Raw genomic sequence first — 144,179 nt, forward strand, 5'->3', positions numbered from 1 at the left:
TGCTTGTGCGTTGGAAACATACGAATGGGCCAAATCTCACCTGGGAAACGGAGAGTGACATGATGAGTCGCTACCCGCATTTGTTTGCTGATGTGTGATTCCGGGGAGGGAATCATCCTAAGGGGGAGAGAATTGTAACGCCCGTGTTTCTAGGCTAGGCATTAATATTGACGTAATAGTCTAGGTTAACCTTTGTAACTCATTTTGAAGAAATGAAAAGGAATTATGTGAATATTATGTGAATTATGTATTTTATGCTTAATTATTAGGATTTAATTAATTAAGAATAAAAATGAGCGTCGAAAATAAATATTAAATAAAGCCGATATCTATTAAGAAAGTTGTAGTGGTCGTGACAAGGATTACAGATATATATAAAGAATACTGAAATCCGAGTTATAACGAAGAAGTTATGACCTGTCGAAGTTTCGCGACAAAACCGGAACGGTGCCGAATGTAGGAGTGTTCGTTTGGATGGATCGGTTTCATCCGATCCAATCAAGTGAATCCAAATTAATTTCGGTTTTCAAAACATGGATCCGAATAGTCCAAACTAAATTCAAATCCGATCCGATCCGATCCAATTACAATTCGGTTGGATTGATTTTTATAATTCGGTTTTCATAAACCGAAACATTTTAAAACGACATATAATTAAAATATTACCCAACTTTACACAATAAGCAAAAACAAATTATTTACTTATGATTTGAAATCTATAAACAACTAATAACAAGATATATTATAGTTAAATATTTTATAGATAGAAAACTTTTGAGAGAAAATGCATATTGATGTTTTTTTATCGGGTGAAACGTTTTGAACCTATTTGAAAAAGTAAATTACGAAAATTAATAAATAACTATAGATATATATTATAAATAGATAAATAATAAATGTTTATTCGGTTTTTTTGGACTATTCGGTTCTTATTTTATAAACAAAAACCAATCCGAAATCCAAAATAATAATTCGGTTTTGTTGAAAAACCAATCCAAAAATCCGAATATCCGAACCAAATAGTCCAATCCAAATTGTCCAATTGGATAATTCGGTTTTATCCGAATAGTGAACAGCCTTAGCCGAATGACGTAAAAAGTGAGTTTTTGATAAACTACTTTTTAGCCTTAGTGATCTAAATGAAAGTCGTAGTGTTCGTCAAACCGAGAGTATGTATAAAAAGAACGCCCAAATCTGACTTCGTATGAGAAAGTTATGGTTTTTCTAAGTTTCAGCTTAGCAGTAGACAGCTAAAAACTCGAATTTTAGATCGAGTGATTTTTAGCCGACACAACCTAAACGAGAATCGAAGGTCTCGTCAATAGTAGTACAACGGTAAAAATACAGACGAAAACGGACGTCGGATGAAGAAGTTATGAATTTTTAACGGATTTCCTGTCCCGGTCTGTTAAAAATAATAATATAAAAATTAAAGTCAAAATTAGCCGACGAAGTCTAAACGAAAGTTGTAGAGCGTAACTTTTACCTACGCGTGCATATAAAGAACGTCAAAAACGGAGCCCGTATGCGAAAGTTATGGATTTTAGAAGTTTTTGCACAAAAATCGAGAAAAAAATGTCAAATCCGAGAAATTTCGCATGGTGGACTTCGGCCACGTCACCTTCGCTGCATGCGCGCCACGTGTCCGAAACTGCTGAGTCACCGAGGCCAGCTGGCGAGGCGTGTCGCAACCCTCGCATCCGAAGTGCTGGTCCAACCGCGGTCCGACGCGTGCCTCTCCTGACGTGTCCGAGCCTCGCATGGTGCGCCACGAACTCCCCCTCGGACCATAGACCTCTGTCCAATCAGAAGCCCACACCTGGACCCTCGCACGTGCGAATCCATCACCCTCGCTTTGGATCTGCTGCCGCGTCAAGTCTTCTCAGCCGTCCGATCAGAAGCCTCGCCCCTATAAATAGAAGGGTGCGAGACCTCCCGGGGATAATTTGGAAACTTGTCATTTTTAACCCCTTAAACAATATTTCTTTCATTCCAACTTCCCCCAAAGCCCCGGTATTATACCAAACACCCGAAATACGCCCCGAAGTGCCCGGGAAGCCCGAGAAATTTATCTTTTCGGTTTCGAAGCCCGACCCTCGCAGAGCCCGGTTTCTCAATAAAACTCCCGGTTTTATTAGAAACGATCGGTTTAGGAAACGAAGTGCTGCCCGATTATCATTAAATCAAGTGAGTGTGTAGTCACCTTCATCTTACACCTAGATATGAAGTATTTTCTATAAAATACGTGCTATGTGTAATTATATTAATTGTTTAATTGAGGTGACTGTTGAATAGATGTTTTATACAAGTTTTAAACTGTATATGTATTTTATCTACAAATATGTTGGGTAAAACATGGGTAGACGAAATAGCCGATGTGTGTTAAAATGATGAAAGGCCTCGATGTGATTGTGATACAATCATCTAGCGGAGTATGGATGACGACCACAGACTTTTCTAGACAGTCCAGTGGAACGCTGGCAGGCTCGCAACCTGTAGGTGTTAATGAGCTTGGGTGTTCATTTGCTGTACTCCATCCCCCTCATGGTTGCCTTTAGGACATGTATGGATGAGGATTCCCCTTATCAATAGTGTCCATCCCGATGATATTCTTTAGGCTAGGTCCCTTGTGATAGGTGTTTAGGGACGTAAAGTGAGGATAACGGGAATGGGTAATCAGGGTTATTGTTGATTGGTGAACTTAATAAGTTTATTATTATTGTGGGTTGAAAACCCTATATGCTCACCAGGCTCCCAAGCCTAACCCACTCAGCTTTTTATTATTACAGGTAGTGGACCCCGAGCATAGTCGAAGGATGATGAGAGATTTTTGGATTATAGGCCTGTAGTTGTAAATAACTGTTGTAAGGCTTATAATGTCTTATTTATGCTTTTGATCTGTATCGGAACATGACATCCCGAGGTTTTGATATGAAATGAAATTATATATTTCTTAAAGAAATGTTTTGATAAACTTTTATCATGTTTTGTTTTGGGGACCAATTTCACAACATCTTTTAAAAGGATTTATCTGACTTTATTTTAAAAAGCATAAATTAAATCGGTCTTTTCTGGCCGAGAAATTAGGGGATGTCACAGTAGAGCAAGCCACTGATGTCTTCTTTTCGTTGGACCAATTCACAAGTCTATTTCCCAGCAACATAGCTCCCGGAAAGGTACTTTTTCGATCAATACCATATCCATTGTGATCATAGTCATTGTATACCACAAGTTTGAATTCAGATTCGTATGGATACCATAACCTAAGATTGGGTGTGTGCTTCAGGTAACAAACGATTCTCTTTATGGTGCACATATGATATTCCTTTGGATTAGCTTGACAACAAGCACACAATATGGTTGCAAAAATGATGTCAGGATGACTAGCAGTGAGATAGATCAAGGAGCCTATCATTCCTCTATACAGAGTTGTATTTACATCAGTTCCAGTTGGATCAGCGGATAGAGACACTGATGGTGACATTCAAGTCTTTGATGGTTTGCTATCAAAGAAACCAAACCTCTTTAGTAGATTGGCGACATACATGGCTTGATAAATAAAGATCCCATCAGCGAGCTGCGTAACCTACGAACCTAAGAAAAAGGTTAGTTCACCCATCATGCTCATTTTAAATTTCTTAGCCATTACTTCTGCGAATTCAGTACTCAGCGTCTCAATGGATGATCCAAAAATGATGTCATCAACGTAAAATTGAGCAAGAATGATGTGAGACCATGACTTCTTCATAAAAAAGTGTTGTAAATAGTATCGCGCTTGTATCCATTCGTCATACGATAATTAACCGGGGTGTCGTACCAAGCTCTGGGAGCTTGTTGTAAACCATAGACAACTTTATCCAGACGGTACACATGGTCTGGAAATTCTTCATTCTAAAAACTAGGAGGTTGTTTTAGAAAGACTTCCTCTTGAAGATCTCCATGCAGAAATGAAGTATTGACATCCATCTGAAAGACTTTGAATTTCATGAAAGAAGAAAATGCCAGAAACAACCTTATTGCCTTAAGTCTTGAAACAGGGGAAAAAGTTTCATCATAATCCAAGCCTTCCAAATGATAGAATCCATGAGCAACCAATCTTGCTTTGTTTCTTGTAGCGATCCCATCTTCATCCAACTTGTTCCAGAAGACCGAGCGAGTGTCAATGATGGACTTTCCTTGAAGTCGTGGAACCAACGTCCACACACGATGACACTCAAATTCTTTTAGCTCATCTTTCATAGCCTTGATCCAGTCAGTATCTTTGAGAGCATCAACTACTTTCTTTGGTTCAATCAAAGAGACAAAGTTGATGAACATGGAAAGGTTACTGGAGACCCTGCTACGAGTAAGAACTCCTGAGTTGACATATCCAATGATTTGAGATTCATGGTGATCACAAAGAAGTCCGTGCTTAACATTATCATTCAGTTGCAAATTATATGAGATTGATTCATCATGATTGGACAAATTGCCAGAGATAGGTACTTCAAAGTTGATAGCTTGATCCTTATAGAATGATTGATCTTTAGCGTCAGAGAAATGGTTGACAACAGGGTCATTGATGGGGGAAATAGGCTTAGAATTTGGAATAATGTGCTTAGAGAGTGTATCTGAGGGACTAAAGGTGAGATCATTCAGAATGGAAGTAGGATGATCAACTTGATCTTATATGTACGATTCTTCATCAAACGTAACATGAGTGGATTCCTCAACAGTTTTTTTGGAAAGATTAAACACTCTGAAAGCTTTAGACACACTGGAATATCCAAAGAATACTCCTTCATCAACTTTGGCTTCAAATTTTGAACACTGATTCCTCTGATTTAGTATATAATAGACACAACCAAAAACATGGAAGTAGTAAATATTAGGTTTTCTCCCTTTCAACAGCTTATATGCAGTTTTCCCATGGCGCTTTACAATGATAAATCGGTATTAAGTGTAACAAGTTGTATTGACAGTTTCAGCCCAGAAGGATAGTAGAAGACCAGCCTCAACAACCATAGTTCTCCTAGCTTCAATGAGAGTCCGATTTCCCCTCTCAACAACTCCATTTTGTTGAGGAGTTTTGATAGCTGAGAAATGTAGACATACAAAAATCTTCTAAAGTGGAATTTATGAATTCAGTGCCATGATCACTTTGCAGTTGCCTGAGTTTTTGATCATAAAGAACTTCCCATTGCTTGGTGAGAGAAATAATCTCATCAGCAGCATGTCTTTTCTTTCTCAAAAAAATCACCCAGGTGAATCTTGAGAATTCATCCACAATAACAAGAGTGAACTTCTTCCCAAATCTTGATTTGACTGGAACAAGTCCAAAAAATTTCATATGATGGATATGAAAAGGATTGGTAATGGAAGAACATGGCTTTGTCTTGAAGGAGGACTTTGTCTACTTTCCCTTTTCACAAGCTAAACATAACTTATCCTTAACAAACTTCATCTTAGGTATTCCTCTCACGACCTGATTTCCAGAGATTTTGGAGATGTTTTTGAAGTTCAAGTGAGAGAATCTCTTGTGCAACAGCCAGTTTAGATGGGATTGAGCACCAGAGAAGAAGCAGTGTCTAAGAGAGTTGTCAGCGGAAAACATGTCCAAGACATAAGTGTTATTCTGTCGATTAGCAGTGAGCACACATACATTCCTGTGATGAATTAATTTTCCTTCCCTCTTTTTAAGTGGAGTTCATACTCAATGTTTCATAGTTGGCAAATTGAAATGAGGTTGTGTTGGAGGCCTTTGACGTATGACACATTCTCGAACACAATAGATTTGCACTTGATGGTGCCAAAGCATTTTGTAGGTCCTTTCCCATTGTCTCCATATGTAATGGTAGGTCCATCTTTTCTAAGGAAATCATCCAGAAGAGACTTGAAGCCGGTCATGTGCCTTGAACAGCCGATGTCTAAATACCAAATATGCTATTTACCCTGAAGTTCTAAGATATACAGTTAGTACACGATGATCCATTTTGCAATGGGTCACTTAGACAAAATATCATACAATTTATCAGGGAGACGGTTTAAAGAGTTTTCCCTTTTAATCCATTCGTTAGTTCGAGCAATGATATTCTCAGCATGATTAGAGCTCACTTTAAAAGTTCAATCACTGACTTTGTGAGATGAATCTCCACAACGATAACATACCCTAATTCTAGAATTATTTCTTTTAAAATTTGAATGTTGATTAATCTTAACATGTGAGTTGGAGGAATTTTATTCATTTAAATTAAAAACTCTTTCTTTAGTTCTAGGCCAAGGTGAATTATCGATGGTTACATTGTCACTGCATTTAGAGGAGTTGGAAGAGACATCAGGGAGAGAAGATTTTGAATGACAGTCGGAGTTAATGTTACCGATGGAACAATCAGGGAACTTGCTAAGAATTTTATTTACGGAGTGATCTTCACCGTTAGATATGGGAAATTTTAGCAAAATTTTAGTTAAAGGAAACATATATTCACGAAGAGGAGATTGTTGAGAAGAATCCCTAGTAGATAAATGAGACGTACATTTAGTATTACCATTTGAGTAAGTGATGCAATGTTTATCAATTAAGGTTTGATTTATGTAATAGGAACTGATAAATCTGGTTTTAAAGAGCTTCTCAAAATCATCAACATTGTAAAAAGATTGTTCATATTTGATCTTTTTAAATAAAGAGACAACATCATCAATATCACCACCAAGAATTTTCTCACACTGATCATGAATTTGAAAGTTGATAATATTAGTGACATTAAAATGAGAATGTGCCCAGTTATTTATGATAAGTTGAATGTTATTGGCACGCTCATCGAATTTTTCTTTTTCACAAAGGATAAATTTGTTAGTCAGCGAGAAACAAGAATTCTCATTAATCAAAAGAGAAAGAGAGCTCTCAATAGCAAAAAGCTTTTCTTTTAAGGATATTAACTCATATTTGAGAGAGAATTTTTATTTATTAGATTTAGAGAGATCGAAACGTAGATAATCAAACATGTCAACCATTTCATTAGAAGAATAATTAACGTAATTCTTTACCTGATACATTGAGGATGAGTCCCAGTCCCGTGACTTTGAATCCTTTGCTTCTCGATAAAGATCAGTATCAAATGTGTTATTGTTGCTGTTGGACTCGTCAGAGTGAAGATCATCAACTTGAACCATAATACACTTACCTGTATGAAACTCATCGTCATAAAGCCCTTCTTTATCGAAGGTTGTTGTTAATGTGATCATCATCTCTTGAGAAAATGTGAAGTTTTGAACTAATCGATAAACATGATAGGGAAGAGAGTACCCTATAGCAATCATTGCCTTTACTTCTAGATTTAAGAATCTTTTCTCTTCCTTGTTTTATCCAGACATAGATTTCAGCTTTAGACCACCGGAGGGCGCAAAATCACTTGAAGGATGATGCATGGAAGCTATTGGACCCTTATTAATGACATCAAGCATGTCATAGTCCATGATTTCGATAAAGTACATAGCCTTTGATTTCCACATACAAAAATCATCTTCATCAAATAGTGGAATTTTGGAAGCGGTGAAGGATTTAGGATAATGTGAGGAAGACATGATGAAACATCCCATAAAATACGGTCCAAAAAATTCGTTTTAAATTATAAATAAAACCATAGTAATCCAATTCATCTCATAAAACATAAGTGATAATATCTCAAAAAATCTTATCAAAACACTGTATCAAAATCACATGTCCAAATATCAGAGTAAATCATCCCAGGCTAAACGCTGTGTTATGTGCAATGCAGTCATCCCGAGCTCTTCCCCTTACTAGCGGAAGTACCTGAAACCAAAACTGAAAAATGTAAGTACAAAGTTTAGTGAGTCTCCCCAAACTAGCACATACCATAAACATAACCACATAATAACATACATTGGGACTTGCCGCTACATCGGGGCCCGCCCGGCATCGGACTGAAGTCCGACATCAGGCCCCGCCCGGCATCGGACTGAAGTCCATCCATTTGGCCCCGCCCGACATCGGACTGAAGACTAGTATACATATAACATATCAACAAGCATATAACATAAACACATAATATAAACATATAAACATTCCTCGAGCTTGCCCCGCCATCTGACCGAAGCCCGAAACATATAAACATAACATATAAGCATTCCTCGGGCTTGCCCCGACATCGGACCGAAGCCCGATACATATAAACAAGTACATGCAAGAATCACGAAGACATCAAGCATACAAACATTCCTCGGGCTTTCGCCGACATCGGACCGAAGTCCAGAAACATATAAACATAACATATAAGCATTCCTTGGGCTTGCCCCGACATCGGACCGAAGCCCGGTACTTATAAACAAGTACATGCAAGAATCACGAAGACATCAAGCATACAAACATTCCTCGGGCTTTCCCCGGCATCGAAGCGAAGCCCGGAAATATATAACCTACATCGAGATAACCCCGACATAGTACCTAAGCCCGGAACATACTAGCATACATATACGGGCCGACATTGGTGCCTTCGACCCGTTCATACAGGAGGAAACTCACCTCAAATGTCGAGTGAAGTAGTTTAACGTCTCTGCTCCTGCAACCGGCTTTACTCACGCCCTATACAAAACAACCTCTTAGTTACCATTCCTTACATCAAGACCCCTTCACGGGTCAGCCTTGGTCAAAGTCAAGGTCAAAGTCAATGCTCAGTCAAAATAAAAGTCAACACTCCGAGTTGACTCAACTCGTCGAGTCATCCCCCTGACTCGCCAAATTCTCTTGCTACTCATAGTCGTGATAAAGCGAGTCAACTCGTCGAGTCCCTCCTCAGACTCGTTGAGTTATACTATTCAGAATCGGGACAAATCGACTCAACTCGTCGAGTTCCTCTATGGACTCGACGAGTTCCTTAGTCTGTTTGGGCCATCTTAATGGATTAAGTCCCTACTCTTCAGATCTAAGATTCCTGATTCTCATATACACTGAAAATATCTTTTTAAGGGTAAGGTTTCCAACTTTACCCGTTAAAACCTTTACTTAATGGGTTTAGCTCAAACCCTAACTCTTTAGGACCTAGATCTTGGTCCACAAGCCATCCATACTCCAAACTAAAGCATACAAACATAGATCTAGACCCTAAACACTACATGAACGCGTAAAGCTTCCACCTTTCACTCCATGCATGGCCTTTTGGAGCTTAAAAAGCTAAAATGACATCATATGGCTTGCATGGGGCTTCAATGGCCATAAAGTTTGCACCTTTATGCCATGAAATCCCTCCATGATTCCAGATCTGAAGGTATACTCACTTGGGAGTTCCATATCCTAAAGATCAAGCTTCTCGGACCAAAAACCCAATAAAATGCTAATAAAGAGATCTAAGAAGCTACTAAGCAAGTTTGAGACTTGCTTACTAGAAAATGATGAGAAAGAAATGGAGTCTCTTGATCTACTAGCTTCTTCTTGAATCCCCAAGCATCTCCTTCCTTCACAAGCTTTAAAACACACCAAGTTTCACTCAAAAATGGCTCACAAGCTCACAAATGCATTAGGGTTTCTGAATCTAGGGTTTGGGACTTGGATGCTGGAAATGAGGCTAGCAAGTGGGGATTAGGATGCTTAAATAGGGTGCAAAACCCCGAAATTAGGGTTTCATTCTGGCAGCCCTACTCGTCGAGTTAAGGGCTCTCAACTCGTCGAGTAGGTTGATGGGTTTTGAGCATTCTAACACTCCTATGGTGTACATGCAACCCTAGAAACCTTGGATCTATGTTTTCTCTATTATACATGCAAATATGATTTTTCCAAGGTTTTCATGCTAACTAACATACAATGGAGCAACTATACTACAAAATTCTAGTTAGATGACATACCTTTTGATGGAGCTTGAAGTCTTGAACCTTTAAGAGCTTAGTGCCCCAAAATTTTCACCTCAAATGGTTCACACAACACCAAAAACCCTTGGAATAACTAGAGAAGAATAATACTTAGGTTCACTCTATGAAAATCGGCCTTGCCCTCTTTTGTGTATGCACTAGTGCCAATTTCATGAACTGGAGACCTATTTATATAGTGTGGAGGATTATGGTTACATTCATGTAACCCTAATACCCATTACCTTTCATTTCCATAGGATCATTGGTTAAAACTCCATGGACTATCCATGAAAGCTTAGCCCAACCTAAACGAACTTGGCCCATACTATATATATAAGAGTCCATATTTAATTAGTTCCTTTTTGATCACTAAATTAACTCTTGATCAATACTAAATAAATAATATGATTTCATATTAATATATTAGAACTTATAATATATTAATATAAATCATAAGTATCTTTTTTCTCATTTTGTCTATCCAATTGTTCCGATGCCATGCAACCCAAATGGACCATGCTACTCTCGGGTCGAATACATGCCAGTAATAGTTATGGGCTTAGACATCTAATCCAACAGTCTCCCACTTTGATAAGTCTAAAACTATTATTGCGTATGACTCCAAGATCCCGACTAGCAATCGTAGTTCTTAAAGCCACTGCCGAACTCTGACCTAGTCAAATGACGTGTCCATTAGATAAGGGATCATATATTCCTCCATTATAGATATCATATGGACTGAGACATGGATTATAATCATTCTCTCTGTCCATCTGTTGTTTCCCAATTTTCGATTTATGACGACCGACTAATTGAACAAATCAAATCAGTCCAGGCTTGGCCAAGTACTTAGGGGTGTCATCACTAAATCATCGAGGGGCCCACAGATATCGCTTTTATCCCTCCAAGGGTAAAAGTAATGGATAAACTTTGACCCAAGTGTTCGCTTGTACTTACTCATCAAATTACACACAACGATAAGTTTTATAACAACCAAGTTACTGGTTGCGTTTACACATGTCAATGTGCAACTGACGCGCAACTACAACTCACACGTCTCCGTTTGAAGAATATAAGATATTATCGTCTCATGATTCACTCGTGATAAAATCCATGAAGTGATTCAAATGAGCGTGGGTTGAATCGAATACTCGAATCTCATTCCAGGAGGACCCATGAACACTGCAACCACTTTGTCTCAGACAAACTACAGACCCTTCATGACAGTCTTGCCTCAATACTTACTTCCAACGTATGATCGACTATGGATAGTTTGAATAACCTAGTTATTCGGGAAGTCAAAACATGCAAAGTGAAACACAAGAATAATCGAATCCAATATGGTCTCATAACTTATGAATATAAATAAAACACCTTTTATTTATCACCATATTGATTACACATTATTCATTGCATAATGTTTCAAATAATCAAATTAATACTTGAATTAAAACAATAGTCATGCCATGCTCCAAGCATGCACACTATGTTTGTCCAAACAATAGTTATGCCATACACCAAGTATGCACACTATGTTTGTCCAAACAATAGTTATTCCATACACCAAGTATGTACACTATGTTTGTCTATGATCCTTACTTTGTGCAATAGATCAATTGAACATAATTCCAATGATTCTCATTTCACAATCCCAAATCCTTATCTTAAGTGTAAGAATTCCAAATTCATGTCATTTACCGAAATCTGTTAGATTCTAAACTCATATGCATTGATCCTTTTGTAATGACTATGCACAAAGTCACAAAGACTTGGCAACAAGCATTACAAAGTACTCCAATGGAGATCAATTCCATGGAAACGAAGTCTCAAATTCAAAGTACATTTCTTTGAACATCCTTCTAATCTTACACAGATTGAATAACTTCCACCTATGAAGACATTTCCATATTCCCATTTTGACTATCACTTCTGAACAAGAGTTGCCTCCTTTTCAGAATATGTCAATATGGTCCTCTCCAAAAATTTACACCATACTTCCAATTGTCAATGAGCAACCAATCTTTGGTAAAACCTCAGATTGTCCTCAACAATTGCTTAATCATTTTAGTCATATCCATTTCTAGGCCTTTTCCCCTCTTAATGCCCCAGGCATTTGGAAAATTTAGAAAGGCTAAATATTATAGCACATGTAATCGATCCTATATCCGAAGCATATGGGACACGATTCATGATGTCTCACAGAAAGACATGATCCTAGACCAATCTTTTGCTACAATATTTTTGTTTTTGCCATGTTTTCATAATTCGACTATGAAGAGGGATGTCGTAATCATAATCGAATTTTGAGAACGCAATATATATAGAATTTCCTCATGTTGAACCATTACAACACAAAATTCATATATATATATATATATATATATATATATATATATATATATATATATATATATATATATATATATATATATCCTTGACTAAAGATGATTAAAATCTCAATCTAAGCTTTTTAGAATTGAAATGAAGTATAATTTTCTCTCGCTTAATTATAGCAAAACAATTTTTCAAAACTTGCAAAGTCAGGAATTGAAAATTTTGTTTTCTATAATTAACACTTTACATAATAATCATGCTCCCACTAACATGATAATTATTAGCATAACACTTATGCTCCCACTAGCTTTGACATGTATCCAGAAATTAGCTAAATTAGCTGGATTTCTAAAAATCAATACTTTATTGACTTTCATACCAAATTTCAGATTTCTGATACGAGATGCTTTGATAAAACTTTATCAAAATCATACACATTTCCTTAGATAGCTCACATGTGTATCTAAACAACTACGAAGAGGGATGCCATAATCATAATGTTTAGACCTTTTTTCCATTTCTCAGAAGTCCATGTTAGTGTGTCGGTTAACCACACACGCTCCACTAACGGCTTTGAGAATGCAAATATCACAATTGCTATCTACTTAAAATCTACTTAGTGAAAGCGTTTCCTCACCATCATTTTCATGAATCGGAGAGAAACCTTATGACACTTCGATTTTATGGTGTATGTGTTCCTATCCATGTGAATTTGTCAAAACCATAATCACAAGACAAGGTTAGTGACAAATCCAAACTCATATGGACCAAACTTGTGCAATCTTAACTTCTTGCCACCTGGCAGCACAAGGGCCTGCCATTGCTTCCAAGTAGTTATGAAAACAACTGAGAACTTGTAAAACTCAGATGCATAGTCAACTTTAACTGGAATGGGCACATAAATAAGAATATGTCAACACGATAGGCTATAAACCTCAAGTCATGTGCTAGTGATAAACAACAAGTTTTATTCTTGATTAGTTCTTGAAACTCTTTCAGGATCCTTTTAGACTCCCACTGTCCTCTTGACATATAAGACTCTCTTGCCAAGAACCATTCCTTGACAAACAAATATTCAAGAGACAGTGTGGATTCTTATCAAGACAAACACTTCACACAATTGGCCTTGGTTGGTCTTTGTTTTATCCAAAACATCATAACTTACTAATTTCAAATGTTCAAGAGTAGAAAACCTTTTACTCATACATTTGAAAAGTGTTATAAACCTTTTTTAAGATGTGTCACTCAAGTTACAATCTTGGAGTATGACTCTAAGAATTGTTTTGGAACGAAGTATGACTCATCTTCTTGATTTAGCCACTTCAATAAATCATGACCCCTCTTCTTAGTCATAAGAATGCACTAGGATGTCCTTAGAGGATGAATTGTGATATGGTTTCATAATCATTCAGATGATCATAAAACATGATACTAAAGTACTCTCCCATCTTTTCAGATTCGAGAAACTTTTATCTTCCTGCCAAATTTGATTCTTCTCATTCGTTCTGCCATACACTGAAACTTTTCCAATGTTTTAGGATTACACTTAAACTTGTAAGTGTAACCATATTTACTAACTTTTAGTGAATCATGACGAATAGCTTTATCTATCTTTGTGGTGGACCTGACCAGCGCATAACCAAGTGTACCCGATCCCTTTGTCCTTCACTTGACTCACATATACATGTGAACAAGGAATTAGTCTTAATTTTCCAAAGATGAAAATTCTCATTCACCATACAATACAACTTGCATAATTCCAGGTTTCGGTCCAATTGAAACTTGGGTGATGAGAATCTTTCCTTATTGGGTAAATTTAGACACTACCACAAAAGAAAGAATCAAATTTATATTTCCAATATTGCTAGAAACATACAAACATCAACTTTTCATAAATGCCATTGCAAGGAGATATAATAAAATAAAACAAATTTTATTTATTTATAAAATGCGGAAAAAACTTTTCCTTACAATGCAACTTTAAATGAAAACTATGCTATTACATATTTCCTAGCAATCTATCATAACCCCTAAGTAGTAGCTCAAAAATCCGATCTTCGAACCATGCGATTGAAATCCATCTCCGCGATCAGATTCAACATACTCTTCTTTTAAGCTTCCTTCCGTTTGCATGATTTTGCCAAACATCAAAATGAAATATAGTCACATCATGTATTAAGTATCAACAATTAGGAACTTAATAGAGTTAGATAGTGGACTTACCTGAAGCAGAGTCAAACTTTTTGATTCTTCATTCTCTCAGATCTTTCAGGTAGTTAGGGCAGCTTCGCAACCAATTCCCCTTCTCTTGACAATAAAAACATATAGACTCTTTGGGAATGGTACATGGGACTATCACAGACTTAGCCTTTCCCTTTACCTTTTGGTCAACCGAGTTGACCAAGGCCGATCCCTTTCCATTGGGAAGAGAAAGTTTTTCTGGACTTCCAATGTTACCATTGTCAATGTCCATGGAAGTTTGAGAAATAGACCTTCCACCCAAATTTACTTTTCCAGTGCACCAAAACATTTCTGATTCAGCAGCAACAAGCAAATAAGAAAAATCAATAAGGGTCATGTCGTGATCTGTCACATAATAGTCCTTAATGAACTCACTATATGACTCAGGAAGTGACTGAAGAACCCAGTCAATAGCCAACTTCCTTGGGATATCGACACCCAACATTCTCAACCTGTCAATATGTGACTTCATCTCTAAGACATGAGTACACACAGGTCTTCCATATTTATGTTTCATTGCAAGTTGGACTTGAGTGATCTTGAACTTTTCAAGTCTTCGAGCTTGTGGTTCAGGGAGAATAATTGCAGGAGGTGGAGGAAAAGAAGTATGATTTCCATGATCCAATCGCGGGACATCATCTTCATTAGGAAAGCTTGTTCCAAGAGATTTGGGAAGATCATATTTGTCTGAACCAGACATCTACAATGGGAGAAATTCAAGTTAGTTGATTTATGTCCTTAATAGAACACCCAATATGAAATATTAAGGCTAGAACCCAACACAATATTTTATAACTTGGAAGAGGGATGCCGTAATCCAAGCTACAAAATATTTGAAGGTAGGCGAATGACGATTCACCAATTTCCACCATGAAAAACGAAATAAATTATTAGGTTTTAATTGGATTTGAAACTCCTATATCTTTTGAGATTCATTGAACTTCTCAATGACATGTTTAAATCTCGATTGTGCCCTCTCAAGTTCGTGACTGGGATGCCGAGGATCACAAACAAGGTTTGAATAACCATGCAAATTAACTTGGTACCCTTAATTTTATCACCTAATCGATGTGTCGGTTACCCACACGCGCTCCACCGATATATGATAAACATTAAGTCACCCTTTGCCACTCTTACTAGTCCATGTTAGTGTGTTGGTTAACCACACACGCTCCACCAACGACTTGGTAAGGTACAAAGTGTAATTTTATGGGTTAGCACCAAATTCACATTTTCCTTAAGTAACTAAGATTGGGAATTTATAAAAGGTTTAGTTACTTATATATTTATCATTATACTTATAATGAGAATTATAGTCCTTGTCCTACCCGTTCGGCTAACGACCCTCCACCAGTCAAGGAAACGGTGGGTGAGAGTGGACACCCATTAAGCTGCCATTTTATAGGCAACAACCTTATACCCCCCCCCCCCCCTTATAGATTGGCTTCGTGAATAAGGCCTACTAACGGTAAGACTGACTTGCTCTTATACATATATATATATATATATATATATATATATATATATATATATATATATTAACTTATAATACTATAAAGTATAAGGGTTGAATTTTAACTTTTAAAACTATAGGGTTTGGAATTAAAGTGTGTATGAGACTTTACAAATTCCAAAACTTGAGGGGAAGTTTTGAACAATTCAAAAAACTTTTGGATTTTCATAACTTATGATTTTAATTAAGGTTTTTAAAAAAGTTTAATGGAGAGACTCTTGAACATCCATAACTTGAGGACAAGTTATGGAGTCCATAAAACTATTTATGAGAAAGACTCTTCAATTATGTAACCTATGATTTTTTAATGGATCTTTAAAAGAAAATGACTTTTGGTAATCCATAACTTGAGGACAAATTATGGACTCCCTTAAAAACATTTAGATCAAGAATTAACTAACAAACAATTTGCAAATAATTCCTATGATCTACCAAAACTCATAAGTGTATGAACAATCATATCAACAATTTCAAAAAATCATATAAACACATATAAAACTTGAGATTTTGATAATAACCTTGAAATTGGTTTACCATAATCATTACCACATCAAAAAACAGGTTTTATAAGTCCAAAACAGTTTAAGGTAATGATTCTAGACCAATTCCAGCACCAAAACTCGAAAATATGCACTCAGACCCTCCTACTCGCCGAGTGCAAGAGCCTACTCGACAAGTAGGATGATTTTATGCTTGGACTCGTCGAGTCCCCCCATGGACTCGGCGAGTTCACTGTACAGTTAGCAGAATTTCGACTTTTTCATGCAATTTGCATCAAGTATAAGGAAAACAAGCCTAGGCTCTGATACCACTGATGGGTTTTGAGCATTCTAACACTCCTATGGTGTACATGCAACCCTAGAAACCTTGGATCTATGTTTTCTCTATTATACATTCAAATATGATTTTTCCAAGGTTTTCATCCTAACTAACATACAATGGAGCAACTATACTACAAAAGTCTAGTTAGATGACATACCTTTTGATGGAGCTAGAAGTCTTGAACCTTTAAGAGCTTAGTGCCCCTAGTGTTTCACCTCAAATGGTTCACACAACACCAAAAACCCTTGGAATAACTAGAGAAGAAGAATACTTAGGTTCACTCTGTGAAAATCGGCCTTGCCCTCTATTGTATATGCACTAGTGCCAATTTCATGAACTAGAGACCTCTTTATATAGTGTGGACGATTAGGGTTACATTCATGTAAACCCTAATACCCATGACCTTTCATTTCCATAGGATCCATGGGTTAAAACTCCATGGACTATCCATGAAAGCTTAGCCCAACCTAAAAGAACTTGGTCCATACTATATATATAAGAGTCAATATTTAATTAGTTCCTTTTTGATCACTAAATTAATTATTGATCAGTACTAATTAAATAATATGATTTCATATTAATATATTAGAACTTATAATATATTAATATAAATCATAAGTATCCTTTTTTCTCATTTTGTCTATCCAATTGTTCCGATGCCATGCAACCCAAATGGACCATGCTACTCTCGGGTCGAATACATACCAATAATAGCTATGGGCTTAGACATCTAATCCAACATAGGTTACTTAAAACCCGCGTCAAATTCTGGTTTCTACTTGACGAGTTTGGGGCTCCCAACTCATCGAGTTGCTCTACAAAATGAATGAATTGCAATTTAAATGTGTACCAGGAACCAGGCGTTACAACTCTCCCCCACTTGTCTTAGAACTCATCCTCGAAGTTTGCTGCGTCGGGAAACAACTCTGGGTAGTGCTCCCTCATCTCCTCCTCGGGCTCCTAAGTCCACTCCGAACCCTTGCGGTGCTGCCACTACACCTTCACCAGCTCAACCCTCTTGTTCCTCAGCTCATTTGTCTTCTTGTCTAGAATAGCTACTGGTCTCTTGATGTAGTTCAGACTTTCATCAACCTGTATATCCTCTAGAGGCACAACTGCCGAGTCATCCACTAAGCACTTCCGCAGCCGGGAAACATGAAAAGTGTTGTGGATCTGGCTGAGCTCTACTGGAAGGTCCAATCGATACGCCACCTTGCACACCCGGGCTATAACTCTGAAAGGACCGATGTACCTGGGGCCCAACTTGCCCCGCTTCCTTAACCATATGACACCTTTCCAAGGTGACACCTTTAGGAGAACCATGTCACCCACCTGAAACTCCAAGTCTGAACGGCGCTTGTCGGCATAGCTTTTCTGCCGACTCTAAGCAGTCTGGAGCCTGCTCCGGACCTGCTGGATCCTCTCAGTGGTCTTGAGTACTACCTCAGTACTCCCCATGACCCTCTGACCGACCTCGCCCCAACAGATTGGGGTCCTACACTTTCTCCTGTAGAGCATTTCGAAGGGAGGTCGATCTATGCTAGAGTGGCAACTATTGTTATACGAAAATTCCGCTAACGGAAGATACGTATCCCAACTGCCAACGAAATCCAATACACATGCGCATAGCATGTCCTCGAGAGTCTGAATCGTCCTCTCGCTCTGCCCATCCGTCTGAGGGTGGAAAGCGGTGCTGAAGTGGAGACGAGTACCCATCTCGTCGTGAAACCGCTTCCAAAATCCGGAAGTGAAACGAACATCCCGGTATGACGCCACCGACACAGACACTCCTTGCCGCGCCACTACCTCACGTACCTAAATCTCGGCCTGCTTCTCAGCCGATATACTCTCCTGTATCGGGATAAAATGAGCACTCTTGGTCAACCGATCCACGATGACCCATATCGAATCTCCTCCACGTGCGATCCTGGGAAGCTTCGTGATGAAGCTCATAGTGATATTTTCCCATTTCCACACGGGAATGTCTAACAACTGCATCTTTCCATGTGGTCGATGGTGCTCAGCCTTGACCTTCTTGCAGGTCAAACACTTCTCCACATACCATGCTACGTCCCGCTTCATGCAGTGCCACCAGTAATCAGGGCGAAGATCCCGATACATCTTCTTCGCCATGGGATGGATGGAGAACCTCGACTTGTAGGCCTCATCCATCAGAACCTGTCGTACTCCGCCCCATTACGGAACCCATACCCTCCCATGCAGGGTCAACAACCCACGACTGTCATAATTAAATGATGCCACCTGGCCTACGATCCGCTCACACTTTCGGCGCTCTTCCTTCATGCCCTCGACCTGCTCTCTCTAATCTGCTCCAACAATGGAGTAATCACTTGATGGGTTTTGAGCATTCTAACACTCCTATGGTGTGCATGCAACCCTATGTGCCTTGGATCTATGTTTTCACTATTATACATGCAAATATATAAAATTCCAAAGCATCATCCTAACTAGCTTATTATGGAGCAACTATACTACAAGAGTCTAGTTAGATGACATACCTTTTGATGGAGCTTGAAGTCTTGAACCTTTAAGAGCTTAGCCCCAATAGTGTGGAAGCCTCAAATGGAATCACAAATCACCAAAACAACTTGGAAAGCTTCAGAGAATAATGTACACTTGTTGAAAATCGGCTATGCCCTCTTTCTTCACACTCTGGTGCCAATTTCAAGTGCCAATGACCCCTTTATATAGTATGGTGGATTAGGGTTACATCCATGTAAACCCTAATACCCATGACCTTTCATTTCCATAGGATCCATGGGTTAAAATCTCCATGGACTATCCATGCAAGCTTAGCCCATCCTAAATAATTATTGGCCCATTATATATATATATATATATATATATATATATATATATATATATATATATATATAAGAGTCCATATTTAATTAGTCTCCTTTTGATCACAAATTAATTCCAAATTAATTCTTGACCAATACTAATTAAATAATATGATTTCATATTAATATGTTATAACTTATAATATATTAATAAACCATAGACATACTATTCTCAAAAGACTATCCATACAAATTGTTCTGGTGAAGTGCAACCCAAATGGACCATGCTACTCTCGGGTCGAGTACATACCAATAATAGTTATTGGCTTAGACATCTAATCCAACAGTCTCCCACTTGGATAAGTCTAAAACTATTATTCAAGTATGACTCCAAGATCTCGACTAGCAATCGTAGCTCTTAAAGCCACTGCCAAACTCTCACCTAGTCAAATGACGTGTCCATTAGATAAGGGATCATATATTCCTCCATTCTAGATATCATATGGACTGAGACATGGATTATAATCATTCTCTCTATCCATTTGTTGTTTCCCGATTTCCGATTTATGACGACTGACTAATTGAACAAATCAAATCAGTCCAGGCTTGGACAAGCACTTACGGGTGTCATCACTAAATCATCGAGAGGCCCACAGATATCGCTTTTATCCCTCCAAGGGTAAAAGGAATGGATAAACTTCGACCCAAATGTTCGCTTGTACTTACTCATCAAATCACACACAACGATATGTTTTATAACAACCAAGTTACTGGTTGCGTTTACATATGTCAATGTGCAACCAACTCGCAACTACAACTCACACGTCTCCGTTTGAAGAATATAAGATATTATCGTCCCATGATTCACTCGTGATAAAATCCATGAAGTGATTCAAATGAGCGTGGGTTTAATCCAATACTCGAATCTCATTCCAGGAGCACTCATGAATGTTGCATAAACTTTTGCTATGTCTAAACACTTTAGACATCTACAAGCCCAATTCATGACAGTCTTGATTCATACTTACTTCCAAAGTATGATTGACTGTGGAGAGTTTGAATAACCTAGTTATTCGGGAATTCAAAACATGCAAAGTGAAACACAAGAATAATCGAATCCAATATGGTCTCAGAACATATGAATATAGATAAAACACCGTTTATTTATCACCATATTGATTACACATTATTGATTGTATAATGTTTCGATTTATCAACTTAACACTTGAATTAAAAACAATAGTTGTCCCATGCTCCAAGCATGCACACTATGTTTTCTAAACAATAGTTATGCCATACTCCAAGTATGCACACTATGTTTGTCTATGATCCTTACTTTGTGAAATAGATCAACTGAACATGATTCCAATGATGCTCATTTCACAATCCCAAATCCTTACTGCAAGTGTAAGAATTCCAAATTCTTGTCACTGCTAGGAAGTGTTAGATTCTAAACTATCATGCAATGATTCTTTTGTAATGTCTAGGTACCAAAAGTCACAGAGACTTGACCAATTACAAAATATTCCTTTGGAGATTGTTACAAGACAATTCCATGGAAATGAAGTCTCGAATTCAAAGTACATTCCTTTGAACATCATTCTTGCATAAAAGTTTCTAACTTTCTCATCTATTCTTCAACCCCCCAATATGGAAACATTCCATATTTTCCATACGACAATTCATTATTAATAGACTCTTGTCTATTCATAATAATGTCAATATGGTCCTTCCATTACCATACTTCTAACTTTCCTTAAGCGATCAATCTTTGGCGAACCTTAGATTGTCCTTAACAGTTGCTCAACCACTTTAGTCATAACCGGTTCTAGTCCTTTTTCCCTTTTAATGCCCTAGGCATTTGGAAAAACTTTAGAACATGAGAATATTATATTATTTTCCATGTTCTCATAATTCAAATTATGAAAAGGGATGTCGTAATCATAATCAAAATTTTAGAACGCAATTAACACATCCATATATAAAATTTCCTTATGTTGAACCATTCCAACATAACATTCATATATATATATATATATATATATATATATATATATATATATATATATATATGACTAAATGTGATTAAAATCTCAATCTAAGCTTTTAGAATTGAAATGAAGTATGAATTCCTCTCCCTTAATTATAGCAAAACAACTTTTTCAACCCCTGCAACTTCATGAATTGAAACTTTTTGTTTTCTATAATTAACATTGCTAACTTGCAATATTTACCATAATTAATTATGCTCCCACTAGCATAATAATTATTATCTTACTAGCATAACACTTATGTTCCCACTAGCTTTGACATGTATGCAGAAATAAGCTGGACTTCTAGAAATCAATACTTTATTGACTTACTAAAGTTCAAATTTCTGATACGAGATGCTTTGATAAGACTTTATCAAAATCATACACCTTTTCTTGGATAGCTCACATGTGTGTCTAAACAATTTTAGAACTATGAAAAGGGATGCCGTAATCATAGTGTCAATTGTTTAGACCTTTGCCATTTCTTACAAGTCCATGTTAGTGTGTTGGTTAACCACACACGCTCCACTAACGACTTTGAGAATGCAAATATCACAATTGTTATCTACTTAAAATCTATTTAGCGAAAGCGTTTCCTCACCATCATTTTCATGAATCGAAGAGAAACCTTATGACACTCAGATTTTATGGTGTATGTGTTCCTATACATGTGAATTTGTCAAAACCATAATCACAAGACAAGGTTAGTGACAAATTCAAACTCATATGGACCGAACTTGTTCAATCTTAATTTCTTGCCACCTGGCAGCACAAGGGCCTACCATTGCTTACAAGTAGTTATGCAAACAATTGAGAACTCATAGAACTCACATGCTTACAAGTAGTTATGCAAACAATTGAGAACTCATAGAACTCACACCTCAAGTCGTGTGCTAGTGATAAACTACAGGTTTTGTTCTTGATTAGTTCTTGAAACTCTTTCAGGATCTTTAAGACTCCCACTGACATCTTGACATATAAGTTTCTCTTTGTCAAATACCATTACTTGACAACAAATATTCAATAGTTAGTGCGGATTCTTATCAAGACAAACACTTCACACAAATCGCCTTAGTTGGTATTTGTTTTATCCAAAACATCACAACTTACCAAATTCAAATGTACAAGAGTAGAAAACATTTTACTCTACATTTGACAAGTGTTCTAAACCTTCTTTAAGATATGTCACTCAAGTTACAATCTTGGAGTATGACTCTAATAACTATTTTGGAACGAAGTATGACTCGTCTTCTTGATTTAACCACTTCAACAATTCATGACTCTTCTTCTTAGCCATAAGAATGCACTAATATGTCCTTAGAGGATCAATTGTGATATGGTTTCATAATCATTAAGATGATCATAAAACATGAAACTAAAGTACTCTCCCATCTTTTCAGATTTGAGAAACTTTTATCTTTCTGCCTAATTTGATTCTTCTTATTCGTTCTGCCATACATTGAAACTTTTCCAATGTTTCAGAATTATACTTAAACTTGTAAGTATAACCATATTTACTAAACTTTAGTAAATCATGACGAATAGTCTTATCGATCTTTATGGTGGACTTGACCAGTGCACAAGAATGTGTACTCGATCCCTTAGTCCTTCACTTGACTCACATATACATGTGAACAAGGAATTAGTCTTAATTTTCCAAAGATGAAAATTCTCATTTATCATACAATACAACTTGCATGATTCCAAGTTTCGGTCCAATTGAAACTTGGGTGATGCGAATCTTTCCTTATTTGGTAAATTTAGACACTACCACAAGTGTAAGAATCAAATTCATATTTTCAGTATTGCTAGAAACATACAAACATCATTTTTTCATAAATGCCATTGTAAGGAGATATAAAATAAAACAATTTTTTTTTTATTTATAAAATGCGGAAAAACTTTTCCTTACAATGCAATTATAAGTGAAAACCTATGCTATTACATATTTCCTAGCAATCTATCATAACTCTCAAGAAGTAGCTCAGAAATCCGATCTTCGAACCATGCGATTGAAATCCATCTTCGCGATCAGATTCAACATACTTTTCTTTTAAGCTTCCTTCCCTTTGCTTGATCCTGCCAAACATCAAAATGCAACCTAGTCACATCATGTATTAAGAATCAACAATCAAAACCTTAACAGAGTTAGATAGTAGACTTACCTGAAGCAGAACCATACATTCTGATTAAACTTCTCAGGTAGTCTTGGCAGCTTCGATTCCATTGTCCCTGTCTTTGGCAATAGAAACACACAGGCTCACATGGAGCAGTCTCAGATTTGGCCTTTCTCTTATGATCAAAACTTTTGACCATCCCCAATTCCTTTCCTTTAAGAGAAGGAATCTTTTCTGGGATGTCCATGTCAACTTGGGATGTAGACCTTCCAATCAGATTTGCTTGCCCATTGTGCCAAATCATTGCTGATTCGTCAGCAATTAGCAAATAGGTAAGATCAATTAGGGTCATGTCGTGATATGTGACATAGTAGTCTTTAACGAACTCACTATATGACTCGGGAAGTGACTGAAGGACCCAGTCAATAGCCAACTTCCTTGGGAAGACGACACCCAACATCCTTAGTCTGTCAATATGCAGCTTCATGTCCCAGACATGAGCACATATAGGCTTTCCATCTTTGTGTTTACTATCCAATAGGGATTGAGTGATCCTGAACTTTTCAAGTCTTCGAGCTTGTGGGTCAGGGAGAATTATTGGAGGAGGTGGAGGAAGATAAGTATGATTTCCATGATCCAATCACGGGACATCATCTTCATTAGGAAAGCTTGTTCCAAGGGATTTGGGAAGACCATAGTTGTCTGAACCAGACATCTACAATGGGAGAAAATTCAAGTTAGTTGATTTAAGTCCTTAATAGAACACCCAATATGAAATATTAAGGCTAGGACCCAACACAATATTTTATAACTTGGACGAGAGATGCCGTAACCCAAGCTATAAAATATTTGAAGGTAGGCGAATGATGATTCACCAATTTCCACCATGAAAATGAAATAGGTATTAAGTTTTAATTGGATTGAAACTCCTAGATCTTTTGAGATTCATTGAACTTTTCAATGGCATGTTTAAATCTCGATTGTGCCCTCTCAAGTTTGTGACTGGGATGCCGAGGATCACAAACAAGGTGTGAATAACCATGCAAATTCACTTGGTACCCTTAATTTTATCACCTAATTGATGTGCCGGTTACCCACACGCGCTCCACCGATCTATGATAAACATTAATTCACCCTTTGCCACTCTTACTAGTCCATGTTAGTGTGCTGGTTAACCACACACGCTCCACCAATGACTTGGTAAGGTACAAAGTGTAATTTCATGGGTTAGCACCAATTTCACATTTTCCTAAGTAACTAAGATTGGGAATTTATAAGTGTTTAGTTACTTAGTATTTATCATTATACTTTTGATGAAAATTATAGTCCTTGTCCTACCCGTTCAGCTAACGACCCTCCACCAATCAAGGAAGCTGTGGGTGAGAGTAGATACCCATTAAAATGCCATTTTATAGGCAGTAACCTTATACCCCCTTATAGACCGGCTTCGTGAATGAGGCCTACTAACAGTAAGACTGACTTACTCTTATACATATATATAAATATTAAACCTATTATATTATAATAGTATAAGGGTTGGACTTTAAACTATTTAAAATTCTAGGGTTTGGAACTAAAGTATTCAAAAGTGCAACTTTACAAATTCCAAAACTTGAGGGCAAGTTTTGAACAATTCAAAAAAAACTTTTGGAATCTATAACATATGAGTTTCATATGGCTTTTAATGGCAAGACTCTTGGAAATCCATAACTTGAGGACAAGTTATGGAAGTCATAAAACAATCTATGGAAAAAACTCTTCAAAACCATAACTCATGACTTTTAAAGACTCATTAACAAGAAAGTCTTTTGGTTTCCATAACTTGAGGACAAGTTATGGAATCCATTAAAGGTCATTTAAATCATCTAATAAACAAACAAACATGTCAAAAAAACTATGATCTATATTAAACTCATATGAACAAGACAATTCAAATCAAACAATTTTCATGTAATTAGCCTAACCATTAAACTAATACAAAACATGAATCTATTGACAGTTATCTTTTGAATTGGATTATAATGATCATTACCACATCAAAAACACGTTTATAAGATCAAAAACAGCTTAGGGTAATGATTCTAGTCCAATTCCAGCCTCAAAAGTCGAAAATCTGCACTCAGGGCTTCCTACTCGTCGAGTGTATGAGCCTACTCGACGAGTAGGATGAATTTCCTCTTGGACTCGGCGAGTCCCACAGTGGACTCGGCGAGTACACTGTCCAGAAGGCCAAAATTTTGATTTTTCAGCAATTGTATCAAGTGTAACTGAAAACCAAGCCTAGGCTCTGATACCACTGATGGGTTTTAAGCATTTTAATACTCCTATGGTGTGCATGCAACCCTATGTGCCTTGCATCTATGTTTTCACTATTATACATGCAAATATACAAAATTCCAAAGCATCATCCTAACAAGCATATTATGGAGCAACTATACTATAAGAGTCTAGTTAGATGACATACCTTTTGATGGAGCTTGAAGTCTTGAACCTTTAAGAGCTTAGCCCCAATAGTGTGGAAGCCTCAAATGGAATCACAAATCACCAAAACAACTTGAAAAGCTTCAGAGAATAGTGTACACTTGTTTAAAATCTGCTATGCCCTCTTTCTTCACACTCTGGTGCCAATTTCAAGTGCCAAGGAACTCTTTATATAGTATGGTTGATTAGGGTTACATGCATGTAAACCCTAATACATAGGATCCATGGGTTAAAATCTCCATGGACTATCCATGCAAGCTTAGCCCATCCTAAATAATTATTGGCCCATTCTATATATATAAGAGTCCATGTTTAATTAGTCTCCTTTTAATCACAAAATTAATTCCAAATTAATTCTTGACCAATACTAATTAAATAATATGATTTCATATTAATATATTATAACGTATAATATATTAATAAACCATAGACATACTATTCTCAAAAGACTATCCATACAAATTGTTCCGGTGAAGTGCAACCCAAATGGACCATGCTACTCTCAGGTCGTGTACATACCAATAATAGTTATGGGCTTAGACATCTAATCCAACATCACTGTCATCCTCAGACATATGTCTCGAATCGGAGCCGCCACTGCCTTGCAGCTCAGAGCATCGGCCACTACATTGGCCTTGCCCGGGTGGTACAGGATCTCACAATCATAGTCCTTTACCACATCTAACCACCGACGCTGCCTCATGTTCAGATTCGGCTGATCCATGAGGTACCTCAAACTCTTTTGTTCAGTGTAAATGGTACAACGAACCCCATAGAGGTAATGCCGCCAAATCTTGAGGGTGAAAACCACATCCCCCAGCTCTAAATCATGTGTCGGATAGTTTCGCCTCGTGAGGCTTCAACTGCCTCGAAGCGTAAGCTATCGCGTGACCCCGCTGCATCAATACCGCACCCATGCCCGTGATTGAAGCGTCACAATAAACCATGAAGTCGTCAACGCCCTCTGGCAAAGTCAGAATCGGTGCCTCGCATATAAATTAGAGACATGTTTATGACAATGGGGACAAGTTTTCTTAAAGTGCTAAGGACTAATGGTTAATAACTTCACTTTATGCATATAAATTAGAGAGCTTGCACTTGGATTATTTGCTCATTCATTCCTTGATGCAAAATCCGAATCCTCTCTTCCCTCTCCCTTTCTCTCTAGTTTTGGTTAGAAAACTTGAAGAACACTTGCATCTTCAAGCCCTCTTTAAGTTCATATTGGTTATGAACTTAAAGCTGAAGGGTTTAAGAGTTTTGGACTAACATCTACATCAAGTTGAGTCATTATTGGTGTCTCAAAGGTTCCACATTCTTCATCAACTTCCAAGCCTCCCGAGAGGACCCAAAGAACTACAAAGGTTGTTATTTTTCACCTCTTCTTTGGTTGGTGTTTTAATCTTTCTATAACTTGCAAGAAGATCCTTGGTGGGTATAAAATGTTTATGTTATTTCAAAAATTAAAGTCTTCCGTTGCCATATTTTTCAAGTTTATGAAACTATTTTTGAACTAAAACCCAACAATTGGTATCAGAGCCACCTTGCAAGTTTGGTTAGATTTTTTTTTTGAAAATCTTAGTTTTTGGAGAATATGGATAACTCGTTTTTGTATAAAAATAAGTTCATACATATTTTCTATGACAACTTTATAATTGTTATTTTTTTTATGTGACAAAAGTTTCATGCATCTTTTGTCATTTAAAGTTGCCTTAGAAAAACAAAGGTTGTTTTATGTGTATGTTGATGTATATGATGTGCATAAACTAGCCAATGACCATTGTGTTTGTTGTGTTGTTGTGTTTGTTGTTTTTATTATAAAAATGGTTGTAATAATTTATTTATTCATATGGTATGTAATAATTAAATATATCACATTTTCTTGTTTATTTTTGTAAAGTAATAGATTAGTTTTTAGAAATAATTTATTTGTACAAAGATGTAACAAGAAATGAAGTTTGAACCATTTTTTGAAGACAAAAGGAAAATTTTCGAGTTCGACATGTGCTGGGCAGAACATGACACTTTCTGAAAAGTGTCATGAATGCTACACATGTGCTGAAAAGGTGTTGAACAGAAACATGACACTTTTTGAAAAGTGTCATGAAAGCTGCAGTCTTTCCTTTAAAGAAGCTTTTCAAATCTTTTCCAAGCAATGGGTGTTTACTCAAGTGGGAGATTCTTCAACAACATTACCAAATATTTTTGGTCCCCTTAAATGTCCCTTTAGGAATGGACTTGGCATTTTTGTGTTGGCTCACAAAAATGTCATTAGTTGGTTATGTTTATGCACATATCTTTTTATACATGTTTGTGTTGTTTTTTTTATGCAATTATTATGTGTGGTTGATAAATTAGTTTTTCACATGCTAAAATAATTTTGGACAAAAAAAACATCACATGGAGTTTGGGTTTTCAAAATTGGACATAAGATGTAACAATTTATTATTTTAAAATAAAATCCGGTTTTATAAAATCGTAAATAACGGCAAATTTTGAAATACTTCATTATAAGTTTTTAACCGGTGATTTTTATAACTTATACAAACTCCAAATATATAAGTAATAAAAGGAAGTTTTATTAAAGATATAAAATGTTTAAATGCATTCAAACTTAATACCAGTTATTAAAATTGAATTGCGTCAAATTATATAAAAACTAGCTTTTTATAAAGAACCTTTAAAAGGTAATTTTCTTTGGAAAATTGATACCATGGTTTATTATATTCATGTAATAACCATGATATCGTATGTTTTTAAACTAGAATTATAAAACATATAAAGACCCTTTTTACAAAACTCAAATCTATGCAATCCTTTTGAAGAACACTCACACGTCTCTTGTATGCACTAGTGGGATTAAGGATACCTAACTTCTTAGTGTTATCTTTTGATGGTCGGGGTGTCTTCGCGATTTCTATAACCAAGTTATAGGCCGATTATACAAGTTTTTCAAATTGGACGATTTGATCGAAAATCTTTTGTGATAAAGGATACCTAAGCAAGAGAGTTCCGAGGCATAGATGAGATCAAACATGTCTAATAAAATTTGTTATTAGCGATCCCATAAATCTAGGAATTATATAGTGAGATATAATTGATAATCGATATCTACCGAGTTGAATTCAAATGGATGGGATAAAGGATACCTAACCATTTATTTGTTTTGCAACTTGGATCCTAGACTTTGATAATTAATGTTTTTGGAAACTAAAAGGGTATTAATTATTAAAGATTAAATATTGAAAATACTAAATGAATTTTGTTAAAAATTTTGTAGTTATGTAATCCATTCTCATTATCATGTATTGTCATTTTCTTTAATGACTTAATAAAACAATAACATTCAATAGATACAACTTCAATGAATGAGTTCATGTCTTAAGAGACAATCTCGTAAGAGATATGAAATTGTATACACTTAAAGGTCCTAGTCCTAAACTATTTGCTTTGAGCAATTAAACCTGAACATGATACCTAGTAAATGCATCACCGTGATGCTTAAGATGTTCCTAACATCAAGCTAGGAATAGTTATTCATGACTTCTAGGAAGTCTTGGATAATTTAAACATGTATATCTAATAGATATAACAGGTCAAGCAATATTCCAATAAATACAGTGATATTTTATTTAAATCTAGTTTAAACATTGGAATAATGCAAGACTAAAAGAATCACCTTGTGTGATCTAAGAGGCTCAAGTTTTATGGACCGAACACCTTTAGGCCCAAGAAATCTACTAAAGCCCACATAGATGGATCTTGTTTCTTTTCGTGAAGAAACTGGACACTAGAAGAGGATTTACTCCTCTTATTTGGAAAGAAAGTCTGGAAGAGACTAGTACTTCTTGTATCTACTAGATAGAACTCATACTTTTCATATAACACTTAGGTACTTGGTACTTAAATGTTAATCTAATATTTGTAAATGACTTGCAAATATTTACTGAAGAGTAACCAAACTGAGCACAATCAAGTAGGAACTACACTCTAGGAGTTTAGTTTATTATTTATGCTTAGAACATAAATTAATTGTAATGTGAAACAATATTTGTTTTGGAACATAGTATGTTTTTTAGTTTAGCATGTCTAAATTCATGTCCCAGTTATTTTATTCAAATGTTTGATCATTTACTTAATCGTTTTTCATAACGACAATATTCATATTCTGGAATGATTAACTTCTATTTATGAGACTAGATCTCTTAATAGACTTGTGAAGTAAATATCAACATTTTTATAAATAAAATTAAGTTCTATATGCAAGCAATTTTTGACTTAAACTTTTTTTAAGTTAAACTCATCATTGACATTATTATCTTTATTATATAAATGACATTCACATATTCCAACTTCAAGAAAGGGATATTTGAAGGAAAATAATGTAGTTTATTTGACATATGTGAACCTTATTTATATGTAAAGGATTCCTAATGATATTTTCACTAAGGTGTAGAGAAAATAATTAAGGAACTATACACCTTGGTGTAGGACTTCCTTTCTACTGAATGTCTGAGATTTAGCATAAGATATCAAATCAACTTTATTAACAATTATAGTAGTTTTAATTATATTTTACGTGGTAAAACATAATTGTGAAATCTTTGTTGAAGGTTTCAAAAGTTGAGATGCAAACCAATAAGAACCATCTAAGGCCTTAATGATAATAAAGGATGAATTAAATCTTACTTGGTATGATTTACTTTCTAATTGGTATAAATATCTTCCTTTAATCTTTTTGGGATAATACTTCAATCACTATTAATTGTATCTTGAATACAAATACCAACTAATAAGTAGATTAACCACTTTATAAGATTTAGTATGGAAGGGCTCCATCTTCATCTTACTTAATGTTTTATGGATTTGAAGTCGATGTTGGACTAAAGCTTCTGAACCCAAAATTTACTAAATACATATTTGTATAATACTCTAAATGTGGCTTAGATTATTATATACAAACCCACCAAGATTAAGTCCTCTTATTCTTGTGAAAGCTAAGTTAGTAAAAAAAAGCAAGATTCTAATGACAAATCGAGTGGGAGGTACATGGAACTTGAAGTAGCCCAAGAACCATAACCTTATGTAGTAATAGTTGGCACTAGTTTTAACAAGGATTGTTAAAATTGAATAATAGCTATTCACAAACACAAATTGTTCACATTAGTGGTAGAAATCATTTATGACTGGAGAAATGTGGAATCTCTCATTGACAATATTTATTGATCGTTTTTGGAAAATCCATCAAATACCAAGATGCTATGTCAGATCTCGAATCTGATAAATGACTTAGAGTCATGGACATGAGATGCAATCCATGTATGATAATCAAGAATGAGCTTGATTAAAATTTAACCCTATAGCAAGGCTAGAAGGAGAGAAAATGATTCTTCTATAAAGAATAAATTACATGGATAAGCACACACATTTAAAGCAAGACTTATAGTAAAAGGATTTTCTCATACTCATGTCATTGACTATGGTCCTCATCATACTCATGATATTGATTGTGATCAAACCTTTTTCACAAGTAGTTATGATTAGATCAACAAGGATATTATTTGCTATAAATTCATATTCTTAATATGAGATATAGTAAATAGATTTCAAGAAAGACCGATTTTCTTAATAGAAATCTACTAGAAGATATCTATATAGATTATCCTAGGGGTTTTCTTAATCCAAGTTATCCTAACAAAATGTATAGAGCTTGAGATCCACTTGTGGATATAAAGCAAACATCTCAATGTTACAATCGTCATTTAATGTAAAACCACAAGGTATTTTTTTATATCAAAATGAATAGAACATGTGTGTTTACTAAGAACTAGTGGGAGCATAGTGAAATTCCTAATATTGTATGAATGAGACGTACTTAATCATTTGAAATCACATTCTGACTGAGCAGGGTCGTTTTCACCTTGACTCAGAAAGTGTTTCTAAAATAAAATACTTAGGAAGGAGAAGATACATTCTTGGAATGTAAAAACTATAAGGGATAGATAAAATGAATGTTAAAAGTTTCATGTCCTTATACATATATTGGCAATATCTTGAAAGGGATCAAGACACAAGATTCTTTTGGAGAATAGTTGGCATTGTCATATGGCACCATTTTGAGCTAGCCTCAAAAGTACATAACTCATAGGTTTGAACTAAATGAAATGATTTATATTCTATTTGCTTGGCAAATGAATTCATCATTTACGCCATATTATGCATAGGACATGGTATTTGGTCATGTTGTAAGCATGTCATATGATACTAATTGAATACATTGTTAAGTCACTAGATGACTAAGAAAGCATTCTAAGAGTACTTTAGAAGAATTGGATTGGTTCATAGTCGGTTATAAATGTGGGAGCAATTATGAAGTAAGACTAATATGAATTGGATTGGTTGAATCTCACTAGATGAAAGTAGGCAAGTGGTTGTAACCAAGTTTCATAGGTACTTGTTAGAGAACTAGTATTGAATTGAATCGCATCAAGATCATCTCATGGATTGCTGTCGTGAATGATACTTGATTAATAGGTACTATCTTTGTATCCTTAACACCTGAGATACATAGTGGGACTTCAGTGTAGGGAGTACTATGCTTTGTAATGGTAAAATGTTGTTCCTTAACCGGGCAGTTATAAAAGCCATTTTCAGGTATGGTGTGAACTATGCAAGAGGCTTATGTAGTCAAGATGGGATTTGTTCCTCTTATGTGTTGAGAGTTAGAAATCTAAGGCGCCTTACCAAAAGTTGAACAACTAATGAGATTGATCACGATCCGAATCTCATGTTCAACATGATGTCTGTAGCAAAGGGATAACTGATAAACTTACCTTATACACCAATTGTAGCTTTGAGATTTTTGGGAATTGGGCTTTGATAGAATGGCACAAACAGTCGTATGGTCTTAGGGGCAGTGAAATGTTGCTAGACGTTCACCACTGTCTATATCAGTCTAATATGAGTCTTGCGCAAGTGAGAGATTGAAAGGCCTAGTATGCTCAAGAGTCATATTAAATTGATATTACTAAATAACATATGATACTAATGGGTCATACTAACAACAACTTGATACAATTGCTTATTTATTAGAAATTGATTTTAATAAATATTCAATAAAACTCTTATAATTAAATTGGAAATTATTTATTTCATGGAAATAATAAATTCCATTAGCAAGTAACTTAATATACATCATATGGTATGATTTATAAGTCATGTACAAACTTTTGGACTAGTTGAATCCTTTTGTCTTTTTCCTAAAAGACAAGGTTTATATTTTATAAAATAGTTTATAAAAGTTTGACTTTCTTTCTTCTTCTTTATGAAATTTTCGAGATATACATAAAAAGAAGAAATGTATGACTTTTCTAATCATGCTTTAAAGGCATGGGATACATGCTTATGACAATGTGGACAAGTTTACTTAAAGTGCTAAGGAGTAATGGTTAATAACTTCACTTTATGCATATAAATAAGAGAGCTTGCACTTGGATTATTTGCTCATTCATTCCTTGATGCAAAATCTGAATCCTCTCTTCCCTCTCCCTTTCTCTCTAGTTTTGGTTAGAAAACTTGAAGAACACTTGCATCTTCAAGCCCTCTTTAAGTTCATATTTGTTATGAACTTAAAGCTTAAGGGTTTAAGAGTTTTGGACTAGCATCTATATCAAGTTGAGTCATTGTTGGTGTCTCAAAGGTTCCACATTCTTCATCAACTTCCAAGCCTCCCGAGAGAACCCAAAGAACTGCAAAGGTTGTTATTTCTTCACCTCTTATTTGGTTGGTGTTTTAATCTTTCTATAACTTGCAAGAAGATCCTTGGTGGGTATAAAATGTTTATGTTATTTCAAAAATTAAAGTCTTTCGTTGCCATATTTTTCAATTTTATGAAACTATTTTTGAACTAAAACCCAACATTGTCATATATGTGTCTCAAACACCATCTAAGTTTTGCATTTGGAAACACTTTTGATATGCCATGTATTACTCCCTGCACATTGAATTATATTCAAGTTAGTACAAACCAATCAACCACAACCAACAAAAAAATTATTGCATACCTTTTGTTTGTTAGATACAAAAGTGAAGTTACATGATGCATCCAAATCCAAATCATCACCAAGGCACTCTAAGAACCAGGTCCATGAACTTGTTGACTCAACTTCTATAGTAGAATAAGCTATTGGGTAGATTCCATTCTTGGGATCAATACCCACATCTGTCAGGATTTGTCTATGGTATGGTACTTTCAAAAAATACCCATCCAGTCCTAGTAATTCCCTTTGTCCATCTTTGAACCCCAACTTAAGTGCTCCAAGAGAGATATATATATTCCCTTGAATATTCAAGTTTGAACATCATGATTTGGTTCACTGCACAATTCTAACTTAGCTATTATACCTGGGTTGTTGGTTTGTAACTCCAACAGTAATCTATTAAAAAACGGTATTACCTTTCAAAGTCATCGTATAACTGATCCTTTGCAATAGATTTAGATATGAACGCCTTCATTTTAGACAAGCTTAACCCCAAATCCATATGAAGTTCCTCGTGTAGGGATGAAACTGGGATTCTAGGATTGGAATTCACCTTTTGGAGAATAGTGGTGGCCAATAATTTAGATGTACATGCCTTCATATTTCTTGTTTGTAAGCATAAATGCTCATCAATGACAGTTTTCACTAACCAAGGCTCCTCTTCAGTAAAACTAGAAATCTGAATTGCAAAAGGACACAAATCTTTTTTATTAATTATTGTTTTGCCCTTAGATGTGACTTTACTAACTATAAAGGGCCCACCACTAGAATCTATAACCACCCCTTACACTTCACTCTTACTCTCAATTTCTCATTTTTTTGCCATGTGTATGGCCCTTTTTGTATGGATTAACATCAACTTTATTTGACCTTGCACATATTTCTTTGTTTTAAATGATTGACCCACATATAATGGTATATCATGAACTACCCCAGATGAACAAGGCACTTTCTTGTTCAACTTTCTCAACATCCTCTTCCTGGAGTTTTCTTTATAACCTTCACTTTCAAACTCATCATTATTAATAACCTCTAATTCATCCCCATGTTGGTTTAAATCTACTTGTGTCTCTGGTGCTTATCCAAACCATTCACCCTCATCCACAACACTATTAAATTCCCTCATATCTACATCTCAGTCATCTACAAGTGCTTTTAGGTCTACAATGTAGTCACTGTCATCCTCATCTATTTCCTCCTCTTCCTCCTCGATGTTGACCATGTTTTTCTTCTTCTGCAACCTCTCCTTCATACTCACCCATATTTTCATATCCATTGTCACTAAAAGGATCAAAATCATCTAGTTTCTCTCTTTGATCAGGGAAACTTAAATCAACTCTACGATCTTGCATAACATGAGCTTCTTTTGATATAGGTATATACGAATCATTAACAATACATTCTTTATGTGCCATACTGCATTCAGTAAGTTGAGATGACTCAAAAGGAACTAGGGACATGGAATAATCATACACCTCATTTTTTTACCTGTTTCTGAACATACGACTCTTTAGGTGGGATATTCATGTCTAATTTCGTGCTACAAGAACCAATTTTCTTCTTCTTAGGCCTAGTCCTATTACGTTCAGGAGAATGATCAACATCCTTTTTACGAATAGACACAATATGTAGGGCCTTTGCTTAGAAGAATTTGGCGCCAGAGCTTCACAATCACTTTTCCCTTACATTTCATTGGTTTTTTTAAATCTTCTATACATATTTCTTTATGATTCTACCCTCAATATAATTCCTATCTTTTCATTTAACCATATCTTATCCCTGTGATTGAAAAACATTAAAAACATTAATTGACTTGTATAAAAAGTTTTTGATATTTTTTTTACTTGTTGACTTGAATAAAAAGTTTTTGATAAATTATTTTTTACATTACATTTATAAACAAACTTGTTAAATACTAAAAACTAACTTATGAATATATTTTCTATATGTAATATTTGTTGTTATGAAAAACAACCAATAATATTCATTTTGCTTGTGGGTTTATTTTTAATTTAATGTAAATATTTGGTTGTTATGAAAAGCAACCGATAATACTCAATTTGCTTGAGTTTATTTTAATTTTAGTTGTACTAAATGAACCAATAAAGATTTTGTAGTTTCATTTATATCATTGGAATTTATTTTTACCACATAAATTAATATTAAATCATACATGGTGTTGACGTTGGCAGTAGACACGAAAAAATTTATTCATTTATATTTACATAGACAGTTAGACACAATGTATTCGTTGAACAGACATAAGTAAACGAATTATGTCATGTTGAATGTCATAGTTGACACACATGATTCAATATATGTTTACTCAGTTAAAGTCTACTACAAGGGTATAATGAAAACAAAAAGATTATTTACCTGTTGAGTAAAATTAAAATATAAATATACAAACAAAAAACAAATTAAATACAACTTGTTATTTTACGATATCAACATTTAATTTAGATATTATTCTTACACATATATGTATTATTTAATTAAAATTATATGTTTAGACCAACTAATTAAGAACGGAATTTCATTATGCTAAAATGAAAACAAAGAAAAATAAAGGTTTGTTACTTTGTCTAAACGAATTGGAACTAAACAAATGAGTAGTGGGCACGCGATGGGCTTGTGTAGATGCGTGGAGATATGAACAACCATTCCATCTCCCACGTGGGAATTGCATGCTTCTGATTTTATGTAACGCCTGCTTTTATGTGCCAAAAACTTCCGAAAACAATCCCATGCATTACTTACCAACTGAATATTGCACTTTACCACCCTCAAATTCCATTCCGGTTCCCTGATTCCTAAAACATACGAAAACTAGTTCACTTTAGTATTACCTTAAACACATCATATCTAATTTAATCAGGACAGTTAAGTAATATCACTAAGCTAATTCGTGAATATTTGGATTTTCAAACATAAATGGAAAACGTGTAGAGGACATGATATTCTTAGTTTGTACATTTACGCATGAAACACGATACTTATTATAACCTTTAAAATCATATATTTATTTTTAGCAAGGCAAATTGAGCCATATCACGTTTATTTGTTTTAAAAGGAGTCACGCTTTCTATCAAAATTTAACATAATAAATACCAACGGTTAGAAGAATCATTATAACATCCGGTTCAACTATGAACTATATATATCTTTTCATAAATAGCATTTGTATTTCGTTGTAGAAAAGGAAACGTCGTTGCATGTATAACAACCTTTTCTATATTTGCATATTAAGAAGATTTGTTTCAAAACTTAATTTATCCTACCAAACGTATCTGTCTAACCATTTATTAACTTATATTCAATAGTAATCTTGTAAAATTCTCGACTAGGTCCTGATTAATCTCTGATTAGTCCTTAGGTGCTACCCAAATGACTGGAAGACGCATAACTATTAATCCATACATACAAAATGAATAAAGCAAGCAGCAAACGACAAAATTTTAACATTTTGAAAAAGTACTATCTCAATAGAAACTATTTGAGTAATGATTGGTGTTATATTAATTATATTAACTTATTTTGTTATGATATTAATGATATTTACGAACTTTGTTATAATATTAGTCATATTTAATTGTTTAAAATTCTACGAATTAGCAATTTAAGGGTCCCCGATTAATCTCGGTCTAGCTGATTTATCCATCAATTCCAGTCCACCGACTAGCTAATTTCAAACGTTTTTCACAACATTTAAGTCTATACTATATAATAAACAAATGGATTATTATATTTATCTATTGATTTTAACACCAAATTAAAGTGTCGTGAGTTTGTTTGTTTAAAATTGGTTGTAAATGGTAAATCTAAGTGGCAATAAGGGTGAATCTCCACGTGGACATGTTTGCCAAATCTGAAAAACATCTTACAAATTCTTTCGAAGGAACTTGACACCTTAATGGTTTCTGATTCAACAAGGACTACTTAATTTGCTACTGTCGTATCACCATTGTGACGACATATCCAACTTATCAATTTCTTTCTCTCTTTTTTTGCCTTTATTTTTCTAGGTGATTGGTGTCGTGTCCCATTAATACCAACTATTGTCTCTCCAACAACGTTAAGTTTCAAGAAATCGTGCCTTCTTTGTTTCTCCATTCTAATCATCTCCTATTTTCTGTTCAACGTTTCCACCAAAAACAACCGCAAATGGCCGGAGAGAAAAGTTTCCAGTCACTCAACAAACCTTGTGTTCTGCTCATAGGTATATACATGATCAATTTCTATCACCATCTATAATCAATTCAATCCGTATTGGTTCTGAATTCTGATGTATGGGTTTGTATGTGTGTATATATATAGTGATTGCTGGGGTGGAGCGGTTTGTGTTCAAAGGCGTGGCGTCAAATCTTGTAATTTATCTGATCGACGTGATGAATATGAGCAGCTCCTCCGCCGCGAGAACCGTCAACAGCTGGTGTGGTTTTACATCGATGTTGCCATTATTGGTGGCGCCGCTGGTGGATTCTTATTGGAACCGATACTCCACCATATTAGCGTCTTCTTTCCTCTATCTAGTGGTACAGATATGATGGACCCATGCACCTAAAATTCATAAAGAAAATTGAATCACTTTTTCACATACCTTATTGATTTTCATTCGTTTTCAGGGGCTATTGGCATTAACATCAACAGCATTAAACAAATCTAACTCATCATCATCTTCGTCGTCTTCGTCACTGTTTTGGTCACTTTATCTAATTTCACTAGGCCAAGGTGGGTACAATCCTTCTTTGCAGGCGTTCGGCGCCGATCAAATTGATAAAGAAGACGAGCTTCCGACAACCAAAACTGATACTGATAAGAGCCCCGACAAGAAAAGCATGTTCTTTAAATGGTGGTATTTCGGAATCTGCAGTGGTAGTCTTATTGGCGTGTCAATCATGCCGAATATACAAGACACTGTGGGTTGGGGTTTAGGGTTTGCCATGCCCACCATGGCCATGGCAGTCTCCATTGTTATGTTTTCATGCGGCAGCCGGTTTTACTCGTATAGCCATGACCGGAGCAATGACGTTAGATCTTTGGAGACGGTCGTTCAAGCCATTAAATGTTCTGTGTCTAAATTTGTCCATTCGAAAACAGAAGAAAAAAAACCCGGCCTTGTTGATCTCGAGTAAGTTCTTCATGATTTTTGTTGTACTTTATGCATCAACGACAGTACTCTTTCTATTGCTAGCAGCCTAAACTTCTCAAAACAGATCAATGTACAACGTTTGAGGCACTTCGAACAAGTCATTATTCGTTGATTGGGCAAAATTTCAAAAAGAATATGGACGTGTTTGTCATAACTATTTTGAAGTTTATAGTGACAAAAAAAACTCGGTTTTAATAAAAGGCCTTTTTTTATATAACGTTAAAAAAAAACTTAGTTTTTTTAATTAATTTTCAGAATTGATCATAAAAATATATTTATATATATTTCAAATAAATATCATATTATATAATTTTATATATTTCAAAAGCTTCCAATTTTTATTTTTTTTTAAACTCATATAACAAATAAAAATTATAATTTTCAATTTCCAGTTATCCGTTATTTTAGGGATGTTTATAATATGTTTTTGAAGGTTTGCTTGAAAGAAAAATATAAATATGGTCCCTCCACCCCTACAAATCTATACAGTTAAAGTTATATATATTTTTTCTTTTTTCTCAACTGTCAGTTTCTTAACATAATATAAACTATTTATTTTTTGTTTTTATTTAATTTTCCATAGAATCTGTTAATTGCAAAAATTAGATAAAACATGCAACAGCATTATCACTAGACCATAAGGTGTATGTTTTCTTAAGATTTTGTACGTATATAACTAATATATAATAACATGCATATTTTTTGTTTTCAAGGATCTCATCACAATTAAGGATTTTTTTTTATAAGATCTTCACTATGTCTTTCAGGCTCGAAGAGAAACCACTCTGTTTAAAAGGAGAAAATGAAACTGTATGTTTAGTTGATGAAAGGTCAAACAACAGTAATCATCTGGTCAAAATCGTAAAAGTGGTCGTCAGTCTACTACCTATTTGGACCACATTGCTAATGTTCGCCGTCATTTTCCAACAACCAGCAACCTTCTTCATAAAACAAGGAATGGCGATGAAAAGAAACATCGGAGACAGCTACAAGATCCCGCCGGCAACCCTCCAAAGCGCCATAACCATATCAATAATCCTTCTTATGCCATTCTATGACAACATCTTCATCCCCTTGACTAAATTAATCTTGCGTAACGAGAACGGAATCACGACAATGCAAAGAATCGCCATCGGAATGTTCCTTTCCGTTATCGCAATGATATTCGCAGCCACTGTCGAAATGAAGAGACTTCAGACGTCGACGGAATCGGAATTGGAGACTCTGAGTATATTTTGGTTGTTACCGCAGTACATATTGTTGGGTATATCGGACATTTTCACGGTGGTCGGAATGCAGGAGTTTTTTTACAGTGCGGTGCCGGAGGGGATGAAGACGATGGGGATAGCTCTGTATACAAGTGTGTTTGGGGTGGGGAGCTTTTTGAGTGCATTATTGGTGTATTTGGTGGAGTATTTTACGAGCTCTGAAGGTGGGAAAGGTAACTGGTTTTCAGATGATATGAGGGAAGCAAGGCTTGACAAATATTACTGGTTGTTGGCAGTTACAAGTGCTTTAAGCTTGGTGATTTTTGTGTTGCTCTGCACCCTTCAAAAGGCAAAATCATGATTGATGGAAACATAATATCACAAAGATCATAGTTTTAACTTTTACTCTCTTTTTACATGAAGAAAAAAAAAACACCTTAAACGTTAACCAAGTAATCAAGTGTTTTGGGTTGCGTTTAACTTTTATATGTACATACTTTTGTTTTGTTTGTTTTTGGATTTTGACGTAGATACATAGAGATCTTCCCAAAAATAAAACGTTTGTTTTAGTGTGTGTTATGGGTGATAATTGTTCACTTTTCAATGAAACAACGATTTACTCTATCATGTTGGCTTAATTAATACGGGTTGGTAAGAACATTAGTAGCTTTTTATTATTTTGTTGGTGAAGATGATTTTTATTGTGGCAACTCTAACAACTTGATATCTTCTAACTTTTTTTTTTATTTTCTTTTAAGTTTTGTTTATTTTGGTATTTGCATTTCATAAGACCAGGTGGTGGCTGTAATACCACACCCCATCATATTTTTGGTTCGACACATGAATCATTTTCCACTCACAATTCTTTCATCCCACAAAACTAAAATAGAAAATGGTACCATATCCATCAAAAAAAACTTAATCTAATTTAATAATAGGATAATAACTTAAAAAGGTAATATATTTTTCGATTTGTAAACATTTGATCACTGAGTTTCTTTTGTCCACATTTACCCATTAAACTTGTTAAATTGTACACACTAAGTCCTTATGACCAGCTATTCCCGGTTAGCCGGTAAAAATAACTTAATAGGGTAATATATTTCTCACTTTGTACACATTTAGTCATTAATATTTTTGTACACATTTAGTTCTTAAATTTTTTTTGTTGCAAAATAATTCATTTTTGTTTTTATACTCATTCGGTACTTATAAATGATTTCTTTAGGTTTTTTTCACAACATCTTACGTGGATCAATCATTAATGATATGTTTTGGGCTTTTGATGCTTATGTCCATCGCAATCTCGACTACTTGGTTGCTTAGGTCACGTGTTCTGACCGCCATAACCTTTTAATACGATCTCAGATTTTAACGATTTTTATATCCATGCGTTCGTATTTTAGTCTACTACAAACTTCATTTAGATTTACTCCCGTTAAAAAGTAATATATTTTTTACTTACGATCTTTATATCCATACGTTTTTTATGAATGCATATATGAATGTTTTTTTTATAAAATCGTAAGTAAAAATATATTACATTTTAACATGAGTAATCTTAACGAAAGTTATAGTAGACTCAAAAAATGAACACGTAGATATAAAAATCGTTAAAATCTAATATCGTATGAAGAAGATACAACGTTCAGAACACAAGACTTATGCAACCAAGCAGTCGAGGTCGCAATGGACATAATCATCAACAACCCCAAACACCTCATCATGATTTTCCCACGTAAGAGGTCGTGAGAAAAACCCTAAAGAAATCATTCATAAGTATTGAATGAGTACAAAAACCAAAAATGACTTATTTTGAAACAAAAAATATTAAGGACTAAATGTGTACAAAAACATTAAGGACTAAATGTGTACAAAATGAGAAATATATTACCCTATTAAGTCATTTTTCTCGGCTAACCTGGAGTAACCGGTCATAAGGACTGAATGTGTACAGTTTAAAAAGTTGAAGGGGGTAAATGTGGACGAAAAAAAAACTCAGTGACCAAATGTGCACAAATCGAAAAATATATTACCCTTTTAAGTCATTATCCCTTTAATAATTACAGTACACATTTTTATGCACAAGTACAACCGTTAGGGGTGGGATTGTTATACTTCTTCCATAGCTAGGCTAAACCCACCAACACACCACAACCCTCGACGGTATCATGTTAACCGCACCATGACATCGACACTCATCCATCGCAAGGTGCTTTTTTGTTCCACTCTGTATGGTCTAACAATTAAATTTACACTATAGTCATATGTAGATATTAATTTATTTTTTATTATTTATTATTTATTATACTTGAATATATATATATATATATATATATATATATATATATATATATATATATATACATCTGTTTTCCATAACAGATCAGTTAAAGATTTAATGGAGTCAAATGCATGGTTTTTGAGGAAAACTATATGCCACGACATGATGCATGGAATGGCATGACATCTGAGGATCGCACGTTTTAATGATCACTACGACGTGGCAAGAGGATGGCCACGACGTGGCAACTGTTGCACCCGAAGCACATGAATTTTAGGCTTTTCCCCATATTTAAAGGTTGTAACTCTTGGTTTAGGGAATCCCCTTCAGGCTCCACCTCTCCATTTTGAAACCCTAGCCTCCATGGAAGATTAAGAACTTTTTACTTGGTTTTGAGGTTGCTTTTCTTAAATTGGTGAAGCTTGTGAAGAAAGAAACTCTTTCTTGGTGCAAGGAAGCATATAACAAGTCTAGATCCATCATTTTCTTCAAGTTTCTGGGCCTTTGGAGGTAAAAAGTTTGCATATTGACCTTGTTCTTTTGAGATTCATGTTGTTCATTAATTCTTAGATGGTTTTGGTCTCATTCTTAGATGCTCTTGGAGTTTGAGGAACTCCAGAGCTTAATATGACATTTTTTTGTCATGGACTTATGTCAGGTAGGAAAGAGGTCTTAGAGTGAAGTATTAATGGATAAAGTTGGAACTTTATCCATTAAGTCATAGAGAAGGATTAGATCTGAAGTTTTGAGCTTTGAAATGTAAGGATTAAGCTCTTAATTAAGAATTGTAAATTCTAATAGAGACTGCGACGTGACCAAGGAATGACCACGATGTGGTGTTGTCCAGTCTTGCGATTATTTTGTCTGGGCATACCCACGACGTGGCCAATGAGGGTCCACGAGGTGGCGATGTCCCGCATGCCGTCTAAACGAATTGGACGTGGTGGTGACTGTTGACTGTGTTGGCCATTGACTTTTGACTAGTTTGACTTGGGGTCAGACTTGGAGGATTTGGAATGGTTGATTGTGGATTTATCTCTTTTGGTGTTAGTCGATCTGCAGGATTATGCAAGGTGTAAGAGTGTTGTTGTGTTTCTTTAGTTCTTCAGTTATGTGAGTTTCTCATTATGTCATGCATCCCATTGTATATCCTTTGCATGGTAGGATAGTTGTACCGTTAGAGTACAAGTATGCTAGTGGACAAGGATAACTCATTGTTATGCATGTGCAGTTAGAATACTTGGTGTCTTGGTATGCTAGACTGGTAGGGTCTTGCCTGTTGATCGTTTGATACTGTTAAGAGTTATGTTTGGTTAATGTAATTGAGGTAGGCCAGTTATCAGGGTTATGTATGATTGAACAAAAAATGACTTTATTGAGAAATGGTCAAGGGCAGGGTAACTAGGGAAGGCTAGTTGCCAAGGGTATGTAATATGCTAGTATATGCTATGTGTTTATGTTACATGATTATATGTAACGCCTACGTTTCTGTTAGGCATTAATAAGATGATGTAATAGTTAGGGTCAACAATTGTAACCTTTTTGATGTAATAAATAAGAATTATGTGAATATTATGTGTTTCATGATTATTATAATATAATAAAATAGGAAAAATCAGCCGAATCACCCGTAAATCGTAAAAATAAGTGTGCCAATATATATATATATATATATATATATATATATATATATATATATATATATATATATATATATATATATAGAAAGTACACGTCGTCCTGATCCCTAAAAAAAATTCTTAGAAATCTGAATCCGTATGAATTAGATATGATTTTTATAAGATATAAAAGTCAACCGCACACAAGGAATGTGTGACGTAAAAAGCTATGAAGAGAATGATTGACTTTTAGCTAAAGTCACCAAAAGGAAAATCGCAGTACTCTTTAAGATAGAAATTTTAAGAAAAATAATGCAAAAAACGGTGTACGTATGAAAGAGCTATGATTTTAGCAAAATCATATAATTTTACAAAAATATGGACGAAAATAAAGTAAGAATTAGTTGTTGGGGTCTAAAGGAAAGTTATAAATCTCGTCGAGAGCTTTCTGAGGATATAAGAATGTCAAAAACGGAGTTTGTATGAAGAAGTTACGGAATTTACAAAATTTGTGTTTTGCGCCTCCTGCGGTGCGTGCAAGGTGTGCAATGCACACTTCTAGAATGTGAAAACGCGGACCACAGAGAGGCCGACGCCTGACCCAAAGCGGTTGGGGAGACGTAGCCTTAAAATGCACGACGTGTACCCCATTTGCACATCGTGCATCCCAAATTTGGCTATAAATACCTCATTTGTGCTCATAACTTTGCCACACATCTCTCTACAAATCTCTCTCAAATTCTACTTCTCTGGTCTAAATTCTTCATAGAGTTTAGGGTATTTTGGCAAGTTCTGAGGTCCATACGAGCCCGACATCTAGTAGCTATCAGCCCGGAGTTCTGTCACTGCAATTTCCAGACTTTTGTCTAGGGAATCCCTGTTACGTCAAAAGGAAAAGTCAGTTGCTAGAAGCGAAGCGCTGTCCGAGTTTCGAGTCATCACTTTAACAAGTGAGTGCATAGTTACTCATATTACAGATAGATATAAAGTATTTAAGATAATTACATTCTATATATGTTTATTATCTATGTTGCTGATATCTATTGTAGATGAAATCGTTGTTATTTCGCATTTTCGCTTACCAAATAACATGATATAACACGTTTTGTTTTGATGTATCTGGTGATTAATATGGACAAACAGTTTAAAACAATAAATTTTCAATAATGAAATATCATAATATATGATATACATTACAATTTTTTATATTTGAATTTTATTGCAAATAAAATATTAATTTTCAAAATTTCAATAAAAATATTTTCTATAAACTTTGATTAGAATGATGCTATTAGATGATATATGTTAATTATTGTTACAACCTGCGGCAGAAAAGCAATACACATTAACCATTATATATATATATATATATATATATATATATATATAGAGAGAGAGAGAGAGAGAGAGAGATGTTCAAATGTGGATTGACATCTATTGTGCAGACGTGTGGACAATGTTATTGTATGAGAATGACAAAAAAAATATGTTGTTTGATAATGTGAATGCATTCAATCTTACATAACTATTGTCATTATCACGCATTCTCACTAATTAAATCGTCTATAAGGTTATTATAGGTTTTTTTTATTATTATTCTCATTTTGTCAGAATGTTGTCAGAATGTTTATTGAGTCATATTCTGTAAGAATGAAATTGGTGAAAAACGATGCATGAGAACAAAAATGTATAAAAATTAGTGAGAATGCATGGAAATGACAATTATTGTGTGAAGTTGAATGTATTCACATTACTAAACAACTTATTCATTTAGTAATTCTCATAGAAATAGCATTGTCTACATGTCCGCACAATAGTTGTTGATCCACATTATAACGTAGCCTTATATATATATATATATATATATATATATATATATATATATATATATATATATATATATATAAAAGCATTTAGCATGTTTTGCTGAATTTTAAGAGGTAGAAGATTGTATTGCAATATATACAAACAGTTTATGCAGTCAAAATACTTAATCATATTTAGTCAACAGAAGTACAAAAGTCAAGATAAGAAGGGAGAGATTCAATGCGGAGGTTTCCTTATTTCTCTCAAGCTTTTGACCTAGCCTCTGAATCCCTGATTGATCGAGTCTTCTTGAATGAGTTGAATCCTGCTATCTCGGCAAAAACCAGGCGTTGATTAAGCTGGGATAGTTACATTCAACCTTAAACCCCAAAATTCCCAAATATCTCGGCCCCATCTCCTTATATGATTCCAATACACTCTCTCATTTTATTCTCTCGGAAAATGAAAGATGTCGCCCATGTGATCTCCATCATCAGTTAACACAACCACCACCACCACTCTCTTCATTCTTTTTTTCTTCTTCGTTCATTTTGGTTTTCTTAATTGCTTACATGCTTACCTGCGCCATTGATTTATGATACATGTTAGCACAGAGGACATCCCGATCACTAGGGTAAGAGATTTGGAGGAGGTCGTGATAGATATGGCGGTGACAAGATAGCCCTCTGTTTCTTAAGGCTCTGCCAATCATCTTGAAAACCTACCTACTAAAATCTCTATGTGCGTGTGATCTCAAAAATCCACAAAATCATTTGTAAAAAGCATGAAATCGCAATAATGGATACTTTACTCTACACCTTTATCCACCGCTCTACTCCTTGCCCTAATCCACTTTTCCCTCTCAGACAAAGACGATGAGTTTTTTCTTTAAATAATTTCGATTTTATTTTTTCCAATGATTTTGATTTTCTGTTTCGATTGGTTGCAGGTTGGATCTATGGTGGGTTGAAGACGAAATGTTTCTTCTAATTTGGTTTGGAATTATGATGTTATCTAAGGTAAATTTCATTTGTTATTATTTTTAATTTTCTATTTCCCTTAATTTATTTGCGATGGAAGATGGAGACGATGATTGCTACTTCTATTCTGATACTCACCCTCTCTATCTCTTTACACATACACACACCACCATAACTCACCCCTGAAGATAGACCTTTGAAGAAACCTACCATCTTGGTTGCATGTATCTTCACTGAATTTATTTTGTACCATCTAGCATTATCTGTTCAAGTTTTTTGTATGTGTTAATGGAGGATTTGATAACCAAGAACCTTGAATATGGTGAAACTTGCGACATAGTAATTCAATCAAGCGATGACAGCTGATTTAGGGCTTATTTGAGAAAGGTAATGATGTTTTAGTTTTAGGATTTTTATTGCTTATAATTAGACCCAATTTAACATGTTCATATTGTTTCTCCTCCTGCTTCCTATCTCAGATCCGTTGTCTACAAGTCATGTAGGGTTCTTGGGATGCTAGTAAGAATCTATCTTCTTGAAACTCTTTCTTTCTGTTTTTTGCTCTTTATCATGATTATATGGCGATTTATGCTTCCTTTTATTTTGTTTAAACTGAAAGATCGAAATTTTTAAGATGTGTTTTAATGTATTTTATCTTAGGAACCAGTCCTAGGGTTTCTACCATCCCAGGCCCATCACGAGCTCAGATCTTATGTGATTCACGAGAGTGAATCCTATCTACAAGTATCTCATCTCCTTCTTTTATATGTATACTATATAATACAGATCTTTGGGTTTTTACTTATTTTGGTTGTTTTTTCCCCATATTTCAGCTTCTATCACGCTCCCCCTCCATCTTTTCCACTCAGATTACTCAAATTCAATTATCAAGTTATGAAAGTATTACATTCCCTTCCCTCTCCTTCTTAATCTCATTGATTCTGGATATCTATGGCTTGTTTCTATGATTGTTTCAAGTGTTGGTGGGGAAATGGAGATGTTTGAAGGTTTTCAAACGAATGGATCATGGTGTATAAGATAAATTTGGGAGAGAAACCTCACACAAACACACGGAAGTACGTTGGAATTTATTGCATTTACCTTTTTTTAAGTTTTTTTTATCATAAAAACATGTAACCCAAATCTGCATTTTATTTCGTTGACCCATCAGTAGAGCTGGCATATAATGGTCTTCTGGCAGGAAACGTGTTGATAATAGATGAAATGAGAACAATTTCTGCATCAGGTTTGTTTTCCTTTATTCTAAAGGACTAATTATAAGCATAAAAAGCCCGGAATGAACCTCGATCAAGTATGAAAAAGCATGGCACATTGGCGTTTATATGCGCCTTTAGAGCATTGTTGTACCATTTACAATTTATTGTAATTTTCTTATTAAGTATTTAAATGTATAGTTTACACAATTATGAACTCTTAATGGTGTATGGTAGCTGCAGTGGATGGACTTGGAAGACAGCCAATTATATTAAAGAGATTAAATTATTAAGTCAAAGATTAAGAAGGTAACTTTGCATGTCTGTATGTTAGAATAAACAATGTGCTCTTTGTTTTTTTTTTTCTTATTGTACGTTTATGTTTCTTACATGTTAATATAACAGGTTCATCAAAGTCCACTTTTCTGTTCCATATGCACCAAAGTTCAATTTTTATGTGGATTTTTTTAGGAATTCATAGTGAATTTGGAAGGATTACAGTATTTTAAGTTTACATATGGACGGGGTTCCTCTAAACCACGGATATTGATCTCTCTTAACCAAGGCTATGACATGTGGTGTAGTGTGTGCATGAATGGTCAATTGACTTTTTAACTCAAAACTAATGTAGATTATTTGTTTATAATGACATCGAATTCTCAATTTCTCCTTATTAAGACATTGTACATTGAAAATTTTATCTAATTATTGCAATGTTATCTAATTTCCAAAATGAGAACTTTTAAAGTAGAATGTCTTAAAAAGTGTTATTTTGGACAAAATGCATGAAATGACAATGTACTTCCATATTTTTGCCCAAGTGCCCAAGTACTTTCACATTGAAAAACGAGTTCAGTCAAAATGCATAAGATGACAGTTAGTTAATCCAATCGTCTGTCAGTGAGTTTAGTTGATTTTTTCTTTGTTTGAAATTAAGGGTAAAATGGTCATTCATCATTCCCCATTCAACCACTTAAGCCATACATGAACTATGGAAAATATGAAGAAAAAATACCCTTTAAAACTTTAATCAGGTTAAAACAAAAGTGAAAAAAAAAAACTAAAAAAATTTGGTATTTTATTTAACTGGTTTCATACAATTTGTGCTTTCTAACAGGTTGTTATATGTGTATATGGTTTTCACTTTTAGATATTGTTTCAAAAGCTTTCATTTTCAGTTTAACATTTGGGTTCCTTGAAAAATGTACTCAAAGTCCTTCGTTATCTTTGATATGTAATGTTTTATTAACATACTCTATTTTGACATATAGTTTTTTTAACATATTTTGGAGTTTATTGTTATGTTCAATCTGTGTATTGGCCGACATTTTCAGATAAGATGGGGTGACACCACCGAACTTTCCTCTTGACGTCAACTACCCCCTGAACGTGATGGCACCACCTCTCTGCATCTCTCAACTGGCCACCACAAGCCATCACATAATTGCTATCCACCCTTATAAATTAAAGTGACATTGATGTCAAGACTTGATGCTTTCATTGTTTACTTTGTAGAAAGCATGGATCCTGCATTTCCAACCAATAGACTATTTTTCTTAATAGTTTCATACATTTTATTGAACAAACACAATATTATTCTCAAAAAAAAAAAAAGTTGGTGTTTTTTTGTTGCACACTGGAAAAGTTCATGGCTATTATGAAAGTTCAATGCTGTTACTGCTTTGCTGCATTGTTGGTTCATTCTTTTCTTGAAAGTTCGATACTTTTGATGGATTGTCCTTGGAAGTATATTGCCTTTTTCGGTAGCACCCTTAAATGTACAATGCATTACTCTTGGTGGTTTTTCCGTTGATATTGTTAGGCTTCTGGTGGGTTGCCCTTTAGCGCTGTTACTATTGCTTCATACTAGATGTACATAGTTAACTTTGGCTTGCCATTGAAAGTTAAGTGCTATTACCAAATGGTTCTTCTTGAAAGTGCAGTTGTTTGTTGTTGTTGCTGTATGTATTTACTTTATAGTTTTTTGTATCTATACTTTTTGTCCGGTTACTGTCTATCATCTTTTTATAATAATATTATTGATTAAAAAAAAGTTTATATGAGAGTAAAGTGTGTGTGAGAGAGTATTGATTTGTTTAATATAAAAAGATTAGTTACTGCAATTAGATTTTGTTGTATAGTATTCTTTATTTTAGGGTGTTTTATGATCATTATATGGAAGTTCCATATGACATATAAGTTTGTTATAGTTGGATATGTATGGTCAGTTTGACGTAAGTTATTTTCTTTAAGAGTTTATGGCTGGAGTTGATAGGGTTGGTTTTGTGTTTCTTAAAGAGATTTTAGGGAAACGATGATGTGAATTCGTTTTGAACTCTAGACTTTGCTTGAATGTCCATTTTTTCCTTAATTCTAGAAATGTCGGAATTCCTCTTCAAAATTCTTTGGCCTGCCATATTTTTTAACAAATGTGTATTTTTAGGTGCTATTGAAATTATATTGTTAAAATAAGAAAGATACAATTGGATTTACATTTTTTTCATGATTCTTGATGTTTTTTATATGATGTTTGTTAAGAATATTGATATAAATGATAAAATATAAAAGAAAACAATCAATAATAAATGTCTTTTTTGGTTTTTATTATATTTGCTAAATATTTAAAAATACTTTGACAACTTATTGTGCATTGGACTCCATTAATTAATAAAAACAATTTTTTTGAAGTCCGGTTAAACTAATAAATAATTTTATGAAAAAACATAAAATACCTTAAATAACCAAATCCAAACACCTCATAAATCCTTTTATGACATAATACGTGTTCTAAATTTGATCTTCTAATATTTATTGATAATGAGAAGTTCTCTAACAATCTTAGAATTATCGGAGCCGATATTCAAACATCCAAACTTTTTGATCCTATCCAGACCCACTTAATTATCATGTCACGTCACTTCAATCCATTGGAGTTGTGTTAAATATAGCAAGCGGGTTAGGATAAGGTCAAAAAGTTTGGATGTTTGAATATCTGCTCCGATAATTCTAAAAAACTAATCACCAGTAGAAACTAATTTCTGAATAAACTATTTGCACCCGTCGATTGGCGTGGGTAAATGGCTAGTGTGTATATATATATATATATATATATATATATATATATATATATATATTAAAGCACATTCCAGCTTATAAACAGTAACGTTCATAAGCCAGCTTAATATTAGATATAAAAAACATGTCAAATCCTTCTTTCTTCTATTTTATGTTCCATATTTGTTTAAGTTCTTTGGTTTGTGTATCTCTGCCATAGTACTTTGAAATATTATGTTATAATTTATTAATTTTGGTTAGGTTGGTTGTCAACTTAGGGGGTGTTTGGCTTAGCTTTTGAGAGGGCAAAAGTCTTTTTAGGAAAAGTTGCAAAAAGTCAGATTTACGTGACTTTTCCAAAAAGTTCATTTTCCTTATATCCAAAAGTAGCTTTTACAAAATCTGTTGCTTTTAGCAAACATCTTTTAGCTTTTTATCTTTTCCTAAAAGCTAAAAGATGTTTTTAAAGATAAAACAAACACCCCTTAACAGACAGTTGGCGTAATTAGGAAGTTGTTGGTGAGTTTTATGCCCTAATGGTTTTTATAACACTGTCAATTGATAAAGGATCATATTTTTATGTATTTTTGTGAAAGGAGAACATGACAAAGTGAATGCACACCAGGTGTTTGTAACAATGCAAACATGAGCATTTGAACAACAATGAGTCCTTGCATAAAGTACTTCTTTCGTAAAAGTTAGACAAAAATTTGTGTGATTTGTTTATCCAATGACTTATTTTTCTTGCTAGAATGGATTAAATGATGAAAGAACCAAATGAAAAAATCATTCTATCAGGGGCATTTTTATGGTCATTTTCTTGGACACACTACATGAAAAAAGCATACCAAATGGTTCCATTTTGGCAACATATTCGTTCAACCTTCCTGTTGCAACCTAACATCATTAAATGCGTTTTTTAAACTTATTAGTAAGATAGAATATTCCCAGATGCTCTGATTATTTTCATTGCTGCAGCAATTACAGATTGGCTTGATGGGTATCTAGCAAGAAAGGTATGCATTTATATGTTTATGGGAAGGGTAAAAGTTGTACATCCCCATTTGGGTTTTTCTTGCTTTCTAATTTGTTGATTAACCATTGTCTGATTTCAGTGGATGTCAAAGTGGAGCTGCAAATAAAGCTAAGTAGTCAGAAAGCTAAAATTAGTAAGTGGGTTGAGTTTTTCTTTATTCCAACTTGACAATAAACTCTACTTGCGGTCAAGTTTTTGTTAAATATTATATTATCTGAATCGTCAAATATATGCATTCAATTTTGCTGTCAAATTTACCTTAATTTTCGTTTATATTGTCCAACATATGACTTTTAGGTTTATGGAACAATGAAAGAGAAGATAACCTTATTGTCTTATTCCAAAGAAGATCTTCTCTCAACCCTCAAAAAACAAGACATAGAAGTTGAGATATCCTAAATTGACCAAGACTATATTTTTTATTTTCCACTTGCAACCTATGTGTGACCAAAAGGTAAAGTACAATAAATTACTCAAAACTATATTTCTTAATTAAATTTGAGCCAATTTTGTTTCTTCTAAATTCATGGAGAACGTCGTATTCTTTATTTGGGTTTTGAGCAGATGGAAGTGGTAACTTGGAACCCTTTCAGGCACCCTAAAAAAATAGTACATATGCTTAATTGTCATGTTATTTTCAACATAATGCCAATGAATGTCACTTTGCTTATTTGGTTGTCTATCATTGCAGTGCAGAGATTTCATATAAGCTTCACGAAATTCCATCTTCTTTCTCATCTCAATCATGGAGGTCAGCTTTTATCACTAATCTATTCTTTTTTGCAATGTTCTTAACATGTATTTGGATATTTGAATACTGATTTCTCTGTTTTAGCGATGAGAAATTACAAGTTTAATAGCATGTTTCAAACAAAAAGTACCTGTTCAATTTCAACTTTCAAAGGTATGCTTTATTATAGCATCTTATTTTTATTTTTTTCAATTAGAACATTGTATATTCGCTTTCTTTTCTTATTAAGGATTGCACTTTAAAACTTTTTCCAATTTACAAAATTGTACTTTCGAAACTTTTTTGAAACGATATTGTACCAATTCTACTATTAAAGTTTTGGTTTTATTAATTGTGCTGCAGAAACTTTAGCAATATTTGGTTTTAATTTTATTGCTCCAGTAACCTTTGACTTCAGTTGAGACCTAGACCCTCTTTCAGTCTTTTACCCATTAAGTGCTGTCTGGATAGGAAAAAGTTAGGACTTAATGGGAAAAAGCCTCCTTTCTTTGACTTTATCTGGCAACTCTTCCTATAGCTTACCAGATTAAGTTGTGTCAATCAAGTTAAAAAGACAACCACCTTTAAAATCTTGGTGGATATTATAATGCCTATTCTTTGTTTATCTAACAGTTAGTTAAAAAGGAAAGTTGGATGTTATAATTCTCCTATAAATAAAAATTATGTTGCTAATTTGTGCATATGGCTCTTTTTCGGGTCAAACCCAAGAAATAGCAATGTATTTTTATTGATTCATTTATTAAGGCATGCTACTTTCAAGTATATTGGTGTTATATAATATATTTTGTTAATGTTTATGATGTAAAGATATTGTATAATTAGAAGAAAAGGCTAAAAGGGATAGGGTAAAAAGGTAATTAATTCGCTCTTTTCCTTTTTCCTTCCTAAAGTAATTAAAATTGAAGTTATAGATACTTAAATTGTTCTGTATGATTCTTGGTTCACGCCTTCTTCCCTACCCACTATTTGAAGAAAGATAAGGTTCGAATTAAGAAACTTTACAATTAAACTAAAAGACTGATTATGATTATGATTTTTCTATTTTTAGGGTCAAAAGAGTCAAAGTTGGAGTAGTAATTATGAAATTGTTGTAAAAAGACCCTCTCTATTTGGAAGACTTTTGTTTCTTCTAAACCATAGATGTATGAACTTAATTTATGATGTCTTAGGCTTAGCTTACATGAATATAGTTATGCTGGAATTGAAGGAATAGCATACTAATTTATTGTTTTCAAAATTTTGATATTAAGGATTTTCTGTTATTCGGTGATATTTTTTTATTTCTATCCTTGTTGATGATCTCTTGATGCTCTACTTCATACAAAAGGACACAAATTTCATGAAATTGATCCCATTTATGTGAAATGTCTATAATCCTACTGATATATATTGAATTTGTGTGAATTTGCTTCATATAGATAAAAATATTCCTCAACTTTCCAATTTCATTTTTTTATTTTGCTGGGAGGTGTTGACAGGTAATTATAGTTTAAGAAGGGCTAGATTTGTTTGTTTATATGGAATTTTACTGGCTGAAAACAGGGGGGTAAAAGAGGAAAAAATAACCATATCTGATTGAAGTGGAGATTTAATGGTTTTGTGGAAGAAAAAGCCCACCAAAAAGTCAACTTGTAGACAGAAAAGTCAACAAGGTGCTGTAAAGAGTTCTGAACCAGAAACTGCAAGAAGGCGCAGAGACTCTCTTGAAATGCATGTTTGTCTGAAAAATGACATATTTTTAACCTTGAAAACTTCATTAAGCTCCGCCAGATCATCTTTGCCATCTGATGCATCAATAACTCACATAATTTCTATGATTTCTTGGAACCTTCATCAAATACTTCAAAGGCACCTACACCAAATATATTCCAGAAGAATATGTTTTATTTCTTACTTTTCACCAACATGGTAATTTCCTATTGGCTTATATATTCGACAAATTACAATGTAATTTTTTTTTTCATTTTCATTCCTTCCTATTACATAATTGTATTTTCATCCAGTTATGGAAATCTCATTTAAAATTTTGTATTTTCTGTCGGGTGTTCTTGGTATTTAAGTGACTCCCAATCTCTGCTTTCTTTTGAATAATTGTACGTACCACATCACTTTTTTTTTCATAAAATATATTATCTATTAATCTGTTGTTCATCAAACAAGGATTATTAGCTTGTTTATTGTCGTTATTTGTATCTGTCGTATTTTAATAGTTGTATCCTTAGATAAGTTCTAAATTTTCTATTATGATAAAAGAACATTTAAACAACTCATCACTCTTTCATGAGATTCATAAACGTCTTCTTTGCGTTTGAAAAAATGATGATTTTTCCAAAAAATTTACCCTATGATTATAAAAACAAATTATCAATATTATTATTATTATTAATTGCAAAATACATAAAATTTAACCATGTAATAAAATTAAAAGTTACCTTAGAATGTTGCACGGTAACGAAATTTATGGAACATGTCATAAAAGTTGGGATTTGAGGGTAAATATAAAATAATGTGTGATAAGACAATTAAATTAGATGTGAGGGGCTGAGGGCTGAGCTTTAATTCTTTAATCTATGTGGATTTTAATTCCAAATTGCCAATTAAAATGGTTAAGATTTATCATGTGTTACATATAAGCCTCTAAGGGGAAGAAACAAGACAATCATTACTCAATTCCAAGAGTTCGTTTTTGACCCTTTTTTTCATTAATATCCTAAAGTTGGTTTAATATTATTATTAAATAAATACTAATGATTATGTGACACACACACAGAGAGAGAGAGAGAGAGTTCCTTTTATTTTAACCAAGACAATAAACACTCATATTTTCTAGCCAAAACAACAACATACTTAATCAGCAAAAGAAAACTTTGTTTCAAAATAAAACAAATAGTTGCCAGTACAACACGTTTGTCGACATCGTTTGTCCTTGAACTATTAGCCTCATTTTCCTTGCATACACACCTTATTTTGTGCAATCACATCACCGGGAAAAACTATAACACCATTCTATGTAACTGGTTCCTTTGCTTTTCACCAAAGCAACAACATACTTAATTAACAAATGAATATTGTTTGTCAAAATAATGTGTGTTTCGTATATCGGTAAAAAAAAGTAAAGTAAAGTAAAGTAAAGTAAGTTTCGATTTCCTGCAATTCTAACTCATTTTAACTCAAATATATCATCTTTGTCATCCTTTTTATCAGAAGGTTATATTAATGGAATTTCTTCATGGTTATTGTGTTCTTGGACTTCATGAAAGAATGATACGAGGGTCCAATGAGATTAAAGGTGAAAACATTTTCTTGACTATATTTTTTGTATTTTAATTGTATTGATTTTTGATAATCTAATCTATTTGTTTATGAAATAGGTGATGACTTGCAGGCTTTCTATGTATAATAAGGTTGCTTCATATGAAATTTAAGCAAACATGCAAAAGTAATGTCTCTATTAACAAAACGAAAACTTCTAATGTCAAAATATAATAAATACAATGCATTTTATTTCATTTGACCTTTCCTAGATAGAAGAAAATCATATGAAAATATGCATGTGTTACAGAATAAGCCACTAAGAAGAATGAAACAAGACAATCATTACCGAGTTCCAAAAGTTCGATTTTGTACCCTTTTTCATTAATTTTCTAAGGTTGTTTAATAATATTATTAAATACTAATATTACGTGACACATACAAACAAACAGACATATACAAACACACAGAGCGAGTTAGTGTGAGAAGGACGGGGGAGAGAGAGAGAGAGAGAGAGGGTTACTATCACGATAATGATAGTGAGAGAGCACGTATAATATATATATATATATATATATATATATATATATATATATATATATATATATATATATATATATATATATACACACATACACAGAGAGAGAGAGAGTGTGTGTGTGAGTGAGAGAGAGAGAGAGAGTGAGTGAGAGTGGTTCAAAAAAGAACCCAAAAAATTAAGAACCATTTTTTAAATGTTTTCATTAATGACATTTTGGACAAATCCAACATTTATATTGTATTAAGCAAACTTTTATATTCCCTAGTTTACAAACTACTAGCCAATTGTCGTCGGACTGCCGTCGAACCGTCGCCAGACCGCTTTCGGACTAACATTAAACTCAGTAGCATTTTTATGGTCGTATTCACAACTTAATTATATATACTTTTTATTTTTCCAACCAAAATATACAAAATTTTAGTAAAAAAAATAGACTTATTGTAGCACCAGATTCCTGGTACGTATTTAATTTCATGAAAATATTACAATTTACTCTGGACTCGTCGAGTAGACTCGACTGTTGGAACGGGGGTTTAAGTGACATACTCGACGAGTCGGAAGACCGACTCGACGAGTAGGAGCTGTCTGGACAAAACTCTAATATTTAGGGTTTGCACCCTATTTAAACACTTTATCTTAGCCTCCATCGTCCCTATCACTCCCAGAGAGCTGTATATCGAAACCCTAGCCGTTTTTGTATGTTCTAAGGCCATTTTGGTACATTTGGTGGATTGTGAAGCTTGAGAAGAAGGAAGAGGCTTGAGAGTTCGAGTTGAGGCTTGGAGATCCATAGGTTTTGGTCCATATCCAGCTCAATCAAGGTAAAATGCCCCTGTTTTGGTCTTCCATGTATTTATTCATCTTTAGAAACTTGGACCTTGGGTACATTTAGGGCTTTCCAAGCCATCTTCGGATCTGGGAGGTGTACATGGAATCTTGACTTCAGATCTGAGTCGTTGGAGGGGTCTCATGGCATAAAGGTGCCAACTTTAAGGCCATGAGATCCCCATGCATCTTGTAGAGAACCTTTTATGGCATTTTGAGCCAAAGACCCCATGCATGTGCACCAAGTTTGGAGCTTTACGTGTAAAATGGACATTAGAATGCCAGATCTATGGTTTTTATGTGTTAAGACCCATTTAAATCGACTATATAGTAATGGTTAAGGTTGGACTCGACGAGTCGTTCTTGGGACTCGGCGAGTCGGGGTGTATTGACCACCAATTCCCTTCTGTGGATGGACTAGTTGTTAGCATGGAAAGTCCCTTAGTTGTTTAGATGCGTAAAGGGACCTGGGAATCATAGGACTCGGCGAGTGTATGAACAGACTCGGCGAATCCAAGGCAATCTCCCAACCTTTGAAGATGAACTCGACGAGTTGTTCATACAACTCGGCGAGTCATAGACTGGATGTATTCGTAGGAGGGAGATGAACTCGACGAGTTCAAGGTCGAAATCGGCGAGTCGGATGAAGATAGTCCCGATGATGATTGAAGGAGAACCCGTCGAGTTCTTGCTAGACTCGACGAGTAGAGACGGAGATTGTATCGGGTTAAAGGAGTATGGGCTCGACAAGTTGGTAGGCCAACTCGGCGAGTCAGGTCAACTGGATGTTGACTTTGACCAATGTTGACTTTGACTGAATCTGAGTTGACCCTAGTTAAGGCTGTATATTCTATGTGATGGCTTAGAAGGATTGTTGTGTAGGGATTGAGGAGTCGAGGGGAGTCGATTTTCACACCGAGGACGGTTTAAACACTACACGATATCGAGGTGAGTTACCTTCCAGTAGAAGTGGGTCTAAGGCACCAAGGCCGGCCCACTAGTAATTGTTTAGTTGTGGTGATTGTCTTTGTGATAATCATCTGGGTTGCTTGTAATTGATATATGTGTATGCTAGTATGATATGTTATGTGCGATAGTATCAGTAGGAGGGGACTAGTCCCCGATTCGGTCGCTAGGACCAATGGGTAGGTCGGACACCCCAGATATGTCTGACATCACAATTATGATATGATATTATATGCTAGCGGTAAGGGGGTGAAATAGTCCCCGTATTCGGTTGAGATAGATCGGAGGGTAGGTCGGCACCCCAGAATAGCCTGACACGGGTAGGTCAGCACCCCAGAATGGCTTGACATGGGTAGGTCAGCACCCCAGAATGGCTTGATATGGGTAGGTCGGGCACCCTAGAATTGACCGACAATTTGTATGTGGTTTTGGTATGTGGTATGATGGGGGAACTCACTAAGCTTTGTGCTTACAGTTTCAGTTTTGGTTTCAGGTACCTCTTCGTCCAAGGGGAAAGAGCCGGCGGCGTAGCAGCATATCACACACACACACATGATTTCTGCATGGAGTTTCTGGGATTGTACTCTGATTTTCATAACTCTTGATATTTTGATTTTGAAACATGACGTTATGGTTTTTATAAGTTGTTGTAACTTGACAATGTTTGGTATCCTATTTCATGAAAGTACTTAATTTAAAAACGAAATTTTTGGCCTTAAAAATTGGGATGTTACACTTATGTCTTGAAAAAATCAATTTTCTTTTTTCTAAATTGTAGATTTCTTTAAAAAAAATATATCGTGTATAAGAAATATCCAAAATTTAAAATACAATATTCACTGGTTAATAAACATATTAATTCACTAATATACAAATTAATACAATCCATTTTTAGTTTAATACATAAAATTCACAACATAACATAAATACAATCTATTATATATTAATTCACATATTTAAAAAAGTCAAAACCAAACTCTACCACACGTCACTACAACCATATGTGCCACCATCATAATCATCATTCTTTCTGAATCAGATATGTATATAAAATCATTAATTGACAGCTTAAATACTATATTCATAATTTAATAAACCAATTAATTAACTTATCCAAAGTTTAATGCAAAATACTTATAAAAGCTAATATAGTCTTATATATTTGTACAACCAAAAAATTAATATATTCACAAGAAATTAATACAATCATTCATACATAAATTATTCATATTTTAACACAAAATTAATTAAAATTTACAATTTAATACAGTCAATTCACAATTTAAATAAGAAAATCACAGCTTAATGCAGTCTGTTCATAATTTAAAACACAAAAATCAAAGTTTAATACACAAATTTTAGAGCTTAATATTGGCAATTAACAATTTAAACAGAAAATTTACAGGTTAATGCAGTTAATTCACAATTTTAAACACAAAAATCATAGTTTAATATACAAAATTCAGATCTTAGTACAATAAATTCACAATTTTGATGCACAAAAAAATATAATTTCACAGTCATATTATCAGTTTAAAACTCTTAATACCGTCATTCACTGTAAAGTACACAAAATTCACAACTCAATGCAATAAATTCACAGTTTAATACACAAAATTCATGGCTTAATATAGTCAATTCACAGTTTAAACAAAAAAGTCACAGCTTAATGCAATCAATTTACAGTTTAAAACACAAAAATCACATCTCAATACACAAAATTCATAGCTTAAGACAATAAATTCACGGTTTAGTACATAAAAAGCATGTGTTCACAACCATATTATCAAATTAAGACTCTTAATACATTAATACACAAAATTCACAGTTTAATTTAAAACCAATCTACATTCATAACTTAACAACAATTAAAACTAAGATAGTAGACAACAAATGAAAGATTAAAACATCAAACTCACACTTTAACTGAAAGAAAAAAAATCAAAAAAAAAAATGCATCATAGAGATATGATGCACAAATAATTCATAAAAATCAAACACCTTGACACATTTGTAACATCCCAAAAATCATGACCAAAAATTTCATTTTTAAAACCTTAATAAAAACCATAATTGTCAAACCATTCATTAAAAACATATTTAATCAGAGTATCATGTCTAAACATATCATATCAGAGTAAAACATCCCAGGCTAAAACATCATGGTGTGTGCGATGCAGTTATCCCGAGCTCTTCCCTCCGCTACTGGAAGTACCTGAAACCAAAACTGAAAACCATAAACACGAAGCTTAGTGAGTTCCCCATACTAACACATACCATACATATAACCACGTACTGGGCCCCCGCCCGCTGCATCGGGACTTGCCCGGCATCGGACTCGCTCCGGCATCGGGCCCCGCCCGGCATCAGGTCACGCCTGGCATCGAGCCCCGCTCAGTATACATATCTGCTTCTCTTAGGCCTCGCCTGTCTTCGGGCCCCATCCGCTATACATATACAATCACACAAACATACTAGCACAATAAGCAAACATACTCTACTGTATTCCTGTCCTAAGGCTTCGCCTAACTTGGGCCTCACCCCTATCCTGCTACTGATGAGTCATGGAACCTCGTCCACACTTCGGCTGATAATGAGATACGGGACCCCGCCCACACTCACTTCTCTCCTATCGTGGGCCCCGTCCCTGCTCTGCTACTAAAGAGATACGGAACCCCGCCCACACTCACTTCTCTCCATACCAGGCACATACAAGTATCACACAGACAACAAGTATAAACTAACATACAAACATTCCTCAGGCTTGCCCCGACATCGGGCCTTGGTTCGAAATAACATGCCTATAGACCTTCCTCGGGCCTCGACCGGCATCAGACCATGGTCCGGAAACATACTATCATACAATGCCTAGGGCTAACCCCCGGGTCTTCCTACCATACAAAAACTAAATGGGCCGGCATTGTGGCCGTAGACCCATACACACAGTGATGAGACTCACCTCGCACTGCTGAAGACCTGCTGATACTCCTCTGGCTGCTAACTGGCAATTCCCCGAACTGCTGCTCCTTCGGCTCCCCGAGCTACCAATACCGAAATATCACTTAGTCTAAAACAATAATCTTCCTTAGGGAAAAATGACCATTTTACCCCCTAGTCCAACTTGGTCCATATCTAAGCCCAAAACCATAACATAAAAGGCCCAACACTAGGTAGGCTTCCCAAGCCCACTAGTGGCCCACTAATGGCCCAATTTGCTAAATTGGACCCAATCCCTCTAATGAGCCTTACCCTAAGCCCAAACATATACTTGGTCCAAAATGGTCTGACTTTTGATGGCCCACTAAGGCCCAAAGACCCAAAATCCACTGCATGGCCCAAACCGAGGCCCAAAACTCGTCAAGCCCAATCTGATGAGTACGATGGGCATACTCCTATGTACGCTAAGCGTACAGGCTAAATGGTGTGTATGTTGGGCGTACCTGCATGTACGCTCAGCGTACTCCCATGTTAAGTCATCTTCCTATTAAGTGCTTAATACTCTACCCCGGAAGCTATAAATATAGATCCAAGTCCTTTTCAACGTCTTAAACCATAAAGTCCATCACTTGGTGGATGGCAACCCACCAATAGAGCCTAAACTTGAAATGTGACAACAAACTTCCATGAAAAGGGCTAGATCTCAAGCATGGCCACAAATGAGCCCTAAAGATTGAAACTTTACTGCTTATGGGACTCACATGATACGAAGGGTGGCAACCCTGGTCCTAAAAACGTGCTTGAGTCATAAAGATCCATTCTTGGGACCAAAAGAGTCCATAAACTCATCCTAAGAGAGATCTAATAGATTAATCATCAAGCTTAAGACTTTATACCTTGAAAAGGTCTGAAGTAAAGCAACAATCCCAGATCTGAACCTTCTCTTTTGCACTAACACCTTGCCTTGACCTTTGCTTCCTTGAAGGGTGGGTCCCAAACACCAAAATGCTCTCACAAAGCCTTCCATGCTCTAAGAACACTCAAAAAAGATTAGGGTTTCGTGAAAACTGTCTAAGGGTGAGAAGGAGGCTGAGCCTTGAGGGTATAATGTTCTTTATATAGTGGCACACCCTAGAAATTAGGGTTTAGGAACTCTGAGCGTACGCTGGGCGTACGCCTCTCTGCACCCGCGACCATTTATCCTTATACGTTGGGCGTAACCTAGATTATGCTGGGCATACCCAGCTAAACTTACGCATGCATTCCTTGGATGCATGGGCTGCCTTGTCACAAAACTCCATTAGGGCTAAAATTGACAATAACTTCAAAGTACTATATCTTCTTCGTTCTAAGTCCGTTTCCGACGAACTTTATATCCACGAAAAGGTGGCGAGAAGCCCTACGCTTCTAGCTCCATACACAAGCCTTTCATCCTTCCGAATAAACTCGAGACCCATAGAAGTCCGAATCGCCTACCCTTGGCCTCTGAGACCAAAATCGAATACTTCCAAAACTGGGTGTTACAACATTTCCATGGGAAAAAAGATATTATTTCGCTAAATTTAGTAAAGCAAAATCATAACTCTTTGTTCAAAATATGCATCAGAACACAAAAACTTTAAGAACAAAATCAATCTGAAATCATATTACCTTAATTTGAGTGAAACTCCACTGGATTTAAAGAATGCCCGTCGTCAAGGACATAATTTCAAATCAGGAGATTTTGGAAGCACGGGCATCGACGAAGATAGTGAAGACATCGATCTGAGCATAAGTTATGAAATTTAAAGTCCCTTGGTGGTCAAATATGAACAAGATAGCTGGAGGTGGTCGGAGACAAAGTAGATATGGAGGAATCGGAGACAAAGCTGATCTATGTGGAGGCGATTTTGGCAGATCCTCATCGCTCGCTGGAGTTGTAGATCTAGAGAAAGGTGATCGTCGGTGTTAGAGCACCGAATAAAAGAGAGGATGACGAAAGGCGACGTTTTTTGGTGTTTTGGCGCGGACAGACGTCGGAGATGAAGCACAAATAACAGATCTGAAGGTGTAGAAGGACAAATAAGTGGTTCCTAGAGTTCTTAACCTTTAAGTGTTCTTATTTGAACTAGTACATATATATATATATATATATATATATATATATATATATATATATATATATATATATAGTTCTGAATCTTGGACATTGATATTGATTATGATCCATGCCTTGTGTCCATACTATATCATGAAGAATGAAGGGATAACTGATCACTTATCTTAGGGCCAACAGTTGATTAAATTAAAATTCGGCAGTGGCTTTCGAAAATCTTTGTTGTTTACTTCAAGGTCTATACTTGCAATTGTAGTTACTGTAACACCCATAAAATTTGAGCCAATTTAAAACTTTTTACATCATATAAAACCATTCAGTTATTACAGTTTGTTTTCAAAATAGTTTAAACATCAGAGTTCCCAGAAATCATAATCGTAAATCGAGGAAGTGTACGGTCACGCCTTCACCTTCCCGCGGTCATCTCCTGAACCTGAAACAATAAACTGAAACTGTAAGCCCGAAAGCTTAGTGAGTTACCCCCAAAATACCAACCTCATACAACCATACCATATCATATAACAAACACAGAACAGCCATGCATCTCGAGTCTACAATGTGACTGGTCCGCCCGCACCGGGCCTTCAGTCCACCTGGTCCACTCTCTGAGTCTACAATCTGACTGGACCGCCCGCGTCGGGCCTTCAGTCTATCTGGCCCACTCTCCAATCCTCGGCATGTCTGGACCGCCCTCTCGGGGCCTTCAACCTATCCGGACCGCTCATCGGGCCTTCGGCCTGACTATGTGCCCTCCTGGGCCTGCAGTCTATCCGATCCGCCCTGGGTATGTTGGCCTACAGCACGAAGCAGGACCCGTCTCAACCCAATCCCCATACCAATCAAACAATCATGTGCACATAAATATCATACGCTAGCATGTATATAACAGATAATCATACTGATCTAACAGATCACTAACACAACAACCATCCTATAACCAGGATACCGACCTAACCAGTCATTAACATAACATCATCCTATATACCAGGATACTGACCTAAACCAGGTCACTAGTATAATACCATCCTAACTATCAGGATGCAGATCTAACAGATCAATAAACATATCAAGCAAATACCCGGATACAAATCCGATAAAGGGCCGGCCTTGGTGCCTTAGACCCTATTGATATAGTGAGGATAACTCACCTCGCAACTGTCGATTCGAAAGATAAGCTCAACCTCTCGGATCACCGACACGAACTCCACCACCTATAGTTACCATCAAACCATGTTCATAAATTTCTAATTTCCCAAAATACCCCAGGAGTCCAATAGTCAACCCTCGGCCAAAGTCAAAGTCAACTATCAAGGTCAACAGTCCATGTTGACCTCAACTCGTCAAGTACCCTCAACTACTCGTCGAGTTCCTGGCATGACTCGCCAACTCGCCGAGTCACTTGAGTGACTCGTCGAGTTCCTAGTGTCAGTGGTCGTAACTCCTTGGCCAACTCGCCGAGTTTTCCCTTTACAACTCGTCGCATCTATATGTGTCCAAAGGTTGGGAAAACCCTCGCCGACTCGCCGAGTCACTCGACTGACTCGCCGAGCCCACGACAACCTTCATCGGACTCGCCGAGTTGACCATGCAACTCGTCGAGTCCCTTCAGTCCTTCATTCATACAGATGCTTTTTAAGCCATTTTAAGTTTCCATACTACAGATCCAACTTCCAAAGGCATGTTTATCACGTAAAGTTGCAACCTTTACATGCATGCAAGACTCTATAGGCTTAGAATGTCAATCCCAAGCTTACAATGGGGTTTATCTCAAGATGGAGGGTTCATGCTTGCTAAAGCTGGAGACTTTATGGCTCTAGAGTCCAAGATGAGCTCAGATCTGAAGTTGCGACTTCATACCCTAGCCCATACCCGAAAATGGTTATCACCCATGCTATAAAAGCCCTAATCTTCAACATGAAGAGATCTAGAAAGAACAAGGTCAAGGTAACAACTTGTTGCCTTCAAATGATGCTAAACTGAGGTAGACTTCAGATCCCCAAACGTTCTTGCCTCCAACTTCTTGATCTTCAAGCTTCTAGCAACAAAATCTTCTTTCCAAGCTTAAAATTCACACTAATATGGAGCACACACACGAATTAGGGTTTCTGGACTCTCAAGAGGCTGTAAAGGGAGGCTAAGGGGAAAATGATCCTTTAAATAGGGTGCAAAACCCCAGAAATTAGGGTTTCATCCTCCAGCTCCTACTCGTCGAGTCCCTTCTTGGACTCGGCGAGTAGGTCACTTAAGTGCGCAGCCTAACCCGCTGCTACTCAACGAGTCAGGCAACCAACTCGTCGAGTAGACCTTTAATCCATGAGAATTTATCACCATAAATTGATATTCGAGAATCGGGGCGTTACAGTTACAGACTTATCCAAGTGGGAGATTGTTAGATTAAGGTATCTAAGCCAATAACTAAATTGGTATATTCATGAATTTGTAGCAAAGTCCTTTTTGGTTTACACTCATAACCAGTAATTGGATATAATGACTTTTGGAGAGAGAGAGAGAGAGGGGTTGATTAGTTAATTTATTTGATTAATAAAGTAATTAGAAATTGAAATAAATGAGTTATTAATATATTATATGATTAATATATTAATTTTAAATAATAATTATTAATTAAGAATTAATCAGAAATTAACTGGAATTAATTTTGGGTTAATTAGAATTAACTGAAAGTGCAGGGACTAAGTTGTAACTGTTCAATAGTTGAACAAGAGGGAATTCCAGAATCTTCCTAGCCTTAGACGATTTTAAGGAGGAAGATTAGGGTTTCTGGAATATTCCTTATAGATAAATAAGGAATTGGATAATTATCTTGAGATATTATTATAATATTCAATTAGGGTTATCCAGAGCTTTCCTTATCAGCTATAAATAGGACCTCTAAGGTCTTTATTTTTGTGCAGCACTCCTTTATCCCTCTTAGAGCTGAAATTTGCTCCCTCGTCCTCTCTCCTCAAGTCTTCTAATTATTACGGTTTTGGGTACAAACTATTAGAGGCATTCAAGTTTTTGGTGCTTGCTATCCAAGGAACTTCAAGAGGGTTTTATTTGATTATTTGTTATAATAATCAAAAGGTATGTAAACCCTAACCTTACATAATTTTCGATTTTTATAGTCTACCTATAGGGTTTCTTGATGTTCATAGTTTATTGTTATCAATAGAAAAAACATAGATCTTTTCTAGGTTACATGTGAACTTAAGGGTTTAAGTGTTTTTCTGCTTATATGTATTTTTTATAACCTAGAAAACTCATCAATATGTTGTCTTATGGGCCTGTTAGTGATTCAATATGTAACCAAAAGGTGTTTTGTAGTCTAAAATGAACTACAAACAACAAATTACATATTGAAAAAAAATCAAGTCATTTTGACTTCACACGAGTGAGTTATACGTATTTTAAAAACCAAGACATAATATAGAAGTTGTTGAAACAGGCAAAACTCAGCATTGATATGATGTCTTTTTGGGTTCGTTAGTGATTCCTGATGTAACAAGAAAAATGAGTTTTGTAGTCTAAAATGAACTACGAACGTCAAATTACATGTTGGAAAAAACATCAAGTCATTCTGACTTCATTCGAATAAGTTACACATTTTTAAAAACCCGCTACAATACAAAAGTTGCTAAAACAAAAAAAGAATAGAAATAATACATTTGATGCCAAATTCCACTAACACATGACATAAATCTTATATGATCTTCACCAACTTGAATGTCGAGTTCCATCAGGCCAAAAAACGTGAGCGCCTAACGCGAGCCTGAAAAGGCCCTTTACTAAAAACATAGAAGGTAAGGTCGGCTTTCGAGCTGTAGCTATTGGGTTTCCACATAAAAACTTCTTTGTTTCCAACCCAACATCTTTCATGTCTTTTTTAAACTTCTTTATCCTTTGTGTCGATCCTCTAATATACTTCACTGCCTTTTTCACACATTACACATGGTTGTTTTTGTATCGTAACCCAACCTTGATGATAAAGTTTATGATGTGGGCAATACACCTTATGTGGAAATGCTTTCCACCGTCATAAATAGTGTGAACTTTTTAACCAAAAATTTGATTGCCCTGTTATTTGACATAACATTATCAACAGTTATTGACATCACATTTTTATACCCCGCCCATGTATGCATGCTAGTAACTCCGGAACAACTTCCTCACCTTTATGGGTATCTATCTCTATAAAGTCGATGCTTCTAGTATGCATAAGCCAATCATCATCAATAAAATGGACCGTGGCAACCATGTAATTGATCTTTTGACAAAAGGATGTCCAAGTGTCAGTTATCAAGTGTGTGGCGGTGTTTGGGGTACTCAAATAGTTGAGCAATTTCTTTATCTCATCTAAATCAAATTTGCCTACATTTAGGAATTTTATATCTAGAAGGCAAGATCACCCTACCATTAAACGGGATGGTTCAATCAATAAACGCATTGTTTTTAGCGTACTTGAATGGTAGTTTGCCTACGGTAAAAAGGCCTAGTAATGCTCGGTTGATCCTAGTGTCATCATGTTTCCATGTTACTATGACACTAGTCTCGCCATTTGGTTCCTTATTAAAATTCAATTTGGCTTGCTTTTTATCATCATCTTCTTTGTTCTCCAGGTTAGTTTACGTCTCTTCCAATTTTTGTTCATATTAGACGTCCCGTTTTGGTTTGTATCGGCTTTAAGTATTTTTATTAAAAATGAATGCATTCCATATTTTTCCTTTCAACACCATCACCATCTATAATCCACAACGGCTCGAACGCTACCTTTCAAGGAGCGGTTCATTTACCATTATTCTTTTCTTTTGCTCGTTTGCTAGGAATAGGTTTTGGCATGTCTCCATTCTTTTTTTGTTTCTTAGTATTAGTGCTTTGGCACGTCTTATTTTTCAGATTCGTCACTAATATTATTAACTATTAGTTGATATTCATAATCCTATATTTGCAACAACTAAATCATCTTCATATAATCATGAATAAACTCATCTTCATAAGTTTACATTATATATATATATATATATATATATATATATATATATATATATATATATATATATATATTAAAGAAATGAAGGAAATGAATAGTAATCGTATCCTTATTTTGTCAAAATCGGCCCCTGAAGTTACATTAACTTTTTGTCCTTTTATTTTCCTTAAATTCCCACTTTACCGGTATATTCTTCCTTCAGCTGTCCTCTTCTTTTTTCTGCTGGTCAGCGTTGAAGAATCGTCACTTTAATGTCTTTCCAGATTCTTCTGAACCGGCCACCACCTTCCACGTGTCTTATTCGTCTTCATTTGCTTTTGGATCGTTGACCTTCATTTCATTTTCGCTGTCTTTTTCTTCCTTAGGCGTCATCTGCTTTGCGTTTCTCCACCTCGATCTTCCTTTCTGTAAGGTAAAGTTTGTGTTTTATTTTGCGCTTCTTTCTTCCGTTGTCGTCTTCTCCGTTCCTTTATTGTGGTTGTGTGGTCGTGTACGTATAGCATGGCGGTTCCGCCAAAGCGGAAGCATTGTGACGGTGCTTCGTCGTCCGGGGGTGTTCCTATCGGTGGTCGACGGAAGTGCCCGCGTCTTGATCGAGTATCTGTGCTTCCCCAGTATGGTGACTGTGGTGATTGTAGTTGGATATGTGAGTATTGTGGTGCATTTTTCTGGTATGTGGAAAGGGCTCTTAATATGTCTACACTCGCCCACACAAGGTACACTCATTGCTGTCGAGGTGGGAGTGTCATTCTTCCATATCCTTCTACATTTCCACCTGAGTTTATTACCCTGTATGAAAGTCGAAATTTTTTAAAGGATATTAGGGCTTATAATAGTATGTTTTCTATGACCTCTTTTGGGGCTAATGTTGATGAAGAGGTGAATAGTAGCCGGGGTCCATATGTTTTTAAGATATCAGGTCAGATCAGTCACAAGATTGGGTCGTTTTCTCCCGATCCTGTAAAAGGTCCCAGGTTTTTACAGCTTTATCTGTTTGATACAAACCATGAGGTTGAAAATCGTCTCAGAGCTTTTGATCGTCCTAGAGGGAAAAGTTTAGATCCTACTGTTGTCAAATTTCTGGTTGATTTCTTCAGTGCCAATAATGAATACGTTCGGACTTTCAAGACTGCAAAACAGATGGCAGAGGGAAGTAATTTGCAGTCATATGCAGTTCGACTGTTTAACAACATTCAGGACCGTAGGTATGATCTTCCCTTACCAGGGTCCCTGGGATGTATAGTGAGTGGCGATGACACAACATGTAACACATATGACATTATAATTCGTTCACAATCCGGTCGGCCCCAACGTATCAGTAAGCTCCATCCGAGTTACATGCCTTTACAGTACCCACTTTTGTTTCCATATGGTGAAGAAGGTTGGTCGCCCCGTTTGAGGCTTCGCAATCGGAGAGGCACGAGTGGTGAAAATCTTACTGTAAACATGTATTATGCCTATCATATCCATACACGTCAACATATCTGGTCTCCAATTCTGAACGCATCACGGCTCTTCCAACAGTATTTGGTTGATGTGTATACATGTATAGAGGAAAGCCGTTTGGATTACATTGTAAAACATCAGGCAAATCTTCGTTCTGATTATGTTAGTGTACTCTATGATGCGCTTTCAAAGGGAGATAGGGAGGCGGGTGCCGTTGGGAAACGTGTATTTCTACCTGCGTCATTCACAGGTGGTCCCCGGTTCATGTACAGTCATTATTTAGATGCACTTTCCATATGTAGGGTGTATGGGAATCCACAATACTTTATCACGTTTACATGCAATGTAAAGTGGCCAGAGATCACCCGGTATATGGATACACATCGCCAAACCGATCTCCATAGTAGAGCGGATATCATTGCTCGGGTGTTCAATATCAAAGTTCATGAGTTTATCCGGTTTCTTAAGGAAGACAAAACATTTGGCGAAGTAGATGCATGTATGTTTTCCACTTGCCTCCTCATACAATTTTCATATAATGTTATGTGTACTTTGGTAGGTATAATGTATAAGGTACCATGAGATTTCCTGTTTTACCTGTCTGAACCTGCTTCATGTACACTATTTTTGTGCCCTTGAGGTAAATATAACTGAATTATTATTATTATTATTATTAACTGAATTATTATTATTATTATTATTATTATTATTATTATTATTATTATTATTATTATTAATTTTTTGGTTTTTTTTTAATATATATTGTTATTATTTAATATGCTATGTATCTTGCTGTCAAATCAGTTGATTTTTGTTGATTGTATGTTTTGTGGATGTTTGTCTTTCATTGTATATATTATATTCTCTGTGTTTCTTCCAAATTGTTATATATATGGATCTATCAAATTAGATGTTTCTACTATTTTCAATTGTGTCATTGTACATGTATGCTAATTCAATTCCTTCAAATAAAGTTTACTTCACCTTTTATAACATATGCACCTTCCTATTGACTTCATTGCTTTTTATAGATTATCTTCATTTTTCTATTTATGGTTTCTGTCTTGCACATGTTCTTTTGTGCCCTGGAGGTAAATATAACTGAATTATTATTATTATTATTATTATTATTATTATTATTATTATTATTATTATTATTATTATTATTATTATTAATTTTTTTCGTTTTTTTTAATATATTGTTATTATTTAATATGCTATGTATCTTGCTGTCAAAGCAGTTGATTTTTGTTGATTGTATGTTTTGTGGATGTTTGTCTTTCATTGTATATATTATATTCTCTGTGTTTCTTCCAAATTCTTATATATATGGATCTATCGAATTAGATGTTTCTAATGTTTTCAATTGTGTCATTGTACATGTATGCTAATTTAATTCCTTCAAATCAAGTTTTGTTCACCTTTTATAACATATGCACCTTCCTATCGACTTCACTGCTTTTTATAGATTCTCTTCATTTTCTATTTATGATTTATGTCTTACACCTGTTCTATGTGTTACCGTTTCTGCTCACTTTTGGTTCTATTTCTAGTTGTGGTCGAGTTTTGGTTTTATTGATTACTTTCATTTTCTATCTGTTCTCCGCAAATTACCCTTTCATAGATATGTTGCTGCTTTTAGTCTTATATGCAGCCCTTCGCTATCTGATATGTTCTTCAAACATTACCTCTGTATTGATAAGTTCATTATGTTGTCACTTTGTTGTGATATGTATTTGTTTCTGTTTCTGTATACGCATCGTCATTGGATTAAATGTTGGCTCTATTTTCAGGAATCTTATTGGTTATTTATCAAAAAAATTTATCATAAAGAAATATTTAATTGAATTTTTAATTATTGTTATATGACGGGACCATGCTATAGTGGAAGTTGTATTTTCTTAATTATTTTTGTTTTCTATATGTTGTTCGAAAATTACCGCTGCATTCATACGTTGGTGCTCCTGCCACTGTATGTATCTATTTCTTATTCTTCACTTTTTTTAACTTCTTACATGTTCATTCCATGTGTGACATAGACTATGTAAATTTCTTAATTCATTGTCTGCTTCTCAGGTTCATACATATTTTCAAAGCTATGTATGTGTACATATGGTATCATTTCTACCCTTACGCGTACCATCTTCACTTTGTATACGTTTTTTCCAAATTACCATTGGATAGATAGTTTCCTGCTCCTATCGCTACATTCATATCTTTCTTATTGTCAACCTTTTATCACTTCCTACATATTCAATCCATATGTTATATAAACCATGCAAAATTCCTAATTTAGTACCATTTCTGTTTCTGTATATAGATTTTACAATCTGCATACATTAACATTCGTATGTTCTTCATACTTATTTTCGTGAGTTCATACATTTAAAGCTGATGACTGTCCACTTTTCCGTTTCATTTCTACCTGTGTCTTGAGTTTTTTTAGTCTCCCTTTCATAAAAACTTTAATTTGCCGCTGCACATATCGTTTTTATTATTTATTTATTTAATTTATATATATATATATATATATATATATATATTTTTAATTTTTTTAATTTTTTTTTTTGTGTGTTCTAAACAATATGAAATTACAATTTCTTTGTTATAGTGTTGTCTTCTATGTTGTTGTTTCTACTTCCCGTTATACACTGTCGTTGGTTTATGATTTACATATTTGTACATTATTGCAGATCTGTACACCATTGAGTTCCAAAAAAGGGGGTCTTCCCCATTGTCATACGCTACTCTGGGTATCTGCTGCCAACCGTATAAAAATTGGAAGTGATGTTGACAAGTATATCACAGCTGAGTTGCCAGATCCAATTAAGGAGCCAAAACTATACGAGACGATAACAACCTGCATGATCCATGGTCCATGTGGACCACTTAACCAAAAAGCTCCATGTATGAAAGAAGGCAAATGCAGCAAACACTTCCCTAAACCGTTTCTTGATGCTACGTTTTTTGACACAGATGGATATGTACATTACAAACGTACGTCAACTATACGCCACACTACTGAATATGGACAGATTGTTGACAACGGATATGTTGTGCCCTATAATAAAAGGCTTTGCTCACGATTCTGTGCACATATAAATGTTGAGTATTGTGGTTGGAGCATGATGATCAAGTACCTATTTAAATATATTTCCAAAGGTGCAGATCGTGTCAGATACACTATCCAAAAGGAGGGATCTTCTGATGCATCACCCAGTTCAGTGCATACTGGTAATCATCACAGAACTGGAAATGAAGATTACCGTCCTATAAATGAGGTCCAAAATTTTTTGGATGGGCGGTATATATGTCCACATGAGGCGGCATGGCGGATATTGGACTTCCACATACATCATCGGCATCCACCTGTTCAGATTCTAACCGTTCATGAGGAAAATATGCAACAATTGGTGTTCAATGGAGACAGGTCAATACCCGAAGTATTATCTAATCCATATGCCAGCATTACTACCCTGCTTGGGTGGTTCAAAAGCAATTCAGCGGACCCTGAAGGCCATGATTTGACATATCTGGACTATCCAAAAAATTACAAATGGGATAAGTCAAGTAAGTGTTGGGGTCGTAGGGTTTACGAATCATCAAAAGCGGTAGGCCGCCTTGTATTTGTACATCCGACTTCCGGTGAGTTATTCTATTTACGGATGTTACTATGTCACCAAAAAGGATGTACATCGTTTGAGGATTTACGTACTGTTGCTGGTACTGTCTATCCAACTTTCAGGGCTGCCTGTAATGCACTTAGATTAATAGGTGATGATATCGAGTGGTTGACATGTTTCACAGAAGCTTCAACATGGGCACATGCATCACAGCTACGATCACTTTTCTGTCATCTACTGCTGTTCTGTGAGGTTAGAAATCCACTTTTGTTGTGGAATACTGCATGCGATAGGATGAAAGATGACTACTTACATACCCTTAGAGTCGAAGTACCAGATAAGACAATTACCTCTGCTACTGAAATTGTTGAACAGCAACTACTTCATGATTTAGATGACACGCTCCGTTCCGCTGTCCCATCTAAATCAATGGCAGATTTTGGTCTTCCAGTTCCGTCAGTGAATGTGATTGGTGTTTTACAAAATCGACTGCTATTGGAAGAAATGAGTTATGACAGGGAAGCACTACTGAAACAGCACAATGATCAATTACCAAAGCTGAACAACGACCAACGATCAGTCTATGACAGAGTTATTACTTCCATAGAGAATGAAATGCAAATATTAATGTTTGTTTATGGACACGGTGGTACTGGTAAAACATTCTTATGGACGACTATTCTTTCGTATCTGAGATCAATAGGCAAAATCGCTTTGGCTGTTGCTGCATCTGGAATCGCATCACTTTTGTTACCCTCTGGAACAACTGCACACTCAAGGTTCAAAATACCTATTGATTTAAACAACAAAAAGTCGTGTGATATAAAAAAGCGTACCTTCCTTGGAGATCTTATGCAACATACAACACTCATTATCTGGGATGAGGCACCAATGAGTGACAGAAGGTGTTTTGAATTTTTGGACCGTTCACTTAGAGATGTGCTAGACTGCGATGAAAAACCGTTTGGAGGCATATCAGTGCTTCTTGGTGGTGATTTCCGCCAAACTCTTCCTGTTCTACCAAAAAGTACACGTTCTGGAATTATAGCACTAACTCTACCAAGTTCATATTTATGGACATATTTTATAATTCACTTTTTACATACGAACATGAGACTAGAGTCCTCTAACACAATACCCCACGCCTGAATGACTTTATCAGACTTTGCCACATGGCTGCTAGCTATTGGTAATGGACATATAGGTGTGCCTGACAAAGATGACCCACAGGACTCAAGTTGGATACAAATTCCATCTTCACTCCTAATATCACCTTCTCCCAATTCCCTACAAACCTTAATTGATTTTGTGTATGGGGATGGTGCACTTAATGAACCGACTGCCACACTGCTTTCAGCAAGAGCGATAGTTTGTCCCACAAATGATTCAGCTGATGAGATAAACGGTCATGTTTTGAAAATGGTGACAACAGGTGGCAGGATATACAATAGCACGGACACCATTCAGCCGAATGGGAAACACACATCGGACTTGGAAGGCCTCTATCCAATAGAATACCTGAACCACCTAACCTTTCCAGGAATACCACCACACGAGCTTCTACTTAAGGTAGACTGTCCAATAATGCTGTTAAGAAACATAAATCAGAGGAAGGCTTATGCAATGGTACCCGTATGATTGTTTCACAATTGTTACCAACTGTTATTGAAGCGACAATCATAACAGGCACTTCGATTGGAAAACGTGTATACATACCACGCATAAAGTTCATACATAAGTCAGCAGATCTGCCATTCATCTTCTCACGAAAACAGTTTCCACTGAAAGTCTGTTACGCAATGACTATCAACAAGAGTCAAGGACAATCACTACGTAAGATTGGAATATATTTGTCACAGCCTGTCTTTGTACATGGACAGCTCTATGTTGCCCTCTCCCGAGCAACATCTCCAGATTCCATAAAGATACTAATAAACAGCAGTGACACGACTAAAACCAACGAAACAAAAAATGTTGTCTTCAAAGATTTACTACGCAGAGTGACTTCAACCGAGGTCTACAATATCACTGCCTGTTATACCCTTCATCACCGTTACTACTTTTCATTTTATTCATATGTTCTTCAATGTTTGAACAGTTTTTAGATGTTTATACAATATTTTTTTTTTCATCCAAATATCTTGCTTACCTCCGCACATTTCTTTATAATAGAAAACACAAACAAGTAATGACGAGTATCTCAGAACTCAAAGCTGAGGGTGTCGGAGGCCCCTTACAAGTTAGAATACTACGCAAATGGAAACACGATGTCCGCCAATATGAGACGTGGTACCTGGCTGTTGACAGATTTGTAAGTTACCACCAAAATATATTACACTAAAAACAGGTTTCAAATTGCAATTTTTCAGCAAATGAAAGGTCTATCAAGAAAATTATTATTTATTAAAAATATAAGGAAAAGAGGTTTTGGATTTAAAATTTTCAACAAATTTGAAATTTGTATGAAGAAAATTCTTAATTATCACTCTTTAATATTGACAAACCAAACCGCTTTGTTGCTTAAAAAACACGTATGATTACCACACGATACAATTCTATAACAATAAAAACACATCTAATACCATTCAATCTAATGTTATAATAATCTGTTTCTACAGGGACATGCAATTCAAATTCTTGGACAGCGAACAAATAAGAGCTACATTGAATTTGTTTTCAATGTTTCAGAATGTTACATCATATCAGATTATACCTGTCCTCAGTTAGACAAGTATCAAAAAGTTCTTGAAAATGAGTTCTATATTGATGTTGGTCTCAAGTCCATCATACAACCAATTCCAGACACAATAACAGTTCCAAAAAGTTGGTTTCGCTTCGTATCAAAGTCAAATCTGATACAACTCGGAGAAACACCACCATACTGTCCAGGTATTTATTAAAAACCTCGATATAACTGAAATGTAAATTTGTATTACTTATAATTTCTACAAAATACCATGGGAATCACTTTTGTACATCTGACAAAAAAAAATTATTCATTTCATCCCAAATCTTAAAGGCAATAATCCAGGCCCATTATTGAAATACAGAATTCTAACTTTTCTAAAGCAAAACAGTATTTCTCATAATAAGTATCCATGATATAAAAAATTTAACCCAAAATTGTTTTTATTGGTCATTTCATAGTTTTTGGCCTTTTTCTTATTTGCCTCCAAACATCAACAGACGTATATTTGTTAGCTTTGAAATTAAACAAAAAAACAAAAAAATAAATAAATAAATAAATAAAATTGAAGGTGGGAAATAACCAATATGAACAATCTGGAGATAAATGTTTTATATTATTCAAAGTGATTGTTCATATTTGGTTGGGTTTTTTTTTTTTTAATTTCAAACTTGACAAATATACCCCTGCTGTTCTTTTGAGGCAAGGAACAAAAAGGGCAGAAACTGTGAATTGACAAATATGAACAATTTCGAGGTAAAGTGATTGTTCATATTTGGTTTTGTTACATACTTCCACTTACTTCTAAACAGACTTCATTGGCGTTCTATCAAAGATAAGAGATTGCACGAAAGCAAATAGAGAACCATTTGTGTTGCTTATACTAACTGATGAAAGGTATACATACTAATTATGAAACTACACTCATAAATTCTATCATCACCGCCTAACACCAAAAACAATTCAAATTCCATTAGTGGCAGTGAACTTGCAATCAATCTATGGAAAGAATGCATAACCAATCCACAGAAATTCAACCGTGCCTCCCTAGATCACCCATCTACAACAACGGTTGTTGCAGTAACAAACCTAAAACCATCAACATCCAATGGTACACTCCTCTGTATGGCTCCATATATATATATATATATATATATATATATATATATATATATATATATATATATATATATACATCATATCCTCTAATATTCTTAATCACCAAATACGTTCTATGTAGGAGCATTACGGCACGGCTCATCACATGCTACACATATCTATGTCAATCCAGATATACCGGAGACAACATCACTCATAACTCTGTAAGTCACATAAATTACACAAATATGGTAGAATCCATATTATTTCAATTCTATACCAACAAGAACATGGTTTCAGATTCACAGGACCCTCAAGGCCGATACCAGCACTATCAGGAACTCCCTCAAACCTATACAACATGAAACTGAAAAACAGATATGATCTACTGGTAACACAATATGAATAATATAAGTATATACAAATACAATCTCTTTCCCACTCTGACAACTATTTGCTTTTTATCTATAGGATAAAACATTCATAGTAGAAGCTTCAATCAAGGAATTTCACTTTCAAAACAGCTGGTACCAAACAACATGTCCAATCTGTAAAGATCCCATTTTCAGAAGAGGCGAACAGTGGTATTGCAGTGCACATGGACTCATTGAAAACCCAACCTACACGTAAGTATCTTCTCAAGCATACAGAAAACCATTATTCACCAACTATATTGCTTACAAGTTCTTTATATCAATAGATGCAAATTCACAGTCACCATTACCGACACTACGGACACCATACCTGTGGTTGTATCCGAAACAGCGTCTCGGAAGCTGTTAAAATCATCACTTCAAAAGTTTATATCTGACAACCCGCTCACAAGCAGAAACAGCCTCCCTTCCATCATCACTGATAAAAAGAACAAACAAAAACAATGTGTATCCAAATGCTTAGGACATCAACAACCGACAACATCTGTTTCATAATAATTGACATCCAAGAATCAACAACGCCATCAGAGACACCTGTCCCAACAACACCAGCCGTACCGCGGATGACAAGAATGCGACCAGATGACGGAACACCAGAGCCAAGCAGACCTCTTCGCCCTGTGGCACGCACTCTCACCTTCACTCCACCAGGTAAAAGTTGATGTACTGAAATAAAAAATAAACAACAAAATACCAAAACAAATACTAATACCTTTTCATTTCTCCTATCACAGGGCCACCACCACCAAAAAATCAAAAACGAACCACAAAATAGCAGATATCATCAAACAGCACTAAGAAATCCAACTTTTGTTTTGGACAATATGTTTATCTTTTGTAACAGGCATGCTAAACAACTATCATATGTAATATAAACAATAATAAACACACACTGTTTGCATGCTTCCACTTTTCCAAAATTTCACAAAAAACAACCTATACAAATGATACTTACATAACAATGTCATATTTAGTATCACACTAATATAAGCGACATACTTATCCTACTCTATATTAATATGAATCACCACATATACAATTAAATAAATTTATATACAACAACAATTAACAATTTACAAACTACATCAATGAAAACAGATACCATAGGGTTAAAAGTAGTGTATTCAAATAGATATACATGCTACAAAGCATATTGAAGACAAGCCAGCTATTAATTTCGATTCTTATATTATCCCATTTTCCAAAACAAATATACCTCTTGTAGTCAAATATTTCCCCAGATATTACCCATTTAATACCACACCCAAACCCAACAATCACATCTATCAAATAAAGGAAAAAAAGGTCACACCCACCCATATTCACTGCCTCTAATAAATACAATCCAACAACCACAATAATCTCCTATAAAATCATACACCAAAGATATCGACTTCTCCACCAAACACCAAACATACAACATGGAAGCGATCATGCAGAAACTTCAAGACCAACTCCAGACAATGAAGGAATCACTGGCAATCGTTCAAAGCACATACGAGACAAGGGCAACTATGATAAAAGAAGCACCGGTCGACATGCCGTACACCCACATTGTCATCACGGACACCTTCATCAAAGACCTCGACCAAGACACCGTCATCATGCTGGACATGTTCGAAACGATGCAAGACAACATGAGTTCAGCAACAGACATCTGCAGGAAGATCATTCGAGACCATGAAGCACCATGACAACAAATACCAGTCCAACACTTTTGTAATCAAATGTTCTATAGTCATCCTTTAATGGATCGACAGTTTTGTAATCGAATATCCTATAACAATCCAGTAATGAATGATAACGTTTGATGCTTATCCCCTAATATATTTATCTATTCTATAAACGGATTCCTTATATGTGAAAATACATACGAAATTTTCTGACCAAAACTTCTAACCGAGATCATATGCCGACATCAGGTCCCTCTGCCACCCGCTCTGCCCCCCGCGAAGCGGGGGTTAGCAATCTAGTTCAAATTAAGCAAAAAAAAAAATATACTTCTACAAACAGTAGGAAGCAACAAAGAAAAACTATATAAGAATTTAATGACACGAAATTAAAAACTTACTTAAGTTTCATCCAAATTTTTATCAACCCAATTAGGCATAGACTTGACCGGTGATAATGGCGATTTTTTTATGGGTTTGGTTCGCCGTTGCCGACACTCGACGCAAAGGAAGAAGAAGAAGTCTTTCGTGATTTTTTTTCTTTTCCCGCTCACAGTAAGCACGACATAGAGGAAGAAGATGAAATTCTTTTTTTGTTTATCGTATGACTAGGTGTGACCGATTTTTTTTTGAAAAGGATCAAGATAAAATTTAGAAAGATTAGAAAAAAAATTACATGAATAATGTCTATTCAAATTTCCATTCCTGTTCCGGTTGTTGAACTGGGTTAAAAACGGTCTAGTTCCCGCACCGGTTTCGGGTCGCCAACGTGATGAGATTAGACGATTATATATTAAACTTGGATCAAACCAACTTCAAAACTCAAAGTATCCTTTCAGTCCTAGTGGCCATGACGGTTCTATATGCAGTTTTCAACAAGCTTCGTTCAAGCCCCTCGTAACTTAAAATTTTGGCTCCTCCCGTGCGCACATGTGTATATAAGAAAGAGAGAAGGAGTGGGTGTGGTGGAATTGAACTTTGAGGGACCAAAAATGTAGGGCTTATATAGGGGCGATGTTCACCACGGTTCATGCGGGATCATCGAACTCACACCCCATAGACTTACCATTTGGATACATATATTTGTAATTTTTGGATGTCCTTTTTCGTTTTTGTAGCGAATTGAAATTTCTAGGGATGAGCAAAAGGACCGAACCGGTCGGAACCGGACCCGACCCGGGAACCGGCTTCGGCCAAAATCAAGAACCGAATCGGCCTGGCGGTTCTACCGGTTCTCGGTTCCTACCGGTTCTTGTCGTGTCTTCAAATGTTGGAACCGGTCATCGAAAAATAGCATCATACGGTTCCGGTTTTTGCCGGTTCTACCGGTTCCGGTTATATCGGTTCCGGTTCCTACCGGTTCACGGTTCCAAAAATCCACAAAAATAACGTCTCGGTCCCGGCCCGACCGGTTCCATCGGGTTCCGGTTCCGGTGCCGGTTCCGGTTCCGGCCGGTTCCCCGGTCCATATGCTCATCCCTAGAAATTTCTATAGACCCTACAACTTATGTATGTATGCTGAGTTATCTGCTAATACTTTTTTATTTTATATTAAATAAATAAAAAGCATTGCATATTGTTTTTATAGAAGAAAATGGTTTTGTTAAAAGAAAAACATGATTTTACATAATCATAATAATCTGATTTTGATCAATTGCTCTTAATTCTATGGGTGATTATTTTTATATGGAAATGCTTTAGGATTTGAAATGGAAGATAACGGATTAGGTGGTAAAGGGGATATTATGCACATGCTTATGCAACCTTTTGTTGAAATAAATTAAAATAGACTTGCTCACTAAAATAACGATATTTTGGACTTGCGTATATTTACGTGTTCTTTTATTTATCATTTAGTGACCATCTAAATCATTAATCACTGAAGTTATTACCTTCTTCGTTAGTTCTTGATATTGTTCTCAATGAGAGTGACAACGACTAAGTACAGTGTCCTATGGATGGATCCAAACAATGAAAACGTTGAGTTTAAAAGGGGTATATATACATGAGGATTTTGCTAATCTCCTTGTTCCAAACACAGAATCACCAAAATAGTCTAAACATCAGTCGTAATTTGGTGTAATATAGAGCGTAATCTGGTGACGTGACAGTTATTATATATGTAGGTGGGAAAGAAGAATACGATAACAAAGAGCTTAACTTACCGAGACTTTGTTTGTGGGTATCATTTATATTGTTAGCATATGAAATAATGTTTATCTTCTAGTCTTGTACAAAGCACTAGATACAAGGTGCATTTGTGGCAAAATGTTTGTTGTGACTGTCTTATTTGGTGGGATGAGCACAATCCGAGAGGTCTGCTAAAGCTAAACATTTATTTGTGCGAGTTTTTAGAATTGCTTGCTCATTGGGCTATGAGGTATGTAAGTTGCAAAAAGGATGTGGTTCTCCTTCCACATCACCACAATATTCACACCATTATGGTCTTCAAGTTTGGGCATGACGTCAAAGCGGGGGAGGAGAAGAGAAAGAAAAGCATAGAGTGTGTGTATTGTGAGGCGTGGCATCAGCCATGCTTGGGCACACCAACAACCAAACACATTACCACGACGCCATTGCCGAGTAGTGTGCACCTTGTGGTCATGTGCCACATCACCACCATGTTTTTGGCATGTAATATATACCTGATAGCCTTATGATCCTAATGTGAAAAGCCAAAATGTTGAACCGTGAAGAGTCCGGATAATTAGATGGATCCACTGTTATAATTCAACAGTAAAACTTACAAAAATATTTTATGTTGGATAGTTAATTAAAAAAATTTCCTTAGAATAAACATATCGTTTGACAAATCTCTATAGATAATTGTAGAGATAGAGCATGGGTCGGTTTAGGTCGGTTTTTTGCGAAAACCAAACCAAACCGTAGAAAGTCGGTTTTTCAGTTTTTAAACCCATATAGGTTCGCTTTTTGCATGGTTCGGTTTTTCGGTTTTCTGGGTTGGGTTTATGGGTTTTCGGTTTTAAACCGTGGGTTTATGAGCTCTTGTTATTTTCTAGTTTTTGGGTTCAAACCTAGTGAAAGTACGTTGCGATAAAGAGTATTGAAATTCAATATGTTATATTATGTATTATAAATATTAAAAATATTTAAAACATAATATATATATATATATATATATATATATATATATATATATATATATATATATATATATATGGGTCGGTTCGGTTTTAATGGACGGTTTTATACGTCAAAACCGAACCAAACCGTTATTTTTCGGTTTTTTTGTAAAATTCAAACCTAAACCGTCGGTTATTGCTTTGGTTTCGGTTTTTCGGTTTCGATTATGTCAGTTTTTTCGGTATTTTGGTTTTCGGTTTGGTTTTTGTTCGTCCCTAGATAATCGTAAATTTGTAATTTTTCTGTAAACGTAAGACTTTTATATTTATTTTGAAAGGTTGACTTACCACCGTCGGATCATGCTTCTCTCCGGATCCACGTGTACAGCGTTTTCCATTGGAACACATCCCCAACAGCTGTCTCCCTTCACATGAAGGAGAATTGGAGATCACATGGAAAGTTTTGTCTTAAATTACAAAACTATCCCTCCGCCACCTTAAACCGCGTGTTGTCCACCGTGATTAGTGGCATCGCATGCAGTCTGAGAGAAGAAATCGTCGAAATTACTCTTCACGCTCCCCCGTTCCCCGATTAATAAATAAATTCATGAATCTGCTCTTCAAATTATTTCACTAGTGGTTTTTATATTAATTAATTCATTATTTTAACCAATATAAATACATATATGATTTAATAAAAAAACACTTTATTATTTTTTACGTATATAAAAACATCAGACAATAACTCATATAAAAAAGTTTGAAAGATAATAATTATAAATTGACACGACAGAAAGGGAAAAAAACAGTAGCATAAAACCCCTTCTCGTTAACGGAGATGCCATTTCTTAGCTCGTCTGCTACTTCGGAAGCTTGCTCACAGAAGCTCGGCCATGGCGATAAGAGTAAACCCGTTGAGTTTGATCCTCTGCATCTCACTCTTCATCGCATCTTCACATTCTCAGCAGCTTACCACCACTTTCTACCAGAAATCATGTCCCAGATTTGAACAGATAATGCAGGACACCACCACCAACAAGCAGATCGCCTCACCCACCACCGCCGGCGCAGCTCTACGCCTCTTCTTCCATGACTGCCTCGTCGAGGGCTGTGACGCCTCTGTTCTTATCTCCTCCACGCCTTTCAATAAGGCCGAGCGTGACGCCGACATCAACCTTTCCCTTCCGGGAGACGGCTTCGACGTCGTCGTCCGTGCTAAAACCGCCCTCGAGCTCTCCTGCCCTGGAGTTGTCTCATGTGCTGACATCCTCGCTGTCGCCACGCGCAACCTCGTGACGATGATGGGTGGGCCATTCTACAACGTGAAACTCGGCCGGAGAGACGGAGTGGTGTCTAGAGCCTCACGCGCCGAACTAATCCTCCCGAAACCAACCATGTCCATGAATCGAATCATCAAGATCTTCACATCCAGAGGGTTTTCAGTCCAGGAAATGGTGGCATTAACCGGCGCCCACACCATCGGATTCTCTCATTGCAGTGAATTCAGCTCAGACATTTACAATTACAGCAGAACAGCACAGTCCGATCCGTCTTACAATCCAAGGTACGCCGCCGGGCTAAGAAACGCCTGTGCCGATTACAAGAAAAACCCATCGTTATCGGTGTTTAACGACATAATGACCCCACGAGACTTCGATAACTCGTACTATAAAAACTTGCCCAAGGGATTGGGGGTTTTGAGATCGGATAGGGCACTCACAATGGATGCTCGAACAAGGCCGTTTGTAGAGTTGTACGCAAGAGACCAGAAGAAGTTCTTTGAGGCATTTGGTCGAGCAATTGAGAAGCTGAGTTTGTACGGTGTGAAGACTGGCCGGAGAGGACAGATCCGACGTAGGTGTGACTCCTTCAACTGAATCAGATTTCTGAGCCCATAAATTAATTCTATTAAGAGTTTTGTTTTCTATTTTTGGAGATTTGTATACTGTTAAAACAATTTTCTTTCATAATTCATCAAGATGCCCTTTCTTCCTTCATTATGATTTCTTTCATGACTGTGTTGATGGAGTGTTAACTCTAATTGTAAAAAAAGTCAACGACTTGAATGTAACTCGAAGCTGACACCAATCTTAAATAAGGTTCAAGAATCTATGAACAAGGTACAAACTTTAATGCAGAACTGATAGCAGAACACTGAACACCCTATTGTGGGTCAAATGGTATCTCTAAATATTTCCATATAACTATATATTACTCCGGAACACAATTCAATGCAAATAAAAGAAAAATAAAAATAGTATCAGCGAGAAATTTCAACAACTTTGAGGAAAAGATTCCAAATAAACAAATGAAATAGAAATTTTAATTGGCATAGTCATCCTCGAAGCTCAAATTGAGTGCCTGTAACTTGAATCCAGAACTTTGTATGATCTCAACCAGATTAGAAGCCACTCCAGTAGCTTGCACTGTTGTTTTCTTCTTTAACTATAACAAACAGGAATCGGGTAAGTGTTAAGATGTTATTGTCAATTTCAAAATCAAATCAATATATACAAAAAATCAGCTCACCTCAACGCTTGCAATACCCTCAAGAACTTGGACTTTTAAGTTTGAAATGCCCTCCGTCTCCTGAACAAAAAAAAAGGGGGGATGAACATTTTGCATATAAACATCAGAGGTTGGAGACAGATGCCTCAAAGATATACACAAAATCAATTGATGGAAGGGATATATATATATTTGTTTGGCTGTAACTATAAAATACTGGGTGTAAGTTGAAGATAATGTTTACCTGTAGAGCACTTGTCACTGAAGGAATAGCTGCTTCACTCATTGTTCCCTCGGCCTCCATGTACAAAACGATCAAAGATTGTTAGCTTTTTCAAAGCAAATTAGATGATTATGATAAGATATGCAAGAAAATTTAACTAAATGCTGTTATGAATCCAAGATGAAGTTATTACAGATACTCAACTCGTCTCTATGACTCTATCCATTGTGTTCAATTGCAATTGAATTTCAGTATCTATAAAAAGATACTTTTAATCGAAGAAGAAGCTAAGCATGTTTGCCATATTTTCCACTTTGAACCAAAATCAAACAGTTGGAGGGCATTCAAGACTCGGTCAGTAAACATGTGGCATATCTTACGCATTGCAGAATTTGATGCTTCTTATTGTAAATTTTAGGAACAAAAGCATGGAAATAGGAAAGTACCTGAAAGAACATGGTGAGGATATCGGAAGGAGAAACTGGAACAGAAACGGTCGCCTCGACTTCTCCTTGGTTGCTGATGGTGTCTTCTTGTTGTTCGGGAATTACTGTATCTTCAGCAACAGATCTTATCTTCTTCAAATTTGACAAATTTGTCTTGGATACCGATGAATTAGGGTAAGAATTGGGAATGCTAAAACAAACACGGGCCACCCGAAGTCGATTGGATAAAGAACATGAGAAAGTGCTAGCAGAAATAGAAGTGGGCAACAGGGAAGTAGGGTTTTTATTGGGTTTGATAGCTGTGAAACAAGATATGGAGGGAGATGCAGAAAAAGACGCCATTTCTGATGCTTTTTCTTCTTCAAAACTGAATCAATGGAGAACCGCTGTCGGGGGAGTAGAGAAAAAGGACCTGAACTGATATCACCCTATCCAGTATCCACTTCCATGAAGAGTTATCATCAAACGAACTTGTAGACAGGGTACAACAAAAGTTCCGCACATTACAACTGGTGAGGTTTTACCCACGACCAATGTAAATTATGAATTTATATGTGTTTATTTTACATTTTACATATAAAAAATCATTCTCTTTATTTATATTTCTAAAGTAACCATATAATTTGAATTAACTAGGCCTGGAAATGGAGCGGGTTTGGAGCGGATCGGCCTTGATCCAAACCCGTTAAGCAATTTTCAAATGATGATCCAAACCCGACCCGTAATCCGCAGGGTTTTGAATGATTAAACTCATACCCTTATCCACCGGATCAACGGATTTCAACCCTTTTACCCGACTCATTTACAATATTAAGTTTAGGCTATAATTATTCATTAAAACACACATAACATGATTACTAAAACCAAACAACATCCACTCCAAAACAAACATCAATTATAGTTATATAAATAACTTTTCCAATGTATTATGATTGTGGAATGTCGATCACTCGATTGCACTTCTTCTTCTTGAATCCCTTTTCTTCTTGCTCTTGAGTCTTGATTGTGGAATATCGATTTCATAGTTGATTTCAAAGATTATAGAGTTAATTATAGTAGGAGTCGACTGCAATCGATAATTTGGATTAGGAACTGAACTGGGAAATTGAAGTAGAACGTCTAATAGTCTAACTTCTTGACTCCTATATGTGAAGATTGATAAATGTATTATTACTTATAAATAATTAATTTATATTTAAAAAATTTAGATGGGGCGGGTCATAAACAGATCGGATTAAAATGGTTAACGGGTATGGGTCGTTAACGGGTAAACGAATCATAAAATATGATCCAAACCCATTAATTTTGCACGGGTTTGGAGCGGATCAGGGTCAAAACCCGCTCCATTGTCAGGTCTAGAATTAACCCAAATAAGAATAAGAATGATAAATAGATTATTATTTTTTGTTTGGCTTCGGTTGATTTTTATTATGTTCGATAAGCCGATAAAAAAACTAGTTAGTATTTTTTTTATCTATACAATTTACTTTGAAATTACAGCTACTCGTATTCATATATTTTTAACAAACTTAGCTATAGCTACTTAATTAGACATATTTTAGTGTTTTTGGTCTTGCTAAACATACCTCCTATAATTTACATATATTATTTATACAGGCTTCATATCTAATTAACTAAATTCACTATTTTATTGTCACTCACAATATATAATTAAAATTTTAGATTTTTATATGTGAGAATTAAATGACACATGTTTGTATGTAATTTGCCAAGTACATTTGTAAACGAGTAAATGTACCAAAAAGCTTCTATCTCAACATTATCCGATGTAGTTCATTTTTTTGATGTCAAAAGTTCAAGTCTCGTTAGGACATAAATGAAATTAAAAATAGTTTAAAGATAATTAGATTTGTTGTTCTAAGCAAACATAAGAAAATCAAAATCTATTATTAACAAGTTACCTAATAAGTACTACTTCAAAAACAAAAGTTACTTGATAAGTAGCTACACTAACTTTGCACCGGTTAAAACCTTCTCATAATCTTTTATAGGAAGAATTTCATATATGTCCTTAAATATCAAAATATCATATTTGTCCAACTTAATTTCTTAATATTATATTTACCTTTTTATAAACCTTCAAAATATCACATTTGTCCAAATCTTTTTTATAATGTTTTTAATAGTTTATAATCATTTTTTATATCTTAGAATTATTATAATAGTTATAAAAATTTAACCATATTATCCCTATATCTAAAATCGTGGAACGTCTACTTCTAAATTGTTTGAATGTTCCTTTTTTGACAAACAAAACAATTCATCTGATGCCTTCTTCATTGAATGTATGCATTGGTTGCTTAGTTTTTTTGTTGTTGAATATTATCATGTTGAAAGTGAAAGATATTTTAGATATTATAATTGATATTTTAATGTTTAAAAGGGCATATATGATATTTTGATATTTAAGAATAACATATATGATATTTTGATGTTAAAAAAAAACATATACGATATTTTAAATTTTATGAAAGGTAAATATGATATTTATAAATTAAGTTTGGCAAATATGATATTTTGATGTTTAATAATAGTATATATACTAAAATCTCCCTTTTTATACATGTGCAATTCTCTTATATTTAAAAAAAATGATTTTATTTAGAAAATTAACTAATTTAACCTATATAAATGAGATTTTAAAATAAAATAATCATTTTTTTAGTTTTTAAAAAATAATCACTTACTCCCGAATACCTATTCCGAACTACTGTTCATATTCCAAAGTTCTTATTTTTAATTTTTTTTTTTTTAAAAGAAAGTTATGCTCTATTCTGGGTTTTATCTTCAAACTCCGAAGTTGTTTTTTCGGTTTTTTTTTAAATATTTTCACCTACGTCGGAAATATCTATTTTGAAGTGTTTAAGATCATTAGTTTTCAATAAAATGTCTGATTTTATACACTAATGTCGTATATAATTCACATTTTACTATGTTTGTTTATTTTTTTTAGATTTAAATAAAAAAATCTCGAAAATTCTTAATTATTCATCAAATTTTGGATTTAATATTTGACAAAGTTGTATATTTTCAAATTTTGAAATTTCAATCTTGAATCTAGAATGTCAGTCTAAATAGAAAAAATATTTTTTTTTCGAAATACCCATTCCAGACCAAATGATTATTTTATTTAAAACAAAATTTTAAGGTTATTTTGTTCAAATAAACATTAATATATGGTTAGATCACTTAACTTCCCTTTTATTTACTTATTAAACCCATGAATTAAACACAAAAACCTCAGAAAAACACAACTTATTGTAGGCATTTAAAAATAAATAAAATAAAAACTTTAGGAGAACGTTTATAGAGAGATTTAATAAAGAGGGATTTAATAGGCACGTAATAAATAGTGTTTCTTCAGTAATTGTACAAACAGCTGTGCTTTTCTGACATTCAGCCTTGTTAAATCAACAGCAAAACTATATAAGTGTCATGATTAGTACAACATTCAGGTCCTACACATTCACCTCAGATTCAACAACTTATAAGTGTACACTAATGAAGCTTTAGCTTAGCTTCATAAATACATTCATCCATTCTGAAGCTAAACTACACAAAAGTTGCTCCTATTATATATAGTATCATCCCACAACAAAAACACAGCTTTCTTTCAACTATCTCCTGTCAACCTCCTCCTGAACCTCACCAGCTGTAGACAGACACCAATACAACAATTATAAACCCTCTTCTCTCTCTGTCTTAATAAAAATAAAAAATAAAATGACGTTCTTACCCTGGAGATGTACTCCCAGGTTCGCTTGAGCATCAGCTTCAGTGTTGAACTCCTTTCATTTCATATAATAATAATATAAGATAAACTTGTTAGGATTCATTTTAACAATAATATCTTCTCATCTGAAGGAATAACATACATACCCTTTCAACATGACAGATCTGGAAAGATGCAAACTTATCTTTCAGCTCCTTTGCTACTTTGCATAAGCTTGTCATGTTCTGGGTTTTCGTTTTCCACAAACCATTCACCTGTTTTCTCCCAACACTTACCACATTAATAACATAAACACCACTATAAACCTTAAAAATGTTTCAACACCAAAAACTTATGTTTATGTTTATGCACCTCCTTATTAATAAACTGTCCTATGTAAAGTAACTTTCACTCTTTATGTTAAATACTTCAATGTTTAAGAATATGTGATTTTCCTTAAAATGTGAAGTCATTATCTTGGTAGGAAGCAGATATTATAGAGTCGATATTTAGAAAAAAAAAAAAAAAGTAGAATCTGAGGTTTCTATTTCAAATACGAACACAATAAAGAGTTACATAAAGGCCTCCATAAAGTGTCATGTGGAGGAAAGTTTCTTCCTAAAGCATGCAATTATTTGCAAATTTAACAAGTATTTATTTTTAGCCGGTTTAAGTGTAACAATATACAATATTCTTAGCTTAGAAGCAACATCTTTAATCATTAGCCACAAAAGTAACATCATGTTTCGTTTACTATTTGATTTTTGAAGTTTTTAGTATAGCATATATTACAATTCTATCCATTTCTAATCTATCATATAGATAATCATATCAATTTGCAGTGATGTAACTTTTACTGGAAACACAAAAATGGAAAAAAGTATACCTGCATACAAACAAGTTTGGAGTCTCCTTGCACACGGATATGCCTAAATCCTCTCTCAAGGGCATATCTCAGTCCTAAAATAACTGCACGATACTCAGCAGCATTGTTTGTTGCAACACCTAGACCTTCTCGCAAACGATAAACCTAATAAAAAGTTCATAGTCAAAAAGCCGAATATTTAAAAATATAATATTATTATATTATTATATTATTATGAGTGTGTGATGTTTTACCAGACTTCCATCTATTGCACGCAGCACGGCTCCAGCGCCCGCTGGTCCAGGGTTTCCTTTTGCTGCACCATCAAACTCAAGAATACAAGAACACTGACCATGGAGTAGAAATTATTAAATAGTGTCAGCTAACCATGGAAAAAAAAAAAAAAAAAAAAAAAACAGTTTTTAATTGAATTATTTGTTTTTTCTGGTTTTTTGGAGTTCATTGAAACAAGATTATTATTGTAAAGATTAAGTGATATAAAACCTCACACAATAAGCAGAAACAGGTAGAGTCTCCATAAAGCTTTCGATTTCAGGTAGCTTTCTCTGAGGAGCTTCTGAAAAAGAAGTTGATCCGACTTTTTTCTGTAGAAAGATACATGATAAAATAAGTTATAATGATGAAAAAAAATGCAAAACGTTACAATTTTGACTAAAGCATTACCTTTATCTTATTCTCAGATGAATTCCTTGTACCAGCTTTGTCTTTAATAGAATATGGTTGCTAAAACAAAATCAAAATCATAAGATGTCTTAAATCTGAAAATTATTACTGTTCAAAGAACTATGCTTCTAAGAGATTAATCTGGAAAAATATATACTTTAAGCCATGGTGTTAGCCCTGAAAGTTTGTCCTTAAGGTTCGGTTTAGTTGAAGTATCTTTAACATAAACACTTTAGGTAAATGAGGAAATGATAAAATTGTATCCAGCGAATTCAAAAAAATCAAGTAGTCTAACTCTAACCTGAAAAGGACATGGAATAAGTTGGCCAAAAAGATCATTTTGCACATCAGAGGCACCAACAGAATATATTGCATTGTTAAGCCCATGTGATCCCAGGTAATCCTCAGCAGCCTTAGGCAATCGATAACCTTTGAACACAGCAACATTGGGACCATATAGCTAAAGAACAGTAAGCAACAAGTACAATAAGTGGCATGTATAGTTTATGAACTGCAAATGTAATAAATGGTGCAAGTATCATATCAACTATATGCATTACGTTACAATAATTACATTAGTTAGCTTAAGTGGCATACTTGGTCATTAAATTGCAGATCACCCTAGTTAGCAATTTAATTGGAAGAAACCTTGTTATAGAAACTAGAAATCAACAAAAGGAAAACAAGATTTTAATGGCGTACCAAAACTTTCCATTATATTAATAACTAATGAACTAAGTTCAGTAATTGGTTTGACAGTTTATTGTCCACTAAATAGCAAAAGTATGGTTCATGTTCTTAATCATTGGATGTAGAAACAAAAGGAAGCTACTTTTTAATCAAAGTTGTTGGTTAGCACTGCCAAGCAAAATGTTAACATAAACCTCTATGTAATTTTATATATGGAAGGTGTATATTACTCCCTCATGTCATTAAAATAGAGTTGCAAAATTAACCCTGTGATTGAACATCCTACCAACTTCGAGATCATTATGAAATATAAGGTTTTTGAGAAAAAGTTGATAACTAGGGGGAAACATACAGTACTACTGTAAATATAACAATGCTATTTGCCCAAAGAAAACTACAACCGGGTAGAGCAATGTTCGTTTTTTAAATTTGAAGGGAAAGTCCGTGCTTTTTCTATTTTGTGTAACCTAAAAGTACTAGATTTGACATCTGAATTATTGATTTTTTAACAAATGGATTGAAAAGTATGGAATCAACTAAAAACAGATGGACTATATAGAAATGGCATAAAGTCTACTAAATCAGAAGAAGACTGGTGATACCAGAGGTTGAAAATCACTAAAACTCTTGTAAACACCAACAATGTCCCCCTTCCTGACAACGTAAAACGCATCCTTCTCGTCCTCCATTAATGACTCCTAAGAATTAACAGTTTGCCCTAGCTTGCACCAAATATACAATTCCGCCTGAAATCATGTCCAAACTTGAATTAAACATTATTTCCAGTTGACCACACATGCAACATCAAGAAATTTACATTTTAAAACTGTTAAGAGGAATCCAAAACACCAAGCAGTAACCTAATCATCTTTTTTGTCATCGGACATACGGATTACTCCAAATATAAACAAGAAACAGATTAGCAAACGATAATTAGAATTTTGTAAATCGTATTGAAGAATATACAGAAGATCGGATAACCTTACTTTACCTTTTACATCAAATGAATGAAATTGAAAATAGTAAATTAGGGTTTTGTGGTTGTTTGGCGGGAAGGTAATGAAAAATGATAGGGCATTCGCGTTCTTTTCGACTTTTCGAGTTTGTTCGCTTTCTATTTGATCGGTCCGGCGCTTATTTTATACGTAGCGGCCCACAAGCCCAGCATATATTAATTACTTCATTTTCTATTTTTCATATATATATATATATATATATATATATATATATATATATATATAGAGGGATAGAAAATTTATATTACAGCCCCACCTAAGGTTGGATATTAAACCTTTAAAATGTGTTGTTTTAACTTAATAAATATATCTCATTTGGTTTTCACATGGTAAATATATCATCCCCGATAATATTTATTTTATACATTATCGTTTTATCATCCATGTTTTCTTACTTACATTATCGTTTATTACTTCACCCCAATGAACATTACTATTTTCCACCGTCATGAAGGTCAACGATAATTAATATTCTTGCTTCCCTATCACAATTATCGTATCAATCTTGAATTTGCACCTTCAAGTGTTAATCGTGAATCCACTAATCATAATCTTTAGATAATAAAACGAAATATTTTCATGAGGTTTAGGGCGTGTTTGGCAAAAGTAGCTGTTAGCTGGAAACAGGTAGCTGATAGCGTGTAACGGGTAGCTGGTAGCGGGAAGTTGTAACTTTTATTTGTTATATGAATGTTTGGCAAAAGTAGCTGGAAGCTTTTGAAAAATATAAAATTACATAAAAAGACAATTGATTAAAAATATATAAATATATTTTTAAGGGTAATTATGGAAATTGATTTCAAAAGCTCAGTAGCGTTTTGTTAAACGCTACATGAAGTAGCTTTTAGAATTTGAGCATTTTGTTTAAACTAAAAGTTAAACGTTCGTACTGTCAAACGAAGTTTTTTGTTTAAACTAGAGCGTTTTGTCAAAAGCTAAAAGCTAGAAGCTCACAAACGCTTCCAAAAGCTCCGTGCCAAACACACTCTTAGTATCTAAGCTTAGGTGGGGCTGTAATGTATATTTACTTTTCCTATATATATATATATATATATATATATATATATATATATATATATATATATATATATATATATATATACTAGAAAAGTGTGAGGGTCGTGCTTGGAGACCCACGAAGGTAATTTGGGTATTTCCTTCTATTGTCTGATTCTCGAACAAACATAAGTACATTGTTGTTATCTGTAAGGAATTCAAAGTTTGTTGTTTTCAGTAGTAAACAACTGAGTATGTGGATACTATTGACAAGGAAATGAAAATGCATTGCTTTTTATGGGTAAGGAAGTGAAATAACATTGTTATTATGGGTAAAAACTAAAGTAAATTGCTAATATTGGTAAAAGGCGTAAAACTTATTGCTATCTCCTGTAATTCCAAAATTGCCCTTGTTGCTTGGTCAAGACATTGACTTCCCATATTCCCTAAATAATTGATATTTTCATAAATAAGCATGTATATCAGGTATCAACTTTAAACTGTTGAAGTCTCGATGAAAGTATAAGTGTGTTATTATTATGGTTATAAAGTTTTAAGTGTGCTGCTATTAAGGGTCCTTTCTAAAAGCACATTGTTAATTTTGGTAAAAATTGTAAATTCCATTGCCTAATGGCGTAGTTTACCCTTCATCTTTAAACAACATCACACCTTTCCCCATACACATACACATCAACATGCACAATGTGCATGGATTATGTGGTTGTGTGTTTGTTTCACCCCCACTTTGATAGTTTTACAATAAAAATATACATATGAGTAAGTACATTGCTATTTTAGAAATAAATTTTGTCTTTGAAAATTTTAACAGTAACACACACATCCCACTCATTCACACACACAACAGCACACATAGCCACATATACAACACACACAATGTGTATGTAGTTATGTGTGTGTTTCACCCCCTCTCAGATGGTTTTGACATGAAAGAATACCCTTTCCTATGATAATTTAATTTTTTTATTCATATTTAAAGGAAGTTACAAAAAGTTGGTATTTTTATTTTTATTTATGGTAAATTACAAAAAAAAATCACTATATTTACTGAGTTTCTATATAAGCAGAAGTAAAACTTGAACTTTTACCTGTACGAAATGACATTCATTCAAACACTTGTATCCCACATACCCAAGATGCAATAAAATAAGTTTTGTGGTTAGACCATGGTTCAATTAACAAAAAAATAACCTTATGCTCTATTTCTACTACTATTACATGGTTTCATTTTGGTATTTGTCAGCTTTATCTTCTAATGATGGCAAAAGATGGTATATATCTTTTTTATGTGTGGACGTTATAAATTCATATTATATGATAACATGGATCTCATATTTAGATAAACATATGGATATACATCTTCAAAAGTAGAAAAAATAGTAGAAAAACATGGGGTTAAACTTTTTGATGCACATGATTTTGATATGTTCCACTAATTTTTCAATCACCACAAAAAAAGCAACTTTAAGCAAATGCTTGGTAAACAAAAGTTTCAACAAGTGATAGAAGCACAAAATTATAAGCCCTAAATACGGTCATATATCATACATTCAGTTCTAGACTAACGTTACATATATTCCAAATCAACATATACATATCAAGTTCGTGAAGCTTATAAACAATTCAATTAGCATAGTTCCATCAGAATCTAACGTATAGTCATGCATGAAAAATAAGAATGACAAAGTTATAAAAAAAATCTAAGAAAACATAATGAATTTATTCTTTTTGGTATCATCGAGGACTTGATTTGAAAATTGCATAATGAAAAAAATGAAAAAAAATTACCTATAGAAGTTGTATCTGTTGTTGAAAACAAGATTAAGTTCACCTGAAAAGGAAATATTTTTCCTACAAAAAACAAAATTTTATCAATTGCTAAAATACCTAGAAATGTAGCAAGGCTACGGTTTTTAAAATAGATTGTGCTTACCACGACCCACGTGTGTTTCCTAAGTATATTGTAAAAATATGGCAAAACGGTTGCATTAAAGTATCGTACAAAAAGAAGAGAATAGCAACATAACTGACTGTTTAGCTGAATATGCAAAAAAAGTGATGGATGACAATGTACAATGAAGTCAATTTGTTCGAGATTTTATTTTGTTATACAAAGTATGCAGTGTCTTTTTTCAAAATTGGATCAAACATGCAACAAATTAACATATTTTTTTAAGTAAATTGTATATAATTCATGATGTCTTACATAAAAAGAAAGTCTTCCAATCATTTACAATTATTGACAAAAACAAATGTATTGTTGGAGAAAAAATATATATTAATTTTGTCCACATTTAAAATTTGTCTGCTAGCTTTCATACCCTTAAAGTTTTAATATGTTCATCTCCATTTTTATGTTTATACCTTTACAAGCAATTTTGTACATGTCAGTTCACAAAAAATATATATTTTGAAATGTATAAATAACATGAATCAACTGACAGAAAACAAAAAACTTGAAACATAAATATGTTTCGCCGAGCTTTTGCACAAAAGCGGGATTGTATTTTTGTCCCCACACCTCAAATATAATGCATCCGTGTTTTAATCTCCTGATGCCCAAAAAAATACGAGGCTAAATGCCAAAATAGCAATGTACTTCAAATTATTTGTGTATCACAACACTCTACCCTTATATTCTTTCTATTTACAGAACTGTATTTTCATCGGTTTTGTTATTAAGACAATGTACTTTGTGAATTCTTCCCAATTATAACACTATAATTTCATTCTTTTATTAGGACATATAAGAATCAGAACTATCATAACCTTCATAAACTTTGCCATCTTTGTGACCTAAAAACATACACAAACCCATAATATCAATTGATGATAACAAACAAGACAATTAAATAAATTGGGTTGGATCAGTAGAGTTAGTAGAGTTAGTAGACTTTAATTAGTGGATGACGGAGTGCATCATGAACATTATATATGTAAAATTCAAATACCATCTGCATAAGTGAATTTATTAACCCGATTTGTACACACAAATCGAAGTGATGCACATAAGGAAAAGAAAACCCAATCAAAATATGTGAAACAATTTGAAACTTCATTTCCATGATAATATACTCTTCAAATATATGCAAAATATAAAAATACCTAGAACTGTTTTAAAAATCAAATTCATAATTATATCAAGTTTGCTGTATCAAAAATGATTTTCCAGATAAACTCCATAGTTGATAGCTTTCCAGCTCCATCCGTGCATGATTATACCCATTGAGTTTACATAAAAACTTTTTCATACAGATCCATTAGTGGCAAAAGCTGCAGGTATGAATCATAATCTGTGGGTTGAGAATGCTCATGATTTGGTTGCTGGTTTTCTTGAAATGTTTGAAGATGTTTGCCATAAAATGAAGAGAGCATTCGAAATTTATATAAAAATATTTCACCTTTTTCTCTAATAATAACATATTCATTATGGTGTGTCTCAGGGGACAACCGTTAGAGATAGGATTCAACAACACTTGATGACGAAGGGAAATCAGGGAATTGTTTATATTCTTATCAACTAAGATTTCATTAAGAATAAAAAATCTAAAAAGTTCATAAAATTAAAATATATAAACCATGGTTTTCTTTTGTTGAGGTTGACCAGTCAAAGTCAAACCATATATTTAGGGACAAATTCATTCATGTTTTGCGGGTTGTCAAAGTTGCTAAATGGATTAAACCAATTGCTTTATACTTGTAAACATTAGTCAAAGAAAATCAATTTTGTTATTCATCGTTCTTATTTTTGAATTACACATAGTTAATACATCCAATAGCATACCCATGGTGAATGAATCACTTATACATATGTCAAACACAGAGCATGCGACAAATATTACCAAATTTATACACACCTTAGGTTCCTCAAATGTTGGTTTTGGCAACCCTCACAGTCCCTTCTCTATTCTTAATAGCATGACTGCAAAAACTACAAACATAAGACCATCAAATTTTCTGAAACTAATAACTCATTTTTCTTATGTATTAAAAAACCCATCAATATTATAGAAGTTTGTCAAATTTTTCTAAGGAAAAAAAAATCACAAACAAAGTAAAAGGATCACAGATATGAATAAAAGTAACGACCCTTCACTGGTAAAAGCAAGAAATCGAAAACAAAAAAAAGATGGGAACTTCACTGGTTAAACCTTCATCAAACCATGGCCCTTCAAACACAAAAGCTAAAACTTGGTCATGTTCTCCATCAAACTTTCATCCAGAGTTAAAACAACGAATTCCTCCTCCTTGACCCTGCGTATTTGTTTCCACCTCTAGAGTGCCCTTCATGGCAGTTATAATTACTCATTTAAGTATCCGATTGAAGTTAAAGGCCTATAAAAAACGTAGCAGAAGGTTAAGGTTAGTAATCAAGAGGAACAAAGATGAAGAACTTTGGTTGGCTGAACGGAGGAATTAATTTCTACGATTTATGGTTTAAAACAACTCAAAGGAGAGAGAGGGAGAGCAAGAGAGAGATTCATAAATTGAAACTTTTGACCATGCAGAAACAACGGATGCGATTCAACCAAAGCATGAAAAAAGAGAATATGAGAACGTTCCGATTTAAACATTACAATGTTTAAGAACTGAAAACAAAAACTAAATAAAAATCATAAATTGATTTAGGGCATCGTTGGGGCAAAGGGAGATAGTGGATAAATGTGCATACGAACAAGCGTAGGCGCTTAGCAGAGTGTAGAAAAATGGCCGACTTTTAAGTCTCAGCCTCTTATCCATTGAAGACGTTGCCTTGCTCAATCCATTCATGGAATTTTTAGTTGGGACCGTTCCACCGTCCGCCGCCTCATCCCGTGACCCAATAAAAGAGTGAGAGTGAAAAGAGGGACACAATGCTCGGAAACAGGTGTCTATGAGCGAAGCGTTGGTGTGAACACGGATGAGAAGAATAAGTGGTGATGATGATCTGATGAATCGACGTTGATGTCAAGGCGTCCTTCAGAGGTACTCGACGTGGCGTCCATTAAACTGCGTAAACTGAATTTTGGCAGAAGGAGAATAAAAGGGCTTTTATATATAGAAATGATATATATATATATATATATATATATATATATATATATATATATATATATATATATATTCAAATGAGAACATTTTTTAGATTGAGAACATTTGAGAACAATTTTTAAGCCTATTTGTTCAAAAAACATGTGCATCATCCATTTTAATTAAGTAAGGGGTATTGAAGTCATTTTACATGTCTTAAACGAGTTTTCAGTGTCGATCTTTTAATCTCATTCATTATCATTCTTTATGTTCTCCTTGATTTCTTTCGATTTATATTGATTCCGTTCCAAAATTTGATTTTTTCCATCTTATTATCGTCATCGATTTGTATATATCAAGTAAAAATACTGCATTGATTTTTAAATCGCATCTATTTTCGGAGTTCAGATGATATATCGACAAATTTGAGGAATCAAAATTGAATTTTTCTTCATCAAAAGGTAAAAATATTTGTATTTTCAACTTTTTATAAATCGACATTAAACACTTGTATTTGAATCATTTGCTTTACAAATCGAAACATTTGTTGAATGATTTGTATTTTAAACGCACGATTTTTAAGTGTTCTTTAGCTTCTTACGATTTTCGATTGTTTTTTTTTTTTTTTTTTTTTGCTTTTTTAGGTCTGAAACTCAATCGTAAATGCATTTGTTATTATGTACTGACAATGACTCTAATAATCGTAATGTTGAATGATTTGAGTTTAATAATGCATGATTTTTCAGTGTTCTTTAGGTGTTTTTCATTTTCGAGTGTTTTTTTTTTAGGTGTAAAACTCAATCGTAAATGCATTAGTATATGTTTACCGATAATGACTCTAATAATCATATATGTTGAATGATTTGAGTTTAATAATGCATGATTTTTCAATGTTCTTTAGGTGTTTTTTATTTTCAAGTGTTTTTTTTGTGTTTTATGTGTAAAAGTCAATCGTACATGCATTAGTATATGTTTATAAATGTTGTATTTGAATCATGTGTGATTGGAATCTGTTATAAACATTATATGCCTAGTTATTATAGATATAAATCATTGATACAAATCATTGATAAAATCATATGTGATTATATTTTTTATAGTGTTTTAAGTCATATATGATTAACATGTAATTAGAATATGTTATTACTATCTTCTATATACACAAAGATATTCAATCACATATGATTAGGATATCTTATAAACATTTATATTTTATATTTATATTCTTTTAAATCACGTATGATTAACATCTGTTGTAATACTAGATGTTATGAACATTTACATTTTATATTTATATTCTTTTAAATCATGTATGATTAATATATGTTGTATTACTAAATGTTTATGTCGTTAATGATAGGTTCTTTTTTTTAACAATGTCTTTTACAAGCTATAATGTGAATTTATTTATAGATGAAGATCAAATTGTTACTTTTGCTGAGAGTATTAGAGATGTTGATGAAGATGTTGAACATTCAAGTCATCAAAACCAAAGCAACAGTGTTTCAGGTAAATTTTAATTATTTATGTATTTAGAGTTGGATTTGTTTTTTTAATTTTATGTGATTATTCAGTAGTTTTTTTAATAACTCTGTTTAATATCGTGTTAATCATAAGTGATTATGCATTTTTTGATATTTGAATAAATATTGAAATATGTTTAGTTTATTTATGTTTAATTCTTTGTTATAATCACATATGATTACATAAGGAATTCATTATTAATCACATGTGATTAGTCATTTTTTTTGTTATTATATTTAGCGTTAATCACATGTGATTATATATTGCATACATTGATGTATATTCAATTTTATGTTATGTGATTATTCATTAGTTTTTTAATAAGTTTGTTTAATATAGTATTAATCATATGTGATTATCCATTTTTTATATTTGTATATATATTGACACATGTTTAGTTTATCTATGTTCAATTATGTCTTATAATCATATATGATTATATAAGGAATTGATTATTAATCACATATGATTGTATATTGCATTCATTAATGTATATAAAATTGTTTCTTTTATAATTATTTCATGTTTGATCATACAAGTGAATGTTCAACTTCTTCTAATGATGCAAATTCAAGCAGTAGGATGAGTTCAAGTTGTGTATCGGATTTTTACATGTTAGAGGTTATGCATGATATCAAACCAAATGTTCATGAAGAGTTTAAATCTACTAAGTCAATGAGGTTTAAGGATGTTCTTGAAGGAGTTAATTTTTATAAAAGATATCCAGAGAAGGCTGGTTGTGATGTTCGTATGAACACATTAAGGGAAGTTGGTGATATAATAAAGCACAAGTATGAGGTTTGCAACAAGATATGTAAACCAAAAATGTATCCAACGGAACGTAATACAGTCTACAGGGTGACAGATTTTAAAGCCAAAATTATTGTGAAACTTGTCAAAGGAACGGGTGAGTCTAGGTTTGACAAGTTTCAATAAATGCACATCCACGAGCTTGAAGATACATTTCACTTTAAAATTTCAAGGACTCTTTCATATTCTGACAAGGAGTTCATTTTTTGGGCTTCTACTGCAAAAACGGGTGCTACAAAAGCTTACAAACTCAAATCAATCTTGAAAGGCGGTTTTTAGCATGTAAGGGGCAAGGTTGTAGCTTACAAAAAATTTAAGAGGGATATGGGCTCTATTATTGGATTCAAAGATGCTCAACTCATCGTGAACAAGATGAATGATCGGGAAAACAAATTATCCGAATTATTTTTTTATTATAGATGTGATGAGAATAAGGTCTTAAATGCAATGTTTTGGGTTGATGAAACAAAGAAAGCATAATATAGTGAATTCGGAGATGTTATGTCCTTCGATGCAACCTTTCGTACAAATAAGTAAGTTTTTCTTCTGTATTTATTTTTCTAATCATATGTGATTGATCAATGCTAAACAAGAATGTTGATGTAATTTTTTTTAATCACACGTGATTTATGATTTCTCAATAAGTATATTGATGTGATTATTATTGTAATCATATGTGATTGATGAATGCTCAACATGTATAATAATTTGATTATAATTATAATCATATGTGATTGATCATTTATCAACAAGCATACTTATGTGATTATGTGTTTAATCTCATGTGATTATAATCAAATGTGATTGATGATTGATCAATGCCCAACAAGTATGCTGATGTAATTATTTTTAAAATCACACGTGATTTATCAATTGTCAACAAGCATATTGATGTGATGATTATTGTAATCATATGCGATTAATTAACGCTCAACAAGTATGCTAATGTGATTATTATTATAATCATATGTGATTGATCATTTATCAATAAGCATGTTGATGTGATTATGTGTTTGATCATATGTGATTGATGATTGATCAATGCTCAACAAAAGTATACTGATGTAGTTATTTTTCTAATCACATGTTCTCTATCAATTGTCAACAAGTATATTGATGTGATGATGATTGTAATCATATGTGATTGATTAATGCTCAACAAGTATGGTAATGTGATTATGATTATAATGATATGTGATTTATCATTTATCATCAAGCATTCTGATGTGATTTTGTGTTTAACCACATGTGATTAATGTAACGCCCCGATTCTCAGGTATTGCTTAAATAAGAATTTAATTGGTTTCAAGGCCTACTCGACGAGCTGGTTTCCCTACTCGTCGAGTAACAACGGGCTTGGTTCGCGTATTTAATGGCCTACTCGCCGAGTCCATGAAGGGACTCGACAAGTAGGAGCTGGCAGATGAAACCCTAAATCCCGGGGTTTTGCACCCTATTTAAGGAAGCATAAGCCTCCTTTGGCCTATTTGCAGTCCTTTGAGAGCTCAGAAAACCCTAATTCGTGTGGTGTTTCATTCTTGTGTGTCTAAAGCGTTGGAGAGGAGATTTTTGAGAAGAAGAGCTTGGAGAACAAAAGGCTAGGAGCAAGGAAGTGTGGGAAATCAGAAATCTACCTCAGATAGCATTTTTTGGAGGTATCAAGTCGTCACCTTTTCTTCTTTTCCTTCTAGACCTCTTTTGGTTGAGATCTAGGGTTTTTATGGTTTGATTGAGAAGATGAAGTGGGATATGGGCTAGATCTGAAGTTGTAACTTCAAATCTGGACCCTTCTGGGGTTCTATAGTCATAAAGCCCCGAATTTGGTCATGTATGAAGCCTCCTTGAGTATGAAACCCCCATTGTGAGCTTGGATTTGACATTAATAGCCTTTGTAGCTATGCATGCACGTAAAGTTTGCAACTTTACGTGAAAAGCATGCCTTAGAAGCTTGGATCTATAGTTTGGAGCCGCTGCATGGCTCAAATGAGTCTGTATGGCAAAAAGGACTGAAGGGACTCGGCGAGTCGCATGGTCGACTCGGCGAGTCATATGAAGATAGGCATGAACTCGGCGAGTTGGAAGAACAACTCGGCGAGTCCGATGAAGATTGTCGTAGACTCGACGAGTGGATGAACAACTCGGCGAGTCGGTTGAGGTTGCCCCAATTTATGTATGCGCGGGTAACTGTCGAGTTGCAAGAAGGAAGCTCGACGAGTGGCCTTAGGGTCTCGATCGTATACCAAAGGAACTCGACGAGTCACTCGGGTGACTCGGCGAGTGAGTTAGTACTTCAAGGAACTCGGCGAGTCAAGGTCAACATGGACTGCTGACCTTGACTGATAACTTTGACTTTAACCAGGGTTTGGTTAGTTGGCTTATGGGTATGTTTATACTATGGTAATAGGTGGTGGAGTTTGTGGCAGTGATCCGAGGGTTGAAGTTTATCTACCGAGACGACATCTGCAAGGTGAGTTATCCTCACTATATCGATAGGGTCTAAGGCACCAAGGCCGGCCCTTTAGTTGTATCGTTATGGTATGTTACATGTGGATATGATCTGTTAGATCGGAATCAGGATAGACAGTATGTTATGCTCTAATGATCCGTAGGGATTAATATGTTAGTGACCTGCTAGGTCAGTGCTCTAGTTATGAGAGATTGCTATGTTTGGTGATCAGTGAGATAGATATGTTTGATGTTTGTATATGCCAGTATATGTTAGTTATGCACACATGGTTAATTGCTTATTGCTTGGGTTGGGGCGGTCCTGCTTTGTGCTGAAGGCCAACACACCCTATGAGCGGTCTGGGGATACTGTAGGCCCACGTGGCGGTCCAGTCATGCCGAAGGCTCGGTATAGATTCAGTTAGACTGTAGGCCCTGTAGGGCGGTCCAGTCAGGCCGATGGCCCAATATGCATGTTGATTGATTGATTATTACGGGTATGGTATTATCAGTGTGGTATTGGTATTTTGGGGGTAGCTCACTAAGCCCTCGGGCTTACAGTTTTCAGTTTATTGTTTCAGGTACTTCAGGAGATCATGGCAAGGCGAAGGCGTGACCGTACCGCTCCTCATCCTTATGATCTGGCTTTTGGGACAATCTGATCGAATAAAGATTTGAAAACATTTTTGTAAACAATACTATTGGGTTTTATTTATGATTGAAAAGTTTAAATTTGGCGTAAATTTTATGGGTGTTACAATTAATATCATTATTTTTAATTTATTTCTAAGTTCTAAATATGGTTAATCGTATTTTGATTATGTCATTATATATGAAACATGTATGCATTGTTTTTGTTCCATTTACTGTCATTGATCATCACAAATCATCTATTACTGTTGGATATGGGTTGCTAAGCATGGAGGATGTGGATTCGTATAAATAGCTACTTGAACAGATTTCTGAAGGCTCATTCGAATAAACGACGATTGATTGTTTTAACTGATCAAGATGCAACACTAAAGCAAGCAGTTGATTCTGTTTTTTATCAATCAAAGCATAGATTGTGCATGTGACATATCATGAAGAAACTGCCAAAAAATGTTTTTTTTTTGTTTTTTTTTGCTTTTGTTTAGTCAAATGTGTATAATCAAATATGATTTTATACAAAATGATTAATTTAATCAGTTTATTGTATGTTTTAATCATATGTGATTGATTATATTTGGATATATTAAAGATGTATAACCATATGTGATTAAAATATTTAATATTATACGAGATGTTGATCATATATGATTTAAAACAATTTATTATTAAATTTAATTGTTTCTAGTATTTTATAATCACATTTGATTAAAGCATAGTTTTTTTCCTGTATATAATCACATATGATTAAAGCATTTAAAGTTATGGCATGTGATTTTCATCTTTATATTTGAATATTCATTTGTAAATTGTGAATCACATGTGATTGTTACAACTATCTGTGGAATTTCTTAAAAGCATAGATTTCAAGAAAATATCCAATAAGCCCGTTTGGGACATTTATATCGAGCGTCATATTTTCGAGAGGAATTGTGAACTATTGATGAAAGAATTTAATCTTGAAGATGAAAGATGGTTTAAAGATATTTTTGAAAATAAGGAAGCATGGGTACATGCATATTTCAGTGATTTTCCAATGTGTGGGTTGATGAAGACAACATCAAGGTCTGAGAGTATCAATTCATTTTTCAATTTATATTCACAAACCGAAATTTTTTTTCTCAATTTCATGAAGAATTACGACAAGACCATTAAAAAACAACAATATACACAATGTGAACTTGATCATAAAACTAAGGGAGCACATTATGCTTGGAAGTCACCAAGTATGATAGAATAACATGCAGCAAAGGTGTACACGAGCAAGTTGTTTTTTGAAGTTCAAAAAGAGATTTATAAAGGAGGATGGTATTGTGATGTTAAAGATTTAGGCGAGGGAGATGGATGGGAACTTTTTAAAGTTATTCACAAGAACCAAAAACACCAAGTAAAAGCAACGTATAAGGTATTTTATTTTTATTTATATCTTTATTTTTTTATATTTATGATAATGTTGTAATCAATCACATGTGATTATGAAGATAATGAGTATATGTGATTATAGGTACATGTTATTATAATCACATGTGATTATAAAGACAATGAGTATATGTGATTATATGTACATGTTATTATAATTACATTTGATTATAAAGATAATTAATTTTAGATGTGATCAAAGAAAATTTTAATTTTTTAAATTACATGTGATTATAGTCAAATGTGATTAAACTTGAGTGTATATTGTTTTTATGTGTGTAATCATATGTGATTGATGTAGAAAATATATTTTATGTATATAAAAGATGTTAATCATATGTGATTAAACCAGGTTGTGATGTTTATTTGTATAATCATACGTGATTAATGTGTAAGCATATGTGATTTTTTATTGTTACATGTGGAACTACAATATGTTGAAAAAGAAGTGAATTGCACTTGTGGACATTTTAATCGTTTTGATATGTGTGTGCAAACATGCTTTTTAAGTATTGAACTATTGATGGACAATTTTTTTAATGAAATACCATAACAATATATTCTTAGGCGATGGAGAAAGGATGGAATATCTTCGAATTATAAGCTATCGAGAGACTATTTTGATGAAAAGGGTGAAGAGGTTAAGAAACTGGTTAATGAATTATTTTTCAATATTGAATATGCTTTAGACATTGTGAGAGTTGATAAGCAGAAGTTAGCATATTTGGCTGAAAAAACACAACTTTTGTTAAATGATGTGAAGAGTAATTCTTAAAGCGAAGAGCTGATTAAAAAATCTATGTCTTTGAGAAACTTTATAATGTTACTATTCCAGAAGAGGTTGAGATTTTTGTTCCAAATGTTTAGCACAATAAAGGGTCTCGAAAGAAAAGGCTTGTTAGTAAACTTGAAAAATAAATTATGAATGTTTAGAAGAATACAAGAAAATACTCAGTATGTGGTAAAAGAGAACCACACAACAACCGTACTTGTCCAAGCAGATTTGTTTTGATAAATGATGTATAACATACAATGTTCATAACAAATGATAATCATATGTGAGAATATTTTTTATGAGAAATGATGTATAACATACAATGTTCATAACAAGTGATAACCATTTATGAGAATATTTTTTGCTATATATGTATAATCATATGTGATTGTTTATACAAATTATGTTTATGTTTCTAATCACAGATGCACATATGTGATGTATATCATACAATGCTTATGTGTGTAATAACATGTGATTGATGTATAAATCATACAATGTTCACTACATATGAAAATTATATGTGATTTAATCTATATTGTGTTGATGACATGTCATTATATGTAAACGTTGTTTATATTTCTAATCACATGTGATTGATTTTATACATTGTAATCACATGTGATTATACCAAAGTGTGAGTTCTTCATTTTTGTAATCATATGTGATTGATATATAAACTGTGTTTAAGTGTCTAGTCACATATGATTCAATCTTTTTGTGTATGTGTTCATAACATATTTAAATAATATGTGTGATTCTATAATGTTTTACTAGTATAATCACATGTGATTATAAATTTATAATCAAAGAATCTTTATAATCATATGTGATTTCAATATAAATGTATAATCAAAGAATCTTTATAATCATATGTGATTGATGTATAAATCATATAATATTCCTAACTTTAGCAAATCAAACGTGATTTAATCTATATTTTGCTAATGAGATGTGCTTGTCAAAATCATATGTGATTACATTAATATATTTTATTAATCGTGAATACAACAAACACGATAAAAAGAAAAAATAAACATTGTTTTGTAAAGTAATAAACTAGTATTGTAACGACCCAAATTTCTAAATAATTTTTTCATTTTTAATTAATCAAACATTCCCATAAAATGTGAAATATCAATGAAAATTGTTTTCAAATCCATAACATCAACATTTTATTTCAAATATCAGAGTGTCCCATCAAATCAAAAGTCGGAGAGTGCATACCGCACCATCAAACATTGCCCTTGCCCTTAGGCTCAGAAGTACCTGAAACAAATCAACAAACTGTAAGTTAATGCTTAGTGAGTTCCCCAGAGCATACCCCACACAGTCCACATAATCACATATACCATGTTAGCTATAAAAGCTATATAAACCACATAAGCCACGCATACAACATATAGGGATGTCGTGGGCTCCCCCCAGGGTCTTACTCCAGGATGTCATGGGCTCCCCACATGGTCTTACACCTAAGTGTCATGGGCACTCCCCATGGTCTTTAATAGGAAAGCCATGGGCTCCCCATATGGTCTTGCATCCAAGTGTCATGGGCTCCCCCCATGGTCTTTAATAGGAAATCCATGGGCTCTCCACATGGTCTGACATCCAAGTGTCATGGGCTCCCCCGTGGTCTTTCATACAAGTATACCACATATACAACTAGCATACCTCCTAGCATATAACCAACTAACATTCCATATAACACTACATCAACTAGTGTACCACCTATCATTAAATGGACCGGCCTTGGTGCCTTAGACCCATTCGTATGGTGATGAGACTTACCTTTATCTGCTGAATCTGAAAGCTGCTCTCCTAACAGTCCGTAACCACCCGTGTTGAACAATAATACCATTAACCCAAGGTCAGGGTTGAATATAACCCAATTAAAGAACCCAATCCCTAAGTCCTTTCATAATTGCCCAAAAGTCTCCCATTGCTAATGGGCCCAAAGTCCATCTCCAAAATCACTAATGGGCCTCATGGCCCAATAAAGCCCAACCGTAGTAACCATGGCCCAAAACAAATAAATTGGGCCACTAACTCAAAACATGACCAGACCCAATGACTCGTTAAGGCCCAAAGGGATTATAAGCCTAAAACAAGTCCAAGCCCATTTGAGTGCGTACGCTCTGCGTACCACTTTTGTACGCTTAGCGTACTGAGTCCCTGAGTTGTACTCGCTGCGTACACTATGCTACGCCCAACGTACAAACAGATTAAGCACCTTTTCCATTAAGTGCTTAATACTTGATGTTCCAACGTCCAATCTTTAGATCTGAGTTCATTAAGACGTCCTAAGGCATAAAGTTGGCAACTTTATGCCTTTGCATGTTCCATATGCCCCCAACAACCCATTAAGACCTTTCCAAGAGTCTTAATACATGCATAAGGTCAAAAAACACATCAATACTCTATTTTTATGATAGGAATGGACCAAAGGACCTCAGATATATCCTCCCTAAGCTATGGAGTTGCTCAAACTCTCAAGAGGTGGTCCAAGAGCACAAAAAGGGACTAAAGAGAAAACCCTAGCTATAGAAATGAAAATAATGACCAAGGTGAATGCTTTTTACCTCCTTAAGCTTCCTAGGCTGCTCAAAATGTAATATCCAGAAGCTCTTCTTCGTTCAAGGTTGTTTCCTCCTCTTACTTGTAACTAACACACCAAAAGGATGGTGTTTAAACACCCACAAGCTCAAGAACACACACTCTAATGATTATAGGGTTTTCAGGGATGTTTGAGGGTGAAGGAGGCTAGTTAGGGTGAGGCTCAAATGAGATAAGGATGCTTATATAGGTCTTAAGTCCAAAAATTAGGGTTTGGTCCTCTGTCGCGTACGCCCTGCATACGCGAAACTGTTATCCTTCCTCCATTGTACGCCCAGCGTACTAAAAGGGACCATTTTTTGCCAACTGAATTATTTAAAGGGATTAAAATGGTTTACCTGATTTGGAGTGTTACAAGTATGTTCATATAATATTGTCTTAATAAAGCACCAAACATTCATCTAATTAAAAACTAAAGATTGTCTTAATAAAAACCAAATAAATTATCCATATTAACACCATATCATCAATATCACATCACCACTTCCTAATCTAATATCCACCACTTCACCTTCACCTTCATATTCGCCACTTCACCTTCATAATCATCCTAATTTAATATCCACCGCTTCACCTTCACCTTCATATTCACCACTTCACCTTCATAATCATCCACATTCACTGTCTACATCATCTCACCTTCAATCATCCTTATTGACCATCTCCACTATATCTAATTTTCAAATCAAGGCCTTCAACCTTTCTTGGATTTCACCACAAGCTTTTTTTTTGCATCGTCTTCTCTTTTCTGTTTATCTTGTTTGTTGTATCCATGTACAAGCTATTGGATTCGGTGTCTAAACTCATAACTATAATTGGTATGTACTTGAATTGATAGTAGCAATGTCCTTTTGGGTTGCCTTCAAACCTGACAATTGAATAGGATAACTGTTGGAGAAAGAAGAATGATTTATTAATTTATTACTTGGTTAATAAATTAATTTGAAATAAAGATAAATGATTTATTAATGTATTATGGATATAATATATTAATTAGAAATCATATTGTTTAATTAACATTTAATCAGAAATTAATTTGGAATTAAAGGAATTAATTGAAACTGCAGGGACTAAAGGTGACAATGTTCAAAAGTTGAGCATTGAGCATTCTAGAACCTCCCTTAGAGGTGGGGAACGAAATCTAGAGTTTCCTAGGCTTTACTTGGGCTCTAAGGGTGCCTTGGAAGCCTTAGGGAGGAAGTTAAGGGATTAGGGTTATCTAAGATACACATGCCTTATCCTAAACATTCCTTATCACATATATAAACCCATATAGGGTTGGATTTCATCCTATGCACTCCAAAAAGGCTTAGAGCTGAATTTTTCACTTCCCTTATTTCTCTCCATAGTAATCCTTGGTTGCTATGTTTGTTTGTGAGCCATTAGAGGCGCGACACTTGTGGCGCTTGCTACCAAAGTTCAAGATCTTCAAGGATTTGATTGTTATTACAATATAACAATAAAGGTATGTATCCTAACCCTAATTATATGTTAATTTCGAAAATTACATGTGCCTCCTAGGGTTTCTAATTTTTATGTTCAATGCTTGTATGTCTAATAGTGAAAACATAGATCCTTAAATTAGGGTTGCATGCACACATATGATTGTTTGCTATGTATAAAACCCAACAGTGGTATCAGAGCCTTTGGTTTTTGTTTTCAATTGGATTTGATACAAAAGTATGAACTTGACAAATTAGGGTTTATGGCTAATAAACCCTAGGGCTTGGATTTTCAAAATTAGGGTTCCAAAACCCTAGTTTTGGAATTTTGTTAGGGTTTCTTGAACCCTTTCCTTTGGCATTAAAATTTCGAAATTAGGGTTGTCTAACCCTAGGGTTTTCGAAAATGCCTTATCCCCCAAGGTAAGATTCCAAGATTTTAGGGATTAGGATAATTCCATCTTTTGTAATTATCCCTTTAATTTTTTGAATAGATAATTAAATATCTTTGAATTATCCCATCCCAAATTTTCGAATTTTAGGGGATAAAGGGATTAGGTTAAATTAATTGTTTAATTTAATGGATAATCCTTCAAGATTTAATAATTTAAATTAATTGTTTAATTTTGGATAATTATTAAATCAAACTTTTAATATTTAAGATTTTAAAATTAAAAGGTATTAATTTTCGAAAATTTTAATTTTGATTATAACCCTAGTATTTTGAAATGTTTAAAATACACCCTTATACTATTATAATATTATAAGATTAATAATTATATATATGTATGAGATTAAGCTAGTCTCACCGTTAGTAGGCCTCATTCACGAAGTCGATCTATAAGGGGGGGTATAAGGTTGCTGCCTATAAAATGGCAGTTTAATGGGTGTCCACTCTCACCCACCGCTTCCTTGATTGGTGGAGGGTCGTTAGCCGAACGGGTAGGATAGGGCAACTAATTCCCCATTAAAAGTGTAATGATTAATAAAGTAACTAAATGTTTTTTATAAAATTCTCAATCTTAGCTACTTTAGGAAAAATGTGAAAATGATGCTATTCCATGAAATTACACATTGTACCTTGTTGGTCGTTAGTGGAGCGTGTGTAGTTAACCGACACACTAATGTGGGACCAATGAAGGATGACAATGGGTAGCTCGTAGATTATCATAGATAAATGGAGTGTGTGTGGATAACCGGCACATTGATTAGGTGATAAACATATTTGAGAGTACCAAGCTAATTTGCATGGTTATCCACACCTTGTTTGTGATCCTCGGCATCCCAGTCGCAAACATGAAGGGCATAATCAATATTAAACATGCCATTGAAAATTTCAATGAATCTCAAAAGATCTAGGAATTTCAATTCATTTAAAACCTAAATTTCTTTTTCGTTTTTCATTGTGGAAATTGGTAAATCGTCATTTACCTACCTTCAAATATTCTGCAACTGGATTACGGCATCCCTCTTCCGAGTTGTAGAATATTGTGTTGGGTCCTAGCCTTAATATTTCATTTAGGTGTTATATTAAGGATTGAATCAACTAACTTGCATTTCTCCTGTTTTGTAGATGTCAAACTCTAACAACTATGGTCTTCCTGAACCCTTTGGAAAAAGCTTTCCACAAGAAGATAATGTTCCACGATTGGATCATGGAAATGGAAATCATGTTTCACTTCCTCCACCTCCTCCAATAATTCTCCCTGACCCATGTGTTCGAAGACTTGAAAAGTTCAAGGTCACTCAAGACCTATTGGCAAGCAAACACGAAGATGGAAAGTCTATATGTGCTCACGTCTTGGAGATGAAATTACATATTAACAGGTTGGAAATGTTGGGTGTCGATGTTTTAAGGAAGCTGGCTGTTAACTTGGTTCTTCAATCACTTCCCGAATCATATAGTGAGTTCATTAAAGATTACTATATGATGGACCACGATGTGACCCTCATTGATCTTACCTATTTGCTTATTGGTGCTGAATCAACAATGATTTGGCGCACTGGTCAAGCAATTTTGACTAGTAAATCAACCTCCAAAACTTCCATGGACATTGATAATGACAACATTGGAAGTCCAGAAAAACTTACTCTTCCCAATGGAAAGGGATTGACCAAGGTCAAACCATTTGACCGGATGGTAAAGAGAAATGCTGAATCTGAGATTGTCCCATGTGTTATTCGAAAAAAGTCTGTTTTCCTCTACTACCAAGAAAGCGGGCATTGGTTACGGAGCTGCCATATCTACCTGAAGGATCAAAAGGATGGGAGAGTCAAGATGTATGACTCTGCTTCAGGTAAATCCACTATCCAACTCTATTAAGTTCCTATTTATAGATTCTTAATACATGATGTGATAATATTGCATTTTGATGTTTTGTAGGATCGAAGAAAAGAAAGGAAGCTTAAAAGGAAGAGTGATTTGAGTCTGATCGCGAAAAAATGGATTTTGATCGCATGGTTCGATGATCGGATTTTTGAGCTGCTACTTAGGAGTTATGATAGATTGCTTAGAAATATTTAGTAACATGGTTCTCATTTGTAATTGCATTGTAAGGACAAGTTTTGTCACAACTGGCATTTTTGCTAGGAAATTCAATTCTCATGAAAACATCATCTATTGTAAGGCTTGTACTCTAAGTGAATATCATACCCTATGTTCAATCAACGTCATCCATTTGAATCCAAACTCTTGAATGAAGGTCAAAACCTAATACAATACATCTCATATGTTCAACTATGAGTTGAAAACCCTAGACATCCCGTTTCAAGTTCACTATGGACTAGGATTCTCTTATTGGGCCTAATGGGCCAATAAACCTTCAACTTGAACTACTTTGGGCCTAGAAACCTTAAATGGGCTCTAATTGGACCAAATTCCATAAAACTTAGCATTTTGGGCCATTTTGGGGTCTAAAATAAATTTGTTTACCTTTAATGGGCCTTATTGGGCCATAACAACTCCAATTAGCCCTAATGGATCATAAACCCATTCCGTTATACCACATTGGGCCGTGAACACTCATAAGGGCCCAATGGGCCGAGAATCATTATTGGACTCCATAAATTCGAACTATGTTTAGAATAGGCCCAAATCTCGGCCCAATATATATATATATATATATATATATATATATATATATATATATACATATATATGTGTATGTGTGTGTGTGTGTGTAAAAAAAATGAAAAATGTGGTATTAAGAGCTTGACAACACATTGTTTACCCACATGTTTCAAGGTCATCACATACTTCTAAGTGCTATTAACCTCCATGCAAAAGGTCTAATCTCTCTCTTCCCCTCTATTCTTAATCCTTTGGCCGAGAGCAAGAACCACACACACACACAATATCAAACTCTCTCCAATACACTCTCAAGAACATCCATCCCCTTCCATCAAAGATTTTCGAGATTTAGAGCATTCCAAGAAGGTTTTTCATCAATATCACCATCTTTGAGCCATCTAAGTTCAAGATCTACTCAAGAAAGCTTGCTAGGATCAAAAATCTTCTTCCACTTCTTCATCAAAACCGATCCATCACCCCAAGGTGATTTTATACCCCCTATTTTCGATTTTTACTTTGTTTTGGGGGAGAATACAAGTTGTGTTGTGTAGATCTATGTGTGTATGCATGAATATGTGTGTTTTTCATGATTTATTTGGTGGTTATGTGTTGTTTACTTCATAAATCTAAAAGTATGTTAAGAATATTAAGTTTATCACTTGGATCTACATGAAAACCTTGAGAAAAGTATGTGTTATCACATATAATACATGTAAACTAGTAGATCTGGGATTTATACATTTAAAATAGTAAAAATGAGTGTTGTGTTCCAAGATCTATAAACTAAACTCAAAAATCAGCCTTTCACAGGAAAGTTTTGGTCCAATCTCGAACTATTTTGACCACCTAAATGATAATATTTTTCAAAACTGTTTTACATGCAAAAATTTCAGGTTTCTACCTTTAAAATGACTACCCTCACGTTTTCATACGATTTTTCTACAATTTTTGGCGAATTTTACAAAACTGTGTATCATATTTGAAATAATTTCCGACTAACCTGTGAAGGTGAGCAATTTCACACTTGTTAGAAGCCATTACAAATTATGAGAAAAGTTGTGAACAAAGTAGACAAAATTTCCAAACTTCCAGAATTTACGGATCCAAATTTCGTCTTACGATGATTTTTCTACAAATTTTCCAACAACTAGGTCGGAAAAGCCCAAAACCAGAAAAATGGGTATTTTCATAAAAATCAATCCAAAAATGATATTTTTGACAAAAATGGGTTTAAAATGTTATTTTTACCACAAACTAGTCATCAACACAAGTTTTGAACAAAATGGAGACTAAAGTGTTATTCTTACAAAAATTGGGCCTTAATTGTAAATTTTTGGCTTATTGGGCCAAGAACGTCATTTTTACAAAAAGTGGGCTTTTATGCCATTTTAGTGAATACTTGAACCAAAACCAACAATAAACTAACAAACAGATTAATTTTGATCATTTCTAGGTTATTGAGCCTTAGTGGCCCATTTATATGTTTGCTAGGTTTTGTATACTATTTGCGTGCTATTTGGGCCTATAAATACCTATCATGTGAAATGGGCCTTAGTTGTCCTTTTACATATATTTTGGGCTCATGTTATATAATCTCATTCATATTAGGTTTTGAAATGACTCACATGTTTAGCGACGCCCTAGTGGCTCACTTACATGGTTCGTTGGGCCTGGAATGAGTTTTATACGTTTATCTTTGCGTAAATTCGATTAAGGATATAGTGAGTTTTTGTCGGTTGACACCTATTAAGTGTTCGATCGTAGCTTGTAGTTATAATCAGAGTCTCTTGGAGGGAGAGCGGGGTTTTGTGTATAGATCTATACGGGGATGACACCCCACACCTGAGGTGTTCGCTACAGTTAGACTACATCAGTCTAGGGTGACTATACCCTTATTCTATTTTCTCAGTCGGCGTTCACAAACGCCAAGACAGGTGAAATTGTCATTATTTAGTATGGTTATAACGGCTCACTTAGAGGAATTAACGTTATGAAGTTTGCGGAAGACTATTTTCTTTTATGTTGGATTACTAGGAAACTTATTCACACTGGTACCCCACCTCGGTGTTGGTACGACATCATTATCTATTTTCTTTTATGATTGGATTACTCGGTAACTTACTCACACTGGTACCCCACCTCGGTGTTGGTAAGGCAGCATTAACTATTCTTCTTTTACGGGCAACATCGGGTTGTCCGGGGACATTCTATATACATTCTCTTCAATCACTATTGACATTCTATTAAACAATAACACACATGCATTAATACAAGATCATACATAAACATACCAAACTATTTTAAGAAAATACAGGATTTTCTTGTGATTACAAAGTTATACAAATCATTTTCTCAAATATACTTATGAACTCACCAACATTATATATGTTGACCGTTTTCAAAATAACTTGTATTCTCAGGGACTCGTTAAGCAGAAGAATCAACAAGAATATGGGATTTTGTTTTGTGTACTGTCGAACATCATACATTGAATGTTTTGGTCATGTTATTTAAAAGATTGTACTTGATGTAAACAATGGCAGTTGTAACATATTATGCATGGTAATAATGATGTTATGTTTCATTTATATTCATTGTGATGATTATTCAATTGTTAGTCACACGAGCTCCCGGACGTTTCCGCCGTCTGGTTCGGGGGTGTGACAAGTTTTTCCGCGTTTTTATAAATAAAATAAATTTTGATTTTTGTCTTATTTATATATATCCTTACAATGGCTTTTGTGAAAATTAATGTTTGTATGTTTCTATTGTTAGAAATATTGAAAATGGATGTGATTCTTAGTTATGTTATTTGTGGTAATGTCGAAAATTTACCAAATGGGGAATGATTCTCATCACCCAAGTTTCAATTGGACATAAAATTGGAATCATGCAACTTGTATTGTGTGATGAATGAGAACCTTCGTATTTGGGAAATTAAGACTAATTCCTTGTTCACACAAGTATGTGAGTCAAGTGAAGGACTAAAGGGTCTAGTACGCATTGTTGTGCACTAGGTCAAGTCCGCCACAAAGAACGATGAGTATATTCGTCGTGATTTACTAAAAGTTTAGTAAACATGGTTATGCTTACAAGATTAAGTGTAACTCTTAATCATTGAAAAGTTTTAATGTATGGCAGAACGAATAAGAAAGAATCAATTAGGCAGAAAGATAAAAGTTTCTCCAATCTAAAAAGAAGGGAGAGTACTTGAGTATCATATTTTATGATCATCTTAGTGATCCTTTAAGGACACCTTAGTGCACTTGTATGGCTAAGTATAGGAATCATAAATTATTGAAATGGTTAAAATCAAAAGGTGAATCATACTTCGTTCCAAAATCGAGTCTTAGAGTCAAAGATTATGACTTGAGTGACACATCTTTAATAAGGTTTATAATACTCATCAAATGTGGAGTAGAAAAGTTTCTTACTTACGCACATTTGAAATTGGTAAGCTGTGATGTCTTGGATAAGACAAAGACCAATTAAGACTAATTGTGTGAAGTGTTTGTCTTGATAAGAATCCGCACTAACTCTTGAATATTTGTTTTTTATATGTCAAGAGGTCAGTGGGAGTCTTAATGATATTGAAAGGTTTCAAGAGCTAATCAAGAGTAAACCTATTGTTAATCACTAGCACACGACTTGAGGTTTGTAACCTATCGTGTTGACATATTCTTATTTTTGTGCCATTCCAGTTAAGTTAACTATGCATGTGAGTTCTATGAGTTCTCATTTGAATGCATAAAGGCAATGCATCTTGATCAACGAAAGTATATTGATCTGTATGGATGAGCTGCTGAACAACTTGGAAGCAATGGTAGGCCCTTGTGCTACTAGATGGCAAGAAATTAAGATTGAACAAGTTCAGTCCATATGAGTTTGGATTTGTCACAACCTTGTCTTATGATTATGGTTATGACAAATTCACATGGATAGGAACACATGCACCATAAAATCTAAGTGACAAGGTTTCTCTCCGCTTCATGAAAATGATTGTGAGGAAACACTTTCACTAGAAATTTTTTAAGGAGATAGCAATTGTGTAAATTGCATTCTCAAATTCGATTATGATTACGACATCCCTCTTCATAGTTCGGATTATGAGATTTGGCAATTAGTCTGAACATTTGGGACTTATTGATATAAGTTTTGAAATTGTTTAGACACACATATGAGCTTTCTAAAAAAATATGTATGAGCTTAGATTAAGTTTATCGAAACATCTCGTATCAGAAATATGAACTTTGGAAGGAAAGTCAATAAGTATTGATTTCTAGAAGTCCAGTTGTTTTCTAGTACATGTCAAAGCTAGTGGGAGCATAAGTATTATGTTGGTAAGGAAACAATTATCATGTTAGTGGGAGCATGATTATTATGTTAAGTGTTGCAAGTTAGCAATATTAATTATAGAAAACAAAAGTTTCAATTCGCAAAGTTGCAAAGGCTGAAAATGTGTTTTGCTATAATTAAGGGAGAGAATATTATACTTCATTTCAAATCTCAAAGCTTAGATAGATAAATTATAATCAAATTTAGTCAAAGGACATATATAAATGTTATGTTGAAAAGATCCAACATAAGGGAATTCTATATATGGAAATATTGTAGCAAGAGACTGGGAAAGTACCATGTATTTATGTAAGACATTATGTATCGTATCCCATACGCTTCGGGTATAGGATCGATTGCATATGTTGTAATTTTCAACCGTTTTGTCTATTCCAAATGCCTAGGGCATTAAGAGGGAAAGGGACCAGAGCCGGATATGACTAAAATTAGTTAAACAATTGTCAAGGACGGTCTAAGGTTCGCCAAGGATTGGTCACTTGTGGGCAGTTCGAAGTATAGTTTTGGATGGAACATATCGACATTATTATGAATAGATAGGATTCTATTTAGAATGAGTTGTCATATGGCAAATATGGAAATGTTTCCATAATGGGAGTTGGATATTAAGAATCTATGTGTAGGTTAAAAACTTTTATGCAAGAAGGATGTTCAAAGGAATGTACTTTGAATGTGAGACTTCATATCTATGGAATTGTCTTGTAACAATCTCCAATAGAGCACTTTGTAATTTCATTGGTAAGGTCTTGGTGACTTTGGTGCTATGACATTACAAAAGGATCATTGCATAAAATGTTAGAATCTAACATATTCCAATAGTGGCAAGAATTTGGTACTATTACACTTGTGATAAAGATTGGGAATCTAACATAAAATGTTAGCATCAAGGCTGCGCCGTTCGAAGCACTCTATGGCCGTAAGTGCAGATCCCCTCTGTGTTGGGCCGAAGTGGGTGACACACAGCTAGTTAAGGGTCAAGTCCCCAATAGCACTCTCACTGGCCCATAAATCATCCGAGAAACTACTGAAAAGATCATACAAATCTGGGAACGACTAAAAGCTTCAAGAGATAGACAAAAGAACTACGCCGATAAGAGACGAAAACCCTTGGAGTTACAGGTTGGTGACCCTGTTCTATTGAAGGTCACACCCTGGAAAGGCATGATACACTTCGGAAAGCATGGAAAGCTGAATCCGAGATACATTGGACCATTCGAGATCCTCGCTAGGATCGGTCCCGTAGCATACAAACTTCGTCTACCCCAGGTGTTGGATAAGGTGTATAAGTCCATAACTATTTCTGGTATGTACTTGACCCGACCCGGCATGGTCCATTTGGGTTGCATGGCACCATGCAATTGGATAAACTAAAATGAGAGAAATAACACTTATGGTTTATTAATATATTATAAGTTCTAGTATATTAATAATATTATTTAATTAGTTTGATCAATAATTAATTTAGAATTAATTAAGTGATCAAAAGATAACTAATTAAATATATAGGTAGATTATGTAAATCTTCCATATCTTATATAGTGGGCTAAGAGGCTCCATGGATTATCAAGTTGGGTTCCACCCATAGGATGCTCCATGGATGCTCCATGGGAGTTACAAACCCATGGGTCATGGAAATGAAGAGTCATGACACATTAGGGTTTACATGGTGTAACCCTAGATGTGTCAACACTATATAAGAAACCCATTCTCCACCAAAATCGGCTACACATAAGAAACAAGAGGGCTAGGCCGATTTTAGAAGTGTGTATTCTCTCTAAAGTCATTCCAAAAGCATTTGGTGTTGTGTGAAGCATTTGAGGCATCACACTTGGGGTGCTAGGCTCACAAGGTTTCAAGGATCATAAGCAACAACAAGGTAAGTTATTCTATCTTTCATGCAAGTTAAAATTTGTTCCCCATGTATGCTAGATAGGAATATAACCTTAGAATTCAACTTTGCATGATAATTAGACAAACATAGATCCAAGGTTATTAGGGTTGCATGTACACTTAGGAAGTGTTAGAATGCTCAAAACCCATCAGTGGTATCAGAGAATGGTTCGTTTGTTGTTGTTTTTTTTTTTTTGTGTGTGCAAACAGCTTGGAAAAAAATCGTTTTTCTGTTTTCTGCTCGTATGAAAGTTTGCACATTTGTTGCTGGAAATGGACTAGAAACATTACCCTAAACTGTTTTGATGTTTTAAAGCTTGTTTTAGATGGTGTAATGTTTATGCTAATCCATTTACAATGACAATTATTAAAATTACAAGTTTTTTTGAAGTGTAATTTTTGATTCTTGAAAGTGTTCATATTCATGTTCTTGAACTTATGAAGATTAGATGATCATAGGAATTGTTTGTAACCTTCATGGTAGTTTAATTCATGATCATAATGTATTTTAATGGAGTCCATAACTTGTCCTCAAGTTATGGAAAACCAAAAGTCTCACTTTTATTAAAGCCATTAAAAGAACACAAGAGTTATAAAAATGAAGAGTCTTCATTTTTATTACTCAATTAATTCATAAGTTATAAGAAATGAAAAGTTTTGGAAGTTTACAAAACTTGCCCTCAAGTTTTGGAACATGTAAAGTCTTGATTAAAACTTTAGTTCCAACCCTTAGAATTTTAAAAGTTAAAATTCAACCCTTATACTTTATAATATTATAAGTTACTAATATATATATATATGTATAACAACAAGTCGTCTTACCGCTAGTACGCCTCATTCACGAAGCCGATCTATAAGGGGGGTATAAGGTTGTTGCCTATAAAATGGCAACTTAATGGGTGTCCACTCTCACCCACCGCTTCCTTGATCGGTGGAGGGTCGTTAGCCAAACGGGAAAGACAAGGACTTATAAATTCTCATTAAAAGTATGATGAATATTATAAAGTAACTAAATGCTTTTATTAAATTCCCAATCTTAGTTACTTTAGGAAAATGTGAATAAGGTGCTAATCCATGAAATTACACTTTACACTTTGTTTAAGTCGTTGGTGGAGCGTGTGTGGTTAACCGACACACTAACTTGGACTTAACAAGGTAGGTAAAGGGTGACTTAAGGTTTACCATAGCATCGGTGGAGTGTGTGTGGTTTACCGGCACATCGATTGAGTGATAAACCTTGAGGGTACCAAGTGATTTGCATGGTTACTTCACACCTCGTTTTGTGATCCTCGGTATCCCAGTCACAAAACTTGGAGGGCACACTCGAGATTGAAACATGCCTTTGAAAAGTTCATTGAATCTCAAAAGAATCTAGGAATTTCTAAGAACCAATTAAAAACCTAATATTTATATTTCGTTTTTCATGGTGGAAATTGGTGAATCGTCATTCACCTACCTTTCAAATATGTTATAGCTTGGATTACGGCATACCTCTTCTAAGTTATAATATATTGTGATTGGATTCTAGCCTTAATATTACATTTTGGTGTTTTATTAAGGACTCTCTTAATATCTAAAATAATCTTGTTCTCTTCTTTCAGATGTCTTCAAACAATGCTGCTTCTGGCTCTAATCCTAATGGCTCCTTTACCCTTATGAACTTGTGTGAGAAAGTCACTTTTGATGGATCCAACTTCAATGAATGGATCAAAAACATCAGGAAGATTACCCGCTACGAGGACAAAGAATATGTCCTTGACAAGGAGCTTAAGGAGATTGATGAGACCACTGCAACTCCCCAGGAGATCGCTGACTTCCGGGCACATGAAAGGGATGCTACAAAAGTGGCATGCATCATGTTGGCCACCATGACAGCGAAACTCCAAAAGTCCTATGAGCACTTCTACCCTTTTGAAATGCACCAAGATCTGATGGAAAGATACCATCAAAGTGCACGACAAGAGAGGTATGAAATCATATGCTCTATCATAACAACCATGATGAAGGACGGGGAATCCGTCACGAGCCACATGCAGAAAATGCAAAGGTATGTGGATCGGTTGTTGAAGCTTAATGTGAACTTCCCTGAGGAGCTTGCAATAGATATCATTTTGCACTCCTTACCATCGTGCTATGATCAATTCCGCATGACATATCACATGAATAAGGAAGAGGTCACACTCAGCAAACTTCAGGGACTCCTCAAGACCGCAGAAACAGGTCTTAAGGGTAAGTCGGTTGTTAACACTCCTACTCCAAACTCCGCCCCGGTTTTGGCAATCGGGAAAGGTAGAGGGAAGAAGAGGAAGAGCTCTTCGAAGGGTACCAAGGCTAGGACCCTTGATGGCTCTTCTTCAAGTGGAACCACGAAAGGTTTTGTCACTCCTTCTTCTGACCCTAAAGAGGCTGAATGCTTCTATTGCCTTGAAAAGTCACATTGGAAGCAGAACTGCCCAAAGTACCAGCAAGATGTGAAGGATGGGAAAGTTAAACCCAACCATGCAGGTATTTACACTAAGAAGAAGTGAGAATGTGGAGCATGGAAGAATAAACTTAATCATGGGGAATAGGAAAGCTTTACCTGTCACCAAGATTGGAGTTTATACTTTATCGCTAAGTAGTGGGTTTAGTTTAGATTTGAATAAATGTTGTTATTCGCCAGAAATGGCAAGAAATATTATTTCCTTTCATGCATTGTATAAACAAGGTTTCACCTTTTCATTTGATAATGAAGTTGGTTCGATTAATGCTTTCTTTAATAATGTTCTTTATTTTAAAGCATTACCTTGTGATGGTGTGTATGAAACTGTATCTGTGGTTGATAACTTAGGAAATAATGTATTGTGTATTGATTCTGTTAATGATAATAACTTGGATAAAGCATCATTATGGCATTGTCGTCTTGGACATATAAGCAAGAAACGCATAGGCCAACTCCAAAAGGATGGAGTATTGGAGTCATTTGACCTAAAGTCAGATGATAGTTGCGAATCATGCTTACTTGGAAAAATGACAAAGTCACCCTTCACAGGTTCTTGTGAGAGGGGTGAAGGTTTGTTGGATCTTATACACACGGATGTGTGTGGGCCCTTCAAACATGCCACAAGGGATGCTAATCGTTATTATTTGACTTTTACTGATGATTACAGTAGATATGGATATGTCTACTTAATCAAGCATAAGTCAGAGACTTTTGAGAGGTTTAAAGATTTTAAACATGAAGTCGAGAATCAATTGGGCAGGAACATTAAGATGCTTCGATCCGATCGAGGTGGTGAGTATCTTAGTTCAGAGTTCCTCGACTATCTTAGGGAATGTGGGATTGTCTCACAATTGACACCTCCCAGGACACCGCAGTTGAATGGTGTAGCTGAGAGGCGTAATCGAACCTTGTTGGATATGGTTCGTTCTATGATGAGTCGAGCTTCGCTACCAATCTCATTTTGGGGGTATGCCTTAGAGACTGCCGCCCATATCCTTAATCTAGTTCCCACAAAGAAAGTTGCCAAAACTCCTCATGAGACGTGGACTGGTAAAGTACCCAAACTAGACCACATTAAGATTTGGGGTTGCGAGGCTTTCGTGAGACGCGAGACTCATGATAAGCTCGAACCTCGAAGTGAGAGGTGTATTTTCATCGGCTACCCACAGAAATCCTTTGGTTACCTCTTCTACAGACCTAGTGAGAATGTGGTCTTTGTAGCTAGGAGGGCTTTCTTTCGAGAGAGAGAGTTCATAAGCCAAGGAGACAGTGGGAGGCAAGTTGACCTTGAAGAAATTCAAGAGTCAAGTGGTGAAGGAACTTCAAACCCTAGCACTCAACTTGAGGAGGAAACTCTGTTGAGCCAATTGACAAGTCTGTACCTCTGAGGCGTTCCACAAGGGTTAGGAATGCACCTGAGCATTACTATGGATTCCATATTACTGCGGAAGGTGATACACTTATCAGTGATGAGACGCTGATAGGTCTGGATGAACCTAACAGTTACGCGGAAGCCACGGCAGGCCCTGAGTCAGCCAAGTGGAAAGAGGCAATGGACAGCGAGATACAGTCCATGTATGACAATCAAGTTTGGAACTTGGTTGAGAATGTACCAGGTCGTAAGACTGTAGGGTGCAAATGGATGTTCAAGAAGAAGACCGACATGGATGGTAATGTACACACTTATAAGGCACGACTAGTTGCAAAGGGTTTCTCACAAACTCCGGGAGTTGATTATGATGAGACCTTTTCTCCAGTGGCCAAGATTAAGTCTATTAGGGTTCTGTTAGCCATAGCCGCATTTCATGACTATGAAATATGGCAAATGGATGTCAAAACCGCTTTCCTTAATGGAAATTTGGCTGAGGATGTTTACATGAGTCAGCCAGAGGGTTTTGTCAACACAGAGTACCCTAATAGAGTGTGTAAGCTTGAGAAATCCATTTATGGGTTAAAGCAAGCACCTCGCAGATGGAATCTTTGCTTTGATGAGAAAGTCAAGGAATTTGGTTTTTCTATGAGTGAAGATGAATCTTGTGTATATGTCAAGGCTAGTGGGAGTATAGTTAGCTTTTTGGTATTGTATGTGGATGACATACTACTCATAGGAAATGACATCCCAACCCTGCAGGAAGTTAAGTCCTGGCTTGGGAAGTGTTTCTCTATGAAGGACCTAGGAGAAGCTGCCTATATTCTAGGGATAAGGATCTTGAGAGACCGGAGTAAAAGACTAATTGGACTTAGTCAGAGTACTTACTTGGATAAGGTGTTGAAGAGATTCAGCATGCAGGACTCTAAGAAAGGAGAGTTATCCATCCAGAGTAATGCCAGATTGAGTAAGACACAAAGCCCTAGTACTGAGGCTGAGATATCAGAAATGAGTCGAATACCTTATGCTTCGGCTGTAGGATCGATCATGTATGCTATGACGTGTACTCGACCTGATGTAGCCTTTGCTTTGAGCATGGTTAGCAGGTATCAGGGGAACCCTGGCAAGGCACACTGGACTGCGGTAAAGAATATCCTCAAGTACCTACGGAGGACTAAGGACTGGGTCCTTACCCTCGGTGGGAGTGAAGACTTGAGAGTTGTAGGGTATAGTGATGCTAGCTTTCAGACTGATAGGGATAATTTCCGCTCTCAGTCAGGCTGGGTCTTTACCTTAAATGGAGGAGCAATTTCTTGGAAGAGTTCCAAGCAAGAGACAGTGGCTGATTCAACTTGCGAATCAGAGTATATAGCAGCTAGCGAGGCAGCAAAGGAGGCGATATGGCTGAAGAACTTCATTGGAGACCTTGGAGTTGTACCAGCTATTAAAGAGCCAATGGAAATTTTCTGTGATAGTGAAAGTGCAGTTGCCTTAGCCAAGGAACCAAGGGATCACGGGAGATCCAGACACATCGACAGAAAATACCATTTCATCATACATCGAATAGAAGAAGGACTCCTCGTGGCAAAGAGGGTATCATCGGATGAGAATCCAGCAGATCCCCTCACGAAGGGACTGACTCGGGTTAAGCATCTCCAGCATGCTCGGAGCATAGGGCTGAAGGATGATATTAGATTTAGTAGTTAGATAACCTTGAAATTTGTAAAGTGTAATTGACATTAGATGATGAATAAAAGGTGTTTTATTTATGAGTAAAGTGTTGCTATCTCTTGTCGATCGTTTACTATATTTATTTTGCATGTTTTGACTTCCAGAATAATTATGTTTGGTATATCATATTATTCGAACCTCCACAGTCGGTCATATGTCGGAAGTAGGTATGAATCAAGACTGTCATGATTGGTTGCAGAGGTCTAAGTTGTTGGACATGGCTACAACACTCATGAGTGCTCATAAGTTCTGAGCATTGGACTCAACCCACGCTCACTGGAATCACTTCATGGAATTTATCTCTAGTGATCGTGAGACGGTAATATCATATAAGTCTTCAAACCTATAGATATGATTTGTTACTTATGAGTTGGTTATGCATTGATTGTATGTTAACGCATTGGTAACTCGATGTTATAAAACGTGCTTTTGTGTATAATTCAATGAGTGGTAGAACAAACATATGAGTCGAAGTTTATATGTTCCTTCTTGGATTAGAAGCTGATATCTGGGCCCCTCGATGATTTTGTTTTGACCTATGTACCGGTCCCGGTCAGAACTAAGTTGATGTGTTCAATTAAGTTCTTTGTCAAACAAATCGGAAATCGGGAAACAAACTGCTGGACAATAAGTAAGACATTGTTCCATGTATTTGTCTGGCTGATATCTAGAACAGAGGATTATATGATCACTTATCTTAAATGGCATATCATCGTCTTCTCAGTTCCGAGAGACCTTGAAAGAGCTACGATTGCCGATCGGTTCCTGAAGTATTGCAGTTATAGTTATTAGACTTATCCAAGTGGGAGACTGTTGGATAAGGTGTATAAGTCCATAACTATTTCTGGTATGTACTTGAACCGACCCGGCATGGTCCATTTGGGTTGCATGGCACCATGCAATTGGATAAACTAAAATGAGAGAAATAACACTTATGGTTTATTAATATATTATAAGTTCTAATATATTAATAATATTATTTAATTAGTTTGATCAAGAATTAATTTAGAATTAATTAAGTGATCACAAGATAACTAATTAAATATATGGGTAGATTATGTAAATCTTCCATATCTTATATAGTGGGCTAAGAGGCTCCATGGATTATCAAGTTGGGTTCCACCCATAGGATGCTCCATGGATGCTCCATGGGAGTTACAAACCCATGGGTCATGGAAATGAAGAGTCATGACACATTAGGGTTTACATGGTGTAACCCTAGATGTGTCGACACTATATAAGAAACCCATTCTCCACCAAAATCGGCTACACATAAGAAACAAGAGGGCTAGGCCGATTTTAGAAGTGTGTATTCTCTCTAAAGTCATTCCAAAAGCATTTGGTGTTGTGTGAAGCATTTGAGGCATCACACTTGGGGTGCTAGGCTCACAAGGTTTCAAGGATCATAAGCAACAACAAGGTAAGTTATTCTATCTTTCATGCAAGTTAAAATTTGTTCCCCATGTATGCTAGATAGGAATATAACCTTGGAATTCAACTTTGCATGATAATTAGACAAACATAGATCCAAGGTTATTAGGGTTGCATGTACACTTAGGAAGTGTTAGAATGCTCAAAACCCATCACCGGGAACTTAGCAACATTCATCCCGTCTTCCACGTCTCGAATCTTAAAAAGTGTTTATCCGACGAAACCCTTATGATTCCTCTTGATGAGATCGAGATCAACGAGAACCTCAATTTCGTGGAAGAACCAGTCGAAATCATGGATCGGAAAGTCAAAAGAACGAAACAAAGTCGCATACCGATAGTGAAGGTCCGATGGAATGCCAAGCGAGGACCTGAATTCACTTGGGAGCGCGAAGATTCAATGCAACAGAAGTATCCCCATCTCTTTCCGAGTCCATGATTTGTATTCTATGTTTGAATTTCGGGACAAAATTCCCTCTATCGGGGGGATGATGTGACAACCCGAATCTTTTTCCATTAATGTTAACCTAATTCCGTTAATAAAATTTGAATTTTATTGAGTTCCGTCAAATTCCTTTGGTTTGGAAAATCATTTAGTTATATAATTAAATTCTATATAAGAGTCAAAACCAAAATCACGCGAAAAAACCCGAGTTTCCTTTGAAGAATCAATAGTTTTCGGCCTGAGAGGTGTTCACGGCCGTAAACCCGTTTACGGCCAGTGCCAGGTGACCCCCACTACCGACCATACCCCCAACTTATATATACGGGACTCCCACCTACATTTGAACTTTCTTAGCCGAAAACTTTCTCATTATGTCTCTCTACCTCTCAACCGTAAACATCAAAACACCCTATTTTCTTCCGAAAATCATCAAGAATCACCCTTGGAAGTTGTTTTGGAGCAGCTAAAACACGTTTTTCATCGAATCCAATATCATTGTTCTTGAGTTTACGGTCGTACACCCTTCGAATCTTCAAATCTTCAAAGGCCGCAAACCGTTTACGATCGTACACCCTTAAAATCTTCATAGATTCTTCAAGAACACCGTTCACGGCCGTAAACCCTTCAAGGGGCTGTTCACGGCCGAGAACAGTTCACGGCCAGAAACCCTTCACGGCCGCAAACTCCTTCACACCGTGAATCTTGGCAGCAAACCCACTTTTCCGATTCAATCGAGTCCCGGTAACACTCCTAAACTGAAAGCAAGTGTTTTCCCAACACTATAAATAATGGTTTTGCTGTTAAATGCATATATGTATTAATTGTATTAGGATCCCGTTGAGTGTCGCGTACATCAACTCGAGGGCCTTCACTCCCAGTTTTCGCTGTCCGACTATTCACACAACTAACCGTGAGTTCATACCCCTATGCTTTTATGATTTTAAATGTTTTCAGGGGGAGAGTTCAAGCCAAACACAAATGATTTTGTGCATTTATACTAAAGGATTTCAACACATTTAAAATTGATGCAATTGATACAATCTCACAGTTTCCACATGTTTATAAAATATTTAGATATTTTATCCCTTTTGTAACGTACTGAGCATAAGGGACTTTTACAATCAACAGTCGAAATTGCATAGTTTTCAGATCAATACGTAAACAAAGTACACATCATACATGCAAACTATAATAGGTATAGTTTGGGTTTTCAATACACAGTTTTACGAATTCAGAGCTTTACATAGCAAAACATATAAACTATGACAAATTTAGTCTATGATATACATTACTACAAGAGTACAACATTTAATAATTATTTAAGTATAATTATTAACTTATAAAGTATACACACGGGTTTAAATACAATAGATCAATACAGAACTACACGTAAACTAGTTAATACAGGATTGTGAGACAACACTTCAATTGTACCTTTCGGGGTACATGTTAAATCCTATCATAGTATAACCAGAGTCTCCTGGAGAGAGAGCGTGAGATTTATGAATAGATCTATTCGGGACTGACAATCCCATACCTGAACTGCTAGCTACAGTTAGGCAGGCATGCCTGGGGTGACAAATGTCATTTATCCGACACTTGAAGAATGTCGTAAAGGTCACTAGGTCATATCAAGCATGGTTATACGACTCACAATAGTATAAACTAACCTTATTGTTTACGAGATTTCATTCTTCTTTAGTTTTATTTTATTAATAAAACTAGTTCATAATACAACTGGAGGATTCCAGGGATTTCAACTCATAGTTTTATTTTAAGCAATGAAACTACTATACATACTGGTAGTAACCAGGGTTTTCAAACAAAACATCTTATATATTACTGGTGATAACCAGGGTTTTCAAACAGAACATCTTATACATTACTGGTGACAGTCAGGGTTTTCATTCAAAATAATGTTATACAATACAGTTGGTGGTAACCAAAAGTACAAACTAATACATTATACACTACTACAGAACACAAAAATAAACACATATATTAGAAAATATTGGATTTTCTTGGGAAACATACAAACATTTTACAGATTCAATGACAAGATTTTCATTACAAAAACATGCTTATGAACTCACCAGCTTTATGCTGATACTCTTTCAAAACTGCTTGTATTCTCAGGAAATCAGTAGACAGGTACCTCACACAGATTTTTGAGAAGACGGAGCATATAGAGTCACGTCTTTTACTTTTGTTTATGCTTTTGATGTATAAAAGCATGAATCAAACAGATGTAAATACCTATATATATATATATATATATATATATATATATATATATATTCAATGTAATGGTTGTGTTTACTTTGATTATTATGATGCAATTGTTGTGATATTACATATGACGTCATCCACCCCCGAACGTTTCCGCCGTTCCGGTTTGGGGGTGTGACATACTTGGTTAATAAATTAATTTGAAATCAAGATAAATGATTTATTAATGTATTATGGATATAATATATTAATTAGAAATCATATTGTTTAATTAAAATTTAATCAGAAATTAATTTGGAACTAATTTTGGGATTAAAGGAATTAATTGAAATTGCAGGGACTAAAGGTGACAATGTTCAAAAGTTGAGCATTGAGCATTCTAGAACCTCCCTTAGAGGTGGGGAACGAAATCTAGAGTGTCCTAGGGTTTCCTTGGGCTCTAAGGGTGCCTTGGAATCCTTAGGGAGGAAGTTAAGGGATTAGGGTTATCTAAGATACACCTGCCTTATCCTAAACCTTCCTTATCACCTATATAAACCCTATAGGGTTGGATTTCATCCTATGCACTCCAAAAAGGCCTAGAGCCGAATTTTCACTTCCCTTCTCTCTCTCCATAGTAATCCTTGGTTGCTAGGTTTGTTTGTGAGCCATTAGAGGCGCGACACTTGTGGCGCTTGCTACCAAAGTTCAAGATCTTCAAGGATTTGATTGTTATTACAATATAACAATAAAGGTATGTATCCTAACCCTAATTATATGTTAATTTCGAAAATTACATATGCCTACTAGGGTTTCTAGTTTTTATGTTCAATGCTTGTATGTCTAATAGTGAAAACATAGATCCTTAAATTAAGGGTGCATGCACACATATGATTGTTTGCTATGTATAAAACCCAACACAAGCTCCATGATATCATCCTTCATGTAATTTATTTCAAATTTCTTGTAAGCATATTTGGCTTTTACCCATTCCAACAATAGATCTTGAGCTCCTTCTTTTGGAAATTTTGTTTTGTATTCTGTTTAACCCATATATGTTTCCATATATGTCATCATAAATACTCTACAATATGTTTTGTTATTTTTCATTTTGCATAACGGATCTGGTATATGTGGTTTGAGATTTAGGTCTTGCAGGCCATGAGATCTTGGATGCTTGATCTCATGTAAATATCTTGTGAAGTATTTTTGCTAATTTTTTTTTTAAAAAAATTAGTTACATACAATAAAATATGGAAAAATGTTATTGATATAAACATAATCTCTTGTGATTACAAGTATGAAATAATGTTTTATGCATGTTATTAATATTTACATAATCTCTTGTGATTATAAGAATGAAATAATGTTTTATGCTTGAACTTAAACATATAATCATATCTGATTTACAAATGTTTATTCATATTTATATAATCACATGTGATTTTTTATGTAATCACATGTTATTACAAATAGTTCATCCAATCATATGTGAGGTTTTAATATAATCACATATGATTACAAATATAAAATAATGAAGTTTTATATATGATAACTATATATAATAATCAAATGTTACTTACGAGGTTTTTGAGTATAGGCATGTACTTGTCTCTGGTTGTTTCCCCTGAGATGTTGTTGTCCAATATCATGATATTTGCATTTTTGAGGTTAAAAACAAATAGGAACATGTATTCTTGCCGGAAAACAAGGAATAATATATGCATTTAAATGTGTATTGTTAAATTTAGGAATGATATAAACTATAATAAGATTTTAAGTAACTTACAAGATCAAATTTTTTTCATTTGAATTTTTTATTCATCTCCTTTTAATCAGTCGATGAGGTATTGCGTGAAAAGTTTGTATCTATTCTCATCTTTTTCCTTTGCCTCCATTTCCATTTTTTCTTTCATTTCTTTATCTACCTTTTTCATCTTGTCATATTTTGTTGGTTTTGGAAGTGGCTCATCCTCAATGTACTTTGTCTAAATGATGAATCATGTGTGATTGAGTGTTTAATCATATACGACTTTAAATAGCTAATATTAATTTAGTGTTAGAATCACATATGTTTAACTTACAGTCATTTGGATGTTGAAGAATACTCTATATGGAGATTTTTTAAGTCTCTATCCTTCTCATTTTAATTTAGCAGTTCAACCCATGAGTCAATAACATCCGAAAACAAATATTCTTCATGATCAAGCTTTCAAATACATAACGGAAAACTGCTCGTTTGTTTATTGTTAATATCACTTGATCACTATAAATATAAAAACCATTTTGTTATATCATATTGATATATTCATAAGTGTAATCACATGTGATTAATCAATGTTTAACAAGTATGTTTAATGTGATTATTATATTCATAGCTGTAATCACGTGTTATTGATCCATGTTGACTTGATCATTGTAAATATAAAAACCATTTTGTTAGTTCATATTGTTATATTCATAAGTGTAATCACATGTGATTTGTCAGTGAAAAAGTGTAATAACATCCGAAAACAAATATTCTCTAGGATACAAGCTTTCAAATACATAACGGAAAACTGCTTATTTGTTTATTGTTAACATCACTTGATCACCATAGAACCAATGAACCATTATTTTTTCAAGTTTTAGATCTTATTATTTATCGAAAAAAAATCTAAAAATATAGAAATTCATAACTTTTTATCTTCTTTCCATTGATATCAAATTTGATATTTTTTTTTTACTTTTTTTATCAGTTCAGATTCACATTGTGAATCTGCACTATAAATCATTAATTTTGTATAAATTCACTGTATAAATCTGCACAAATTTACAGTGTGAATCTGCACAGATTTCATAGGGTGAATCTGTACAAATTCACAATTTGATTCTGAACAAATTCATAGTGTGAATCTGAACATATCATTTTTTTTAATATCAGATTTGATATCAATTGATGGAGGATAAAAAGTTATGAATATCTATATTTTTAGTTTTTTTTTTTATGAAATATTTGCTCTAGAAGTTGAGAAAAAGATTGGTTCCTTGGTTCTAAGGTTTAAAATGGTTTATTGTTGAACACAACTCTCTCTCTCTCTCTCTCTATATATATATATATATATATATATATATATATATATATATATATATATATATATATATATAATCTGATTTATCATTTTTAAAAAGAAAATAATGTACTTTAAACAATTATTAGAGATTATTTTGCACCGCCTTTTTAAGAAAAATATGAGAGGCATTTATAATAAATCAACTAATTTTTTGGTCTACTATTTTAATAATATATCCCATCAAAGTTCAAATTTTAATTGGAAAAATAGGCACAAAGGTCACATTCAACACCATGTATTAACGTATACAAAACAATCCATTATTCAAACTCATAGAAAAAGATATGGACTTCGTCTAAATTTCATGACCCCAAACTTCTTCCATGTTATTTTTGTAGTTTTGTTCATGTACATCAACTAGAAAACCATTTTATATATATATATATATATATATATATATAAGTATTGTAGTTAATAATTTAAATGAGGGAAAAATACTATATGAGATGTTGCTATCATATGTTTAAAAGGCTTTCCCAATTTCAAAGCTGAAAGGAACATCAATGTGTCTTTTTCCAACCCATCCCCCTCTAAACACCCATTTTTTGATAGTGATGGTTTTTAAATATATTATATAATAATTAATAAATGAAAAGAAACAAAAAGAACAATCCTATTTCAAATGGAATTATATCGTATCTGATTTTGTGTTATAAAGATATCAAACATTGTGTTTAATGAAAACAAATGATTACGTATACAAAAATGTTATGTTTGACATGTCTCACAAATTATTTTTGTTTTCTTTTCTACCAATGATCAAATATGTAAAATAGTTCTTAGTTACATAAATCTAAAATGATTGTATTAATGCAATAAGTTTTTTAATGCCTTAATTGTTGCTTAAGAAAGATGAAAAACCAAGTGTACACAAAATACAAGGATAGTTGTTTAGGCTCGAGTTTCGCTCGTTTATTTTTAGGCTAAGAGATATGGTGATTACATTTCCAATATAAAAATATTGTCACATATGCGCCACGTCATCTTAATCACACTATTGCCCATTGGAAACGGTTACCACTCAATATTATTTATCTTTTTTTAATATACAAACATATGCATTCTATTAGGCGTTATAAGCATAGCAAACTCCACTCCAGATCACAGCTATTTGCTCTTGTGGTGGTGTTCACTAACATACATGTTTGCCACATCAACATTTCAGTCACAAAAATCCTTCCATACCCCAAAGCCTTAGTTTGTCATTTTAGTGTGATATAAAATACAAGGATAATGACCTAGGCTCAGGTTTCACTCCTTTATTTTTATTTTGTCATTTCAGTGTCATGTTATTTTTCTCTCATTATTTGTTTAATATTGAAAATAATCACATATCACATTCATTTATTCATATTTGAATAAATTTATAAAACTATAATGTAAAAAAAATATGAACTTATAATTTGTTTCTAATAGTATAAAACTAGAGTAAATTACTGAAATCGTCCCTATGGTTTGGTCAAAATTTCACTTTTGGTCCCTAACTTTTTTTTTGCACTCGGATTGTCCTTGTACTTTGATTTTGTTGCGTATTTCGTCCCTATGGTTTGGTCAAAATTGCATGTTTGGTCCCTAACTTTATGTATGTAAGGGACGAAAAATGCAACAAAATCAAACCACAGGGACGAGCCAAGTGCAAAGAAAAATTTAGGGACCAAACGTGTAATTTTGACCAAACCATAGGGACGATTTCAATAATTTACTCATAAAACTAGTAACAATAATTAAAATAGGTCATCATGACGAACACAAACCTAGTTGATGTATTTTTTTCAACTGTTTCTTCGGATGGCAGTTACAGTTCCGAAATAAACTCGACTTCCGGCTTGGGAGGTTGGGTTTCCAGAACATATCCAGGAAGAGCTGATAAGTTGTTGAATATGTTCGGGGGTAACGGTTGGTATAGGATAAATTTATTGAACATTTTGAAATTAAAATAAGGGGTAAATAAATAGGGACGTCTAGTTGGCGTCAGTAAAGTGCTATCAAATGATCGAAAGCAAAAATGTTTCTAATATGTGTTATTAAACCAATAGCATGAGATTTTCTTTCAACCAAATCTTGGGGTGAAATTGTTGGGAGATTTGTTGGAATCCATTTTGATGAAAAATATATTGGATGGTAGAATGTGATAGAATGTGATAGAATGTTGTGTGTAGAGTCGGTCTAAACCGTTTTGAGACCATTCTAAATAAAAAAGAGGTCTTTCTAAGTATAAAAATTATAGTCAATAATTACAACTAATATACGGAAAAAATAACATGTTTAATTTAAAAAATAAATAAATAAATAACATGTGTAATTCACTTAAATTTTTTTTTTTGGTAAAAAAGGCGACACCTCCGAAATTAATTAATCGAAATAATTAATACGGCAGAGGATGAGGACTACACAAAAACATACATGGATTACTAAATGGACTACTATCCGTTTATCCGTAATAGTATCACATTGTTCAACAACATGGGCTACACGTTAAAGTAAGATAAATAGAAGCAAGTCAACTTGTGTTTTCACATGCTAACCTATCCGGTTTTAAGTACGATCGAGATATGGAGAAAATCATGTTTATGAACCCCTATTTTCAAGACATATTCTAGTTGTAAAGAGACAATACACAAAAACACGACAGATGAAAATAGTTGTACACTTGAAGTAGATAATTAAGTAATACCAATTACTATAACTTATAAAAAGTTAAAATCCCCTTAATATATGGAATTGGTTTAAGGAATATCTACATAAAAACAAACATGCTAATGGTTTATTTGCTAATGCACCACTCGACTGTGGCCTTCCTAATATTGAGATTTTTAGAACCCCTAAATATCATATTTTCAAATACTAAAGTTATCTTTTTAAACTTGTATAATTTTCGCCACTTAAATAGAGGACTAAGCACAAAACAAGTAAACATTATGCTATGTTTTTTTGATACTTTTGGGGAGAGTTGTAAGAATATCTAAAGGTTCTTCTTGTGAGTTGTGACTCCATAAAGTACATACCTTTCTCGTGCACTTACCTCACATTTCCATTTTATGCATGTTTGATGGGTTAAATGATAATTTACATATTGAAAAGAGTTATAAGTTATAGATTAACTATGCTACTTCTAGGTTAACAATTGTGTTTGTTTCCTTTACTTTTAAAAATACTTAGAAATTATCCGATACATTGATTGCAAAAAATGGATTTGAAGCATTGAAGCAATCCTACCAATTATTAACTTCCTTCAAAACAAAATAATTAATGTAATATGTATTCTATTATCCATTTTAGAAATCATAAGTGTATCTAAACTCAAAAATAAAAAATCGAGAGGTATATCTCCTTATTGTTTATGAAGGCGATTTAGTTTTGCATAAGTTTTTGAGTTCGATTTTGAGTCTGAAACCCCTAAACCCACGACGAATCAATGAAGAACATGGTATTTGGAACATGGAATCTAAAATCAACTCTAAAATCTGATGCAAAACAACTCGAATTTGAACCTTCAATCGGCTCTAAAACCGGATTTGAAGTTCTAGTTCAAGTTTAAACGTGCAAATATACAAATTGGTTCTAAAATCATATTTTGAATTCGAGTTTGAACCTGCAAATACTCTGAAATCAAATCCAAAATATAGGGTTTGTTGAAAGCCCTTGACTTTTTTGTTCTTGACATTGTGATTCTGACTAATCGAAACCAACCCTTTCAACAATTGATTTCTAGGTTTATGTGTAACCCTATTAAAATGCTGAACCTGATCTAGTTTTTGTTGCGCATGTACCTAAACTTCTTGAAACTGAATTGCAAGTTGTGTGTCTAATGATGGATTGATTTTGAGGTTGGGTCAAAAGACGAAGAACAAGGTGTGGCTCACCAAAAAAATTCAAAGTTATCCGAAGAAGATGCCCCAAAAATTCAACGAACTCGTGTTTGACCAGAGAACACATCGGAAACCGACAAAACCCACTATTAGGTCGTATTTTTACTTTTTGAACAATTTCAATAAGTTTAATGGTATATAGAGCACAAAAATAAGTATATTGACTAAATATGTATAAAACCTAAAGTTGGTTACCCTTACAAGTGTAACGTCCCAAAAATACTTAGTAAAAATTTCATTTTTAAGTAAGTTAAAGCCATTCATTCATTGTTCCAAAAGACATTCAGAGTCAAAGTATTGTCAAAACATCAGAGTTGTTTGTAAACATTCAGTGCGGAATAAACTCCAAGGGATGCAGTGCGATCAATCCGGACCCTTCCTTCTGAAAACAGAAGTACCTGAAACCATAAACATATGCTGTAAGCACAAAGCTTAGTGAGTTCCCCAAAGTACCACATACCATATAAAATAAATGGTATGGATCAAATCATAGTCTTATAATCATTTCCTGTCATGGGGCCAAACCAAGGCATTTCCACACAATGTCGAGGGCCAAATCCCGGTCTTACATACAAGTGCCAGGGGCTAAATCCTGGTCTTTCATATAATTGCCAGGGGCCAAATCTTGGTCTTTCATGCAAATATCACAGAGACAACTACCATTCTACACGACAAGTAACAGGTCGGCGTTGGTGCCTTCGACCCACAGATACAGTGAGAAAACTCAATTGAACTACTCAACAGAAGCCAAACAGCTACCTCAGCATCAGAACAGCCAACCCAAACTTCCTAAAACCAAACCGAGACTAATCCTTAGTCAAATACTCCATTCTACCCAAGTTTTACCAAAAGTCAAACCGGTCAAAAATCCAACGGTCAAAGTCCACAAGGTTAACGGTCGGCTTAATCAAAGTCAATGTCACGTTGTGACCATTCCTTGGTCACGTCCTGAGAATGCAACGACAAATAATCGCGATTTTGGACACCGTCACGTCGTGACACATCCTATGTCACGTCGTGACTTCTGGTCAGAAGGCCAAAATCTTTATTAAGTGCTTAATCTTTTCAGACCAAGGCTCATAACCTGATATCTAGTTCCTAAATAGATTCATAATGGATAATGTTTCCAACTTCATCCATTAGGATGGTCCAAACAACCAAGATCTAGTCTTTTAGTCTCAAAGGGACCAAAGATGCTTCTTTCTCAGCTAAATCCATTAAGTCCAAGTCTCCAACCTTCAAATCTGAATCAACATAATGTTTAGATGGATAAAGTTTCCAAATTTATCCATAATAATGTCTCAAGCTTCCAAGATCTAAACTTTAATACACCACAATGGCCTGAATGACCAAAATAACTTGCATGGCTAAAAGGGAAGGCAAAAGATTAGAACTTTCCTAGTCCATGAGGTCCAAAAAAACATTCTAAACTTGATCAAAAGGTGTTGGAGTCCAGATCTGAAACATACGATGTTCTTGGGGCCTTGGAGAGTAATAAAGTTGCAAACTTTATTCTCAACTCTCACTCAAAACTCATTGGAATGGACCAAAACACCAAATACACTTAGATCCAAAGATGAAATGCAATAAAGCTTAGAACTTTATAACTTACAATGGTCTAGAAGGTAGATGAAAGTTGAGATCTTCAATTGCCATGCTTTAAGGATCAATCTTGCATGAAAACATTGCTCCAAAAACTCCAAAAATAGATGAGAGATGAGAGGGGAGCCTCAAATTTTGAAAATAGAGGCTATGGTTTCTCCCGATAGGTTCTAAATATGATGGAGGCTAAGAAAATACCCTAAAACATGAATTCTTACCTTTAAATACCTTGAAAATCCTAAAATTTTGTGGGCTTTGGGCTACACAGTTCACATGTCATGAGAATAAATTCTCACCTCGTGAGCACTTCTCACGTCGCGAGAATTATTGCTCATCTCGTGAGAACGGGTTTTTACCCAACTTTCGCTCCAACTTCAAACAGTCATAACTTCTTTGTTTCAACTCCATTTTCGGCGATTTATATATCCACGAAAAGGTATTGACGAGCCCCATACTTTTATCTAGTTAATTTTGGCTTAAAACATGCCGAACTAAAACCCATAATTCATGAAAGAAGTCTAAAACATCATTTTTCCCATTTCACCCTTTGACCCCAAGACACAAACCAAGGCTTTAATCACTTATCCAACATTGTCATCATCCAATAAAGTCTAAACTCATTCCCTTGAATCTCAAGGCCTTTACTTGATCCATTTATTGTTCACAATCCCGAAAAAAGAAACTTCTCAAAACAGTATGTTACAACAAGTAATTATACCCACATATATATTATGTTAAAAAAAAGTTATATACATGAGCTTAGTCCCTAAGAAATAGGGATATCGCCACAAAAAGCCCTTAGGTTTGTCAAAAAGTTTGGTTTTACCATCAATCCATTTTTATGTTCACTAATGCCTCGATGTTTGATTTTTTTTTGTCATATATCACATTTATCACGTCAAGTTGGTTGTCATTACATTTCCATGCCCTTTTTGTAAGAAAACCCTAATTTTTTTTTTTTTTTTTTTTTTTTATGTTTTTACCTTAACTGTATTTTTTTTTTCATATTATACGTATTCATACATAAATACATATTTTTAGTTTTAAAGATGTACTTATACCTCTAAAGACATAAAAATTTATTTTTATTTATATAAAACGTAAAAATACATATTTATACTTCTAAAAAAATATATTTTTACTTTTAAAGACATAAAATTAAGTATTTATATTTTTGAAATTCGTAAGAAAATACCTTTTTAACATTTTTATAAAATAGTGAATTTTATACTTCTAAAAAACATAATCATATTTATAAAAAAAGTATAAGTATATTTGAAAGTGCTAAATAGAGTTATCTTGTGAATTTTACTTTATGATAACCTCGAAACCTACATATTTATATGTAGGGTTATAGGTTGTAAAAACGTATTCAGACGTATTTTAGAAGTATAAATATGTTTTTTAAAAGTATAAGGTTCACTGTTTTATAAAATGTTAAAAATGTATTTTTCTTGTGGATTTTAGAAATATGAATACATTTTTTAGAAGTATTACTACTTATTTTTACGTATTTAAAGATATAAATACATATTTTTATGTTTTATAGAAGATTTTCTATGTCTTTAGAATTATAAATATGTCTTTAGAAGTAAATATGTATTTTTGTATTGATATGTATAAAAAAAAAATTTACTTAGGATAAGAATTGTAGAAAAAATCGTAAACTTTAGGGCTTTATGTGAATAGGGTATGAAAATATAATGGTAACCGGATTGAAATATAATATATATAATATTGGAAATCTCTAATAATGTCCCAAAATTTTGGTCCAGTTTATGTTGTAGTTATAAACTAAATTTCTTTTACGAAAAAAGTCTTAAAAATCGACAAAAGTTCGCATTTTGACCATTTTTTACCGGTTGAAACCGATAACAAATTAACTTGATGCTATTTCATAAACTGACCCAAAACATTAGGACTCTTCTGCAGATAAGATATTATGAATTTTCAACAAATAAAAGCTTTATTATTAGTATTATTATTATTATTATTATTATTATTATTATTATTATTATTATTAAAAATATAAATAAGTACACTATATTTTAAATTCGTCATTATTAATATTGTTAATAATACATATGAATACGTTTAAATGAAAAAATATGTTAAATATATTTTTAAAGGGTGAAGGTAGAGAAGATGATGATGATTTAATCATTGAAATCATGAATGTCTGCTTGTATTCTCACTTTGTATATTGTCATTTCACATTTGTTATTATTGTCTTAAATTCAAATATTAAACACCGAACAATTTAAAAGAAGTTGTCTATTTTTAAAATTGTTTATATATAGTGATTTTACGTCATGAACTATCAATATTATCATTAAATTCTCAGTTTTTTTGCTTATCATTTCCAATTTGTAAGCGAACATTTCTTATATATATTTTCTTGAATTGAGTTTGGGTCAGCAACTAGGATCATATTAAGATTATGATTGAGTCTACTACTACATGTATTAGTGTGTGAATGTCTATGTCTTATGTGTAACTATTTGAATTACCAACATGTGTGTTGCCCTTTTTCATTACTTTATTTTTGTGGTTTTTTGGAAACATAACAAATGTAGTGTGATAAAACAAAATAGGTTATATTGCTTTTTATTAAACAATATATTGTAATTAATACTTTTGAATTTTGATATGTGTTACCTATGTAGATGTTTGTAGTGGATCTGTTGGATTTGAAAAGAAATCCTTCTGCCTTAAACAAATTTGTATACAAAGTGATAAATCATTCTACCTTAAACTATTTATAAATAATTTTACAAATAGGCAACTTTTTTAAATCAGTAAGTGTTAATATTATGAATTTTAAAAATAATAACAAATATGAAATGACTATATACAAAGTGAGAATATACAAACAAACATTCATGATTTCAATGCTTAAAGCATCATCATCTCATCCACCTGCACACTTAAAAAATGTCTTTAATATTCGTTTTTCATTTAAAGTGTATTTATATGTATTATTAACAATATTAATAATAACGAATTTTAAAAACAATATACTTATTTATATTTTTAATATAATAATAATAATAATAATAATAATAATAATAATAATAATAATAATAATAATAATAATTAAGTTTTTGTTTGCAGAAAAGTCATAATATTTTTGTTTGCGGAAAAGTCTCAATATGTTGGGTCAGTTTACGAAATAGTCCCAAATTAATTTGTTAGTGGTTCCAACCGGTTAAAAAGGGTTAAAATGTAAACTTTTGCCGGTTTTTAAGATTTTTTCGTAAAAAGAATTTAATTTAGGACTGAAATGTAAACTGGACCAAAATTTTGGGACTTTATTGGAGATTTCCCTATAATATCTATATATACTTATAAAAAGATGCATTTTTACTTACCACATTCATTTAAAATCTCCATCACTTTTCAATTTATTTCTAATAAAATCCCCATGACTTTTTAATTTCTTTCTAATAATTATTATAAATGAGTTAATAATGTTAAATTAATGCAAAAACAAAATTCTAATCATAAATTAACTAAACTACAACATTAAAATATTATATTTTATTTATATTTATAAAATTATGACTTTAACTTTTTAACATATTATAGTTAACTTATTAGTTTAAATATGTGAGTAATTGTCATTTTAAAGTCACAACTGTTGTATAATTTATGATTTTATGCAAAATAGTTAAATTATTAATTACAATATAATGTTAAAAGGTTAACTTAAATCAAAAGTTCAGTTAAACTTGAAAAAATCGAGAGACTATTTTATAAATAGTTAAAAGTTATAAATTATAGTGTTAAACCTAAATTAACAACAAAAGAAAATCCATAAAACTATTTTTTATAATCATTAAGAATTTTTAAATAAGTAGCTTAAAAATAACTTACAATAAGAATAGTTAAAAATAATATTATATAAAAAATATAATATTATATTTCAAAGCAAAAACAATGTTTGTTGTTTTAAATAATTACAATAAAAGAAACTTACAACATTAATCAAATATATATATATATATATATATATATATATATATATATATATATATATATATTTCTGAAACCAAATTAAAACAATTAAGAGTTTCCAAATACGTTATTTTAAATAACTTACAACAACAATAGTTAAAAGTAACATTATATACGAAAAAAATATTTTGTTAACTTTAAAAACAAAAACAATTTTTGATATTTTAAATAATTACAATGATAGAAATTAAAGTTTTCAGGAAATAAACAGTTTTAAAATTAATCAATCATAACAACAACTATAAAGTATTATATTTAATTTTATTTATGAGTAATTTGCAGGTAGAGACCATTGAGACAATTATGATTATATAATTTTAAAACATGTCTACATTATTATATAATTCTAAACAAACAATGTTTATACCAACTTATTGTAAAAGATGTCTACATTATCACATAATTCAAAACAAACAATGTTTATACCAACTTATTGTAAGATTTATTATATAAGAGGTAACACCAACGTCATTAATATATTTAAAAACATATATTTGTAAAGATTTCAAATATATTGTTGTATTCTGCGCAACGCGTGAGTATTCAACTAATACGAACATAAAAGCATATTTAAGGTAAAATTAGACTTTTTTTTTGACGAAACAGCAAATTTAGTCCTTGTGGTTTTGCAAAAAACTTTGGATAGCGTCAAAAAAGTTTTCGACTTGCATGGAATGTCAAAAATCAAAACTTTTCCGTGAATTTGGTCCAAATAAATATCAAAATATTATTTTGCCCTTATTATTTCTTTTTTACATTTTCTTTGTTTATTTTGATTGTTTTAATATAAAAGAAAAAAAAAAGAAACGGGCATGACCATCTGACCACACAACACCCACCCTACATATTTTTTTCTCTCTCTCTCATCAAAAAGACTTCCATGATCAATTCCTCTCCATAGCTATCACATTCCTTTCCCGTCAAGATGCCTTACAACAGTCGTCGACCCTTCTCGCCGATAACTTTCTTACCTCACACTGCCTCCATTCCCCCAATTCTTCTCGAGCCAATGCGTTTACGTTTTGAAGCTTGAAGCCTGTCATCTAGACTGAAACCTCGATAAATTCGACAACGTTGAATCTGATAGCAAATCCGACAGCTTGAAACGTGCTAACTTGTGACAGCCTACTAATCTCTTTCCCTCAGCTGTCGAAATCTTCTAGGGTTCCATTTTAGATTTGGTTTTGTGTTTTCTGAAATTTTTTAGGTTAGCTTAGAATTTTGATTTTCAATTTCCACAATTCGTGTTCGTTATTATGTGGGTGGGTGTAGATTTTTCCGGTGAAGATGTTTTATGGGATCATTCATTATCTCAAAGATTTTCTGAGTTTCAATTTCTGCAATTTGTGTTCAATTACTACAATTCATGTTCATTAATGAGGAATTGAGAGTTTTCTTTATGCATATTGCTGATGAAGAACAAATGGTTGAATTTTATAAACATTGGAATCACCCACTTCATGATGCATATTCTGAAAACCCATGAGCTTTTATGTATTTTTATCAGGTGGAATCCCTAACTGTGGTGTGTAGATGTAAGCATGATTGAATTGATTGGTGTTAAACTGAGTTGAGTTTCTATGAGATTAAATTGATGAATGCAAAACCAATGAATTGAAGCTTTTAAGGTAAGTTTTGGTTGGTTTTTTGACATCTCGATTCGTTTGAAGGAAATGTAAAACCGACGTCCCTGGAACATTTGGACATTGATTTTGAATATGTAATGGTGGGTGTTTTTGATCTAGCTGTAGGTTAGAGGTGGCAGTC

General features: G+C 34.3%; 5 protein-coding genes and 3 long non-coding RNA genes across 20 annotated transcripts; 6 read left to right on the forward strand and 2 right to left on the reverse strand.

The window, feature by feature from the left end:
• The first annotated feature begins 38,129 nt into the window (after window positions 1-38,129).
• LOC145160526 (Major facilitator superfamily protein) lies at window positions 38,130-41,205 on the forward strand. Its single transcript, XM_079079763.1, has 4 exons — window positions 38,130-38,440; window positions 38,539-38,756; window positions 38,847-39,352; window positions 40,141-41,205. Exons 1-4 carry the CDS (start codon window positions 38,386-38,388, stop codon window positions 40,940-40,942), a joined length of 1,581 nt encoding a protein of 526 aa, XP_078935889.1. The 5' UTR covers window positions 38,130-38,385; the 3' UTR covers window positions 40,943-41,205.
• A 5,302-nt stretch (window positions 41,206-46,507) lies between these two features.
• Window positions 46,508-50,185, forward strand: LOC145160527 (uncharacterized). Of its 12 annotated transcripts, none has more exons than XR_013738146.1 (9): window positions 46,510-46,786; window positions 46,905-46,924; window positions 47,240-47,657; window positions 47,750-47,789; window positions 47,931-48,014; window positions 48,104-48,346; window positions 48,442-48,516; window positions 48,728-48,793; window positions 49,819-50,185. It is a non-coding gene; the product is annotated as an uncharacterized LOC145160527 (long non-coding RNA). The 12 variants fall into 12 exon arrangements; XR_013738141.1 differs by having other exon boundaries at window positions 46,511-47,031; window positions 47,240-47,309; window positions 47,565-47,657; XR_013738145.1 differs by having other exon boundaries at window positions 46,511-46,924; window positions 47,240-47,309; window positions 47,565-47,657.
• A 2,291-nt stretch (window positions 50,186-52,476) lies between these two features.
• LOC145156874 (uncharacterized) lies at window positions 52,477-55,254 on the forward strand. The gene is made up of 6 exons (XR_013736955.1): window positions 52,477-52,554; window positions 52,654-52,707; window positions 52,872-53,028; window positions 53,266-53,325; window positions 53,410-53,478; window positions 54,868-55,254. It is a non-coding gene; the product is annotated as an uncharacterized LOC145156874 (long non-coding RNA).
• Window positions 55,255-69,429: 14,175 nt separating this feature from the next.
• LOC145158307 (uncharacterized) lies at window positions 69,430-75,146 on the forward strand. Its single transcript, XM_079077223.1, has 3 exons — window positions 69,430-70,873; window positions 70,934-70,947; window positions 73,068-75,146. Exons 1-3 carry the CDS (start codon window positions 69,430-69,432, stop codon window positions 75,144-75,146), a joined length of 3,537 nt encoding a protein of 1,178 aa, XP_078933349.1.
• A 2,567-nt stretch (window positions 75,147-77,713) lies between these two features.
• On the forward strand, window positions 77,714-78,130 carry LOC145156875 (uncharacterized). The gene is made up of 3 exons (XR_013736956.1): window positions 77,714-77,794; window positions 77,924-78,005; window positions 78,082-78,130. It is a non-coding gene; the product is annotated as an uncharacterized LOC145156875 (long non-coding RNA).
• Window positions 78,131-83,764: 5,634 nt separating this feature from the next.
• Window positions 83,765-84,965, forward strand: LOC145160528 (peroxidase 63-like). Its single transcript, XM_079079765.1, has one exon. The coding sequence runs from the start codon at window positions 83,862-83,864 to the stop codon at window positions 84,843-84,845; it is 984 nt and encodes a 327-aa protein (XP_078935891.1). The 5' UTR covers window positions 83,765-83,861; the 3' UTR covers window positions 84,846-84,965.
• Window positions 84,966-85,134: 169 nt separating this feature from the next.
• LOC145160529 (Heavy metal transport/detoxification superfamily protein) lies at window positions 85,135-86,601 on the reverse strand. Its single transcript, XM_079079766.1, has 4 exons — window positions 86,146-86,601; window positions 85,721-85,774; window positions 85,498-85,557; window positions 85,135-85,413 (listed from the first exon to the last, which is right to left on the reverse strand). The coding sequence occupies exons 1-4, from the start codon at window positions 86,485-86,487 to the stop codon at window positions 85,291-85,293; spliced, it is 579 nt and encodes a 192-aa protein (XP_078935892.1). The 5' UTR covers window positions 86,488-86,601; the 3' UTR covers window positions 85,135-85,290.
• A 2,880-nt stretch (window positions 86,602-89,481) lies between these two features.
• LOC145160530 (uncharacterized) lies at window positions 89,482-93,237 on the reverse strand. 2 transcript variants are annotated; one of them, XM_079079769.1, is made up of 11 exons: window positions 93,109-93,231; window positions 92,935-93,012; window positions 92,720-92,863; window positions 91,729-91,887; window positions 91,428-91,487; window positions 91,253-91,348; window positions 90,998-91,090; window positions 90,765-90,908; window positions 90,046-90,153; window positions 89,903-89,954; window positions 89,482-89,818 (listed from the first exon to the last, which is right to left on the reverse strand). In XM_079079769.1, the coding sequence occupies exons 3-11, from the start codon at window positions 92,804-92,806 to the stop codon at window positions 89,784-89,786; spliced, it is 834 nt and encodes a 277-aa protein (XP_078935895.1). In that variant the 5' UTR covers window positions 92,807-92,863; window positions 92,935-93,012; window positions 93,109-93,231; the 3' UTR covers window positions 89,482-89,783. The 2 variants fall into 2 exon arrangements, with proteins under 2 accessions (XP_078935895.1, XP_078935894.1); XM_079079768.1 differs by lacking the exon at window positions 92,935-93,012 and having other exon boundaries at window positions 93,109-93,237.
• Between the last annotated feature and the right edge of the window lie 50,942 nt (window positions 93,238-144,179).

Source organism: Lactuca virosa, chromosome 2 (genome assembly GCF_052849685.1).
Source record: "Lactuca virosa cultivar CGN04683 chromosome 2, Lactuca_virosa_CGN04683_v6, whole genome shotgun sequence".
Taxonomy (NCBI): domain Eukaryota; kingdom Viridiplantae; phylum Streptophyta; class Magnoliopsida; order Asterales; family Asteraceae; genus Lactuca; species Lactuca virosa.

Bases quoted from the DNA above. Each gene is read 5' to 3' on its own strand.
- LOC145160526 (XM_079079763.1), top strand. From the start codon at position 38,386: ATGGCCGGAGAGAAAAGTTTCCAGTCACTCAACAAACCTTGTGTTCTG. The intron at 38,441-38,538 runs GTATATACATGA...GTATATATATAG, and splicing joins ACCTTGTGTTCTGCTCATAG to TGATTGCTGGGGTGGAGCGG. The intron at 39,353-40,140 runs GTAAGTTCTTCA...TATGTCTTTCAG, and splicing joins CCCGGCCTTGTTGATCTCGA to GCTCGAAGAGAAACCACTCT.
- LOC145160528 (XM_079079765.1), top strand. From the start codon at position 83,862: ATGGCGATAAGAGTAAACCCGTTGAGTTTGATCCTCTGCATCTCACTC.
- LOC145158307 (XM_079077223.1), top strand. From the start codon at position 69,430: ATGGCGGTTCCGCCAAAGCGGAAGCATTGTGACGGTGCTTCGTCGTCC.
- LOC145160530 (XM_079079768.1), bottom strand. From the start codon at position 92,806: ATGGAGGACGAGAAGGATGCGTTTTACGTTGTCAGGAAGGGGGACATT. The intron at 90,154-90,764 runs GTATACTTTTTT...GGGAGAAAACAG, and splicing joins CCAAACTTGTTTGTATGCAG to GTGAATGGTTTGTGGAAAAC. The intron at 89,819-89,902 runs GTAAGAACGTCA...GTCTGTCTACAG, and splicing joins CCTGGGAGTACATCTCCAGG to CTGGTGAGGTTCAGGAGGAG.
- LOC145160529 (XM_079079766.1), bottom strand. From the start codon at position 86,487: ATGGCGTCTTTTTCTGCATCTCCCTCCATATCTTGTTTCACAGCTATC. The intron at 85,775-86,145 runs GTACTTTCCTAT...TTGTACATGGAG, and splicing joins TCCTCACCATGTTCTTTCAG to GCCGAGGGAACAATGAGTGA. The intron at 85,558-85,720 runs GTAAACATTATC...TTTTTTGTTCAG, and splicing joins CAGTGACAAGTGCTCTACAG to GAGACGGAGGGCATTTCAAA.